The sequence below is a fragment of the Lutra lutra genome, chromosome 8, assembly GCF_902655055.1.
Source record: "Lutra lutra chromosome 8, mLutLut1.2, whole genome shotgun sequence".
Lineage (NCBI taxonomy): Eukaryota > Metazoa > Chordata > Mammalia > Carnivora > Mustelidae > Lutra > Lutra lutra.
Window position 1 is genome coordinate 80920930 of NC_062285.1, and position 144179 is coordinate 81065108.

Below are 144179 nucleotides of genomic sequence, written 5' to 3' on the forward strand. Positions count from 1 at the left end.
GTTGCTCTTTGTTTTGTGGATGATTTCCTTTGCTGTGCGAAAGCTTCTTATTTACACTAACTCAAAAACATATATGCACCCTTATATTTATTGCAGCATTATATACAATAGCCAGGATATGGAAGCAACACAAGTGCCCGTCAACAGAGGAATGGATAAAGATCACACACACACACACACACACACACACACGCACACATGCACACTCACTCACACACAGTGGAATATTACTCAGCCATTTAAAAAAAATGATCTTGCCATTTATACAAGACCAGTGCTCCAACCCCTGAGCTATGGAGCCTTCCGCTTGATCTTGCTATTTATAACAACATGGGTGCACCCGAGGGTGTAATGATAAGTGAAATAAGTCGGTCAGAGAAAGACAAACAACATATGATTTCACTGATATGTAGAAATTAAGTAATAAAACAAACAAAGAGACAAAAAAAGAAAACAGACCCTTAAATACAAACAGCCTGGGGGTTGCCAAAGGGAAGTGGTTGGGGGATGGGTGAAATAGATAAAAGAAATTAAGAATACATACCTTGATGAGCACTGAGAAAAGTGTGGAATTGCTGCATCATTATATAGTTCACCTGAGAGTAATATAACAACACTATATGTTAATTGTACTTCAATAAGGAAATAAAGGGAACAAGAGAGAGTCAGAAAAAAAAAAAAAAGAAATACGGCCCCTGGCCTTAAGGAGCTTATATTCTACAACAAGGGGCAAAGCATAGCTGTAACACCAAGTAGAAAGTTATCATTAGTAATGTAAAAATAAAGTGTCTTGGGAATTCAGAGTAGAGAATGACCATTTATGGCTGGCACAGAGATGAGGATTGATTGGTGAAATCAGAAGACTTTATAAAGGAATGGCATTGGAGTTAGTTGGCTCTCTCCATGGACGGATTGGATTTTGTCATGCATGGGCAAGAGGGAGAGACTGTAGGAAGAAAGAAAATCATTATGAAAAGCACAAGAAAACAAAACAGTGTTCAGAGCACACTGAGCTGGCTGTGTAGTTTGAGCCTCGGCAGTGTGAGGGGACAACAGAGCATGCACACGTGGACTGGAGCCAGAGATTTCCTCTGAGCACAAAGCTCTTGCTTTGAACCCACTGCCCCTGCTGAAAACCCCTGGGGCTGGTTCTTCTATTTGGCCATGTCTGCATTCTTGGACTTTAAAGTTTCTGTACCTTTTTCTGCTTTGGTCCACCTGCTCAGAAAGTGCACAGCTAAGAGCCAAATGTCCTGGTTTCTGGTCTTGTTTTCCCCCACTAACTAGCAATGTGACCTTGAGCAAGCCATTCAGTTTCTTCCACGCTCTACTTATTTATCTGTAACAGGAGCGGTAACAACTGTCATTTTAAAGTTCTGTTTACTTACAAAGTTCTAGGATTTCCTCTGGTTCTTCTGTAAGTCTCTCAACTATGTCTCTCTGCTGCATGTGATCTGAATCTGCATCCTGCCCACTTTCACTACAACCTATTGCTGGAGCTGTAGAGGCACAATAAATAACACCCCATTTTCCCCTCCAATGTTTGGAATCAATTGATAGTCAATTGATGATTAAACCATCAGCTGTAGCTTAATTGGGTTGCTAACGCTGCATCACTAAATGAGACAGTCTTGGACGTCATCACAAGTAGTGCTAAGCATACCCTGCCTCCCACTACAAGAGAGAGCCTGCTTTTATTAGATTTTCTTAGGTATGAACAAGTTGGAAAGCATGTGTCCTCTGGCAGGTTGGTTCTGGATGAAAGAAGGAAACCAATGGAAGAAGCTGAGCTGGATATGGTCAGTACTGTCTCCTTGACTGAGTAGTGAAAGACACAGAGGCCAGGAATAGTGCTCAGTGGTGCTTAAACTTCAGTGGATGTCACCTCTCCTGGAGGATATCTGAAAACACATATTGTTAGGTCCTGACCCAAGTGTTTGGAATTCAGGAGGTCTGGGTGGGGCTCAGAACTTGTACATCTAACAAGTTCCCAGATGATGCTGAAACTGCTGCTCCAAGGACCACATTGTAAACCAAAGCTCCAGCTGAAGGCCCTCTCCCTGTAAAGAAGAAGGGAGGGAAACACAGTTGCTTTTTGTACACACACCTTCACATATTTATTTTTTAATAAAGCATGTAGATTAAAGTACCATCATTAATCCTTTTTACAGTGAGGAAATCATACTGAAAAATTTCACAACGGATATTTATATCAAATCACCACATTGTATATTGTGTATGTCTTGAAATTTATATGTTATACTTCAATAAAGCTGAAATAAAAAATAAAATACCAGTTATCTTTGAGTCTTTATTTTCTTTATTTTGTTCCCTGATTGCAGATTATAGGTAAGGAGTATGTCTTGCTCACATTCGCAGAGCATCCAGCTGGGGCCAGGCACATAATGAGCACTTAATAAATTCATGTTCAATTGAATTGAGACTTACACATTTCTTTGGTACAGAACATTCTCCTTCCTTTCAGGCTAGCACTGTGCCAGTCCTTTAAAACTACCTTCTGAGAAACTCCCTTGACAAAAAGCATTTCTCTCCACCCAGAACTATATCTAGAACTATATCTATGTCTGTACCCAGAACTGTATCCTGGCACTGCTAATTTTGCCTTTGCGTGGCTGAGTTCTGGTGACTGTTCTGCCTTTTCCATCAGAGTGGAATCTTGCTCAGGGCAAGGGATAGCTTCTCCCCTTCCTGAACAGTAAAGAACAGATTTGTTCCATCAAAGAGCAACAGGGATAGAACAGCCCTGGGTTGGGAGAATGCCTGACACGATCACCATTAGTCCAGGTCCATCTATTCCTGGGGGCTATGGAGGGGACAGAAGGAGTTTAATTGAAACAAGGCCCAACCAGCTCTGTCTGGCTCCAGAAATCCCAGAAGATGAGACTGGTTCCAGGGTGGGCAAAACGGGCATCTTTCTTGTTGCAGTCTATGGCTGGAATAGAAGGACCAGTGTCTTTCTGTTGCATTTATGTATGGGGCCCACACTGGGATGGAGGGTAGGGAGCTACTTTCTTACTTGCAGAATTTCTCATGTTCCCAACAGGGACTAGGTGACTCCAAGGAAGCCTACTAGAGACCCAATTATCCATATACTTCCCCAATCCTTTAGGTGCTTTTTAAAGGGCCCAATGCAAAAACATTGTGATAGCATCTAAGATTATTTAGGGAGAGAGAAGTTACACTCCAGATAGGGGGAAAAACACCGAAAGAGGAGGAATTAGTAATTGAATAGGGACCGAGGAATCATTAGTCTGTGAGGGAAGATATGAGTAGAAACTGAGAGAGGTATTGGTCAAGACAAACTTCCTGGAGGAGGATGCCTATGGAGCAGTTTGGGAAATAAAACAGAGACATGTTGAGTTGGAAAAAAGAGAAGGGACAGTAATGCTGGGCTCCATGGACCTTTAGAATCATGAAAGAATGAGACTCTTGTGAGGGATGTATTTTTTCCCATTTGAAGGGAATTTATGAACCAGGTTTATATTGTGCATTGTGCCATAAATGAGATTCCTGCATCAGGAAGGGATGAGATATGTCTCTCACAGCTATCTGGAAGGCAGTTGGACAGAAGGATGTGGACAGAGAGAATCTTCCTGGGAGACAGTTGTAGCACCTGCTATAGTCATGGAAATCTTTGCTCTTCAAAGTATGACCCATGGAAAAGCAGCATGAGTGTCACCTGGGAGTTTGTAGAAATGCAGATCCTTAGGCCACAACCCAGACCTACTGAAACAGAATCTGCCTTTTTAACAGGCTCCCAAGTAATTTGTATGCTGTTTCAGGCTTGAAATTGAACATGAGGAAGAATTTTCTGAGGTTAGAGGGTGACTGGGGGAGAGGGGAGGGTGCAGGCTTTCTGGCCGTGTGGAAAGCTTCAGATGGACTCCTGCCCAGAAATGGGGAAATACACAAAATGGACACTCAAAATCTTTTTATTCCAAGAATTCTATGTCAACTCCTAAATCGAAAGGCTGAGGTAGATATGTGGTATGTGAGGTGGTTAGACGTGGGGATGATAGTGACAGAAGAAGAAAAAAATCTTATTATAGCTTTGAAATCTGGTAAAATTTTAAAACAGGGCTTTGATTTAGGAGAAGTAGTTGCATTTTAATGGACTCAAATAAGAGTTCTAAGTTTCCATGTCCTTCCACTCTCCATATATTTATTTTGTCTCATTGATGAGATTGAAAAATGTCCTAAGCAAACAAAACATTGCCTTTATGTATTACTTCTTTCTATGTCCAATGTCCACAAAATGATGATGATAGTAATAGCTACCATTTGCTGCATGCTACACCCTGTACTTTGTTCCAAAAATATTATGTAATCACCTATGTAATACAGAAGTTGCACAAGGTGAGTATTTTTATGCTCGTTTTATGCTCATTGAAACTAAGCTCAGAAAGGTTAAGTCATTTGTGTCAAGGGAATAGTGAAGCTAGGATTTGTACCAAGATTTAACAAAACTCAGGCTACTAAGCCCTGAGCTACACTCTTACATGGATTAGTGGCTCAGTGAGGAACACATGATCAATGAAACTCGATGGCGTAGATGCAACTGAAGGGTAGTGGATAATTCCAAATAGTGAGTAACGAAAAAACAAAAACTATGTGTTTTGTGGCATGTAGTCAGAGACACACTTGTGACACATGCAGCTCATACTCAGACTCTCCCTCTTCACCTTCATTGGACCCCACCTGGCAGTCAGGAGCTTGGAAAGGGGGAGAGGCTGGTATATATATTCATGACACACCTCACTGCAAATCATGTGTGTGTGCCAAATATATAGACATGTGTGTCTAAATATGAGTGGAAATATACACCAAGGAGTGGGGTATGTTTATCTCAGAAGGTCAATAAACACAAGCATATTTCTTGGACTTTTTGTGTATGGTGTGTACTATGTGTGTGTACACAAATCCAGAAGGAGTTCAACCGCTATAAGGAACTAGTTGTCTTCCACTCCTGACCTGGTTAGTGTGTTTGTATCAAATCTTGATATTTATTTTTCATTACTTCTCAAAGAAACCTCAAAGAGTTTTCCTTCTAGGAAGTTTATGGCTAAGATGCTGGACTGCTATAGAACACACACATGTGCTACAGTCAGAAGAGGTTTGCAGAGAAAGAGAAACAGCAGCCACAGGCAATCCTGTGCTGTCTTTTACATTCTAGCCTAAAACACAGCCACCCTTGTATGTACACCATCTGTGTAACCACCCCGCCTCTCCTGGAACCCACTAATGGAAGGTACTAGAAGAAGCCATTTTGTTTATTTCTTTGTTGCCAAGTGGGACTCTCTGTTTGAGCCATCCCAGAAAGTGGAGAATTAAAAAATTATACTAATGAAGGAATCTAGAGTAGACCTTGTGAGAAACTGGTCATTTGTGAAACTAATTTCACAGAAAGTACTGAGCTCTGGCAGAAGCATGGTTGGTAAGAGGAGGTGAATGTCTCTGTTTCCTTATTTAGAACACCTGAAGCAAAGCTCCTGGAAGCGGGAGGCAAGATAATTTGCACATGATTTGAAGGCTGATGCAGCCCAGGAAGCCCCTCCTCCACCTCCATCACCAACATTTGGGAGACATTTTTGTGATGGATTTTTTATGACAAACTTCACTTTACATTTGACTTTTAACAGCATCTCTTGTCCAGAGAAGGAGGAAATATAGATGTTTATTGACATCTAATGTTAGAAGATCTATTAACTATAGAGATGGAAGAAGGAGGGTTTTCTTCATTCCTTCAGGTATGCAAATTACCCAACTTGTGTGGTATATGTTTTTCTGTGCTTTGTGCTTTTCTCAGTAATAAGATTAAGAAATCTTTTTATTAGGTTTTTTGAGGGAAGATGGGGGAAGCAAAAGAGACTCTCATTTCTTCTTGAAATGAATTCTTCTTGAATTCATCTGATAGCTGTCAAATCATCAGGAAGACCCATGAATTTGGCCTGTGATGTAAGAAAGTATAGCTACAGCTCTACAAAGAGAAAATCCACCATTTTTTCATGGTAAGAGGTGCAGAGAAGTGGATCTGAGGGGATATATGAGAAGATAGACCGTGGGGGGAAGGGAGCGTCTGTAAGCTGGCTACCAGCAAGTAAATAAGCAGTGGAGCACAAAATCAGAACTTCTAGAAGTCTGCTCCAGTGAGGGACGTCCTTGCCTGAAAGGTGCTCAGGTGGTGGAATCCCCAGGTGGGACAGTATGGTTTCAGGATCCCAGAGTCACGGAAAGACCGGGGGTGCCTGTGTGTGGCAGAGTTCCTAGGCATCCAAATGGTGAAGCCAGCTGTAATCAGTGAGCCCAGGAGTGGGCTTTCAGCTCTGTGATGCCATATACTGGGCACCAGGGCATGGTCATGGTCTGGTGATGGCTCTCCAAGAAGGTGTGCAGCAAGCGGCAGAACCTGTGAGACCCCCCCTGCCCTCCCCTTGGGAGGAGCAGCATAGGAGCACACCACAGGTGTCTGCAGGGTTTGGAGAATTGAAAGAGGGTCATGTCCCAGGTTGGGAGACCAGGGAGACAAGAGTGATCCACAGCTTTTCTCGAGGGTGCACTGAGGAGTGGGGCCCTAAGATTTTGGCTCCAGGGCTGGAGACTGGGAGGCCACCATTTTCATTCTCATCCTCTAAAGGGGCATGGAAAACCTTCGGGGAACAAAAGCCACATAGAACTATCCAGAGCCCCTTACACTGAGCATGACACCCTGCTCCAACCAGGGCAAAGATACCTGACAATCAGCACCAACAGGCTTCTCCCCCAGAAGATCAACAAGAACGTCCACCGAAGACTAAGTTTACAGATCACAAAACTGCAAAATTCTAATGCTAGGGGAAAAGAGTTTATAGAATTCAAGGATTTTTCTCATGATTCTTTAATCTTTCAGTTTAAAATTTCCTTTTTTCTTTTATTCCTTTCAGCTAGTTTCTTACTTTATCCACTCTTTTTCGTTCAGAATTTGTCTTCCTCTTCTCTCTCTAAATAACCATCTCATTTTAGGACAAATTACTTTCCATACCCCAAGAGAAATATGTTCTCATTTCTTATTCTTTCCTTACACATCTTACAAGGGTGCCTCCAGAAAGGCCAGAGGCAGAAACAAAGGTCAGACTAACATTCCTGTATTCTTTTGGTCTCCTGTCTCTTCCTCTCACAAAACAGTATTTTTTCCTGATTGCTTTTCAGTTGTCTGCACCATTTATTTAAAATATGTCCTGTTGGGCTTTCTTTGGGAACAGAAGGAGTGTCCCCATATTCTTGAGCAAGAGTTCAGAAAGAACACAGAAGAAACAAAAGTATGACTATATGAAGCTCAGAGAACTTCTGTTGGCATTCCTTTTCCCCCAAAAGTTGGGGGCTTGACAGATCAAACCAAATAAATGGCATTTTAGTTTCTGGTTCCTCCCCCAAAGTCAGAGCTTTACTGACTGAACCAGAGGCCTCTCTAGACAAGCTGACAAAGCCAAACCAAAACTCCCTATTTGGAGGCAACCCAATGGGAGGAAGAGATCCAAGAGAGCCACTTCATGGTCATGTTTCCTCTGAGCTTAACATACATGGCAAGGTAGTGTCACAAGAGAAATTATATTTTTCCTAGTCATAGGTTCCTGACTATATTTCTTCCACTTATTCAAAGTATGGCCCAGTGGGCTACTTTGCAGGATAAAGATAATAGTTTCTACTATACAGAAAATTAACACAACACAACACATCACAACACAATGGAACACATCTCCCCCACACCAAAACAGATCTGTTCCAAATTCCAAATAAATTGACCCCTATTCAACTCCTTTTTAGTTTCACCTGAAAGCCCTGCCTTTCTAATGGGAAAAGCATGGACAAGGAAACAAAAACACATAGTGTTTCACAAATGAGAAACTTGCTTCAATGTGTACTCTGAGGGTCTTATCTTGTCCAGAATCTCCTCAACTTCCCCAAATGTTTCTTTCCTTTCCACTCACACCAAAGGGCAAAATTGGCAGCTAGCATGGGTCTGGGATCAGCAGGGAGTTTCCCTGATACAAAAATAGTCTGGGCAGCTGCAGGAACAGATACCTCAGATTCCCTCCCTGAAATCAGTTAGTTTGGAGCAGTTAACCTCCTGAGGTGGTCCAAGTTACTAGCCAAGGAGACAGAAGAGGAAGCCCTGGCCTGTTCTGGACCAGCTGCTCCACCTTGGGATTCCCAGGAAACTGGACGCCACAGGGGTGTTGGCTTTAGGCTGGCTCGTCAAAATTTCTTACCAAAACCCAAGTTTGACTGCCAGTTGCCCAAAAGTCAAACCCCAAGAGAAGAGTTGATTGGAAAGGAATACAAGTTTTATTCAGGAGCCCAGTACCTGGAGGGAAGGCAGATTCTTGTCCAAAGTCATTCCCAGGTTACTGCCTGGCAGAGGAGTTTTAAAGGAATTTAGGGCAGCCGATCAATAAAGGGAGTACAGTGGTCCCTGACATTTCTTGATCATGTGCAGACTGGATGGTATCAGCTCTAGATGTTATCTCAGTGGTCTGAGGTTGTGCAAGAAGGTCTGTTTCCTTGATGTGAGGCAGAGGGATGGGTGTTATACACCATTGTCTGGATTCCGTTTCATAATGTGTAGAAGGGCTCTGTTCTTTTGTAGGAATGCATTCATGGTTTATAGAGATACTAGGAAAGGTGAGCTAATCTCTCATGGGGTCTCAGGGTGCTGGCTAATACTTAAAAACTAGAAGGACAACTTTCCCTGGGACAGCTACCTGGAGGATGATTAGCACTTCCTGTCCTGATGTGAGGGATCAGCGCTCCATTGTGAACATCTGGGCCATGGTCAGCCACATTATGAGTTATTATGTAAAACCCAACCTGCAAATGTACAAGAAGCATGGTAGAGGGGTGAGGACCAAGCTTGGGGTAGGGGAGTCCTATGGAGCTGGCCACATCGGGTATCAATTTTCCTGAGATGTGTGCAACTGAGGGTCTGAGGCTGAAGGAGTCTGGGGTTCTGTGTCAGGGACAGCAGGACTGGAAGTGTGTTGGGGAGCCACTATCCACAGTGGCTGGACAATAGAATGGGGTCACTTTCCACGGTGGATACATTGCAGAATAAAGTTTTACCTATCTTTTAATCCTCACAAAATGCTAGGTAAATTTTATTGACCCAAGCCTTCAGGTGATGAAACTAAGGCTCAGAGAGCTTATGTCAAGTGCCAAAGGTAACACAGCCTATGAAGTGGCAAAGGTAGGATTTGAACTCAGGTCCTTGACTCCTGAGCTCTTGCTCTTTTCCCTCCACCACTGGCAGAAGATCTTACTCTTCTATGTGTCTGCCTCAGGTGCAGGCCTGGGGTGTGGGTGAGGTGGGGGTGGCAGGTAGGTGCTCTGAAGTGTTGGTTGTGTGAAGGACTGAATTATCTCTGCATGTGGCACTCCCAGGGTGTGGGTCACAGTCCTAGAGACCCTGGTGGCAGGAGGGCGGATAGAGTAGAGGAGCTCCAGTGTGGGCCGTGAAACTGGCAATAGCTTTCCTGTGGGTTTCCCTGCTTTCCCCTGAATATTCTAGATCTCTAGGATCTAGAGGACTGGGCTCTGGGTCCTTAGAAGAAAGGACTAGAGTTGCGTGAATGTGTGCAAAAGTGTGTTTGATGATTATATACGTCCGCCCACTCACAGAACCCTGGCATGACACTAGGAGAAGAGGAGAGATGGACACACGGACAAGGACAGAAAGGCCCAGTAAATTCTGGCCAAGTCCTACCGAGTGAGACCAGGAAGATAGAACAGTTCTGAGCATCCTGAAGAGTACAAGAGACCAATATAGACACTCAACAGAGGCAGAGTCTTCAGTGGAACAGAAAGACAGAGAGATAGAACCAGAGACAGGAGAGGAAAGAGAGGAGCCTCCAGAAAGCAGAGCAAAAGATCCAAGACAGACACAGAGAGACACCCAGAGGCCAGAGATAGTAGAGACAGACACAGTCTCAGAGACATGGAATGGCGCAGGCTCAGCTGGTGGGAAAGCCTTGGGTTCACACAGCCAGAGACAGATTCATGGACACAGAGCCAGGGTGAGGGGACAGAGAAGTGTTCACAGAGAGGGAGGGAGACAGGCACAGAGAAGGGAAAGGAAGAGGTGGGGGCAGCTGGGGAGGCAGGGAGCAGGGGCAGGTAGAGGTGGCAGAGGTGGGTACAGGCTCTCTGAGTCAAGGGCTCTGCTGGCCTCTCAGGACCTGGGACTCTGTGGGAGGAGAGGCTCGTGTGTATGTGTGTGTGTGTGTGCGTGTGTGTGCGCGTGCCCTACCTTCACTCCGTTCCCAGTCCTGCCACCCCACTCCCCTTTGGGCCAGATTCCATCTCCCCCTCTCTGTGTAACCTGCCTCTAATCCTGGGCTTCTCTATTGGCCTCAGGCCCACATCGCCTCCATAGGCTCCCTCCCTCCCTCTTGCTTTCCATCCTTTCCCCTGGCCTTTATCTTTCCTCCCCATGCCCCTGCTATCTCTCCCTCTCTGGCTCCCGACACTCTGCAGCAGACCTGGTTCCTCCATACTATTGCCCTTCTGCTCTGCCCACACCCACTTTGGCCTCCCCCTGCAGATCCTCCTTCTACCCTCCCAGGCTCTGCCCTTGGCTGCTGCCCCCTCTTAGCTTCCTCCCTGCCCTCTTTGTGTTTCTGCCCAGGTTCTGTCTTGCACTGGCCCTTCTGCAGCTGGGTTACAGGTGTGCTCCCTGGGCTTTGCCCTCACCCCTGCCATGGGACTCTTCTGTCCCTGCCCCAGAGATCCTGTGTGGCCTGTTTCCTCCCCTCCCTCCCCATCCTGAAGCTGCAGGCATGGCCTTCCAGTTCCCGGGCTCTGTCAGGACTTCCCTGGTGGTGGTGGGCAGTGGGAAAACAGAAGGTCTAGGCTAATTTGGATCCCAGCCTTGTTCCTCCCTGTGTAACCTCCTCACCTGGACTCACTCACCTGTACCAGGCAGGGAATGCCTGTCAAGGCTGCAGGAAATCCTTCATGGGGCTGCAGTGGGCATCAGTGCTGTGGTGGGAAGGCCACAGCCTCGGCACCCAGTGTGCGCCCAGTAACTGTGAGCTCTTCGTGTCTGCCCTTCCTCACTCTGCTCCCCTGGCCCTTAGCCGGGAGGCAAAATAAGTGTTTAAAAGAGAGAAGGAAAGTAATAGACTGTATGAGCCTAAACCAACTGAATACCAATAACTCCATATGTTTCTATAAGGTTCTAAACTCTGAACCTGGGAAATGCCCATGAGCATGGAAAAGAAGGGAGGATTGGGACTGGATTGAACCGCAGGACCCAGGAAACCATGTGAATGATCCAACTCATTTGCATTGCCCAAAGTCCAACCTGGATCCATCCTGTGGTGGCTGCACTGGCTGGCCTCTGTCTGTGTGGTCATGGGCCTGTATGTGCTGGGAGCAGCGGGGGGCCTAAACCCCCAATTCCCTCAGGAATCTCCCTCCCAGACAGGACCTGCACTCCTGGAGCCTCAGACCCCCAGCCTCTCCTCCCCTTCCTGTGTGGCAGGTGCACGTGGACACACACACACACACAGGTGCCCTGGGGTTTCTAAAGGAAAACAGTGCCCCCTAGACATGGATTCCCTCTAGCTGCCTGCTGCCCTGACACTGAACTCACAGGGCCATGCAGGCTCAGGTGCTGTCCCTGCTTGGGTTCCTTTCTCAGTTCCCACCTTTCTCCCTGGGAGCAGAAGCAGTGAGCCCCACACTCCACCCTCTTTGTGTGTGCTGGGCACCCAGGGGAGGCCTAGAGGGAGGAGCAGGGGCCCTGGCCTCGGGGAGCTCCCTGACAGCAGAGAAGAGGAGGTTGGCAGCAGGACAGACAGACACAGTGCTCTGGGCTCTCCCTCAGCAAATGTGTGTGAGCTGAGTGCATCAAGGGCAACTGGTCTGGACCCCGTGAGTCAGATGATGGGAGACTGGCAATGACCACAGGAGCGAATGTGGAGGAAGACACAGAAGTCTAGAAGGTTTCCTAGGAGACAAGGAGAATGATAGTCAATTAGCAAGAATCAGGAACTTGGAGAGGAAAGGATCAGAGAATTCAGAGCTGTCAGAAGGTGTATGACCTTGGGGGGAAAGGAATATGAATGAAGGAGACAGATGAGGAGGGAATGTGTAGGTGTGTGTGTGTGTGTGTGTTGGGGAATGTGTGTGAGGGAGGCAGAGGGATACAGGAGGAAGGGTCTGCTGGATGCAGGGCCACAATGTAAAATGTGCCAGGGTACTAGCTCCACAGTAACCCCGGGCTGGGTGGGCAGAACCCTGGGGGCAAGAATGATTTCCTGGCCTAGACTGTGAGGATGGCTGACCTGGACAAACAGGTTATTGAGCCATGACTGGGGGGACACAGCAGCTAGCACCTGGGCAGGTTGGGGAAGAGACCCCTGGAGGTCAGGAGACAGGATAACTGAGAGGGAGTTGCAGATGGGCATGGGGAGTGTCATGGGAAGACTGAAGGCTTTGAGACCTTTATCCTGGCCCCACGAAGCAGGTCTTTTGCTCTCAGGTGAAGCAGTTATCCCTTTCACAACAAGGCTCCAAGTTTGTCTGCTTCCCAGGTCAGAACCTACAGGAGTGGGCACCACGGTACAGTCACGTGATTTTCTGCTCTGTTCCCTCACCGGCTCTGTGACTTAAAGCAAGTTACTTAACCTCTCTGTACCTTAGTTTCATTCCCTGTAAAATAGCAATACCAGTGCCACCTTCTGTAGCTTGTTATTGAGAATAAAATGAGATTTATGCAACAGAATTCTATACAGTTGTAAAGATTTATAAACCTGAATGCATTAGGCATTTTAAAACCTCCTCATCCTCATCTTTGATGTCTTCTCAGCTTCTCTCCAGACCTGCTGTGCACACCAGCCTCCTGTCTCCTAGCCCTTTGTACCCCAGCCTCTCAATCTGACATTTCCTTCTCTCTGATCTTGCTTTATACTGACACAGTGTACGTGGTAATGGTGGGGCTCTTGGACAGAGAACATTTTAAGGCTCTAAGGGCCTTTGAAATTAAAGAGCTACAAATGTGTTTTCTGGTAAAAGCAAATTTAACTTCCTCTCCAAGCCTTTATCAATAAATACATATGCCTGGCATGTACATACATTTGATAGATTCCTAGAGAAAGAACAGAGCCGTGAAGTTGAAAGGTTTGTTTAGCACTGGATCATTTATAATATATTTGGGAACTCAGAGAAGACTTCATACAATGTTTTAAATACCACTAGGCAGCCACGCCCCAGGAGAACTTGGTAATCTAGCCTCCTACACCCTGACCGCCTATCATCCATCCCCACCAGATTTATTTAAAAAAAATTTTTTATTAATTTTATTTTTTATAAACATATAATATATTTTTATCCCCAGGGGTACAGGTCTGTGAATCACCAGGTTTACACACTTCACAGCACTCACCATAGCACATACCCTCCCCAATGTCCATAACCCCACCCCCCCTCTCCCAAGCCCCCTCCCCCCAGCAACCCTCAGTTTGTTTTGTGAGATTAAGAGTCACTTATGGTTTGTCTCCCTCCCAATCCCATCTTGTTTCATTTACTCTTCTCCTACCCCCTTAACCCCCCATGTTGCATCTCCTCTCCCTCATATCAGGGAGATCATATGATAGTTGTCTTTCTCCGATTGACTTATTTCACTAAGCATGATCCCCTCTAGTTCCATCCACGTCGTCGCAAATGGCAAGATTTCATTTCTTTTGATGGCTGCATAGTATTCCATTGTGTATATATACCACATCTTCTTTATCCATTCGTCTGTAGATGGACATCTAGGTTCTTTCCATAGTTTGGCTATTGTAGACATTGCTGCTATAAACATTCGGGTGCACGTGCCCCTTCGGATCACTACGTTTGTATCTTTAGGGTAAATACCCAGTACTGCAATTGCTGGGTCATAGGGTAGTTCTATTTTCAACGTTTTGAGGAACCTCCATGCTGTTTTCCAGAGTGGTTGCACCAGCTTGCATTCCCACCAACAGTGTAGGAGGGTTCCCCTTTCTCGGCATCCTTGCCAGCATCTGTCATTTCCTGACTTGTTAATTTTAGCCATTCTGACTGGTGTGAGGTGATATCTTATTGTGGTTTTGATTTGTATTTCCCTGATGCCAAGTGATATGGAGCACTTTTTCATGTGTCTGTTGGCCATCTGGATGTCTTCTTTGCAGATATGTCTGTTCATGTCTTCTGCCCATTTCTTGATTGGATTATTTGTTCTTTGGGTGTTGAGTTTGCAAAGTTCTTTATAGACTTTGGATACTAGCCCTTTATCTGATATGTCATTTGCAAATATCTTCTCCCATTCTGTCAGTTGTCTTTTGGTTTTGTTCACTGTTTCCTTTGCTGTGCAAAAGCTTTTGATCTTGATAAAATCCCAATAGTTCATTTTTGCCCTTGCTTCCCTTGCCTTTGGTGATGTTTCTAGGAAGATGTTGCTGCGGCTGAGGTCGAAGAGGTTGCTGCCTGTGTTCTCCTCAAGGATTTTGATGGATTCCTTTCTCACATTGAGATCCTTCATCCATTTTGAGTCTATTTTCGTGTGTGGTGTAAGGAAATGATCCAATTTCATTTTTCTGCATGTGGCTGTCCAATTTTCCCAATACCATTTATTGAAGAGGCTGTCTTTTTTCCATTGGACATTCTTTCCTGCTTTGTCGAAGATTAGTTGACCATAGAGTTGAGGGTCTATTTCTGGGCTCTCTATTCCGTTCCATTGACCTATGTGTCTGTTTTTGTGCCAGTACCATGCTGTCTTGATGATGACAGCTTTGTAATAGAGCTTGAAGTCCGGAATTGTGATGCCACCAACTTTGGCTTTCTTTTTCAATATTCCTTTGGCTATTCAAGGTCTTTTCTGGTTCCATATAAATTTTAGGATTATTTGTTCCATTTCTTTGAAAAAAATGGACGGTACTTTGATAGGAATTGCATAAAATGTGTAGATTGCTTGAGGTAGCATAGACATTTTCACAATATTTATTCTTCCAATCCAGGAGCATGGAACATTTTTCCATTTCTTTGTGTCTTCCTCAATTTCTTTCATGAGTACTTTATAGTTTTCTGTGTATAGATTCTTAGTCTCTTTGGTTAGGTTTATTCCTAGGTATCTTATAGTTTTGGGTGCAATTGTAAATGGGATTGACTCCTTAATTTCTCTTTCTTCTGTCTTGTTGTTGGTGTAGAGAAATGCAACTGATTTCTGTGCATTGATTTTATATCCTGACACTTGACTGAATTCCTGTACAAGTTCTAGCAGTTTTGGAGTGGAGTCTTTTGGGTTTTCCACATATAGTATCATATCATCCGCAAAGAGTGATAGTTTGACTTCTTCTTTGCCGATTTGGATGCCTTTAATTTCCTTTTGTTGTCTGATTGCTGAGGCTAGGACTTCTAGTACTATGTTGAATAGCAGTGGTGATAACGGACATCCCTGCCGTGTTCCTGACCGTAGCAGAAAAGCTTTCAGTTTTTCTCCATTGAGAATGATATTTGCGGTGGGTTTGTCATAGATGGCTTTGATAATATTGAGGTATGTGCCCTCTATCCCTACACTTTGAAGAGTTTTGATCAGGAAGGGATGCTGTACTTTGTCGAATGCTTTTTCAGCATCTATGGAGAGTATCATATGGTTCTTGTTCTTTCTTTTATTAATGTGTTGTATCACATTGATTGATTTGCGGATGTTGAACCAACCTTGCAGCCCTGGAATGAATCCCACTTGGTCGTGGTGAATAATCCTTTTAATGTACTGTTGAATCCTATTGGCTAGTATTTTGGTGAGAATTTTTGCATCTGTGTTCATCAAGGATATTGGTTTATAGTTCTCTTTTGTGATGGGATCCTTGTCTGGTTTTGGGATCAAGGTGATGCTGGCCTCATAAAATGAATTTGGAAGTTTTCCTTCCATTTCTTTTTTTTGGAACAGTTTCAGGAGAATAGGAATTAGTTCTTCTTTAAATGTTTGGTAGAATTCCCCCGGGAAGCCGTCTGGCCCTGGGCTTTTGTTTGCTTGGAGATTTTTGATGACTGTTTCAATCTCCTTACTGGTTATGGGTCTGTTCAGGCTTTCCATTTCTTCCTGGTTCAGTTGTGGTAGTTTATATGTCTCTAGGAATACATCCATTTCTTCCAGATTGTCAAATTTGTTGGCGTAGAGTTGCTCATAGTATGTTCTTATAATTGTCTGTATTTCTTTGGTGTTCGTTGTGATCTCTCCTCTTTCATTCATGATTTTATTTATTTGGGTCCTTTCTCTTTTCTTTTTGATAAGTCTGGCCAGGGGCTTATCAATCTTATTAATTCTTTCAAAGAACCAGCTCCTAGTTTCGTTGATTTGTTCTATTGTTTTTTTGGTTTCTATTTCATTGATTTCTGCTCTGATCTTTATGATTTCTCTTCTCCTGCTGAGTTTAGGCTTTCTTTCTTGTTCTTTCTCCAGCTCCTTTAGGTGTAGGGTTAGGTTGTGTACCTGAGACCTTTCTTGTTTCTTGAGAAAGGCTTGTACTGCTATATATTTTCCTCTCAGGACTGCCTTTGTTGTGTCCCACAGATTTTGAACAGATTTTGTGTTTTCATTATCATTTGTTTCCATGAATTTTTTCAATTCTTCTTTAATTTCCTGGTTGACCCATTCATTCTTTAGAAGGATGCTGTTTAGTCTCCGTGTATTTGTGTTCTTTCCAAATTTCCTCTTGTGATTGAGTTCTAGCTTCAGAGCATTGTGGTCTGAAAATATGCATGGAATGATCCCAATCTTTTGATACCGGTTGAGACCTGATTTAGGACCGAGGATGTGATCTATTCTGGAGAATGTTCCATGTGCACTAGAGAAGAATGTGTATTCTTTTGCTTTGGGATGAAATGTTCTGAATATATCTGTGATGTCCATCTGGTCCAGTGTGTCATTTAAGGCCTTGATTTCCTTGTTGCTCTTTTGCTTGGATGATCTATTTCAGTGAGGGGAGTATTAAAGTCCCCTACTATTATTGTATTATTGTTGATGTGTTTCTTTGATTTTGTTATTAATTGGTTTATATAGTTGGCTTCTCCCACGTTAGGGGCATAGATATTTAAAATTGTCAGATCTTCTTGTTGGACAGGCACTTTGAGTATGATATAGTGTTTTTCCTCCTCTCTTATTTTAGTCTTTGGCTTAAAATCTAATTGATCTGCTATAAGGATTGCCACCCCAGCTTTCTTCTGATGCCCATTAGCATGGTGTATTGTTTTCCACCCCTCACTTTAAATCTGGAGGTGTCTTCGGGTCTAAAATGCGTTTGTTGTAGGCAGCATATTGATGAGTTTTGTTTTTTTTAATCCATTCTGATACCCTGTGTCTTTTGATTGGGGCATTTAGCCCATTAACATTCAGGGTAACTATTGAGAGAAATGAATTTAGTGCCATTGTATTGCCTGTAAGGTGACTGTTATTGTATATTGTCTCTGTTCCTTTCTGATGTACTAGTTTTATGCTCTCTCTTTGCTTAGAGGACCACTTTCAATATTTCCTGTAGAGCTGGTTTGGTGTTTGCAAATTCTTTCAGTTTTTGTTTGTCCTGGAAGCTTTTGATCTCTCCTTCTATTTTCAATGATAGCCTAGCTGGATAAAGTATTCTTGGCTGCATGTTTTTCTCGTTTAGTGCTCTGAATATATCATGCCAGCTCTTTCTGGCCTGCCAGGACTCTGTAGATAAGTCTGCTGCCAACCTAATATTTTTACCATTGTATGTTACAGACTTCTTTTCCCGGGCTATTTTCAGGATTTTCTCTTTGTAGCTAAGACTTGTGAATTTTACTATTAGGTGATGGGGTGTGGACCTCTTCTTGTTGATTTTGAGGAGGGTTCTCTGCACCTCCTGGATTTTGACTTTTGTTCCCTTTGCCATATTAGGGAAATTCTCTCCAATAATTCTCTCCAATATACCTTCTGCTCCCCTTTCTTCTTCTTCTTCTGGAATCCCAATTATTCTAATGTTGTTTCGTCTTATGGTGTCACTTATCTCTTGAATTCTCCCCTTGTGGTCCAGTAGCTGTTTGTCTCTCTTTTGCTCAGCTTCTTTATTCTCTGTCATTTGGTCTTCTATATCACTAATTCTTTTCTGCCTCATTTATCCTAGCAGTGAGAGCCTCCATTTTTTATTGCACCTCATTAATAGCTTTTTTAAAATTTCAACTTGGTTAGATTTTCATTCTTTTATTTCTCCAGAAAGGGCTTTCATAACTCCAGAGAGAGTTTCTCTAATATCTTCCATGCCTTTTTCGAGCCCGGCTAGAACCGTGAGAATCCTCATTCTGAACTCTAGATCTGACGTATTACCAATGTCTGTATTGATTAGGTTGGGAGAATAAAGAAAAAGAAAGTGGAGGGGTGCCTGGCTGGCTCAGTGGGTTAAAGCCTCTGCCTTTGGCTCGGGTCCTGGGATTGAGCCCCACATCAGGCTCTCTGCTCAGCAGGGAGCCTGCTTCCCTTCCTTTCTCTCTGCCTGTCTCTCTGCCTACTTGTGATCTCTGTCAAATAAATAAATAAAATCTTTAAAAAAAAAAAAAAGAAAGAAAGAAAGTGGAGCGAATTTGCTCAGGCTGGAGACTAGAACAAGCCCAGAGTTAGATTTAGGGTATATTTTGATCTATTAGAAGTTGTACCCCAATTTTTTTAGAAGAAAAAACCCTGTATGTATACAAAAAATAAAGTTTGATACAATGAAGGATAAAATATGATATAATAATGAAGGTTCAAAAAAGATTATTATTATTTTTTTATGAAAGGTATTGTTATGATAAACTAGTTAAAAAACGTTTAAAAAGGAAAGGGTAAAAGTTAAAAAAATTAACAGAAGAAAAAAAATTAAATTAAAAAAAATTAACTGCAAGACTAAAGAATCATGGGGAGAAAGCCATGAGTTCCATGCTTTGCTTTCTCCTCCTCTGGAATTCGGCTGTTCTCCTTGTTAAGTGAACTTGGTCTTGGCTGGATTTAGTTGATCTTCTGGGGGAGGGGCCTGTTGTAGTGATTCTCAAGTATATTTGCCAGAAGTGGATTGCACCGCCCTTAACAGGGGCCTGGCTAAGTAATCCACTCAGGTTCGCTTTTGGGAGCTTTTGTTCCCTGAGCGCTTTCCGTAGAGTTCCGGAGGACGGGAATGAAGATAGCGGCATCGGCCAGGAGGAGCCGAGAGCGCGGGGCCCCACTCCTCAGTGTGCCCTCAGAGAACAGCACCCAATTATTCCCGTCTCCCTGGCCTCCGGCCGCGCTCCGAGCTGACCGAGCCTGCAACCAGTTCAAGGTAACCCCGAGCTGAGAGCTCACTCCTCAGCTCTGTCTCTGTAGCCAGCTTCCCCGTTCTAATACCTGTGAGCTCTGCAATACTCAGACCCCCCCCCCCATCCTTCTGTGACCCTGCGGGACCTGAGGCCATGCTGATCCCACGTGGGCTTCACCCCAGTTTAGCCTCTGGAGCAATGTCCCTCAGCAGAACAGACTTTTGAAAGTCCTGATTTAGTACTCTGTTCGCGGCTTGCTGGGAGCCGGCCCCTCCCCCCGAGGTCTATCTTCCCGACGCTTTGGATTCACTTCTCTGCCGGTCCTACCTTTCAGAAAGTGGTCAATTTTCTGTTTCTAGAATTGCTGTTCTTCTTCTCTTCGATCTCCTGTTGGTTCTGTAAGTGTTTGCAATGGTTTGATAAGCTATCTAGCCGATCTCCTGCTACCTGTAGTCTCAGCCTGCTACCTCTCTACCATCTTGACTCCTCCTCCCCCAAAAGTTCATTTTTGCTTTTGATTCCCTTGCCTTTAGAGACATGTCTTGCAAGAAGTTGTTGTGGCTGAGGTCAAAGAGGTTGCAGCCTGTGTTTTGATGATTTGATGTGATTTGATGATTTGTGATTTGATGATCTGATGCTTGACTTTGATGGATTCTTTTCTCACATTTAGGTCCATTTTAATTTACCTTCATGTGGATCCATGTCTCTTTAAAAAAATTTCCTTGAAGAAAACAAATGTTCTTCAATGTAGTAATAGGCATTGAGGGCCAACTTCGGAAAGAAGCCCTTAACCACCTAAGTTTGAGGACATAAATAATAAGAGAAATCCTCCCCAGTCAAATGCAATTCCTTGCATTACATTGGACACCAGGGGATTGCTATGATGGCTGGGGAGGAGCCTGAGGAATACATGAGTGCTATGACACTTGATCCCAGATGTTGGATTTCCAAAGAGAAATTAAGAGTCTGTTTAGGCTGCCCTGAATCAGTAAATATCATCAAGCTCTGCTCCTATTACTGATTTAAAATCCAGCTGGCTGGATTCACCATTATCTACAGAGGGTGGAGGCAGAGAGTAGGGGCAGAAGCTGATCAGGGGCCGAGAACTTCCCTGGACCCAAGGATGGGAAGCCAGCCTCTTCTCACTCCTTGAAGCGCTTGCTGAGTGGGCTTACTCTTATGGAGAGGTTGCAATGGTGTATCACTCTGGTGTAACCTGTTACATCAGTAACATCAGTTTCAGGCAACTCCCTGACTTCTGCAACTTTTCCTTTCTCTTCTATCTGCATCTAGACTGACCCAAAGAAATGTTTTTGGTTTTCCAATCTCCCTTCTCAACAACACCCCCTGCGCCCACCCCCCCGCCCCCGCGCCCACTGCATAATCCTGTTGGGAATTTCTTCCAGTTATCTAGCTTGAGGCTCTTCATTTATTTATAGGCAAGCCTACTTCACAGCCTGTGCCTGGTAGAAACATTTGCACATTGCACTGCAGTTTTGTTGTGTAATCCCTTCTCTAGCCAAAACTGCACTTCCCACCTCCTACCCCCCTTCTGCCCCCAACTCCTTTTGATCTGTGTCTTCTGTGCCTCTGACTTTAGGCAGAACAGTTTCTTTGCTTCTCTGGCCTCTTCTGGTAACCACTACTATTTTCTTCTTGGGAACATTTCCAATTTTAATGATTGGTGGGTTCTTTTCATAGTTTTTTTCATTCTCTATCAGTTCAGCTCATCTCTTTCCCCCTCCCCATTCCTTTGTGGAATCAGAAAACAGCTGGGTATCTCCCAGGACTCTGAGCTTGGACATTTTCAGAGCTCACCTATCTTCATCGTTAGCCTGTTCTTTATCTGCTGGCTGCAGGGCAAGGGGATCCATGCATGGAACCCACAGAGCAGCTCCTACTGAACCAAGCTGAGTGGCTGAGCTCAAAGGCACAACAGAAACCCATCTGTTGTTTTTCTTTTAAACCCTTAAGAACATAAGTGACCGGTCTTATGGTAATAGTGAAATGGGAGGAGGGGTGGGGCTAAAAGGTGGTTCCAAATTTTATTTTGATGTCAGGAGGTCCATATTTTGGCATCTCCTCAGCCTAGAGTGGGCTTAGGAGTCATATTTAAATAGTGGCACCAACTTCTTATGGTCTCTGCCTCCACTATGACTTTTTATTGTGGTATTTTAACATACATAAAATTGAGCATTTTAACCATTTTCAGGTGTGCAGTTCAGCGGCACTAAGTACATTCACATTGTTTTGCAGCTGTCACCACCCTCCATCTCCAGAACTTTTTCATCTTCCTAAATTGAAACCCTGTCCCTATTAAACCATAATTGCCCATTCCCCTGTTGCCCCCAGCCCTGGCATACCTTTAGTATAATTTTACTTAGTTTATTAAAGCACCATTCTGACCACACAGGTTTTATTTCTTCTGTGAAATCCCAGCAGCTCAGACTGAATTTCAAGACCCTTCTCCACTGGCATCCAATGAGTTCCTATCATTTCTTGGCCCAGAATTTTGCTCTGAGAGGCAAATCTGGGCTCAAGCCCTTGTGTGAATGTCCTTCTTTCCCACCCAATCTTTCACGTGTTGGCCCTGAGTCTTCCCATTAGTCCAGTCGGCCCTTACTTTCATATTCTGTTCATAATTCTCTAGTTTTAAGCAACTTCCCTGATATCCTAAGATGTCCCAGGCTCTATTATACAACTCCCCTTTCCAATCTCTGTAGTATTCTGCCTCATTGCTCTTATCCTGTGTTTTGGTTCCCTCTCAGACTGGTGGTAAAGCCACCTCAGGGCAGGAGGTGAAATCCATTCTGGGTTCATGTATTCTGTTTTAAGTCCTTGACACACACAGCACGATCTGGGTTCTGGGGCATTAGCCTCACTCCAGGGCTTGTTAAAAATTCAGAATCTCAGACTCCATCCCAGGCCTACTGAGTCAAAATCTGCATTTTTAACAGGATCTCCAGATTTCTGACATGTATGTTAAGTGAGACTAGCACTGCTGGAGGAGCACTGCTGGATGGGTAATTTATAATTTACATTTTATAATTTACATTTATAATTTATATTGCAGGTGTGTGTGCTTCTTAGGGCATGGGGGGGATTATAAAGGAACTATAGGGCAAAGTAGCTGGGAGTAAACTGGGAAGAAGAGGTGATATGTTGTGAAAGAAAATGATGTAATGAGAGGTTTTTCCCCCAGAGTCCTGGAAAAGATTACTCTGAGTCTTTCCCACATTTTTAGGGGTCTTTGAATTTTTGCACTACTGGTGGAGACATGTATTTCTTGGTGTTCTCTTAGAGGTGATTTCTAGAGTAAAAGCCTTCAGATTACAGCCTTGGCAAAGAACTCATGCATATCTCTTATCATCTTTCCAAAAATATTTACCCCCAGAAGCAGTGCCATGTGTATCCCAATGTTCACAGCAGCAGTGTCCACAATAGCCAAGCTGTGGAAAGAGCCAAGATGCCTTTCAATAGAAGACTGGATAAAGAAGATGTGGACCATATATACAATAGAATATTACTCAACCATCAGAAAGGATGAATACCCAACTTTTGTATCAACATGGATGGGACTGGAGGAGATTATGCTGAGTGAAATAAGTCAAGCAGAGAAGGTCAATTATCATATGGTTTCACTTACTTGTGGAGCATAAGGAATAACATGGAGGACATTAGAAGAAGGAAAGGAAATGTGAATTGGGAGAAACTGGAGGGAGAGGTGAATCATGAGAGACTGTGGACTCTGAGAAAAAAACTGAGGGTTTTGGGAGGGGGATGGGTGAGCCTGGTGCTGGGTATAAAGGAGGGCATGTATTGCAGGGAGTACTGAGTGTTGTACATAAACAATGAACCTTGGAACACTGCATCAAAAACTAATGACATATTTTAAAGTGACTAACATAACACAATAAAACAAACAACAACAACAAAAAAGGAGTGCGCTTTGAACTTTCCCACAGGCTATGCTCTAGTCCTTGAGTGTCACTGCTTAACAGGGAGTGGTAGGGTGAGCCACTGGGGCCTGGTGGTCAAGACCAGGAGGGGAATGCGGCCCAAGCCTTTCAGTATAGTTTCTAGGAATTTCAGTCATTCAGAGTGAATAATAATACCCCTTCACCTCTCTCTTCTTTGGGAGGCAGCATGGGACTGGTCATTTCATCTTTCATTAGGATATCTCTCTTGTACTTTGTATCAGATCTAGGACCTGAGAACCACTGCTCTAGCATTCAGTGTAGTGTTTTAGTGTCCTAAACTTGTCCATTTTCTCCATCAGGCTCATGCTTTCCTTTAAGGGAATCCGATCTTTCTATTTCAAAAGGCATCTAAGATGTCGACTTATTTGCATGCAGTTCCATTATTGGAGAGTTTACTAGGTATTTTTTCTTTTTTAATTCCACAACTTCTAGGTCAGGTTATGGTGGTTCAGTTGAGTGGGACTTCTGAGGCTAGAGCTTTGTATCTGTATTTTGTCTCAGGCTTCTTTCTGGAGCTGACTCAATGTTCTGAATACTTGAAGGTGGGGGGATATTGCTGATGACTGGGATATGGAGAAATCACAAAATTTTAGCCAGGAGATGCTATCTCGGAAATCTAAGTGTCTATGTTGTTATTTCTTTTCTAACAGGCTGCAAAATTTTTATGACCAATTATTCCATTTATAACAATGCTGAGATAACAGATCTGATCTCATGATCCATAGCACACACCAGGCACTCATGGGAGCCAGAAGACACCACCCCTTATGCAATTAGATGGCCAGAATGCTTGACCAAGACTCGGTTTTAGCAGGAGACAGGCAGGGATGCTAAGGGAATCTTTGTGATAGGAAGGGTGTGAAGTACTGGAAGCAGGGCATGGAGTGGACTGCAGTTTTAAAACAAGAGATTTGTTGGAGACAGATAAAAGACCTATCTTCCAGCCTGAGAATTCTGTGAGCCAACATAGTTTTGATGGTGTTATTTATGCATAATAAATGGACAGGTGTCTTTGACTAGGAAGAGAGTATCATCTTAAGCCACAAGGAGACAGCATTTCCCCTAAAGGATCTGGGACTTAATTGGAAAGGATTGGTTTTAGGAGGTTTAGAAAGACCAGGCCCAGACCTGGGCTGGGGTGGTGGGTAGTGGGGCTTCCCACTTGAGACTAGTGGTTTTCTTTTCCCTTCTACCCAACGTTCAAGTCAAGACATGGCCAATAATCTCCTTGACAGACCTGGTAATTTGTCCATTGGGCCTTAAGTCATGCAGGTTAAGGACTGACATCTAGTTGTTCCTACTGACTGGTCTGGAACACTTATTCACTCCTACTTCCCTAGTGTTCTCCAGAATCTTTCCCATCTACCTGCCTTCTTACTATTTTTTTTTTCTTCCTTATCAGTTGTTCTAGGTTGGATATTTAAGGCCAGCAGGCTAAGTTTGAATCCTGGATCTACCACTTAGGGTTATATTATTTAGACTCTTTGATTTTATTTTCCCATCTGTAAAATGGGGATACTAAGACCTACTTCTCAGACAAGTTGTAAGGGTTAAATAAGAGAATGTCCCTCTCTGTGCTCCCTGAGCACTTTTTGGTAGAAAATCAGAGAGTGATACTTAAGGAGATGGATATAAGAGGCTGTCTGTAAAACAAAACAAAACAAAACAAAACAAAAACATAATGACAACAAGAAGGACAGATACCACGGACAGAGACAGAAACATAGTTATAGTTTGAGGAACAGATAATGAAAACGAGGTAGAGGCAGAGAGAATATGAAAGATATGCAGACAGACATGGAGAGAGAGGCAGTGAAAGGGAAGAGAATGAAGAAGAGAGATAAAGTCAGAGGGAAAGGCAAAGACATAAGTGAAAGTCAAGCAAGACTGTCAGAGGACAGAAGTGGATGGTTCATCTGTAGAAGCTGGCAATAAGATCCCTGGGCCAAGAACATGTCCTGCTTTCTTCTTGCCCTTTGCTATTGGGGACTCAAGTTCTAAGTCCCAGTCCCCCTCCTGCACTTTTCTGCAATGTGATCATCACAGATCTGGCTCTACCTTGAAGCTTGAGCAGCCCTGCCCTGTGCTTGTCCACGTATCTCGGCCTGCACCATCATAGTTACCCAAGACCACAGGGATTTTTCATTTCCAACACAACTGTTTGGAGTGCAAAAGCATCATGGCGTCAGCCAGTCAGTGCAATAACCACGGGTAGTTTTACCGTTACTCCCAGCAATGATAACAGCACTTTCATGTATCTCTGGCAATCTCTGCAACAGGCAATTTTCTTTCAGAGACTGTTTTTTCTGGAGCCTGGGATTTCTACTCTTGCCTCCAATCTCTGGTATATTAAAACAGGGTCAGTGGCTTGGCAGGCTAATTTCTGGTCATTTCCTAGCTCCTCTGTTCACCCTCCCTTGTTGCCACCTCTCTCCTCTTGGCATTGCTTGGCACCCCGTCTAGTTAGGCTAGAGAGAAATGGCTTCTGTGGCCCTCCATACTGAGAAGTACTGTCATGTGTCTAACCTGAAGTGTGGAGGCTGAGTGGAGTGCAGGTGAAGATCCAGGAGAGGATTCACCAAGCCTCACCTCTGTTCTTCGTGGCCCCCACTCCCTCAGCCCCCTCTGGGAGGGAGCTATCAGTTTCTTTCCACAAAAATATTTGAGCTTATTTTCCAGGGGGAACATTTTGAAGAAATTGGCGAATTGAACTAAGATTTAATATTAAGGAATTTTTCTCTGCTAGAGACTGGGGGGTGGGGTGGGGAAGCTAGTATAATGTCTTTTTCTGGAAAATTCAGAGAGGAAATTCCCATACAGATGAAGGGCTGGGTTAGGAGAAATCTGGTATATGAGTAAGGGATACTGCAAACTTTGGATCCCTTCCCTAAAGAGAGACTCTGTGACTCTGTTCTTGCAGTGGAAAGTAGTCTCTTTCATCGTTTGCTGGTGTGGCAGTTGCTGGCTGGCAAAATCACTTTCCTATTTCACCCAGGTAGGGTTCCTTTTTTAGAAGAAAAAGCTAAACCTGCTTTGGGAGATGCCCATTTCTCTATTCCCTTCCTTCATCCTGTGGTCTGATGCCAAAATCCTTTCTGAAGTCTAACTCCTATTCCTCTTATTTCTCCAACAGATCAAGTCCTCCTGAAAATCAGCATGAGGGCGCCTGGTGGCTCAGTTGATTGGGTGACTGCCTTCAGCTCAGGTCATGATCCTGGAGTCCTGGGACTGAGTCCATCATTGGGCTCCCTGCTTGGCGGGGAGTCTGCTTCTCCCACTGACCTCTCTCCTCTCATGTTCTCTCTCTCTCATGCTCTCTCAAATAAATACATAAAAATCTTTTTTAAAAAAATCAACATGACACCACACACTCCCCCTCCTCACTCATACCATCTCTTGTTTTTATTAAATAAAAGTGGAGCTGTAAGATGTGATTGGCCTGGATCCGGCTTCATAAAACAAACACCATCTTTGTCAAGAGGCTGAAGCACCTAGAGAAGGTTTCTTTGTCTGTTTTGCCATCATGTAAATGGGAATCAATATTCAATAAACCCTTTATACATTTCACTAGTGGTCTACTTAATACCAGGTCCTAGTATAGTAAGTGGGATTGATATAGGGAGGGCTTCTTTTTAAAATAACACTGCAGTCCTCACCTTCTGGATACTGGACATGGTTCCCCTAGGAAAGAAGACTCAAGAAGATACTGAGTAAGAAGGATAGTCATCTTGCCAGGCCTGCTGCCTCAGCACAGACTTTCCTATAACCTAGCTTAAAAAAGAAAACCGATTCTATGCTTTTATAGCAACCAGTGTAAGATATCCTAGAGGCTAACAGTCCCACACTCCTATTAGGAAGTTTTCCACAGTGTATGGTCTGATTGCCTCCCACTTCCAATCAATTAGTCAAATTGAAACCAACTGAAGGACAGAATTGATTCCACCCTTAACAGGTAAGAGTAGACGCTCCAGTGCTCTCAGAGCCTGCAGAGGTTAGTAATAATACCTCAATTCTCTGAGCCCTTGTGTTTGCTGCAGGGGAAGACTGATGGCCTCCTGCCCCCTGGCCCCTGGCCCCTGGTTGATGCATGGTAGATCTGGGTTTCTCTGTGCCTAGCGACTGAGAGTTTGGTAGGAAACTGCCCATTTAAACATGCTCAGTTATTTAGTTCCCATTCTAGGGCATCTTTGCAAGGAATCTGTATCCTTAGATTTATTTCTCCCACACAGCTCCGAACAAGCATGTGTTAAGGAAAAGAATCTAATGTCTGCCTCAATAACACAGATAAATCTTGTACAAAAATTTCACATAATACATTTTAGACCCAAATGGATTTTAGAAAATTTATCAACAGTTTTGGATTGCCCGTGCTCTTGTTCTCCAATCCCAGTGGTCACAGAATATAGGAATTTACAATCCAGGGTAGAAGTAGAATCTTACAGAGGGATTTATGCTGCATTATGGTCTTGGCCATTTTTTATCCCATTTAAGGGGTTTGAGAATTTGGAGGAAGCTAGGGGTAGATTTTCCCTTCATTACTGTTTGGGGATACAGACCTGCTCTCTACTCTTTGCAGTGACCCTGTAGTTGTCGCTACAGAGCGAGGTCCTGGCTTAAGTCTCCTAGAACCATTTTAGACCAGACCTTTAGAAAGATCCCAACCTGTTGCAGATAGGTTTAGTGAACCTAAAGCAGGAGACTGGTATTTGGCCTCTCTCTTTGGGCACACATAGCAGGAGTGAGCTGTCCTACAATGTTTGCTCATACTGTTTTTTATGGGGTGAGTTCTCCAAGGATATTTAGTGGATGCATTTTTTTTAAAGATTTTATTTATTTATTTGACACAGAGAGAGAGATCACAAGTAGGCAGAGAGGCAGGCAGAGTGAGAGGGGGAAGCAGGCTCCCCAGTGAGCAGAGAACCCGATGCGGCGCTCGATCCCAGGACCCTGAGATCATGACCTGAGCCGAAGGCAGAGGCTTAACCCACTGAGCCACCCAGGTGCCCCTTAGTGGATGCATGTTTTGAAGGAGATATATAACAAACTATAGAAATGATCCCTGAAGGATAGATATAAACAAACTCTTCTGGGTTTCTTGCCTTCAAAGTTCCTCACTTGGCAAAGAATACTCAGAGTGCTGAGTTTAGAAGGGGCTCAGAGACTTGATAATGTGGCTTAGGGATTTTGCAGGCAGTTTCTGGGGTGCATAAATGAAGCAGAAGGGTACTTCTTTTCTTCTTTCCCAATTAACAGGAAAAGAGATCATTTAAAGTTGGAGGTGCTGAGGTTAAACTTAGTAAACCACTTCCTGACAGTAAGCACAGCATGACCCCCTCATTTAGTTTAGAGGCCATTCTGGACTTCCTCCCTGGCCTTCATTTCTGCTGCCCTGCATCGGGCGCAAAAGCCAAGTGTCACTACGGCATCTCTTACACATCAACTTCCAGAGTTGACTGGATGGGTGTCCCTATCTCTCTCCCTTCAAGTCCATCCCTCTTGTAGCTGCATACTTAAAAAAAAGGGGGGGGGGTACGCTTTTTTTTAATTAAAAATTCTTTCTTTGGCTAGACAGTAGCAGTTTTCCCTGACAAGCCTCCAAACAAGCTCCCTTTGCTTTTTTTTTTTTTTTTTTTTTCTGCTTCTTCTTCTGAGACATAGAGAGTGAGAGCACATATAAGCAGGGGGAGGGGCAGGGAATGAGGGAGGGAATCCCAAACAGCCTCAACTTGAATCCAAACCTTAAGACTACACTTTAAACTATGACATTTTAAATCAAGTGTTTTCAATTGACTGTTTAATTCTTAAAAACTTAGAAATCAAAGTAAGTTAAAGAGAATAAGAACTCAAAGAGTGGCAGATAGAGCGAAGAGAAAAAGACTTTCATGACCATTAAAACGGATAGGATCCACATGGTTGGACAGATATACAAATACAAAAATTCTTAAGATTGACAAAACGGTAGAAAAATAGAAGTGTTATAATGAAAGAAATGTTAACAGATAGCAATGCTAACCTTAGATGCTAATGCTAACCTTAGGTACAAAATAGTCCTAGAGAACTGTGTGGTAGGCAGAAAGATGCTAAAATAATAAAACAAACCACAAAGCACAATATACAATGTTGAGGAAAGAAATCGTTTAACTGAACACAAAGTGGCGTTTTACTGTTGAGGAAATAGGTGGTAGAAAAGTGAAGTCATTTCAGGGAATTTTTGGAAAGCTGTTTCCAGAGGTGGAAAAAAGCGAAATAATCAAAATATTTAAGTGCAATCATATTAAAAAACAAAAACAAAAACCCCCAAACCTATACTAGGTGACACCCGAGCATCCGGGAAGTGGAGGACCCCGAGTTTTTCATGTGCACAAATGATCCCAAGAGTGAATAAAGGGCACCTTGCATCAAACTATCTGCAGGAACAAAGCCCCCATCTCACTGGGAGTGAGAGCAGCGGGACCCTGGTTCAAGACAGACGCTCAGCAAACACTTCCCCTTCCCCATCCCACTGACCCTCCTCCCAAGTCGGCCACTGCAAATCCAGCTCCCGCCTCCTCCAGGCAGCCCTCCAGGTCCCGCTTCCCTTGCTCAGTACCGCAGGTCGCTGTCCCCAGCGCGGCGAGCTTTATTCATTGACTCATTGACGCGGAGAAAGGGGCGGGGCTCGAGCAACGGGTGTGTGACAATCTGGGGCGAGTCCTTACTCTGGGCGTCTGTTAAGGAGATCATGGCTGCAGCAGTGAAGGCAGCTGCTACAGCATCAAGGGGTGCCAAGCCTGGGAAGCAAAGTCCTGAGAAAAGATGCAGGGGAAACAGCCCAGCGGAGAGTCCCCACCTCTTTCGGAAACACTCGGCTGCCCCCACCCCAGCTTCAAGACCGCTTCCCATTGGCTAAGCCCGCCCCCAATGTGAACCAATTATCTGTAGTTTAGTTCGATGACACACGCAGTGGTCGCACCTCTTCACCAATTAGAGAAGCTCCTTTAAGAGAATCAAGATTTTGATGAAATCCCAAAAGTTCATTTTCGCTTTTGTTTCCTTTGCCTTTAGAGACACATCTTGAAAGAAGTTGCTGTGGCTGATGTCGAAGAGGTTACTACTTATGTTCTCCTCTGGGATTTTGATAGATTTCTGCCTCACATTGAGGTCTTTTATCCGTTTCGAGTTTATCTTTGTGTATGGTGTAAGAGAATGGCCGAGTTTCATTCTTCTACACATAGCTGTCCAATTTTCCCAGCACCATTTATCGAAGAGACTGTCTTTTTTCCACTGGATATTTTTTCCTGCTTTGTCAAAGATTATTTGACCATAGAGTTGGGGGTCCATATCAGGACTCTCTACTCTGTTCCATTAGTCTATGTGTTGGTTTTTGTGCCAGTACCATGCTGTCTTGATGACCACAGCTTTGTAATAAAGCTTGAAATCAGGCAACGTGATTTCAAAGCCCCCAGCATTGTTTTTCTTTTTCAACATTTCCTTAGCAATTTGGGATCTTTTCTGATTCCATACAAATTTTAGGATGGTTTGTTCTAGCACTTTGAAAAATGCCAGTGGAATTTTGATTGGGGTGGCATTGAAACTATAGATTGTTCTGGGCAGTGTAGACTTTTTAACAGTGTTTTTTCTTCTGATCCATGAGCATGGAATGCTTTTCCATCTTTTTGTGTCTTCAATTTCTTTCATGAGTGTTCTGCAGTTCCTCAAGTACAGATCCTTTACCTCTTTGGTTAGGTTTATTCCCAGGTATCTTACGGTTCTTAGTTCTATAGTAAGTGGAATCGAATCTCTAATTTCCCTGTCTGTATTTTCATTGTTAGTGTATAAGAAAGCAACTGATTTCTGTGCATTGAGTTTTATCCTGCCACATTACTGCATTGCTGTATGAGTTCTAGTAATTTGGGGGTGGAGTCTTTTGGGATTTCCATGTAAAGTATCATGTCATCTACAGAGAGAGAGAGTTTGACTTCTTCATTGCCAATTTGAATACCTTTTATTTCTCTTTGTTGTCTGATTGCTTTTGCTAGGACTTCTAGTACTATGTTGAACAACAGTGGCGAGAGTGGGCATCCTTGTCATGTTCCTAATCTTAATGGAAGGTTGTCAGCTTTTCGCCATGGAGAATGATATTTGCTGTGGGTTTTTCATAAGATAGATTTTATGAAGTTGAGGAATGTTCCCTCTATCCCTATATTTTGAAGAGTTTTAATTAGGAACAGATGATGTATTTTGTCAAATGCGTTTTCTGCATCAATTGAGAGGACCATGTAGTTCTTCTCTCTTCTCTTACTGATTTGTTCTATCACACTGATTGGTTTGCTAATGTTGAACCATCCTTGCAACCCATGGATAAATCCCACCTGGTCATGGTGGATAATCTTTTTAATGTACTGTTGGATCTATTAGCTAGGATCTTGTTGAGAACCTTGGCATCCATATTAATCAGGGATACTGGTCTGAAATTCTCCTTTTTGGTGGGGTCTTTGCCTGGTTTGGGGATCAGGGTAATGCTGGCTTCATAGAAAGAGTCTGGAAGTTTTTCTTCTGTTTATGTTTTTTGAAATAGCCTCAGGAGAATAGGTATTATATCTTCTTTGAATGTTTGGTAGAATTCCCCAGGGAATCCATCAGGTCCTAGATTGTTTTTTGGGAGGTTTTTGATTACTGCTTCCATCTTATTACTAGATATTGGTCTATTCAGATTGCCAGTTTCTTCCTGTTTCAGTCTTGGAGGTTTATAGGTTTCCAGGAATGCATCCATTTCTTCTATGTTGCTTAACTTATTGGCATATAACTGTTGATAATAATTTCTGATGATTGTTTCTATTTTCTTGGTGTTAATCGTGATCTCTCCCCTTTCATTCATAATTTTATTAATTTGGGTCCTCTCTCTTTTCTTCTGGATTAATTTGGCCAGTGGTTTATCATTCTTACTAATTCTTTCAAAGAACCAGCTTCTAGTTTTGTTCATGTGTTCTTCTGTATCTCTAATTTCTAACTCTTTGATCTCTGCTCTAATCTTAATTATTTCCCTTCTTGTGTGTGGGGTTAGCTTAATTTGTTGTTGATTTTCCAGTTCTTTAAGGTGTAAAGAGTGCTGGTATATTCAGGATTTTTCAATTTTTTTGAGTGAGGCTTGGATGGCTATGTGTTTCCCCCTTAGGACCGCCTTTGCCATATCCCATAGGTTTTGGACTAATGTGTCTTCATTCTCATTGGTTTCCATGAATTGTTTAAGTTCTTCTTTGATTTCCTGGTTGATCCATTCTTGAGCAGGATGGTCTTTAGCTTCCAAGTGTTTGAATTCCTTCCAGACTTTTTTCTGTGGTTGAGTTCCAGTGTCAAAGCATTGTGGTCTAAGAATATGCAGGGAATAATCTCAGTCTTTTGGTATGGGTTGAGCCCTGATGTGACCCAGCATGTGGTCTATTCTGGACAGAGTTCCATGTGCACTAGAGAAGAATGAGTATTCTGTTGTTTTAGGGTGGAATGTTCTGTATATATCTATGAGGTCCATCTGGTCCAATGTATCATCAAGAATGATGTAGTGTCCTGTATCTCTGACTGCTATCTTGAGCTTAAAATCTAATTTATCTGATATGAGAATCACTACCCCGGCTCTCTTTTGAGGCCCGCTGGCATGAAAGATGGTTCTCCATCCCTTCACTTTAAGTCTGGTTGTATCTTTAGGTTCCAGATGTGTCTCTTGGGACGCGTCCTGCCATTTTATCCACTCTGCAACCTTGTGCCGTTTTTTTTTTTTCCCTTGTGCCGTTTTATTGCAGCATTTAGGCTCTTCACATTGATAGTGATTATTGAAAGGTAAGTTTTTTTTTTAAGATTTTTTATTTATTTATTTGACAGAGAGATCACAAGTTGGCAGAGAGGCAGGCAGAGAGAGAGGAAGAAGGGGGTTCCCTGCTGAGCAGAGAGCCTGATGTGGGGCTCGATCCCAGGACCCTGGGATCATGACCTGAGCCGAAGGCAGAGGCTTTAACCAACCCACTGAGCCACCCAGGCACCCCGAAAGGTAAGTTTTTATTGACATCATGTTGCCTGTGAAGTCCTTGTTTCTATAGGTTGTCTCTGTAAATTTCTGTTCTGTGTCACTCTTGGGTTCTTTCTTCTTTTATAGAACACCTCCCCACCTTACTATTTGTTGTAGTACCAGCTCAGTGGTCACATAATCTTTTAAACCTTGCCTGTCTTGGAAGCTCTTTATCTCTCCATCCATTTTGAATGTCAGCCTTTGTGGATAAAATATTCTTGGCTGCATGTTCTTCTCATTTAGTGCCCCGAATATGTCTTGCCAGCCATTTCTGGCTTGCCAGGTTTCTGTGGACAGGTCTGACGTTACTCTGATGGACCTTCCTCTGTACATAAGGAATCTTTTCCCCCTAGCTTCCCTTAGGGCCTTTTGTCTGAAATTATGATTTGTGAGTCTCACAATTAAGTGTCTGGGGGTCTTTCTAGAGTTGTTGATCTTGGTGGGTGTTCTTTCTCCCTCTAGGACACAAACGCTTGTTCCATTCCTCAGACTGGGAAAATTTTCATCCAGAATTTGTTCAAGTATATCATCTAGTCTTCTCTCTTTCTCCATCCCCTCAGGGATCCAAATAATTCTGACATTGGAATGTTTCATGGCATCATTTATTTCCCTAATTCTGTTTCCATGGCTTCTAAGCTCTTTGTTCCAGACCTCCCTCCTGATCCTTCTTTTCTGTCTAGCCCAGTATTTAGATTAGATTGGATCTCATTGATAGTATTTTTTAGTACTGCCAGATCAACCCTCACTTCCACCCTTAGAGATCCTATGTTGCCACTAATGGTCTTCTCCAACCTAGCCATTGCCTGGATAATGGTTGCCCTGAATTCCTTTTTCAACATATTGTTTATGTCCATATCCAATAGTTCTGTGACAGAGATCACAGTCTCTGAATTTTTCTTCTGTTGGGTGTTCCTCCTCCCAGTCATTTGGTGAGAGGTGGTTGAGGGGATATATAGCTGAATATATCAACCATGATCCAGGCAAGGTGCACCAACGCATTTGCTCCCTTCCTTAAGGTTCATCCTGAAATAAAGAATTTACTTTGTTTTTGAGGCTGGGCCACAAGACTTGTCTTCTTTTCTGTTGACTGAGGTAAAAAGGATGAATGCAGACCTTTGCTGAAGCTTCTGCATCACTTACTTCGGGGCTTACATCAAATGATTTTCTTTCCTCAGCAGATAATGTGGAACTAAGGATGGGTCAGTACCAAACCAAAGGCCTGTTTCTTAACAGAACCTGTATTAGTCTCATTTCCTCAAAGTGTCCGATTTGAGTGATGCAGGAGACCTGCAAAGGAGCTGGTGTACTGCCCATGGGGTTGCATACTGCTTGGCTGAGGATTTAGAGAAGCTGAAGGAGACCTGGCAGGTTCTGGAGCAGCTGCAGACTCTGCTCTTTCTGCAGGGAATGTAGCAGCCAGAGTTGTGGGCCCAGCGCTGTCCTATGCCAATGAGTTTACCAGGCCTGATCTTACACTAACCTTTTTAAATTGGAAAATAAGCCAACTGTTTCATTTCTGCCCTCCAGATCTCTGGCTTCTCAAGGAAGCACAGTTGTCCCTGGTGCAACCGAATATAAACTAATCCTGTCCCCAGAAGAAGGCACATGTTCTTGTTATACATCTTTGGATGCTGCTCATGCCTCTTCTTGCTGAATCACATTCTTTTTGAAAATCTTCTCACTTAAATCCTGAGATAAGAAGTCAGCTACTATTAACATTTTATTTTAGATGTTGGCAGAATAAGAAAAGGGACCCAAATACATACATACATACCTACCACCAACAACAATAAAATAAGGAAGAAATGCTTATAGTCCTCTGTTTCTCACCTGCTCATGTGGTCATCAGATATTATTTTATAACTATCTTCTTTAATTTTCCATTCTTTACTCCTTTGCTCTTAGCAGGTACCTCATATAGTCACAAATGTCTGGTATGTGGACTCAAAACTTTTGAGTTTTCCATTAACTTTAATCACAGAACATGGGAATACTAGAAGGTACCCTAGGGGATTCCCTACATTTAAGACCTACTCCTTACCTCAGTACTGTCACAGCAATTGTATGTCTCTGTAATAGAATCACTCACCCCAGACAATTATAGTAATCCATTTCTTTGCCTGTTGATATATGGGCATGAGGAGTTCAAATTGGTCAAGAGGCAGTCCACTTCATTTAAATATGACCATTGCTTTTTCTCCTGGCAGAAGCATCCCTTCCTTGCTAAGGTCTCTAAACCAGCAAAGTTCAAAAATTTCAGGGATGGAAAGCAACATTTCATTTGAGGATCACTAGAGGGTAAAAATAAGAGGAGCCACTCCCATTTCCAACCCAATTCCTAGGTCCAAGAATCCTATCTGTGAGACAAACAGCCATTTTGGTAGGTAAGCGCAGTTATACTGGCTTCCACTTGGTCTTTCTTTCCCTAATATTCCTTACCTAATAGGCCAGGGGACCAGTATGTGGATTTGTTAGTTGTTGAATATATCTGTTTTAATATAATCTGGAACCTGGGAAATAACCACAGAGTGGGTTAGAGAACCACCTGAGCCTGCTCTGTGATGGACCTGAGCAAAACGGCACTGATCACGTGACCTGGATAAGTCCAGTCCCTGTTCTGACTAGTAGATCACCATGGCATTTTAGTTATCCAGGAACTGTCAGTTCTGAGTTAATGTCCAATAATTTCTTGGATGTTATTTTACTTTCCCAAATACACAGTTACCCTGATAAGTTGCTCTGGAGAACACTAGTGTGAAGATTTCCTACATAAGTTTTTAGTTGTGTAATAGAGGCCTTCCTCAAAGGGCCCCAACCTCCACTTTATTCAAAGGACTCTGGGTCCATAAATTGGCTTGTTTCTGGGAACTGGTTGAAGGGCTGTGATACTCTAGTGATTCAAGTCAAACTTACATGTACTGGAATCAGGACTTTGTATTCTGCATTTTTAAACCAAGTCATCTCTTTCAAGGACATCATGATCATCTAGCCAATGCCGGAATTCTCTTTGGATTAGACTATCCTGATTACTGTGTTGCTCTGTTGCATATTATAGCAACCACATGTACCTTTTCTTTGGTTGTGAACTGAATTGCTACCATTAACTACCATACCTTGGAATCCATCATTCTCATTGATTCAGGTAGTTTAGTTCAGAGGCAGTACTTCCATTGTTATTCCTAGCTTACGGAAAACAGCCACTAAGAGCTCTTCAAGGGTGCTGGGACTCCCCTCATGAGTGTATTTCTCAGAGTCTTGGTGAAGGGAGTGTCCTCTGGATCTTCCCTCAGGATAGCAAGAGAGTGGATGATCAGGTAGACTGTCATCCACTCTCTGGCATTCCCATGTCCCTAAGCCTCCCTCTTTTAGAGTATAACTCTGGGAGTTCTAGTCCTTCAGTGTCAGTGGAATCTACACCTGTGTGATTCCAGCCCAACTTTCTTGTATTCATCTTTGGAGTCAGGTTTCTAGCAAGCAACTAAATAAATTATTAGAGCCACTACTGTCCACTGTATTTAACATAATAAACCAGAATTCCATATTGAGTCCATATCAGTAAATTTGGGTTCATTCAATATTTTATTCTGTTTACTATGGTTTAGTACCCTTAGGATCTATTCTTATACTTACTCCTTACTTTTCTGGTGATATAGGCATATATCAGAGATCTTACAGGTTTGTTTCCAGCCACTGCAATAAAGCCAGTATCACAACCAGGCAAGTCAAACAATTATTTGGTTTCCCAGTACATATAAAAATTATATTTACAGTAAACTGTGGTCTATTAAGTATGCATTAGAATATCTTAAGAATGTTCATGCCTTAATTAAAAATGTTATTGCTGAAAAAATGCTAGCTATCATCTGAGCATTCAGTGAGTGTAATATTTTTGCTGCTGAAGAGTTTTGCCTTGATGTTGATGGCTACTAATTGGTGTAGCAGTTGCTGAAAGTTGAGGTGGCTGTGGCAATTTCTTAAAACAGTTAAGTCAGCTACATCATGAACTTTTCCTTTCGTGATTTTTCTGTACATGCGATAGTATTTTACCCACAGTAAAACTTTCAGAATTGGAGCCAATCCTCTCAAAGTCTTCTATGTCTTTATCAACTAGGTTTATGTAATATTCTAAAGCCTCTGTTGTCCTTTCAACAATCTTCACAGCATCTTTAAGAAACCACTTTCTTCATTCATCCATAAGATGACTCCTCTCTGTTAAAGTTTTATTATGAGGTTGCAGCAATTAACTTCAGGCTCCACTTCTCATTCTAGTTCACTTGCTATTTCCACCATAGCTGCAGTGACTTCCCCCATTGAAATCTTGAATCTCATAGTCATCCATGAGAGTTGGAATCAACTTCTTCTGAACTCCTGTTAATGTTGATATTTTGACCTCTTCCCATGAATCACAAATTTTCTGAATGGCATCTGGAGTGACAAGTCCTTTCCAGAAGGTTTTCAGTTGACTTGGCCAAGATCCATCAGAGCAATCCCTATCTGTGGTAGTAGCCTTATGAAATGTATTTTATAAATAGTAAGATTTGAAAGTCAAAAATTACTTATTAACTGATGGGTTACAGATGGATGTTGTGTTATCAGGCATGAAAACAAGATGAATCTCTTTAGACCTCTCCTTCAGAGCTCTTGGATGATTACATAGATTGTCAATGAATATATATATTCCCCCCCCCCCCCGCCCAAACACTAGGTCTCAACAATGGGCTTAAAGTATATAGTAAACACATTATAAATAGATGTGCTGCCATCCAGGTTCACAGAACACAATTTACCATAATTCTTGCCCCTATGATTTTTGGAATGGTAAGTGAACATTGGCTGCATTACTTTGTAACAAGAGAGTCAGCCTATTCTTTGAAGCTTTGCAGCTAGGCTTTGACTTCTCCTCTATAGCTATTAAAGTCCTAGATGGCATCTTTTTTCCAATATAAGGCTATTTTGTCTACAATGAACATCTGTTGAGCGTACCCACTCTCATGCATTATCTTAGCCAGATGTTCCAGATAGCTTCTACATCAGCACTTGCTGCTTCACTTTACAGTTTTCTGTTATAGAGATGACTTCTGTCCTTAACTCTCATGAACCAACCTCTCCTAGCTTCATACTTTTCTTCTGCACCTTCCTCACCTTTCTGAGCCTTCACAGAATTGAAGAGAGTTGGGGCCTGGCTCTGGATTAGACTTTAGCTTAGGGGAATGTTGTGGCTGGTTTGATCTTCTATCCAGACTACCAAACCTCTCTCCATATCAATATTAAAGCTGCTTCACTTTCTTACCATTCATGTTCACTGGAGTAGCACTTTTAATTTCTTTCCAGAACTTTGCCTTGCATTCAAAACTTGGCTAACTGGCTCAAGAGGCCTGCCTAGTTTTCAGCTTGTGTTGGCTTTGACATGGCTTCTCACTAAGCTTAATCACTTCTGGTTCTTGATTTAAAGTGAGAAGTGTGCAACTCTTCCTTTCATTTGAACAGAGGCCATAGTAGGGTAATTAACTGGCCTAATTCCAGTATAGAAGTGTCTAAGGGAATAGGGAGGGCCATGGGAGAGAGACTGGGGAATGACTGGTTGTTGGAGCAATTAGAGCACTACACCATTTATTAAGACTTCTGTCTTATAGGTGTAGTTTGTGGTTCCCCAAAGCAATTACAATAGTAGTATGAAAGAGCACTGATCACAGATTACCATAACAATTGTAATAATTAAAAAGCTTCAAATATTGCAAGAATTACCAAATATAATACAGAGACATGAAGTGAGCAAAGGCTGTTAGAGAAATGGTGCCCCTACACGAGCTCAACACAGGTTGCCACCAACTGTCAGTTTCTTAAAAATCTCAATTTCTGCAAAACAGTAAAGCTAAGCATGATAAAATGAGGAATGCTTATATATTGGCAAGTGCAACTCTTGATGTGTTTTATGTGTCACTTATTTGTACTTCATTCTCTAGGGCTTCCTATTCTTGAAGCACTGGCATGGCATTCTTGAGGTGGCATGGCAGATTCCTAGTGGGGCTTAGCAATCCCTTGTGAGGCAACTCTTTCAGGAAAGACCATCACAGGCATTCAGACAGGGGGAAGCTGTCTGAGAAAGAGGAGGAGGGGCAAGAGAGACTTGGCAGATTTTAGTGGTTTCTTGTCCCCTGCCTGCTTCATTGGAATCTGCCCAGATGTTCCCTTCACATTTGCAGAGTCTCACTTCTTCCTAATCGGTGCCCTAACTTTAACATAAGAGTCTGTGCAAGGCTGAGAGTTCAATTTGCATTGTAATTCAGCACCCTGCAGAATGCTGGTATTCAGTAATCTTGGCCCAGTAGCTACAGGAGATAAGGGGTTCTTTTAGACAAAGAGACTTTGAGGTCCCTTTATGCAGATCCTGCATTTCTCCCAGGTTCTTCAGTGTATTTAGGAGCAGGCAATTGACCTCCTTATTCTCACAAAAATGTTCTGTGACAGCAAACACTTGGTCACCCAGAGCCTTTCCCTCTCTAGATACTTAATTACTGGAGTCTAGAGTGTAATTCACACAACTTTGTCTACTCTGTGCCATGGAATATCACTGCTCCTTTTACCACTGCAGGTGAGGGTCATTAATGCCTTTAAATGTTTAAATCAGAGACTATTCTAGGTAGCATAGAAGCAATTTAGAGAACCTACTTTTAACTTTCTTTTCCTCTGGAACAACATTTGGTGTTGGTTAGGGTTCACTCGGAGAAGCTGAATCATTATGAGTGATATAAGGGGTTTATTATAGGAATTAGTTCCTACATGATCATGGGATGTGGTTAAGCAGTCCATTACTGGTCCTGAAGTCAGCGGTGCCCCCAGTAGAAACAGGAAGGTGGAGACCCAAGTGTGGCAGGATCAAGAAGAGCTGAAAGCAGTGAGGACAAAGTGGAACCCATCTGTCTCTTGCCTGGCCTCGTGTTGGTGAGTCACTGCCTCCAAGGCTCTGACTTCCAGGATGTTAATGACCTGCGGAAGAGCTGGTGCACTTGCCATAGAAAATTACAGAATATGGCATAGAAAATACAGAACAAGGATTCAGAAAAGCTGAGGAAGCTGTAGGTCAAGCTGCTACCCAAAGAGATTCAGCAGGAGCTGGAGGAACTGGCTTTTACCCGAAGCCAAGAAGATGAGGCACCAGATCCATGACAATGTGAAGGAACCGCAGTAGCAGTTGACATTATGTCAACCATCTGAATGTAAAGCTGGCTGCTGATTCATTTCTACCTCCCAAGTCTGAAGCAGAGTTCACTTGTGGCCAATCCTAACCCAGAATCATGGAAGGAAGTGAATGCTGGTAATTGGTACAATACAAAGCCACCGTACCATCCTATTTTAAATCATAACTGTAGGATTTCATCTTATGAAAATTTCAGGATTAAAGCCGGACACTAATTAATGCAGGCAGATGTTTTAGAAAGCACCAAGGACATCTTTTTTTTTTTTTAAACAGTTTCTCTTTAAAAAAAGAAATTTATTTATTTGACAGAGAGACAGTGAGAGAGAGAACACAAGCAGGGAGAGTGGGAGAGGGAGAAGGAGTCTTCCCACTGAGCAGGGAGCTTGACTCAGTTGGGGCTTGATCCCAGGACCTTGGGATCATGACCTGAGCCAAAGGAAGACGCTTAACGACTGAGCCACCCAGGTGCCCCAGCCAAGGATATCTTTAAAAAAATTTTTTTAGGGGCTTTATACTTTAAACTAAAATCCTTTATACTAAAATCCTTTATACATCTTTATACTAAATACTAAAATCCTAAAAAGGATTCAGAAATTTTGAACTGGTAAGCAGTTATTGGACAGTGACAGAAAATTTCTTTTCTATAGGTAGTACAACAATCTCATTAAGGAAATAAGAAAATGAAAATTTCCTTAGATACCCAGTAGACTCTCATGAAGCATATTTTAGGGTTTAGAATCAAACTGATACTGTAAAATACAAGAAAATGATTTGATATCAGGATGGTTCTTTTAATAGTTGCAAAATATCGAATCTCAAAGTGAATCTCTGACAGTTTCTAAAAACAATGTTTATCAGGTACATCTGGAAAAAATTGTATATAGTAGGTAGAATAGTCCCCCAAAGCTGTCTACACCCAAACTCCTAGGAACTCTTATTTACCTTCCATGGCAAACAGGAATTAAGATTACAGATGTGAATTAAGGTTGCTAATCAGCTGACCTTAAAATAGGGATATAACCCTGGGTTGTTTGGGTGGGTCCAGTATAATAATAAGGGTCCTTAAATGTGGAAGGAAGCAGGAAAGGTCAGAGTGATACTTGTTGGCTTTGAAGATGGAAGAAAGGGGGACACAAGCCAAGGAATTTAAGCAGCCTTTAGAAACTGGAAAGGACAAGGAAACACATTCTCCCTTAGAGCCTCCAGAAGAAATCCATCACTGCTGACACCTTGATTTTAAGCCAGGGAGACCCATGTCAGGCTTCTAACCTGTAGAAATGTAAAATAATAAATCTGTGTTGTTTTAAGCCACAAAGCTTATGGTAATGTTATGACAGCATTAGGAAACTAATATAATGTATAACTCTGTGTTTTGAAATAGGGATTCTTAAAACTTATTAGGTCAGTTCATAATTTGTATCTCTAAATGTGTTTGCAGGTGTTGCCATGTATTGATACCTCAATTTTTTGATGAAGTGTGGAATTCAGAAGCATGCAACAGAATGTGTGATAATTGTTGTAAAGACATTGGTGAGTTCACAGTATTTCAAACTGAAGTAGAGTTGACACATAATGTTACATGAGTGTCAGGTGTACAACATAGTGATTCCATAAATCTGTTCACTGTACTACCCACTACAGGTGTAGCTACCATCTGTCACCGTGCAATGCTGTTACAGTACCATTAACTATATATTCCCTGTGCTGTACCTTTCACTCCATGACTTACTCATTCCATAACTATAAGCCTGTACTGCCACTCCCCTTCATGCCATTTTACCCATCCCCCCCACCTCCCTCCCCTCTGGCAAACATAAATTTGTTTTCTGTATTTGTGGGTCAGTTTCTGCTTTTGCTTTGTTTATTCCTTTGTTTTGTTTTTTAGGTTCTACATACAAGTGAAATCTTAGGATATTTGTCTTTAACTTATTTTACTTATCATAATACCCTCTTGGCCCATTCATACTGTTGCAGATGGTCAAGTTCTCATTCTTCTTTTGGCTGAGTAACATTCCATTTTGTATATATACTACATCTTCTTCATCCATTCATCTGTCTGTGGACACGTGGGTTGCTTCTGTATCCTGACTATGAACATAGGGGTACGTGTATCTTTTCAAATTCGTGTTTTCAATTTCTTTGGGTAAATACCCAGTTGTGAAATTACTGGATCACATGGTAATTCTATTTTTAATTTTTTGAGGAACCTCCATACTGTTTTCCAGGGTGGCTCCACCAGTTGTAGTCCTACCAATGTTGCGCAAGGGTTCCCTTTTCTCCCTATTGGCCTTTGTTCTTGTCTTTTGGATTTTAACCATTCTGACAGGTGTGGAGTGATCTCTCACTGTGATTTTCATTTGTATTCCCTGATTTTTAGTGATGGTGAGCATCTTTTCATGTTTCTGTTGGCTGTTTGTATGTCTTCTTTGGAAAAATGTCTATTCAGGTCTTTTGCCCATTTTAAAAAAAAAATTTATTTCTTTTCAGTGTAACAGTATTCATTGTTTTTGCACCACACCCAGTGCTCCATGCAATCCATGCCCTCTCTAATACCCACCACCTGGTTCCCCCAACCTCCCACCCCCCGCCTCTTCAAAACCCTCAGATTGTTTTTCAGAGTCCATAGTCTCTCATGGTTCACCTTCCCTTCCAATTTCCCCCAACTCCCTTCTCCTCTCCATCTCTCCTTGTTCTCCAGGCTATTTGTTATGCTCCACAAATAAGTGAAACCATATGATAATTGACTCTCTCTGCTTGACTTATTTCACTCAGCATAATCTCTTCCAGTCCTGTCCATGTTGCTACAAAAGTTGGGTATTCATCCTTTCTGATGGAGGCATAATACTCCATAGTGTATATGGACCACATCTTCCTTATCCATTCGTCCGTTGAAGGGCATCTTGGTTCTTTCCACAGTTTGGCAACCGTGGCCATTGCTGCTATAAACATTGGGGTACAGATGGCCCTTCTTTTCACTACATCTGTATCTTTGGGGTTTGGATTGTTTGGGGCTTTTTGGTGTTGAGTTGTAGAAGTTCTTTATCAATTTTGAATACTGATTCAGTAGTATTGGGTACTAGATTAGATACTAATCCTTTATTGCATATGTCATTTGCAAATATATTTTCCCATTCAGTAGGTTATCTTTTAGTTTTATTGATGATTTTCTTCATTGTGCAAAAGCTTTTTATTTTGGTTTGATCCCAATAATTTATTTTTGCTTTTTTTTCTCTTGAGTTAGGAGACATATCTAGAAAAATGTTGTCATGGCCAATGTCAAAGAAATTACTGTCCCTGTTTTCTTCTGGCGTCATATAGTTTGAGGTCTCAACGTTTTTAGATCTTTAATCCATTTTGAGTTTGGTTTTGTACATGGTGTAAGAAAGTGGTCCAGCACCATTTACTGAAGAAATTATCTTTTTCTTTAATGTTATTTTCTTGGATCCTTTGTCATAGATTAATTGAGCATAGAAGTATGGGTTTACTTCTGGGCCCTCTATTCTGTTCCATTGATCTGTGTCTATTTTTGTGCCAATAACATACTGTTTTAATTATTACACTGGTATATCTTGAAATGTGGGATTTGAAATCCAGCTTTGTTCTTTCGGCTGTTTGAGGTCTTCTGTTGTTCCACACAAATTTTAGGATTATTTGTTCTAGTTCTGTGAAAAATGCTGTTGGTATTTTGATAGAGATTGCACTGCATCTGTAGATTGCTTTGTGTAGTAGGCATTTTACCAGTATTCTTCCAATCTATGAGCCCTGTGTTTCCATTTGCTTGTGTAATCTTTAATTTCTTTTGTCAGTGTGTTATAGTTCTCAGAGTATAGGTTCTTTTGCCTCCTTGATTAATTTTATTCTGGGTATTTTATTATGTTTGGCACAATCATAAATGGAATTGTGTTTTTGATTTATTCTTCTGCTACTTCATTATTAGTATATAGAAATGTAGCTGATTTCTGTATATTAATTTTATATCCTGTAACTTTATTGAATTCTAATACTTTTTGGTGTAGTCTTTAAGGGTTTTCTTTTTATACTATCATGTCACCTGTAAATAGTGGCATTTTAACTTCTTCCTTACAAATACTGGTTTCTTTTATTTCCTTTTCTTATCTGATTGCTGTGGGTAGGACTTCTAGTACTATGTTGAATGAAAGTGATGACAGTGGGCATCTTTGTTTTGCTCCTGATCATAGAGTAAAAACTCCAAGTTTTTCACCATTGAGTGTAAGCTGCAAATTCTTCAAGTATGGCCTTTATTATGTTGAGGTGTGTTCCCTCTAAACTCACCTTGTTGAGTTTTTATCATGAAGAGATGTTGAATTTTGTCAAATGCTTTGTCTGCATCTGTTGAGATCATATGGTTTTTACCCTTCCTCTTAGAAATGTGTAATTGATTTGCAAACATGGAACTATCCATGTATCCGCAGAATCACTTCTACTTGATTGTGTTGAGTAATCCTTTTAATGTATTGCTGGAAGTGGTTTGCCAACATTTCGTTAAGGATTTTTGCATCTATGTGCATCATGGATATTGGCTTGTAGTTTTCTTTTGTCTGTTGTCTTTGTCTGGTTTTGCTATCAGGGTTTTGCTATCTGGCCTCATGGAATGTATTTGGAAGCCTTACTTACATTTCTATTTTTTTGGTATACTTTGAGGAAAATAGATATTAACTCTTTTTTGAGTTTGGTAGCATGTACCTATGACTCCGTCTGGTCTTGGACCTTTTGTTTGTTGGTAATTTTTTTATTATTATTTGATTTTGTTACTAGTAATTGGTCTATTCAGACTTCTGTTTCTCTCTTCTTCAGTTTTGGAAAATTATGTTTCTAGGAATTTATCCATTTATTCTAGGTAGTCCAATTTGTTAGCATATGATTTTTCATGACTCTTACAGTCCTTTGTATTTCTGTGGTGTCAGTTGTTACTTCTCCTTCATTTCTGATTTTATTTGGCTCCTCTCATTTTTTCTTGGTGAGTCTGGGTTAAGTTTATCAATTTCATTTTTCTTTTCAAAGAATCAGCTCTTGGTTTCCTTGATCATCTTTTTTTCTTTATTCTCTATTTCATTTATTTCTGCTTTGATCTTCATTATATTCTTCCTACTTATGTTGGGTTTTGTTTTTTTTCTAGTTCCTTTGGTTATAAGGTTAGATTGTTTATTTGAGATTTTTCTTGTTGGTTGAGTTAGGTTTCTATTGCTATGAATTTACTTGTTATAGAACTGCTTCTGCTGTGTCCCAAAGATTTTGGACCATTGTGTTTTCATTTCCATTTGTCTCCATGTATTTTATTCTTTCTTTGTCAGCCCATTGGTTGTATAATGGCATGTTGTTTGTGTTTTTTTCCAGTTTTTTCCTTGTGATTGATTTCTAGTTTCATACTGTTGTGGTTGGAAAAGATGCATAATATAATCAGTTCTCTTAAATTTATTGAGACTGATTTTGTTTCCTAATGTGCTCTATTCTAGAGAATGTTCCATGTGCACTTGAATATGTAATCTGCTATTTTGGGTTGGAATGTTTTATATATCTGTTATGTCCATCTAGTCTAGTCTAATGTGTCATTCAAAGACAGCTTCCTTTCTGCCTGGATGAGGTATCCCTTGATATAAGTGAGGGGTTAAAGTTCTCTGTCATTATTGTTTTACCATCAATTTCTACTTTTATCTGGTTATTTAACTTTGTGTGTTTTTTTTGTAGTATTTTTTTAAAGTTTTTATTTATTTAAGTAATCTCTACACCCAGTGTGGGGCTCAGACTCACGACCCCAAGACCAAGAATCACATATTCTTCTGAGTCACCCAGGCGCCCGTGCTTTATGTATTTAGATGCTCCGATGTTGGGTGCATAGATATTTACAATTGTTTTAACCTCTTGTTGGGTTGGTAACTTTTTCATTATGTAATGTTCTTCTTTGAATTTTGATACAGTCTTTGTTTTAAAGTCTATTTTGTTTGTTGTTTGTACTGCTACTCTAGCTTTTCCTTTTTGTTCCATTTGCATATGTTTTTCCATCCCTTCACTTTCAGTCTGTATGTGTCTTTAGGCCTGAATTAAGTCTCTTCCAGGCAGCATATACTTGCGTCTTGTTTTTTTAATCCATCTCACCATGCTGTGTCTTCTGAGTTGAACATTTAGACCATTTACATTCAAAGAATTATTGATAGCTATATACTGCCATTTTGCTGACTGTTTTTTTGGTTGCTTTGTAGTTCTCTGCTTCTTTGCTTGCTCTCTCTTTGTGATTGCTGACTTTCTCTAGTATTTTAGTTTACTTTATTTCTCTTCTTCTTCTTCTTTTTCCTTTTTTGAGTATAGTTAACACATAGTATTATATTAATTTCAGATATACAACATAATGATTCAGCAACTCTATTTATACATTATGCTGTGCCCATCACAAGTATAGCTGCCATCTGTCACCTTGACTCAGTGTTACAGTACCGACTATATTCCATATACTGTACTTTTTCCCTTTAATTTTTTCTTTTACCTGTTATAGGTTTGGAGTTTGTGGTTACCATGAGGTTCATATATAATGTCCTAAGTTTAAAGCAGTCCATATTGAGTTGATTGTCATTTAGGTTTGAACACATACTAAAGCAAATTCTTTCTCCATTGTTTATATATATGTTGCCATGTTTTACGTCTTTTTATTCATAATTTCTTTATGTCTAATTATAGCCTTTTCTTTTCCTCTTGTGAAAGTCCCTTTAGCAGTTCTTGTGATGCCAGTTTAGTGGTGATGATTTCCTTTAACTTATTTTTGGGAACTCTTTATCTCTTCAATTCCAAGTGATAGTTTTACCGGGTATTCTTGATTGCAGGTTTTTTGTTTTTGTTTTGTTTTGTTTTCCTTTCAGCACTTTGAATGTATCATGCCAGTCCCTTGGGGCCTTCAAAATTTCTTCTGAAAAATCAGCTGATAGCTTTGTGGAACTTCTCTTGTACATACTTTTTTTTTGTTGTTTTTCCTCTCACTGCTTTTACAATGACCTCTTTAGCCTTTGACATTTTAATTATGTGTTGTGGTATAGAGCTTCTTGAGTTTATCTTCTTAAGGGGCTCTGCATGCTTCATGAATTTAAATGTCTATTTCCCTCCCTAGATTAGGAAAGTTTCCAGCTATAATTCTTCAAATAAATTTTCTACCACCTTCTTCCCTATAATATGAATGCTTGTTCACTTGATGCTGTCCAACAGATCTCTCAACCTATCCTCATTTAAAAACTTTATTTTTGGGGTGGTGTCTGGCTGGTTCAGTTGATGGAGGATATGACTCTTGATCTCAGGGTCATGAGTTCAATTCTTATGTTGGGCATAGAGTTTACTTAAGAAAAATAAAATAAAAATAAAAGAATTATGTTTGCTGTTCAGCTTGGGTGCTTTCCATTATCGCATCTTCCATGTCATTCATCTGTATCCATTAATCTACTTGTGATTCCTTCTAGTGTTTTTCCTTTTCATGTATATTCTTTAGCCCTGGTTCTTCATATTTTCCAGGTGTTTGTTGAAGTTCTCACTGAGTTCTTCTACTCTTCTCTCCAGCCCAGTGTCCATCTTTATGATCATTACTGTAAATTTTTCATCAGACACATTGTTTATTTCTGTTTCATTTCTTTTTCTGAGGTTTTGTCTGGTTATTTGGGGGCACATTCCTTTCTTTCTCTGTTTCGATTGATTTTGTGTTTGTTTCTATGAATTAGGCAAAAACGCTACTTTTCCTAAACTTGAAGGAATGTTCTCGGTATGTGGTTGTCCCCTTTGTAAACTGTATATACCCGGTGACTTTTACTGGCTGGCTGGAACTGTGGCTGGCATGGGTAAGGGATTGCAGGGTGCCCTCTGCTGGGGCTGCACTAGTGGAATGGTTGGAGATTAAGTGAATGTGGGCTGGGGGTGAGTCCTGAGGCTTTTTGCAGATGGTGCCCTGGCAGGAAAGCGGAGGGTAAATGTGTTCAAGCTGGGGTCTCTCCTCACGGGGTGCTTTGACAGGACAGCTAATGCTGAGGGGGATGCCAGCGAGTGTAGTCCCTGGGCTCTATGCAGTGGATACACCACAGGACACCTGTAGCTGAAGTGGTTGTAAGCTATGGGTCGTCCCAGGGTTCTCTGCGGACACCCTGGCAGAATGGCTGAAACTCAAGTGGGGGTAAGCTGGGGTGTTCTGGAGTGTGTGAAAAATCCCCTGGTGGGGCTAGCCCATAGCCAAGGTGGTTGCTGGCTGGAGGGTCCTTGGGTGCTTTGTGTAGGGCACCAACTGGGAAGGATAGTTATAGCGGATATGGGCATGGACTGGGATTGCCATAGGGTCCTCTGAAAGGACAGATGAAGCAGGTATAAGCCAGGGTGTCCTGGCAGGGCAGCTGGAGCTGAAAAAGGCATCAACCAGGGGTGCCCTGGAGAGCCATCTGAAGCCAAAGCAGTACAGGCCTGCAGTGTTCCAGGGTACTTTGTGCCTGCCTCAGTGTCGTGAGAGGGCTAGATCTGTAGTGAGCACTGACCAGGGCTGTCCCAGTGTGCGCCACCATGGAGCTGCTCTTGTAGGACAGCGAGGTTGGTGTGGGTTGGGGGCCCACGGCTCACTGGGGTGGTAGGCTGCTTTGTGCACCTATCTATGCTGTCAAGGTTGTAGGGGAACGTAAACTGTGGCACTCACTGGACCCTCCAACCAAGAGACAGTTGGAACAGCTCCCCTGCCAGTTAGCAGGCTTCAAGGGCTATTTTCTTTATATTCTGGTTGTTCTTTTAAGCCATGCCTTTTATTTTCTGTGGCCCAGCATAGATGAATCTGTTCCTGGTACCTCATTACTATCCTCTGCACTGCAGTTTGCAGCATCAGAGGTGGGGTCACCCTTTGTTACCATGTCTCAGTCTCTCTTGTACAGAAGCTGTTCAATCAGCTCTCAGTTCTTCTTCAGGAGGAATTCCCTGTAAATAGGTGTAGATTTGGTGTGCCCATGGAGGGGAGTTCAGGATCTTCCTGTGTCACCATCTTGAACTGGAACACTCCCTAGTTCATTGTTCTTTAAACTTAATAGGCTAGGGGTACCTGGATGGTTCAGTGGGTTAAGCCTCTGTCTTCGGCTCAGGTCATGATCTCAGGCTCCTGGGATTGAGCCCTACACTGGGCTTTCTGCTCAGCAGGGAGCCTGCTTCCCCCCCCTCACCCCTGCTGCCTGCCTCTGCCTACTTGTGATCTCTCTGTTAAATAAGTAAAATTAAAACAATAAAGAACAGGGTAATATATATAGCTAGGACTACATGAGGGCAATAGTAGGCCCCAGAATGGGTAAAGCAAGCTGTGAATAGCATTTTCTAGATTCAAAAGTAACTCAAAGTTTTGAAACAATTGGTAAGGGCGCCTAGGTAGCTTAGATGGTTAACCATCTGCCTTCAGCTCAGGTCATGATCCCAGGTCCTGGGATCGAGTCCCACATCAGGCTTCCTGTTCCTTGGGGAGGCTGCTTTTCCCCCTGCCTGTTTCTCATGAATAAATAAACCTTTAAAAAATTATAAATAAAAGGAAAAGGGATAGGTGTATTCATCTACTTTATATTGCTATACTAAGGGCATGTTAAATTTTTAAGAAATGGAGAGGTTTACATTCCTCTGAACAGAAATACTATATAAGAAAAGGCCAATCTCTAATACTTTATAGTCACTGGGAAGAGAAATTTCATGCAAAAGAGAGATTATAGTCAGTTTTTTTTTTTTTTTTAGATTTTATTTATTATTTGAGAGAGAGAAAGAGAATACGAGAGAGCACAAGCAGTGGAGTGGGAGAAGCAGGCTTCCCGTGGAGCAGGGAGCCCGACAGAGGATTCGATCCCAGGACCCTGAGATCATGACCTGTGCCAAAGGCAGACACTCAACGACTGAGCCACCCAGGTGCCATAGTAGTCAATCATTTTTGAACCAGATAATGGCTAACCACTCATAAGACACTAATTTAACAATATCTCAATGCTGCATTTTAACTTTTTTCATCCTATGTGTATGCTGTGTCTGAAGAGCTGGACTAACCAGTTCCCTGCCTCACAGAGTTCTGATGCCTCGGTGGGTGAAGGAGGTCATTATAATTTTCACTTTGCAGCTAGAGAAACTTGTATAGGAGTTTATTACACTGCATTATACTGACCACATTAACAGGAGTCTGATATATATAAATCAGGGTGCTAGAATCAATAATTACTAATATCTGGTCAGGATGTTCTTATCTCTGAATCTGAGTACGGAGGATGCCATAGTTTTCAGAATATTTGTGCCCAATGAGCACAAATCAGGTAAGTATGAAGAAGAGACTGATTCTCTCATAAATCTGTCATGTCTGGCAAACACCCTGGTTTGTAGAGCATACCCCAATGCCTTCTGGTAACCAGCTTATTTCCTTTACATCACTGTAAATTCAACAGTGTCTTACAGAGACTATAACTTAGTGACAGACTTGAGTTATAGCCTAGTTTTTGTCCCTGCTGGGCTTTATATTAACATATAATGTATTTATTCCAGGGGTACAGGTCTGTGACTCATCAGTCTTACACAATTCACAGCACTTAGCATAGTACATACCCTCCCCAATGTCCATCCCCCAGCCACCTCGTCCCCCCCCCCCCCCCCCCTCCAGCAGAGACTCTTATTAATCTCAGGAAACAAACTGAGGAATAGCCTAGTTTAGATTCAGAACAAATTACATCAGTGTTCAGGGTGGCTCATGTTGATGACTTATAAGCCAGTTTAACCACTTAGACTAGCCTGTCCTTAATTTCTAAATTCCAGTTGCCAGGTCTCAGTACGGCATGTGAAAGCTTGTCACAGCACACTGCGGAGATCTAATAAAGATCCTCAAGTAGGCAGAGGACCCTCCACTGGAAGCAAGAGTGGTAGGTGTTGCTCCTCCCAAACTTCTAATGAAGACCTGGTAAAAATTATTGCACTTTCTTCTACAGCAGTATTTTAAGTATATATAAATCCATTTCCTGTCCTTTGGTGTTGTCTTTATAATTGTTTCTTATAATTGCAACAGAACAAGTGGTTTTTATGTGGTTAAAATTTACAAATAACAATTTATAGAAAGTATGTTTTGTGCAAGTTTAAATCAGTATATTAAAATTACTGTACTTATTTTTTTTAATAAATTTGATTGTTGGCCTATACCTTACACAGAGATTTCATATTTCAAAATAGCACCTAAAGCTAACCTGAATAGTGATGCATATCTTATTACCAGATATGCAGAGCTGTTTCAGGTAACTGGCTATTAATTTTTATATACTGAAAAAAACAAAGCTTAAGGGATGCTATAACTAGTACTGTCCTGGGTCCAGTGGAACATACCTTTGTTTTTTTCTGTAGAGATATTAAAGAATGGAATTTAGTCTACCTTTTTAAAATATAGACTAGGGTTTCTAACCTTTCAAAAGAGGAAAAATCCATTTTCGTGCTAATTTGCGACGCACCCTGCCCTCACAATATTGGTTGTGATCAACACTGGTTGAGAAATGGGCCTGTGCAGCAGAGGCTGAGAACCAACGACTCACACACTAAATACTCTCAAGCCTGCAAATGCATGCCACGTACCACTGTCTCTGACCGCACATCCCTTCCGGATAGGGCTCATATTTGAGTAGATACTTGAAGATAAAAAACCAGACTACTAGATACTTAACTAAAGAGCTGATATTTAACCTGAAGAGAAAATGGAACTGCTGAGTTTTGACCACAATGTTTGCCTTATTTGTAGATTGAATCATCTCAAACTTGGATTCTAAAGGAGCTGATAAAAAGGAGGAAGTAAAAAACTCCGGTAACTTCCAGAAGTGTGCAAATCTGCTTCAGCAATCATGAGATGGGTGTTTATATATTTTCGTAGAAAACAGTTTATGCATGTATACACCATTATTTTGTAGTTAAAAGTTTGAGACAATTTTATTAATATTTTATACATATGGAACTTATCTCTGAAGTATTGGATTTGAACATTTCAGATAATTTATAAAAACTTACAGTACAAAAGGAGAAAAATACTCAAGTTCACATAACTAAAAATACTCAAGTTCACTCTTGTGCCTTGACATGTTTATTTTCTTTTGATATAACCAATATTTGATAGCAAAGTTATATGGAATATTTTAAAAGCTGATTACAGAAAGGGAGTGATTTCAACTCATAACAGCTGTAGAATCCAAACGTAAATAGAATAAGGGATCAATACAAATGATATTAGCAAGTAAGATATTGCTACACCTCTATTTTAAACTATAAGCCTCTTTTTTTTTTTATTTATTTTTTTTAACTATAAGCCTCTTGAAACCATAACCCTGACATTGCACAATCAGAATGACTAGCGTATCCGACCAAATTGTTGGCTAAGTAGGTAACAACCTAGCTTAATCAGAAATGAGTAACCTAAATCCTTTCATTTATGTAAGTGGTTTTGTTATATTTTAATCTTTTCCCACTGAAATCATTATTACTTCTGTATTCTTAACTTCATTAAATCAGTGTATTACCTTATTGTGACTTAGTGTTTGGAACTTTACATAGTTCTTGAAATGCCTTTTTTAATCAAAATAATCTTCTAAATCAATATTTGGATCTAGCAGATCTTCTCCATATGATGAAAGATCTGTTTGATTTAAAATTAAGTTTTCAAATGTTTCTTCTAAGTCAGTTTCACCAATTAAGACAGCTCCCATCATTCGCCCACGCTGCATGATGACTTTGACGTATTCATGTCCTTTGGTACATCTCAGCATTAATTCATGATCTGAACCTAAGCCCTGTGCGTTGTATTTTCCCAGCAATACAACCTATAGATAGGGATAAAAACATTATTGTAATGAGTACCAACAAGGAAACACTATATATGTATATGTATGTATGTATATGTGAGTGTGTGTATATATATATATACACATATATATATGTATATATATATATTGTGTTGTTAACCTAGAATCTATTCACAAAAATTGGGGAGTGTCCCCAAAAAAAACATTTGAATGGCACTGCATTTATTGTATGGATGACACCACCCCACAGTCTCTGAACATTAAAAATATCTAATGAATTAACATATGTAGGATCCGGACTACATCAGCTTAGAGTCATGAAGAAAAACTTACTTCAGAGTAATGTGAAGAGTAAATAATATGCACGGCAAAGCACCTGGTTCATTCTTGATTATAACAGCTATTGGTTCTCCCCACAAAGAATGAATCTCAAAATGTACCAACAGGGAATAAGCCTAGAAGAGACTTTCCCCCCCTTATGGGTAAAACAGTATAGCACAGGAAGGTGGGTAATGAATAGGAATTAAGACCAGCGGTAGTAACAGGTACTGATTTCCAAGAAATGAGGAAATGAGAAGATGTGTCATTTTTTGTAAAATAATTATCTAATTTTCTCATCTGAGTAAGTATTTACATGGTTTTCGTTTTAAGACTTCAAGCAGGAAAAGGCACTGATTTGCTTATCTTACCTTATAGTTAAAAAATTTTGTTACATGAGCAAAAAGCTCAAAGCTGAAGTCCATGTCAATAGATTCTCCTAAACTAGCTGCAGCCATGCACTTCGCTGCATACCATCCCATCTGTCTAGCCTGGGTCCACAGCCTCATCTGAAAGAAAAAAATGTCATGAGAAAATTTTTCATTGTTCTTATTTAAAGATGCCTTACAAAATTCCTTAAAGGACTTCAACGTTGACAGTCCTTGAGACTGGCTAGATCTAGTGAGTTAGAGGACTAGTTGGATTGTCTTTGCTGTAGAAGCAGTCACCAATCCGTCCTAACTAAACCCGATTTTGCTATTTGATAATTCTATCCAAATTACTGCCTTTCAAATTAAAAGATGATACCAAATCTGTTTCAATAAACTATTACAAATAACTAAAACATTTCAGGGTATACCAGGTAAGAATACTACTAATTAACTAGTCTGCTTTTTCATAGTAAGTTTCATCATCAGCGTTAAGTAGAGACAATAGATGATCACTGAAGAATTCATTTCTTCTCCTAATCCTCAGATTTTGGTGCTACATAGTTAAGGCCTCCCATGCAGTTAAATTGATGTATTAGTTGGGTGTACAGCCTTAGGAAATCTTATCAGATTTCAACAACTGATGCTGGGAATTTTAAATTCTTCCCTTACATTATTTATTTATTCTTTACTGTATGTTTATTTCTACAAAGTTTTAGGAATCCCTGATACAACACTGGCTGTGAAAGTCAAGAGATTTAAATATCAACTCTTCTACATATTTATTAACAGCCTTAATTTCTTCAACTGAAACATAAATATATACCACCTATTCTCTGGCTATTAAGAGAATTAAATAAGCTAATGTAGGGTCCTGGATCATGTAAAACTGATTGGTATACCTATTTATTGCTTCTACAAATTAAAAGACAAGATCTATTAGATTCACTCAGAACGAGACACCTGTTTTGTTTTTGGATATTGCCTGTAGCAGAGTATGACACATAATAAGGATATAATTTACCCTAGAGGGTTTAAAGTGTTTAAAAAAAATCCCACAGACTGAAGACAGCTATGCCACAGAAGTCACAGAATGTAGGAAAAACTGAAAACAAGCTCGCACTTTCAAAACAGGCTGAAAGCACTCTTTCTATGACTTATCTCTGTAAAAACATGTAAGTATTGAAGGTGCCTCTCAGACTACATCTAGCCCTTCTGCTACTTCACACTCCATAGTTAATCTGAAGGAGTAAAATCTACCTGTGGTGCTGGTTTTTCACTGAGTGTTACCTGGTTCTTTTATCTGTAATGTCTACCTGCATCTCTACTCCTCCTAAGCCCTATGACTACAGTCTGAGTATCTTCCTGAAGGATTTCTGCTCCACTCTGAAGAGGCAGGCAGCACCATGATGGCAGGAGGACGTGGACATCCAGTTGGATGGAGTTGTTCGGCTGAGGAAGGCTGTTCAGTATAGGAAATTTTTTCAGTCACAATTCCCAGAGGGACAGAACTGGGTCATCAGGATCCCACAGGGTCATCATCTATATGGTTTATACCTCAGTATGTTATTTATTCATCTAAAGCTGCGCTGTCCAGTCTGGCAGCCACTAAATGTAATGTAAGTAAAATTAAAATTCAGTTCCTCAGTCACATTCAGCACATTTTAACGGCTCAACAGAGACATGTAGCTATTGAGTAGACACTATAAACATTGAATGTTTCTGTTGTCACAGAGTTCCACTGCACAGTGCTACTAAATGTATGAAGGTAAGACATCCCAGTGTGTTCCATATCTATTTAATAACTTGCCAAAAGAGAAACATTCTTTTAAAAGGTCACAGAAAACTCTAGGATAGCTTCCTACTTAAGTGGGAAAACCGGAAATTTGGATTTGCTGGTAGCGACTCCTTTACCGTCAGATGGAATCTGAAAAATCAGATACAAAGGTGTGATGATGGATGCCAGCTTACCTGCTGCCACACTCGGCTGGGCCGCCAGGATGCAGTGCAGATGTCACCAGCGGCGTAGACATCAGAGAGAGATGTGTGCATATAAGCATCCACCTTCAGGCCACCATCTTCTCCTAGAGCAAACTAAATGAGGTTCCTGATAAGTATACATGGGAGGAAAAATGAAAGATGTCTTTTTTGTTCTAAAGTAAAAGACCAAGTCAAATTTTTATACCTCGGTATGCCGTCTTTAGTGAGAGAGTAAAAAACAGCTGCAAAGTTTAGATAACAGCTGAATTATTAGGGAATCAAAATCCTACTAGGATAGACCTACTCAAAAATTCTTAAAACTTTCAACATCAAGAACACTCAGTAACCATAGTTACTACCCCACTTGTAATTACAATATTCTTCAGTTTTGCGAGCTTCGAATGCTAAAAGGCAGTTTCTCTAAAAGAATCATTTGTAAGAATTCATAGGTGTTCATCTCATCAACCTTTAGACAAATGAACTGTGCATTATGTCCCACTTATGAGGACACTGATGCTGGGATGTTTACCACTTAAGGATTTTAGGTAGGCAATATGAAATACTACAAATAAAACATGACTGTACACTAAACTTAGCTTCCTTAAGTTACAGTTTTACACTAAAACAATGAACACTGATTTATACTTGAATAGAAATTGAGAAATAGAAAATGAGAATTAGAAACAGAAATGAGAATAGAAATAGAAATTGAGAAATAGAAAATGAGAATTAGAAATCTCATACTACTTTAAAAATACTCATAGCAGGACAAAAAATTTCACCTTACATTGTTGCCACAGAGGAAGGGTTCTGTATTTGGTGTAACTCCTGTAGCACTGACAATGAAATCACAGCCGTATATCTTTTCATTAGTCAATTCCACATATACAGGCCATACCTCTTTAAAACAAACAGAAAAAAACCACCTTCATTCTCAAATGTTATCACCACCAGCTGTCATTAGCATGTGAATATGTAATGCCTAGAATAAAGAGTGAAAGAAAAAGGCAGGAGAGGACTTTAAAACATACCCCTTAATAACTTTATAAGGCATATTTGCTTAAACAATTATAATGCAGTCAGCACTGTCTTCTTGTTTTGAGTATATTTACAAAATTATGGCATTCTAAACATCTTTCCTTCAAATTTAGACTACTTCCAACAAAATGATTCTAAGCCAATAACCATTTTCTAAATTCTTTAAAACTATTAAGCTATTATACTCCACTAAGAGTTTAGTCCAAATTCTCACTTTGCAACGTTTTCCCTTATTACTCATATTCAAACTCTAACACTACCTTTTCCCATGGAAATATACAAAGAATTCAAAAACTGGAATATTTCATATGCCAGTCTAGCTGAGTTTATTTCTTCAAATGGTGGTAGTTCTCACAGGAAGTGTGGAATAGGGATTAGATCTGTTTCTTAATCCCAAATTTATAGATTTTTCAATCTGTTTGATTTGGGGGAAGTCATTTCACCTCTGAGAGCATAAAGCCTTTGTTAGTTTATATTTGTTTTGATCTGTAATTGACTCAAAGAGTTGTGGCTATAGCATCATGAACCCCATGTAAAATTATTAGGAAGCTTGAAGACTTAAGTAATGAAAATAAAATGACTTACATTATTAATTAATGGTTTCATTTTTACTTTTTATATTTAAATTTCATATAGAAATTGAAGTTTTTAATATAGTAAGATTAAGTAAGGTTTCATCCTTTTAAATTACTGGTATTTTTTCTTATTTTATTACTTACCATTATCGGTTGTGATTGACTGATTAGAATGGTCTCTAGGAAAAGGCAAGGACTTTTTCTTAGAAATTCTAAATTCCTCCTGAAGGAAGATTTTCTTTACTTCACACATAGTTTCAATGTGAATCTTATGAGAAAACTAAAATAACAAATTCCAAAAAAATGACTTAGGTTATTCGTAATTTTAAAAAATTACAATATACTTGCAGAAACATATAGAAAAAATAATTAATCTTACAGTATAAAGGAAAACACACTGGATGCCCCAAATTAAAAAGCCTCTCAATTTCTATGCATGAAGGGAGTGAGCAGAAATCCATTCAGAACTTAAGAGAACAACTAGTTGCACTGGCAGGGGATGCGTTTAAGTATAAATGATAATTACAAATATAGTGTTTAAAAATTACAACTGCTAGAGACTATAAAAGCCTCTTGAGGGCAGGTCCCTGCCAACTTACTGTAACATCCAGAACGTTAGTAAAGTGCCAAGTATAAAGGAGATAATGTTTACTGAACCAAACTGCTGAAGTTCTCAGGTTAAAAATACTATTAATCTTTGGATCTGAAGATGCAGGAAGAAATGATTTTATATAATTTCTATCACAAAAATTAGATAAGCTATGAAGCCAGCTCCCCTCCAAACTACCCAAGGCTGTAAAGAAATCATACACAGTGATGAGGACTCCACAGATACTTCTTACAGTATTTAAATATCACAGCCTTTTTAAACTATTTAAAAACAAATATCTAATAAATAAAATGAATAAAAACAAGTCATCTGCTTATCCAATTAGGATGTTAAATATGTATTTTATTTAGAATTCATCAAATAATCTTTAAGATACTATAATGCATGTGAAGTGACTTGAGAAAAGATTAATTTAAAAATAGGACAGTTATAGTCACTGTTGTCTGGGTCTGGAAATCTGTCTGCCTGGGGAACTAAAAAGAAGGGCACGAATCAGTTTTAGATGAATGAAATACTTGTCTTTGGTAAGGAATTGGACCAATTGCCATTGGTCCTGTCTGTCCTAGCACTTTGGATTTTAAGTAAAGTGACCCAGCAGTTGTTTGACGTATTTGTGACCAGTTTTTAACGAATAGTTTAAAACTTAAAATTGTATCTTAGGTTTAATTCGTATATGAACACCTACCTCTTTTGTACCTTTAAGATTCAAGCCTTCATGCCAATCAGGTCCCAAAGCACTGCCCATATTGCCAGCACCAGCTGTGGTTTGTGTTTCCTTTTTCCTTCCTGAAGAGATAAACTCAACTCAAAATTCAAATGATCTAAAAACTGCCAGGCAGAGAAGTATGCTTTGTATTCTCAAGCTTTTAGGAAATGTTATAATTTTCATATGTACATATATACAGCATGACTAAACTAAGATATCTGTATGGATTATTTTATTATCTTAATATTTTATGATGTATGGATTATCTTAATATTTTGTGATATAGAGCTATAAAACGGATAATCTTTTGATCAAGTGTTGAGTTTAAACACAATGTGTTTTGGGGATGTTATATATACATCCCCAAATGTATGTTAAAGTGAAGGGTAAGAGATCTGATAAAAGGTTGATATCTAAAATATATAAAGAACTCCTACAACTTGGTAACAAAAATACAATCAAAATAAAAAATGGGCAGAGGACCCGAAAAGACATGTTTCCAAAGACAGCTGGCTAACGGGGACGTGACAAGATGCTCAGTATCATTAATCAGAGAAGTACAAATCAAAATCACAATGAGGTATCACCTTACAGTTATAGAATGGCTAGAATCAAAAAAAGAAGAAATAACAAGTCTTGGCAAAGATAAGGAGAAACAAGATCCCTCATGCAGTGGTGGTGGGAATGCAAATTGCTACAGCCACTGTATAAAAACAGTATGGAGTTCCCTCAAAAAATTAAAAATAGAATTACCCAAAAACCCCCCAAATTACTGTATGATCCAATAATTCCACTACTGGCTATTTACCCCAGGAAAAGAAAAACACTAATTCAAAAAGATGTATCAAGCCCTATGTTAACTACAGCATTAGTTACAACAAACAAGATATGGAAGCAATCCTGTGTCCATCGGCTGATGAATGGATAAAGATGTGGGGGTATGTATGCAATGGAATATTACTCAGCCATTAAAAAGTATGAGATCTTGCCATGTGCAACAACATGGATGGACCTAGAGGATATAATGCTAAGTGAAATAAGTCAAAGACAGATGCCATATGATTTCATTCATATGTGGAATTTAAAAAACAAATGAGACAAAAATCAGACTCTTACATACAGAGAACTTGTGTTTGCCAGAGGATGGAGGTATGGGTGAAATAAAGGGGATTAAAAGTACACCTTAAAAGTACACCTATCATGAGGAGCGCGGAGTAATATACAAAACTGTTGAATCATTTTATTGTACACCTGAAACTAATATGACACTATATTCAGTATTTCAGTAACACTATATATAAATAACTATATACTCAGTTATTTCAGTAACACTATACTTCAGTAAAATTGTTTTAAAATAAACACATGCAAGTTAAACTAGGGAAAGTATTTTAAAACAACAAAATAAATAAAGCAATAGGCTCAGATATAGTGCCACAGGGAGACACTGGTAACACAGGCAAAACAGGTGAACAGTAGTAAGTAGTATGAACTTCCAGTTACAAATAAGTCACAGGGCAATAAAGTACAGCACAGGAAATACAGTCAGTGGTACTGTAGTAAGTTTGTATAGTGACAAGAGTAACTAAACCTACTGACGTGACATGTCATAATGTATAAAAATACTGAATCACGGGGCACCTGGGTGGCTCAGTGGGTTAAGCCTTTGCTTTCGGCTCGGGTCATGATCCCAACGTCCTGGGATCAAGGCCCGCATTGGGTTCTCTGCTCAGCAGGGAGCCTGCTTCCTCCTCTCTCTCTGCCTGTCTCTCTGCCTACTTGTTGCGATCTATGTCTGTCAAATAAATAAATAAATAAATAAAATCTTTAAGAAAAAAAAACTAGGTTTGTATTTTTTTTTGTTTTTTTCCTAAAGATTTATTTACATGCACGTGCACGTGCAAGAGCAAGCATGCAAGCATAAACACAAGCTGGGGGGAAGGGGAAAGGGGAGAGGGAGAGGGAGAAGCAGACTCCCCACTGAGCAGGGAGCCCCACGCAAGGCTCCACCCCAGGACCCTGAGATCATGACCTGAGCTGAAGGCAGGCGTTTAACCAACTGAGCCACCTAGGCATCCCTATATTTCTTTTTTAATTCACTGCATGTTTTGGTAAAATTACCTTAGGTCATGTCCAGTTGTACCATCTGTTTGCAAAGATGCAGATAGGCTGGTTCATTTACTTCACCTTAAATTTCTAGTTTTAATTATACATATTTGTCATTTAAAAAATCCTGGAAAATCTAAGTCATGTAAGATACAGAAATGATACTATCTATATTTCTTGTAGACTTTTCCTATATGGCTAAAAAGCTAAAAACAGTTTCATCTGTGAATTAATGAACAAGATGCTGTATTTACCTTCAGTTGTATATCTGGTCCTTTTATGTGCAATTCTGCCCTCTGCTTTTTCAGCAGTGAGCTTTGAAGTCAAGAATTCAGCTGCTCCTGCATCGAAGAAAGTATTCCCAATAGCTTTATCTTTAATGGCCCAAATGACTTCACACCCTTCAATTTCATACCTAAAAGGAATATTAAAGTTACTCAGAGCAATTCTGAAAGTCTGAGTAGAAATCTCATTTGCAAATAATTATCTCTGAAGGCAAAAGTAAAGAAAGTACTTTAACTGAGCAAGAATGATTATAAGGATGAATGGAATACTCTTTCAGGATAAAAAGAGTTGAAGTAGAACAAGTAATAAAAGAAATTTAACCAGTTTACTGAAAGAACATAAAAACTAACAAACATATGTAACTGAGTATCAGGTGAAATTTCATTACAGTGAACATCATTCTAAGTGGTCAATTTCCCCAACACAGTTATTGTATGAATGTTCTCCAGGGTTCCATGAATGAACAGTGATTTTTTGACGTGGTTATAGTATAACCAATGATGGATAGATAGATGGATGGTATACAGTTAAAATACTGAGAATACCTCACTTCTTTGGTAACAAGTAATTTGTGTACTCAAAGTGCAACATTATGGAAGGAGATAGGAAAAGGAGAGCATTAGAGTTATCAACTAAAATTTTAACTCTGTTGTAAAGAAACCACTACTCTCTAGTCTTCTCCCTTTGTCTCAGAAACTTCCAAGCCATCCAGCCAAAGAAAGATCGGCTCACAGAAAATCAAGGAAGAAAGGAACAGCCGTGGTGTACATGGGCCATCACCATTCATGAGATGGCCAGGGCTCCTGCACATTGCTGTTTTATCTCTAGGTCTGGTCACCCAGAATGTGGTTTGCTTAGTATTCATCTCACCAAGTCCCTGAAGTCCATTAGGTTTTTCTTCTGTTAATACTTGTTTTGGTATAACTGATAAACTGGGACAATCCTAGACAAACAGGATATATGGTCATCCTAACTGTACTAGGATTTTATTTGAACCGGTAGTGGTACTAAGAGTATCATGTGTTAAGAACTATTAATGCTGACTTATGGTCAAAGTATCACCATCTTTATGTCACAGTCGCTATAACATAACACATGGACTTTTCAAGCTAATCAGTAAAGAGATGATACAAAAAATAAGGTTTAATACATCTCACTTCACGTCATCTGATGTTCATGCTTTCTGACAATATGGTAAAAGATCCTCCTGCACCATCTAATGAGCCTTTATTATGTGTTCATAAATTCCTGCTTCGTATGGCAGAAAAAAACATTTACAGTTACTAAATTTCACATTCTTTGGAGAATATTCTATATGCTGCTCAGGTCATACAGGATTGCTGATAAGCAGAAAGAAGAATATACAAACATTCAGTAATAAATTTTATATCAATATACATATAGGCACATAGTTACTATGAAATTCTTTAGCTTTCACAAATTAGAAATTCCTCTACCATTTTGTAAAAACTTTAAAGTAATATAATAGTACAATGCATATCAGTATAGCTTAAAATACTGATGCTTGACTAGTAAGCCAGAGTAATAAGTAACCATGAGAACTCCTGTATGTGCCCCACCTGATAGGACACCCTGTATTCCCCTTAGCCTATGAGCTATACCCTCAGCAAGATACATCACCACAGAGGTATCCTCACACAATAGCAGAAATACTTTCATTTTTAAGACCACCCTTAAAAAAAACAGTGAAGTATGGTTTTGTGAAAGTATTAAAAAAAAAAAAGGTTTTGAAAAGCAAAGGATTAACCTATACTAGTAAAGAAGAAAAGTACACTGAAGAAAATGAGCATTTGCCTTGGGGGATCATGAGGGCTACTGAAGAGCAGAAAGGGTTTGTGTGCATGATTTCTCATCATGACATGATGAACACCTGATCATCAGAGGACCTAAGCTGAGATAACAGCATTATATGTGGCCTTTCCTTAGGAGTTTTATCAAATTACATAGTCTATCTCCAACCTAAAGAAAATGAGGAACAGGATTAAATGTTGTAAGACTACAAACATTTCTGAATACAGGAAAATTTTCCAATGTAAAGAATAATAATATTAAGCTATACTTTCAGTAATCGTTAGTGGAGAAAATTTGTCAGGTGCCTCCTCCCTCCTCTTCGTCCTGTTTGGTTTTGACTCTCTAGTTTTTCTGTTTGTTTTTCTCTGCAGTTCTCATTAGTGCCACAAACTTCATCATTTCAATAATAACTGCCACTCTTAGTACTCAGGCAATTGAGGAACTCTTAAAAGCTTCCACTGGGATTCACCACCCTGTCAGAATAAGGAGCAAAAACCTAGTCCAACAGTTAGAATGGATAGGGCTTTGGCAAATTCCTCATTTTGATACAAATTTGTCCTGTTTGTAGTTGGACTCCACTTTCTGGCTGAAAATGTCCAGACAATTCCATGTCAGCCATCCATTGGAAGATAAAATTACAAAGAAAATCAATGTTCTGTAGACCATAGCAGGATATCGATTCCTCAATGTTTTCTGAACCTGAAATATCATCTTAAAATAGTATTTTAATTTATGTGTTCAATGTTTTCCGACTTCCAAAAAACCAAGAGCTGGGAGTACCATATATCTTGAACTAGTGAGTCATGGGCCACTCAGGTAACCATATAAATGAGTGAAGCAAAATGGGTATAAATAGTTAAGTGGTGGGGACTGTTATTAGAAATCTCTAAAAGTGTGCACATTCAAATTGTTGTTCAAGACAGTACATGCTTACCAAAAATACCTATGGGCCACATTTCTCCAGTCACCTGTGTGTCACCCCTTGAGACAGAAAACATTCCCTAAACTCATGTTGTGCAATGATATCACTGCAACTATGAACTCCATGAAAGCTAAAAATACAAAGTGGATATTTTCCTTGAAAATATATGAAAAACAATTACATTTATCTTTGAGTTTCAGAATACCAAGATGTTTCTAGTCTGCCAATAATCACACGAATCACAGAGCAGTGTTTAAATAGTATTTAGGGGACCTGGGTGGCTCAGTGGGTTAAAGCCTCTGCCTTCGGCTCAGGTCATGATCCCAGGGTCTTGGGATCGAGCCCTGCATCGGGCTCTCTGCTCAGCAGGGAGCCTGCTTCCCTTCCTCTCTCCCTACTTGAGATCTCTGTCAAATAAACAAATAAAAAAAACCTTAAAAAAAAAAGTATTTAAAAATACATACTTACACCAGTTCAAGTGCAATGCCGCCATTCCCTATGATCATTATTCTTTTAGCTTTAGTAAGCTGTTTCTGAAATTCCTGTATTGAAAAGTACACAGTGTTCTGTAAGTAGTGGGCAAAACTTGAAGCAAGAGGCTTCACTGATAATATTCTGAAAATATAGGAATTTTATCTGATTTACACAGGAACAAAATAAATATCACTTGCCCACTCTGCCGGGACGCAATATTACAATACTTTGTAATATTACAAATATTTTGTTTCATCCAGGCTGTCTTCAAAGCAGTGCCTCTGCTGATTTCCCTTGCCTTTCAAGTCATTACATTTCAAGTCATTACATTACATTACAGTCATTACATAGTTCAGAATTCCAGCAAAGCAGTACAACCTATAGTTTATCATCACATTCCTGACTCCTTGATCAAATCAGTTTACTAACAAGAACTGATCTATATCTTACATATAGGGTTATTCCTTTTCACCTAGTCCTTCAGCTGACGCTTTCCCTGGAGTCAGTCAACACTCAAAACTTGCATGAATAAGCAGTGCAACAGTTTGGTGGTTAAGAGTCTCTGGCTCTAGGAGTTAGTAACTGCCCGCAATTAGTAACTTAGACAAGTTGCTTAACCCCTCTGCCCCTCTGGTTCTTCAACTACAAAGGGAAACAAGAAGTGACTCTATCTCATTTGGCCTCTGCAAGCATTAAGATAATATAAATAATGCTGTTAGGGGTAGGCACAATAATGTCTAACATTTATCAGAAAAAAATTTTTGCTCTTATTATTATGAGACAACTAATTGATGCCTCTACCACCTTCCTCCTCTGTCCCCTAAAAAGGATCACAATGACCATAAGGACGCCATGGTCATTTTTATGGCACTTTCAAAAGTAGAATAGTCCCACTGCTTCACAGTGACATCTGAATAACCAAATTCCTCTTCCTACTATGTCAAGTTCTACTAAATCCTATTTCTATTAAATTCATCCAAAACTTTATTGTAATAATCAATAAAAAACTACTGAAGCTGACTTGTTTAAAATGCTACAAGAAAAAAAAAAGAGTTAATTTTAGTTTGTCCTTCACTGAGGGCAATAAGTAATTTAAGAAAAATCTGTTAAAAACAATGGACATGGAGATAAATGGTATGAGTTTAAATTGTACTTCTGATAGACTTAATAACTGCTTTAGCACAGATAAAAACTTAATTTCTCCACCAGAGTTTCGTATTTGTAAAATGGGAGTAATACTGTTACACAGGATTATTATAAGCAGTTCATGTCTGCAGAGGGCCTCGCTGGAACATAGTTATGCACTCAATCTTTGATAATGGGAACCTGAAATGTTTATAATTAAATTATAATTAAGTTTTTCTAGTTTTCTCTAAATTCCTATTTAATTAAGAACAGGCTGAAAAAAATCAATTTTTAAGAATATAAAATGTTATCAAAAAATGTAAAATTTATCACCCTATGGGACAGAAGTAAAACAAGCTTGAGGTAAGACAGTATTATTATTGGAAACCAGGAAGAGCTTCTTGGCAAAAGGGTCAGTGAACTCTGGAAGCCCTTAAATCCACTACCAGAAAAAGTTGTATAAGGTTCCACAGAGTTTCACATTATTGGGATAGTTTACTATGGTTCCTGAGTACAACAAACCAAATGATTTTTTCAGTTCAGGGATTCTGTCATGATTCTGTACCATAAAGATCTTCTCAATATTAATTTCTTTGCTAAGGGGTAAGTTCAGTAAGTTTAGGAAATGGTTTACCTTTTTGGAAGAAGATCATTACATTATTTAGATTACAAATCACATATTCCCAAACTACAGTAATGTATGTGTGTATAAGTTATAACCTTCAGCTTAGTTGTTATACCTGGGATACAATGCACAATGGAAAGAACACAGAACATCAGCATGAACTAAAAAAACAAAAATTATCAACCAAAGCTAAACTGAAACTGGCAATAACATAACTATTTTCTGGTTTATGGATCCTAAAACAAACCTCTTCTATAATTTAAGAATTAACACTTTAAGGAGAATACTTTGATTCAAATATAGAAAAGCCTAAGAAATATTCACGTTCCTTTCCTATGACCCAACCTAAGAATGTTACCTGAGCACTGTCTGTATCACGGATTCCTAATACATAAGGATTTCCTTCACATATCAACTTTGGCTTAGCTCCAGCGCACAGACAGAGTTTCTTATACACATGCTGACTGCCATCTCCTGTTACAATGCACTGTAAGAACATAGAGCAAAGAAGGAGAGAGAAGGAACATGTTCATCCATGGATACAACTTCACTTTAAATCAAAAATTCAATATGAGGAAAGCAAAAAATACATTAAGGCTGATTCTTGGTGGCACTGTTTTGTTACAGCAAATCAAAGTAAACAAATCAAAGTAAATGTGAGAATGCATTCTCCCATCGTCAGTCACCATCATTGTAGGGACATGAGCCATTCTGGGAATCTGGTGAAAACTAGTCTTTCTCCCCTAGGAAAAAAGGTATACTCACACCAGATTTTACATAAAAGTCATGATATTCAGTGGGGTACTGTTGACCTCAGATTAAAAATTAAACATTCAGAAATTTTAAAAATGAGCATTCTGATATTATGCCTGGGGTAGGCCTTAATGAATATTTCCAATCTCAGTGGAAATTACTCTAAGAAAGATGTAGTAATTCTAATGATATCATACCTTAATACCTGGTATGGGTACAGGGTGGGCACAGTGTGGTAGAAAAGGGTACATTATCTAAAAACATTAGAAATGCTAAAAAATAGTATTTATATATATTCTTAAGTACAAATAACAATCACTTTACCAGCAAACATGCTCTTTGGGGATATTTTCATATAAGTAAAAAATACGTTAACCTTAATTCCTAGCATGTACTGGCTTTAAAGTTATTTGTATTAATTTTTAATGACATCATTGAGTCTAAAAATACATGAGAGACTATGGACTCTGAAAAACAATCTGAGGGTTTTGAAGGGGCAGGGGGGTGGGAGGTTGGGTGAGCCCAGTGGTGGGTATTATGGAGGGCACATATTGCATGGAACACTGGGTGTGGTACATAAACAATTCTGGTACACTGAAAAGAAATTTTAAAAAATAAATAAATAAAAATACATATTTGAGATCCACTGTTTTTGTTCCTTAGTATTGAATGAAAACCTACATCTAAATAGTAGCCTTTAGAAAGCATATATCTGTAAGTACATATGACTATGAGAGATGCCAGACTTTGTCAGAGTGGTTTAGAGGTTAACACTGTGCCATGTGTTTGATTTATAAAACATGGCAACTCCTAACTGTAGCACTTGATACTCAAGGAGACATTTGTTACCTGTTGTAACTCTTCAGCTGCTTAACAAAAACAAAGCCAATAATTCCACACAGTATAACACACATAATTCTATAAAATCTTTCTGCAGATAATATGGTTAGAATTTTATCTAGCGAACATTAGTTATAGACTCTGACCAAATTTAAAAAATAATTTGGACTTAGCTACTAAAAAAACACACACAAGAACTCTTTTCATTGTTTACTGTTAAATTTTTGGAAGCAGATAAGACACATAATCTCTAATTCATTAAAGAATATAAAGGACAGATTAATACAGACATGATCTCATTTAGGACACTTCAAATGGTAATGGGAGGCACTTAGATTTACTCAAATGCCCAAATATAAATTACCTCAATTTATTTACACATCTGAGCACGCTTCTATTTGCAAATTAATTGACATGGATGTTATATATAATAGGTACTATGTAAATATTAGAAATTTATTCTGGTTTTGGGATTCAGATTTTTAATTTTTTTCCTCATAGAATTCAGTACTTATTTTTTTTTTCCTATCAAATTATTTGTGTTTTGAATGTATTATAAGTGTTTTTTCTCCTTAAGGGAGAGCTACTCTAGAGAAACAACTGCAAACTCTACTTCCCATCTTGCCTGAAGCTCATCTGAGGATACTGCTGATCATCCGACAATACCCCTTCCTGAGCCCACCTTAGTAAGTCCCATGTCCAATGGGTTACTGGGTCCTGCTGACTTTATAGTAGAAATCTCATTCATATCTGGGCCATTCTTCCCAACTTACACTATCCTGTCTTGGTTCAGGCCTTCTACCATTTTGGACTGCAACCACCTTCCGATTTGGCGGCTGGCCAACAGCCACTCCGCCCCACTTCCTCCTCAACACTGCTGTCAGATCTACCTTGCTAAAAGAGTATCCTATACAGTATCACCCTGCCTCAACCTAAAATCTCTTCATTTCTCCTTTGATTATCAAATAAATTTCTTGGCGTGATGTAAACAGCTCTTCACAGTCTTATTTCTTTGGCCTCATCTGCCAATCTTCTTTCCTTGTCCCCACCACAGTCTCTCTGACAGCGTCACTCTCCCACGTGCCCCCTTCCTTTTCTTTGGGCCTTTGAATAAGCCACCTCCTTTTCCTACAGTGCCCCTAATTAAGAACTCTTAATTTACCCACCTTTTAAACCCTGTTCAAATATTACTCCCTCTGTGAAGTACTCCCAAATCCCTAATATCAGAGCTTTGGTAAGATTTCAGTGACTGTGCTTTTCACGTTCCTATAGTTACAGGTGCGCATGTGTATATTCACTATGACACTGAACACTCCCTGGGCAGGTGTCCTACAATATTCCTGTTGTCTCCCAGCACTTAACGGGATGCCCAGAACACAGCAGACACTGTATAAATGTTAATGCTCACGTAAAATGTAAAACCTAAAATGCTAAATCAAACTAATCATATAATCCCAATAACCCACAACAAGTATAAATTTTCCCAGTAATAATATAAACCAGTATCACTAAACTAGGGACCTTAGTGGTGGTGGTGGTGGTAGAGTCGGGGTCAAAAGAAAGCAGGCAAAAGCCTGTCAAGATTGAACAGGGGGTGTCATTAAGAAATAAATCCTCTTGGGCGCCTGGGTGGCTCAGCTGGTTAAGCAACTGCCTTCCGCTCAGGTCATGATCCTAGAGTACCAGGATCGAGTCCTGCACTGGGCTCCCAGCTCCACGGGGAGTCTGCTTCTCCTCTCTCATGCTCTCTCTCAAATAAATAAAATCTTAAAAAAAAAAGAGAGAGAGAAAGAAAGAAAGAAAAGGAAAGAAATCCTCTTACATGTTCTTTACTCTTCAGTTCCTTTACTCCAGATTCTATAATCTTAATGTTGGGAAAGCGATTTTCTAACATGGTTTTTGGTTGCTCTTCAACGTCAAACTCCTCCAATACTTTAGAAACCTGTAATAGATCATAAAGGTAAAAAAATGTATGTTTAAGAAATATTTCAAGAATTTATTTATTTTTAAAGATTTTTACTTATTTATTTGACAGAGATCACAAGTAGGCAGAGAGGCAGGCAGAGAGAGATGGGGAAGCAGGCTCCCTGCTGAGCAGAGAGCCCGATGTGGGGCTCGATCCCAGGACCCTGGGATCATGACCTGAGCTGAAGGCAGAGGCTTTAACCCACTGAGCCACCCAGGCGCCCCATATTTCAAGAATTTTAAATAATAAACCTTTGCATTTGTGTTTATATACTAGTTACTTCATATTCATAAAATGAAGTTGGCCAGTTGTACTATAAACAGTGTAAAGAGGACTAACTCCACATTTTAAGACTTGAACTCAAATATTGGTCCTACCACTCGGACAAGTCAGCCAGGTCACTGCGCCTTAGTCTCCTAGCCTGGAAAATGAGGGCTGACTCCAGTCACTTCTGCATACTTTGACCACACAGCTTATTGACCTCCTTATCCTTACTGTTTTCTCTGTCCATTAACTAGCTAACTTTATGGTGATTTAGCCTTTAGACTCTTTCCTGCTGTCCAAACCCATTAGCATCCTCTTGGACTCCCTTCTCTTCCTGTGCAGCCATAACTCTGTTGTAGATAATTTCATGTTTTGCCCAAAATTTTACTTCCTTGCTTTCTAATCTTTAACCATTAATTACCCTGAAAACCCCCAACAAAGACTGAACTACTGCTGCTTTTTCCAGTCCTATATACCTGGTCTGCTGTGGAAGGACCTGGCCTTGCAGACCGGCATTTGACCTCAGCTGCTCCCTAAATACTACTGGGAAATCCTATAACATGGCCCTAGCAGTTCTCAAACCATTTAGTCTCAAGACCCCTTTACACACTTACAGATAACTGAGGACCCCAAAGAACTTTTGTCCATGTGAGTTAAGCTCAGTGATATCTGTTACCTTAGATATGAAAAATGAGAAAAATGTAAAATATTCAATTCAATTAGAAGCATAACCAATACATGTTAAAGAGAATATCATTTCAATAAAAAAATAACAATTTTTCCAAAAGAAATTAAGAAGAATGGCATTTTTCACATTTTTGCAAATATCTTTAATGTCTGGTCTTAACAGAAGATCTGCTTTTCCATTTAAATTATTACAATATATTAATTTGGTTGAAGTATACGCAGCCTTTTCAGAACTGTATATTCTTCTTTGATGTTACACTAAAACTCAATAAGCACATTTTCTTAAAGATTAGTTGCAATGTAGAATTTGTACCATATCAAAGAATTTTTCATCCTCTCTAACTGTGAAATCCGCTGGTCTATCCTGCACTTGGAATGGATCTCGTAACATCACATTCGTCATGTGGACAATAGTGGTTCCCTAAGTTATGGAGATCTTCCCAATGTTAACATATTTTATATCACTACAGTATCAAAAGATCACATTACTATCACCAACAATCTCATTAGGAAAGGCTTTAAGTACCATGAGACTCACAGTTAGGAAATGAGTTTTCCAAAATTCTAATTCTGGCTGGAAAGCTCTAATTTTGTCCTATTGGCAACAAATACTGTCGCTTGTTTTCCTTGAAGTGACAGACTCACTTCATTCATTTTCCAAATATGAATTACTATAGTGTGTCGGTTGTTCTTTCAAGTAAAGCTGGTGTCCATGAAAGAGAAATTAGTTCCTCTCACAACTCAGCAACTGCACATCTGCTTTTCCTTGAGACAATACTACTCCTTGCATAGAACAAGTGCTTTACGCATGCAGCCCATTTCATCATACAGAGTATGAAAAAGATGTACACTTAAAGCCAGGATTTAATAAAACTAACATTTTTTACTGGCTCTAATTTATTTAACTGGGTGTGTGGCAGTGAAGAATATAATGACCTCTAATCCAGTTTAGCCACTGTTACTCTTATACTGTTGGTGTTTAAGCATCAACATAGTGAGAAGAGTAACATCTAAGTAACATCTTCCATCCCTAAGTAATTTTCCGAAAGTTCATTATTCTAATGTTTCCCAAACACATTACATTCTCTGCATTCCCAGCAAATCACCTTACCTCTAGGCTTAAAGGGACTACTAAGAACTCTTACTACTTCTTTCCCACCATCCATATAATTCTTGGCTATAGTCTGCCTTCCTTGACCCATTTCTACCGTTTTAATTGAATCCAGTAATCTGTGCTCTATATGCCATCGTGACTTACCTCCTCAGGACTTTTATTATGTATTCCTTGTTTTCCTTCATCTTCAGCCTTCCCTCTTCCCTACAGGCTTTTTTTGTTTGTTTATTTATTTTTTTTTAAGGTTTTATTTATTTATTTGAGAGAGATTGAGTGAGAAAGCATAAGAGGGTAGAAGGATAGAGGGAGAAGCAGACTCCCTGCTGAGCAGGGAGCCTGATGCGGACCTGATCCTGGGACTCCAGGATCATGACCTGAGCTGAAGGCAGTGGCCTAACCAACTGAGCCACCCAGGTGCCCTCTTCCCTACTGGCTTCTTAATCTCAACAGGTAAACATGCTAAAATGTTTTCCACCTTTAAAGATTAAAACTCAACGTAATGCTAGTTCTCATGTCCTCGATTTGCTGCCACTCTATCTTTTCTTTCTTCGCAGCTAAATGTCAAAAGAGAAAAGTTTATGTTTACTGTCATTTTAGTGTTAACCCCCTATTAACTTCTGAAGATAGTGTAAACTGTCTCAAAGTCACCAATGATTTACTAGAAAGGGGCACTTCTGAGTCCTTGTCTTTCCTGACTATTCCCCTGGATCTGACAACTTTGACTGCTTTTTTTTAACAAAGATTTTATTTATTTGCCAGAAAGAGAATGAGAGCAAGCAAGCACAAGCAGGGGGAGAAACAGGCTCCCCACTGAGCAAGGAGCCTGATGCCGGACTTGATCCCATAATCCCGGGATCATGACCTGAGCCAAAGGTAGATGCTTAACTGACTGAGCCACCCAGGTTGTCTTGTGACCACTCCTCTTAAACTTTTGTTTTCTGTGGATTCAAGGGATACCCCTCTTTCATAGTTCTCCTCTTCAGTCTAGACTAATAAGGGTGGCCATTTTCAGGTCTTCCTTTCTCTCTGATCTTCTTTAAATGTCAGTGTTCCACAGGGCACTGCTGCTGGGTTCTCTCACTGTATGTATTCTTCCTGGGAGATTGCTCCCCATGCCTATGGCTTAGCTGACACCGAGACTATGATGAATACTAAATTTCTATCTCCAATTCAGCATTCTCGCCTGCTGAAGATGCTCCAAAAGTTTGGCAACATCTAAATTTTGATAAAATACAATTCCGTACCATAGCATACAACCCCATCATGGTCTGGCCCCTGGCTACTGGTTCGACCTCACACTTCACACTCCAGCAGCACTGAATTGGTACCTGTTAGAGTGTATTACATAGCAATATACTTTATGCACCTTGGCAAATGCCTGCCTCCATTCAACCTCTTACAAACATAGGAAAAGCTACTATTCTTACAGTCTCAGTTTCAATGCACTCTTCTATGTAAAGACTTTCTGGATTCTTAAAGCCAGGCTTTGGCACTCATTCATAATATATTTATAAAAATAATTATGCATATATTGTAGTATGACCTCAGTTTTTTTTTTTTTTTGCCACTATCAGTATAATTACCATACTGTATGATAACTATGTCTTACAGATTTGTTACCCCAATAGAGAGGAATTATTCCGAGAAAGTGCTACTCATTAACCATGAGGACTATGGAGCCAAAGGGCCTGTATTCAAAACCTATCTATACATATCTCAGAAACTTACCCAACTTCACTGTGACTCATATACCTCATCTGTAAGTGGGGATAATATACGAACCTACTTCACAGAGTTACTTAAGGATTAAATTAATACATTTAAAACATTTAGATGAGTGTCTGGTACACAGTAAATACTCCATAAGTAATGTGAGTTATTATTAGTAAAAATTAGTGTTTTCTCCTTTAGAAATTACACAAGCCACAAAAACATGTTCTTTAACATTAAACAAATAATTCCTGATAAAACAAAATGTGCCTCCTTACTGTTCTCTGAATCTCACACTATCCCACCACTACTGCTATCCCCTGACTCCAGAGATAACCATTAGTGACTTTTCGGTATAAGCTCTTTCAATCTCTGTATTCTGGGTACCTAGCACACTGGTTGATATATAAGTGTTTGATAAATGATAAAAAGGATGCAAGTTCCTACTTCTTAATATTACAAATAACTAACACTTGCATAATATTTGTTATTCTAATACGCTTTCACATATATTAGTATATCTTAAACTCCCAACCTATACAACTTTAATACTTCTTAAGCAAGGAAGATATTATTACCTTACTATTACAAGTGAAGCAACTGAGATACAGATTTGCCAAGGCTACATAGCCAGTAAATAAATTAGGTCTAGAACCCAAGATCGTTTTCCTTCTAGTGTACAAAATTTACAAAATAAGCAAAAATTGAACTCAAGTCTTACAACTGTGGAATAGTTACCCCAAATTCAGTCTTCTGGAAAAACACTTATAAGACCCAGCTATATATCTTTCTCTTATGTACGTGCTCTAAGCCTATAATTGAATGCACATTTTTTTTCTTTTAAGAGATTAATAGCCATAATTTATTCTCTAGTTCTCCCAAGTCCATAAGTCCTTTGGCTATACCTAGGTAGTAAGATACCTTAAGTATCTCTAAGCAGATTGTAAACAAACAATATATTGTGCTTAATTACCCCTGGTCTTAACGGTTTACAACATGAGAAAGTTTTATTTTATTATCAGGATGTAAGGGAAAATTTGTATTAAAGACTATGGTAGTATTCTTCTCTGAGGTATGGAAACAAAAGACTTACTTAATTTTTTGCATAGGCATTATAACATAATTATAGCACAATATATGCATAATTTATAAATATGTAAATATACGTATATTAGGACATACATCAAAACTTTTTTTGATGTGAGGTACCACATCAAAAATGTTTAGAGCTAACTCTTCTATGATACTATTAACCAAATGATCTCAGACTCTCAATGTAATGTTATGATGTGTGTAATGTAAATTCATGGAACTACAAAGTGTTCTGAGATGCTTATTACACATCTGAAACATCTGCACATGTAAACTTGGCTGAGAAGCACTTTTCTGATTTGTAAACACGTACACTGTATATGTATGTATATATACAACTGCGTGTGTGTGTGTATATATATATATAAAATGATATCCAAATACATTTGTAATCACATTTGTATAACATTTTTCCTCAAAAACACTTTATTTAAAATTTTCTCAAAAGTAATTCTGAGTGGGAGGAAAAGATGGGAAGAAAATAAAGGACCAGAAATTCAACATCATTTGGGTGCTCTCGATATTCAATATATAATTCTAAACTTTGAGCTTTAATTTTAAAATGACTATCAAGGGGCGCCTGGGTGGCTCAGTGGGTTAAACCTCTGCCTTCGGCTCGGGTCATGATCTCAGGGTCCTGGGATCGAGCCCCACATCGGGCTCTCTGCTCAACAGGGAGCCTGCTTTCCTCTCTCTCTCTCTGCCTGCTGTTCTGCTTACTTGTGATCTCTCTCTGTCAAATAAATAAATAAAATGTTTTTTAAAAAAATAAATAAAAAAAACAAAAAAAAAATAAAAAAAATAAAATGACTATCAAAAGAATATTTGTCATTTTAAACATTTAAAAACTATAATTACACTAACTACTACGCAAGATACTGAAATTTAAAAACACTAATACTAAGAAAGTTATACAAAGGTTCTTACCTGCTTGAAATTTGTAACTGCTTTAATAACAGGAGAAGCTGTTACCAGGAGAATATCTTCTGATGGAAACTGAATAGCCAACTTATTAAAAAAAAAAAAAAAGTTGGGAGAAAATACATGATAAATAACTTTAGGTATTATTATATATACCATGGAGGGTGAGACAGGGATAATGCAATTTTAACAATGTTATTAATCTAGGAAACTATAAACTCATTTTTCCACACCTAAAGGTCTCCATTATTCTTATTTATGGGGCAGTGGTGAGTAATGTTCAACACTGATACTGATAAAACAAATAATACATTTATACTAAACACTAACAAAGCCTCCTGAACAAGAAAAATGATACAAAGATGTATTCCTTATTTACTTAAACTATCTTAATACCAATTCAAAGTTGTCATGCAGAGAATGAGAAGAAAATATTTTCCTAAATAACAGTTAAACCAACTTCTATTTAATTTTATTTTTTTATTAATTATTTTTATTAACATATAATGTATTATTTGCCCCAGGGTACAGGTCTGTGAATTGTCAGGCTTACACATTTTACTCAACTTCTATTTATTTTAAAATAATATTTTCATTTCCCCACAGTAGGATAATATTACAGCAAATCCTACTAATAAACACTCATAGAATCTTAGCCTGACTTTTCCCAAGTGCTTTGGCATTGCTATTCTGCCTCTTCCAAATGCCCAACCAGTATACACTCTGGGAAAACAAAACCATTTTAGTATTAGCTTCAACAGAATTTAGAGGTTTAACTTGCTAATTGTTTCATCATTTTCCTCTGGTTACAACCTCACTCTCTCTAAACTTGAAAGACTTTTCTTAAATCACACTCTGGTTCCTAAACTCTACCAATTTCTAGTTCTTTCCCTACTATACCATTAAAACTGAGTATGTTCGGGGGGTTAAGGGGGTAGGAGAAGAATAAATGTAACAAGATGGGATTGGGAGGGAGACAAACCATAAGTGACTCTTAATCTCACAAAACAAACTGAGGGTTGATGGGGGGAGGGGGGTTGGGAGAGGGGGGATGGGGTTATGGATATTGGGGAGGGTATGTGCTATGGTGAGTGCTGTGAAGTGTGTAAACCTGGCGATTCACAGACCTGTACCCCGGGGATAAAAATATATGTTTATAAAAAATAAAATTAAAAAAAAAACAAACAAAAAAACTGAGTATGTTCAACCAAAAAACTATAAGAATGAACAAATGAATTCAGTAAAATTTCAGTAAAAAAATACAAAACTGATACACAAAAAGTGGTCACGTTTCTATATGCTAATAACGAGCTATTGGAAAGAGAAATTAAGAAAACCATCCCATTTACAACTGAATAAAAAAGAATAGAATACCTAGGAATAAATTTAACCAAAGATGTGAAAGACCTACATTCTGAAAACCATAAGCCACTGACAGAAGAAAATTAGGAAGACATAAATAAATGGAAAGATCTATCATGCTCATGGATTTAATATTGTTAAAATGTCCACACTAACCCAAAGCAATCTACAGATTCAATGCAATCCCCATCAAAATATCAGTGGCATTTTTCACAGGATTGGAAGAAAGAATTCTAAAATTTGTATGGAACTGCAGAAGACCCCAAATAGCAAAGCAATCTTGAGAAAGAATAACAAAGCTGGAGGTATTATGCTACCTGATTTCAAACCCTACTACAAAGCTGTAGTGATCAAAATAGTATGGCACTGGCACACAGATCAGTGGAATGGCACAGAGAGCTAAGCCCACATATACGATGGTCAATTAATCTCTGATAAAGGAGGCATGTAACGGGGAAAAAAATTCTCTTCATAAACACTGTTGGGAAAACTGAACAGCTTACATGCCAAAGAATGAAACTGGACCACTATCTTATACCGTATACAAAAATAAACTCAAAATGGATTAAAGACATGAATATAAGACTCGAAACCACAAAACTCCTAGAAGAAAACATAAGCAATTAGCTCTTTGACACCAGGCTTAGGAATATTTTTTGAACCATTCACCTCAGGCAAGGTAAAACAAAAAGCTAAAAAGCTAAGACAAACAAACGAAATTAAATCAAACTAAAAAGCTTTTGCAGAAAAAAGGAAACCATCAACAAAACAGACAACCTACTGAATGGGAGATGATATTTGCTAGTCATATCCAACTGGGGTTAATATCCAAAATATAATAAAAAATTACACAACTTAATATAAAAAAATTTAAAAACGGGCAAAACTTGAAAAGACATTTTTTCCAAAGAAGACCTACAGATGGCCAATAAACACATGAAAACATGCTCAACATCACCAATCACCAGGAAAATGCAAATCAAAACCATAATGAGATAAACCTCAGAACTGTCTAATTGGCTATTATCAAAAAGATAAGAAATAATAAGTGTTGGTGAGGATGTGGAGAAAAGGGAACCATTGTACACTGTTGTTTGGAATGTAAAATGGTGCATCTCCCATGGAAAACAGTATGGAAGTTCCTCAAAAAATTAAAAACAGAACTACCATATGATTCAGCAATTCCACTTTTAGGTATTTAGGAGAAGAAAACTGAAACACCAGTTTAAAGAGATACATACATTTCTATGTTCACTGCAGCATTATTTACAATAGCCAAGATATGGAAGCAACCTAACTGCCCACTGATAGATGAATAAATAAAGATGTGGTATAAATATCAATGAAATATTATTCAGCTATAAGATAAAATAAATCTTGTCATTTGTGACAACATCAATGGGCCCACAGAGTAATTATGTTAAGTGAAATAAGTCAGAGAAAGACAAAATACAATATAATTTCACTTATTTGTGGAAACAAAAGAATAAAACAAAGCAAAACAGAACTCATAGATACAGGAAACAAACTGCTGACTGCCAGAGTGGAAAGGGGTTGGGGGTGGAGGGGAGTTGGGCAAAATGATTAGAGGAATTAAGAGGAACAAACTTCCAGTTATAAATATGTAAGTCAGAGGGATGTAATGTATACCATAAAGAATATAGTCAATAATATTGTGATAACTTTGTATAGTGATAGAGGGTAACTATGCCTATTGAGGTCATCATTTCATAATGTATGAAAATATCCAATCACTATGACATATACCTAAGACAATACTGTATGTCAATGATTCAATAAGGGGGAAAAAAGAACATCTTCAATTCACCTATACATCCTTAAACTTCACCAGATTCTTTTCAGTATCATCTCATTTGAACTTTCTATAATACTTGATAATATTACCCCTCTCTCCACCTTTCTTTTCTTTGTATATTCTGTAATTTATTTCCCCACTTTGTTTGCACTGGTACACCTGGCCCTCAAAATTTCTTTATACTACTAAATTCACCTTTCAATTGGCCTTCCAGTCACATTTTAACCAGCTGCCCCTGGCCCAAATGCATTGGAACAAACCACCTCTCACAATATTTCATTTGACCACATTAGGCCACTGTTCCAAATCATCTCACTACCTGCAACTTCTTGCTAAATTCTTAGCAAGACTTATATGCCCCTTTATGATCTGGTCTCTGCCAATCTTCCTGCCTTCATCTCTGGTCACCTCCTCCAAACACCATGTTCTTTAAGCTTTGCTGCTCTTAGGTAATGCCATACTTTTTCCACCTGAGATTATATCCTTGCCTCCCTTTGGACCCTCTGGTTTTTCTTGTCTATCTGGTGAACTTTTACTCAATTTTCCATACTAAGACAAAAGGCCACTCCCTCCCTGATTTACACCCTGCCAACTCCACAGGCACCCCTAAATTGGAACGATTTATTTACATGTCTTCCACTAGACTGTGAGTTCTAAAAAAGGAAGTAGCATGCTTTGTTTATATATAACTAATCAGCCCTTAGTACAATGCCTGGATCATAGGTGTTTACTTGGTGAAAAAAAAACGGAAAATTAAAAAAACCCTAAGAATTAAAAGTTTGCAAAAATCTCTTGAATTTCTTGCTCTACTTCTGTGACTTCAGTAATTGCTTATGTTTAGTTTATATCAACGGAACAGTCCTTTTTGGAATGTACACAGGTATACATTTTGTCTGATTATTCACTAAAATCAGAAAAGCAGTCCTAGCTACATTTAATCTATTGCTGGTTGTTTTACAAAACATAACTGGAGATGAAATCTCTTCCATCTTGTAGAGACTAGAAGCATAGTCTGAAAAAGTATAAGAGAAAACGTTAAGAGTTTATCAGTTATTTACGATGTACTAAGAATCTGGCATCTACCTGAAAGCTGAATTCAATCAGTTAATTAAGAAAAAGGGCTGAATTTTCTGACCAAGTACTTACTAATTTTAAGCCCTCTTGCAGCTCTGACATAACCAGGACCAGAATCTGGTTCAGTCATCTTTGGGGTCCCCTCCCAAAACCTTGCTCCCCACTCCTCCCTGAGCCCAGGGCGAAGCTTGAGAGGCTCTAACAACCTCGACCAGGGACCACCACGCAGTCTCTAACACCTGCAGCAAGAAGGAGTGCGGCGGGAGGGAAGCGGCCAACGAAGGACTCCGGGGTCGGGAATGTGGCGGGGCTCTGCGCGCCAGCCTACCTGCTCAGCACAGGTGACACCCGCGATACCACCGCCGACCACCACAAACTTCCCGGCCGTTGAGATAGGCCGGGCTGCCTCCATGCTCTCAGATTCTCACTGCCTTACCGACAACCAGTGGGCGACCCGGGGCCCTTGTACTCCGGGAGCGGAAGTCACACTGGGCCTCCACTTCCGGTGCCGGTGCCGAGCCTGAGACTGAGCTACGGGTGCCCGGCAGCTCATACTTAGTGTCCTTGAGTTTGCGGTTCGGACTGCGATTCCCAAATCCAAAGACGTTTCTCTGATTCCAGAGTTCTTTTACTGCCAGTCGCCTGGATGTGGTTTTTCCACATAGTTTGATAAGGAGAAGACACAGAACAAAATAAAAGAAGAGAAAGTAAAGAGGATGGGTCGCCAAGAGAAGCTCAGCAAATTCTCTAAACACAGACCAGAGTTCTCACAGGACAGAGCATTCTCAGAATAAGTGAACCGCCCCGGTTTTCACTATTCATTCTTAGGAGAAACTTGACATAGACTTAGCTTTTAAACTCTTATGTCACAGGCAGTATCATCCTTTCTTACCTTTCGCCTTGCAATCCAAGATTTTATATTTTAGAAGCACATTCGTCATGGCATATTAAAGCAAAGTAAAGCAATACTACTGAATTGTTCTGAGAAGTTATTTCCATTTACAGTTTTGACCTCAGCGAAAATTTCCAGTATTATAGTGAATTGCTCGCCATTTTGTCAAAATAAATGAACATTCTTCCAAAGTGTCTAGTAAATAGTATGTGTGAAGGCGGAATTAAATATTCCCAATCTTGGCAAATAATACATTATATATTAATAAAAATAATTTAAAAATAAGTAAATATATAAATACTCCCAATCTTATTTTTACTGCTAATACGTTTCATTTATTTTGAGAAATGACTAAATTTTTTAAAGTTTTTTTACTATATTCACATTACAGTTCACTATTTTCATTATTTTGCTAATTATATTACCTTTACTATCTCATATAATATTTTCCCTTAGTGCTTTACTATAATATTAAGAAGGTACAATTTCTCTAAATGGCTCACTCTAAAACTGCTAATTATGACCCCCCCTTAATGCTTTAAACTCTGGAAATAAACATTCTATATAAATAGGAAAACCTACCATGTAATTACAGATATTTACTGATATCCTAGTAATTACTGTGTTTTAATAAAGTAAATAGTAGGGAGTTCAATAGTGATTCTAATTCCTATTACCAGCTTAGACAACCAAACAATACGTTTCTAGAAAGAGGAAATAGTACTTTAAGCCCACTGAAATCTAGTCTTGTTTACTCCTGTAGCTTATTTTCACGTGATCTCACTCACTCTGCTCTATCTATATTGAACCATACTGGCAGCATCCAAGATTTGGCATGTTCTTTTTTTTTCTGAGCATTTGCACATAGCTTTTTTTAATAATGCTTTTCCTCCAACTGATTTCCCTAACTAAATCCTCACTGACCTTTGATTTCAACTAGCCATCACCTTCCTCCCTAAGAAGCTTTATCAAATGTCCTTAAGACTGAGCTAGGTGTTCTCTCTATATGCTCCAATAGCACCTCGTCAACCTCTGAATTTAGACTTATAACACCTTATTTTAAAACTACCTACTATCCCACCTGACCCTACCCCCCACCACCATAAACTCCTTAATCTCAGGGATTATTACTAGTCTCCCTTTATATCCTCAATCTTCAATTAGTAGTGAGTGCTCAGTGTAGATGTCCTGAATGAATTAGTAATTAGGTGGAGCACGGAACGGCCAGGAAATCCTCTAAAGACCTTTAGATTCATTTTCCAGGGTCAAGATCCTCCTGTGTATTATGAAAGCAAATCCCCTTGAGGAAGGGCAGAGAACAGCCTGGAACTCAGAGGAAATGGAGAAAGTCCACTGGAATGGAATTACTATTTACTTATCTTGATACTTAACTATTTTCCATTTTAGTGTATAAGACAATATTTTAACATCAGCTACACTGAAGGTAAGAGAAATTCAGATTGTTTTCTGATGAATAAGTATAATATTTCCCACAGCTAGTTATTATAGTAAGGGAAGAGAAAGGAACAACAATCTGTATTATTACTTTTTGTTTATTGAAATTGTAGATCCCATAAAATAAATGGAAGTATAAAGAAGGCCTAGCATATTTCCTTCCAAATGAGAAAAACATTAAATTATAGTATCAAATGGATTCAGTTTATTTTAGTTGACATAAAATACTGGCATTACAAATAGTTGTATCAAAGAATTTTATCTGTTTTAAAAAGAAAAAAATTACATTGTTTCAAATAATACTGCAAACACTATTTATCTTTTCTATTAATTTTGTTTCTATGTTCACATTAACCCAAGGCAAATTTATATGAAAGTTTAGCCAAATTTCTCCATTTTAGTCTTGAAAATACTTTCAGGTTTATGTGGGACTTTGAATTCTAGCCATCAAAATGATCTTCAGTCAAAACATTTTCTAGCAACAATGATTCTGTAAGGAAATTCACATGTCTTCATTAGATTTGGGAGACAAAAGTTTAACCAATTTCTGGTTTGGTTCAGATGAGGTTATTTATTGTACGAATCACGATTTTGAAGGGCAGCTGTTTAAAAAAATTTTGTATAACATCAAAAAATATTATTATTGTGGTTATGAAATTGCATTCATAAAGGGAAAAGTTTTTCTTCAGGAGGATGAAACATGTGTTTAAAGAGATACATTAGCTGGCTGTGCAATGATTCATTTTTTTGACATGTTGAAGTAATCTAATGTATTACCAGTTATAGAATGGTTACAGCATCTGGTGTTTGTAGAAAATTGAACACCTATTTATTTTCTCTTTTGTTTAGTCTCAGACATCTGCCCCAGGATCCCACACTATCTTTTTTATAAATTTATCAATGCTCCATATGAAAAGGAATATTAATGTAAATTATCAGATAGCCATGACTTATGGAATCATAATGTAATGATCTTCCTCATATTTAAAAGTAAATTAGAAATTACTGGCTTTGCAGACCATATGATCTCTCTCATGACTACTCGACTCTGTCATTGAAGCATGAAAACAGCCATAGTTAATATGTAAACAAATTAGCATGACTATTTTCCCATACAACTTTATTCATGGACACGGAAATTTGAATTCCATGTAATAGTTTCATACTTTTTTAAAAGATTTTATTTATTTATTTGACAGAGAGAGAGAGATCACAAGTAGGCAGAGAGGCAGGCAGGGGGTGGGAAGCAAGCTCCCTGCTGAGCAGAGAACCCGATGCAGGGTTCGATCCCAGGACCCTGAGACCATCACCTGAGCTGAAGGCAGAGGCTTAACCCACTGAGCCACCCAGGCACCCCAATAGTTTCATACTTTTTGAAAATTTATGCATTTTATATTGAGATAGTGGAAGATACACGAGCAGTTGTAGGAAATATACAGAAAGATCTATGTACCCTTTTCCCAGTTTCCCCCAAAGGTAGTATTTTGAAAAGCTACAGTACACTATCACAACCATTTAGAACATTTCCATCACTGCAAGGATCACTCATGCTTCCTTTCTATAGCCACATTCTCCTTCCCTACCACCCTCATCTACTCCTTAATTGCTAGTAACCATGAATCTGTTCTCCACTTCTATAATTTCATTATTTAAAGAATGTTATATAAATGGAATAAAACAATAAGTAACATTTTAGGGTTGGCTTTTTTCACTCAGCATAATTCTCCAGAGAATCAACAAGGTTGTTCCACGTAACAAGAGTTAAATGCTCTGTTTTAAGTAGAAACTCCCTTACCTTTTAAATCTTTATAAATAACTGTTCTATATACTGTGACTGAAATTTCCAGTATCTGTTGTTCTCAGTGGTCTGATTCTGTTTATTTCTTCTGACTCTCACTCAAAGAGATCTGTTTTCCCATTGTTTGTGTACCTAATTATTTTATCTTAATCATGAAACTAAATTAAGATACATTTTTTTTTCTCCAGGTAGGATCTCCTTCTTCAGCTGACACCCAGGGACACCACTGACATGGAAACTTCATCTAGAATTTTGGCTCAATGAAGGAGACTCATATTTAGTTTCTTTCTGTTGTTTTTTGACTAAGGTATAGCATTCCAATATTAGTATTGGTCTTGTCTTCATCCTTAGAGTAACCTAGGTAAAGGGTAGGAGTGGGAGTGGGGTCATAAAGTTTTGCCATTCTTTGGCAAAACCCTCCCCTACTTCTGTGGAGACCCATGCTATGTTGGAAAAAAGTATTTTTTTTCTGGAAGCTGGAGGTGTTCTGAAGAAGATATTGTGTAGTGAGACAGTCTCTCATAGCTCTTATATGACATAAGGCTCAAAGCAAAGCTCAACATTCTAATTCTGTAAGTTTGTTGATTATCCTTAAATTTCTTTTTTTTAATGAAATTTAATTTGTGTGTGTGTGTGTATTCCAAAATTCATTGTTTATGCACCACACCCAGTGCTCCGTGCCAACACATGCCCTCCTTAATACCCACCACCAGGCTCACCCATCCCCCTACCCCCTTCCCCTCCAAAATCCTCTGTTTGTTTCTCAGAGTCCACAGTCTCTCATGGTTTGTCTCCCCCTCTAATTAAATTTCAATACATATGTGCATTGTACTTTTCTAAAATGTGTATGCTTCCATTAACCTCCCAAACAATTCAAGAAATTTAGCATGATTTAACTTCTCTTTGATATGCACCATTTCCCATCTTTACACATAATTTTGGTCATTGAGTAAGTATACTAATTCATACAGTTTTTATTTTTTTATATTTTGTTTAAATTTTCTAATGAATTGTTTTAATAAATTGTTTTTAATGAATCGTTTTTATCAATATCAAAATTATGTATATATAGATGCCAATAATTTTGCAAAACTTGCAATAAAAATAATAGTATTTGTCATTTGTCCCCATTTCCAAATAACCCTTCATTAAAGAAGGGTTTTTTTTTTAAATAAAAACATCATTTTTTGTTTCTTATTGGCATCACTTTTTTTTTTAAACTAAGTAACTGGCTTTACTTTTTATCTATTCCTTCCTATGAAAGATGTAACTCTTAAATAATCCCTCATAAATACAACTACACACACAATACTCCTTTTGATAGCATCCCAGTATAGTCAAGTATAATTTTCATTAAATATGTATTCAATGTTTATATAGTTATGACCATATAAATATTATTCAATGCTGCTTTTATACTATGATTACACTCCTTGTCTTATACAACATTTTTTGTTTTTCCTGGAGTTCATAGTTGCCTTGCTCTTTTATTTGCTTAGTTTTCTTTGTTCCTATTTCTACCTTATTCCCAAACTGTCCAAAGAATGAAGGTATGTCAGGAATATTCCAGATTAACATATTAAGTACCTACTATATGCTACTTACTGCCTTCATGAAGTTAATATTCTAGATCAGTAAGTTCAAACACTTAATATTCTAAATCACTAAGTTCAAACACTTAATATTCCAGCTTAGTAGTTTCAAACACATCAGTAATGTATTGGTTTTATTTGTCCTTAGAATTTTCCCTCTTTGAGCCATTCATTTCCCCTGATCCAGTTGAACTGAATTAAAAGAAACTTAGTAAAAGGGAGACAAATTGAAATAATGAATTAAGATGGTAGAAGCAGGTTCAAGTAATTAAAAGAAATACAATTAGACTGAACTCCCCAGTTAAAAGATACAGAAGTGGTCAATAGGGCAAATAATCTAAATGTATAATCTTTACAAAAGAAACACCAAATATAAGGACATGTAAAGATCAAAAGTAAAAATATGAAAAAAAATTACATCAGGCAAATGTTAGTCAAGATAAAGTTGGTATAGTTACTTATATCAGATAAAGTAGACTTTAAGATAAAAAATAACTATTAAGAAAGTTGGGTGCCTCGGTGGTTCAGTTGGTTAAGTGTCTGACTCTTAATTTCCACTCAGGTCATGATCTCAGGGCTGTGAGATTGAGCCCTGTGTTGGGCTGCCCACTGCGCATGAAGCCTCCTTAAGATTCTCTCTCTCCCTCTCCCTATGCCCGCCCCTGCAAAAGAATAGAATAAATCATCACATAATGATAAAAAGATTTCAATACATTTGGAAAATGTAGAAATTTTAAACCTTAAAATACATGAATCACAATTAATAGACATTAGAGACATTAGATAATACACATTAGACATTAAATAATAGACATTAGAGACATTGATATATCCATTATACTGTCAAATGTATTGTACTGTCAAATGATAAAACTAAAACAATTTAGTGACAAGTGATGCCTTGTATTCAAGGAAAAAAGCGGTTCATGTGTTGGAGGATTACAGTAACTCACAAGCCGTGGAACACTGTTCCCAAGGGATTTGGGGTAAGAGGGAGTTTTGTAGAACTTTAGAGGAGGGAACTTGGAAATGGGCATGATTGGCTGGGAGTTTAGGGTAGCAGGTCCTAATTTCTAGGGTATGGTAACCTACTAAAGCTAAGCTGAAGAACTGTAATTGGTGTATGTTAGGATACTTTGAGAGGTGTTTTCTGTGAGTGCAGGCTGATTTAAGTTTACATTTGTGACATGGTCAAGGTCGCTGAGATGACCTTCATTTTGTGAGTCCTGACATACAAATTAATTTTAACAGTACTGAATGTCAGTACACTCTTCTGATTATTGATAAGTCAAACATATAGAAAGTTAGAAAGATTTAAAATATATGAACAAGCTAGAATGAATTAGAAGTTAGAACTTGGCAACAAAACATTAATACAAAATCCCCACATGTTTGGGAATTTTAAAAAATGCTACCAAGTAACATGGTAGAATCTTGGTCTTTATCCCTAATCCTTTACTATGGCATTTATTAATGGGAAGGCACCAGCCCTCAGGGACTGAGATCCAAACCTTACAGAACTCAGGGCCTGAGTCTTCACCTTAAAACTCTACTAAGAATGATTGCCTCATGAACTAAAAAAATAGCTGGTTTCCAGTGGAGCTTTGCAGGGATAAGCTACAGAGAATTAGTTTTGGATAAATTAACTCTAACTTATTAAAGAGGGAGAAAGTTCGGGGCACCTGGGTGGCTCAGTTGGTTAAGCAGCTGCCCTCGGCTCAGGTCATGGTCCCAGGGTCCTGGGATCGAGTCCCACATCGGGCTCTCTGCTCAGTGGTGAGCCTGTTTCTCCCTCTCTCTCTGCCTGCCTCTCTGCCTACTTGTGTTCTGTCTGTCAAATAAATAAATAAAATCTTAAAAAAAAAGAGGGAGAAAGTTCAAAATTTATTTTCTTAGAAAACTAACAAAACAAATTCATGAATGTAACTCATTAACAGATTAAGAGAGAAAAACATTATCATTTGATTAATGGTTGAAAAAATCCAGGTAATCATGGTAAATATTTCAAATAACTTAGGAATGGAAGGAAAAGAATCTTAAACTTATAAAATTATTTATGAAATTATTAAATTTAACACAATATATTGGTATATTTATAGGAAAAATTATGAAACTTTATTTAGAATTATTTTTAAAGTTCCAGATAGAAATACAATGATCATAGATAGTGTTAAATACCATACTGATGACATTTCCCCTAAAAATTGATCCATAGATTTAATACAATTCATAGACATGAAACTTGATGATTATTCTGATTTTATATGACCAAGTAAAAGGTTACAAACGGGGGTGCCTGGGTGGATCAGTGGATTAAATCCTCTGCCTTCAGCTCAGGTCATGATCCCAGGGTCCTGGGATCAAGCCCTGCATCGGGCTCTCTGCTTAGCAGGGAGTCTGCTTCTCCTTTTCTCTCTCTGCCTGCCTCTCTGCCTATTTGTGATCTCTTTCTCTGCAGATAAATAAATAAAATCTTAAAAAAAAAAAGGTTACAAACAGGGTGCTTCTAAGGAAAGCCTGTGGGTTATAGGGGGTTTATTATTCTAATAATTATTATAAAGACATGGTAATAAACACAGTGTGGTAATAGTACAGAACTAAATTGACAAAGAGAATAAAATGAGAGTCCAGAAAGAGGCCCAAATGTCTTTGAAATTTTGGTATATAACTGTGATATCTGAGAAATTAATGGGGAAATGAGAAATTGGCCAATAAATACATTGGGTTAGTATTTTATATCATATAGAAAAATCAACTCCAGGTATATTAAAGATCTACATATCAAAACCAGAATTTTAAAGCTTCATTTAAAAAAATTAGTTTTTTAAAAATATATATTTTGGGGAACCTAAAGCTAGGATGGCTGAGGAGTAGGGAACCCTAATTTTGTCTGGTCCCTGGGATTCAGCTAGATAGTTACCAAATCATTCTGAACACCTGCAAAATCGACCATAGATATGAGAAAAGAATTGCTGCAATTATACAAATAGAAGAGTAACCACTTTTTGCAAGGTAAGAGGTATGGAGACGTGAATCCAAGGTGATATATTGGAAGTTAAACTGTGGGGGAGGAAGCCTCCATAAGCCAACTATTGGAAAGTGATATAGCAAAAGGGCACAAAATCAGAACTTTCAAATCAGCTCCGGTGGGAGACATCCATGCCTGAAACGTGCTCAGGTGGTGAAGAGGGGTGGAATCCCGGGTGGGACAGCATGATCTCAGGATCCCTGGAATCACAAAAAGAACAGGGGTGCCTGAGTGCAGCAGAGATCCCAAGCATTAGAGCCGGGACACCACTCACAAACAGTGAGCCCAAAGGCTGTCTTTTTGTTTGGTGTTGCTACAAACCGTGAATTGCTACATGGTTGGGTAACCGCTCTCCGAGCAGGGGCCTACCAAGAGGCAGAACCATGGTGAGACCCCCTTCCTTGCCCCAGGAAGAGCAAAATGGGTGTGCACCATAATAATCTGTAAAGTGTAGAGACTCAAAGTGGGGCTGCGTGCCTGAGATAGAAACACTTGGTTACAGCTGGACAAACATAGAGTTCAGAGGAAAACCAGGGAGCTGAGTGATTGACTGCTTTTCTGCAAGAGTATACTGAAGAGTAAGGGGTGTGAACTTTCAGCTCTGGGGCTAAATATCAGGGCACAGCCATTTATATCCTTCAAATTAGTGCTGAAATCCTTCCAGGAACAAAAGTCACAGAGAGCAATCTGGAGCCACTTACCTAGCCTGGCCCCCTGGAAAGGTGATGCAATTCCAATCAGGGAAAAGACACTTGAGAATCAGAGCTGCAGGCCTCTACCCCAGAAGACCAGCAGGAATATCCAGCTAATGCAAGTTTACCAGTCATAGAGAACTGTAAGACTCCAATACTAAGGGAAAACAGTATGTTGCATTTGTGGATTTTTCTTATGATTCTTCTGTCTTTCAGTTTCAGGTGGTTTTTTTTTCCCCCTTTCCAGTTATTTTTCTTTCTTTCTTTTTTTTTTTCTAAAGATTCTATTTATTTGACAGAGAGAGATCACAAGTAGGCAGAGAGGCAAGCAGAGAGAGAGAGGGAGGAGGAAGCAGGCTCCCTGCCCAGCAGAGAGCCTGATGCGGGACTTGATCCCAGGACTCTGAGATCATGACCTGAGCTGAAGACAGAGGCTTAACCCACTAAGCCACCCAGGCAGCCCCTATTTTTCTTATTCTATCAATTCTTTTTTTAAGTTGTTATTTTCACATTTATGTTTTATATATTTTTTTTTCATTTTTGGTTTCTTTTCATTTTATTCAATTTTATTTTTGTATATATATTTTTTTTCTTTCCTTCTTATTTTGGGATCTATTCTAACATACAGAGTCAGGATCTAGTTTATTGTTCTGTTCTGTTCATCTTCTGTTTGACTTTATTCTCAGTTTCTCTCTCTCTCTCTCTCTCTTTTGGTGGGGGGTGGGTTCTGTTCTTTCCCGGTTTGCTTAGTGTATATTTTTCTGGTGTTATTGTTGCTATTTTTGTATTTTCTCGCTCTTTCATCTATTCCTTTCTGGGCATAATGACAAGATGGGAGTACTCACCCCATAAAAGAGAATAAGAGGCACTACTTACTGCCAGGGATTTAATCCGTATGAATATAATAAGGTGTTAGAACTAGAACCAGAATTCAAAATAATGATTATAAAATTACTAGCTGGACTTTCAAAAAACCTAGAAGACTCTAGAGAATCCTCACCAGAGGAAAAAAGGACTAACATTTAATCAGTTCGAAATGGAAAAGAGTGTTACTGAGATGCAATAAAAAATGGAGGCTCTTACTGCTAGATTAATGAGGGAGAAGAGAGAGACAGTAATATAAAAGACAAAATGATGGAGAGTAAGGAAGCTCAGAAAAAGAGAGGTAAACAACTGGATCATGAGGGGAGGACTCAAAAGATCAGTGATATCATAAGGTGAAACAATATTAGAATAATTGGAAAGAAGAAAAAAAAGAAGGAGGAGGAGGAGGAGTTAAAGAAGGAGGGAGGGGGGGGGCAGGTTTATTTGAACAAATTATAGCTGAGAACTTCCCTAATCTGGGGAAGGAAATAGGCATTCCAGTCCAGAAGGCACAGAGAAGACGCCTCAAAATCAACAAAAATACATCAACACCCCAACATATAATAGTCAAGCTTATAAATTTCAGAGATAAAGAGAACATCCTGAAAGCAGCAGCAGCTCAGAGCAAGAGGTACTTAACATATGAGGGAAGCAACATAAGGTTGGCAGCAGACCGGTCCACAGAGACCTGGCAGGCCAGAAAGGACTGGCATTATATACTCAAGGTGCTAAATGAGAAAAATATACAGCCAAGAATATTTAATCCAGCTAGGATGTCATTCAAAATAAAAGTAATAAAAAGCTTCCGGGACAAACAGAAACTTAAACAATTTGTGATCACTAAACTAGCCCTGTAAGAAATATTAAAGGGGATACTTTAAGGGATGACAGAGCCTAAAAGTAACAATGACAAGAAAAACAAAAATGGAGATAATACACAGAAAGAGAATTTACAGGTAATAAAATGGCGCTAAATTCATATTTTCCAATAATTACTCTGAATATAAATGGGCTAACTATTACAATGAAAGGACACAGGGCATCAGATTGGATAAAAAAAAAACAAGACCAATCAATATCTTGTCAACAAGAGACTCATTTTAGACCCCAATACACCTCCAGATTGAAAGTGAGGAGGTGAGGAACAATTTATCATGCTAATGGACATCAAAAGAAAGCTGGGGTCACAATCCTTATATCAGACCAATAAGATCTTAAACCAAGGACTGTAATAAGAGATGAAGAAGGACTCAATATCATAATTAAAGAATATATCCAACAAGAAGATCTAACAATTGTAAATATTTATGCCCCTAACTTGTGAGCAGCCAATTATATAAACCAATTAGTAACAAATTAAAGAAACACATTGATAATAATACAATAATAGGGGACTTTAATACACTACTCACAGCAATGCACAGATCATCTAAGCAGAAGACCAACAAGAAAAAAAAGGGATTTGGACGACACACTAGACCAGATGGACTTCACAGATATATTCAGAGTATTTCATCTTAAACCAACAGAATACACATTCTTTTTGAGTGAATATGGTACATTCTCCAGAATGGATCATGTTCTGGGCCACAGATCAGTTCTCAACCAGTACAAAAAGATTAAGATCATACTATACTATGCATATTTTCAACCACAGTGCTTTAAAACTTAAAATCAATCACAAGAGAAAATTTGGAAGGAACACAAACACTTGGAGGTTAAAGAACATTCTACTAAATGAATGAATCAACCAGGAAATTAAAGAAGAATTTTAAAAAATCATGAAAGCAAATGAAAATGAAAACATCACTCTCCAAAACCTTTGGGATGCAGTAAAGGCAGTCCTAAGAGTGAAGTATATAGCAATACAAGCCTTCCTCAAGAAACAAGAACAGTCTCAAATACACAAACTAACCTTACACCTAAAGGAGCTGGAAAAAGAATACCAAATAAAGCCTAAATCCATCAGGAGAAGAGAAACAATAAAGATTAGGGCAGAAATCAATGATACAGAAACCAAAAGAACAGTAGAACAGATCAACAAAACCAGAAGCTGGTTCTTTGAAAGAATTCATAAGATCGATAAACTCTTAGCCAGAGTTATCAAAAAGTAAAGAGAAAGGACACAAATAAATGAAATAATGAATGAAACGGGAGAGATCAGAACCAACACCCCAGAAATACAATTATAAGAACATATTATGAGCAACTATATGATAACAAATTAGGCAATCTGGAAGAAATGGAACCTGAAACAGGAAGAAATGGAAAACCTGAACAGACCCATAACCAGCAAAGAAATTGATGTACTAATGAAAAATGTCACAACAAACAAGAGCCCAGAACCAAATGACCTCCTAGTGTAATTCTACCAAATATTTAAGGAATAATTAATAATTGATAACTATACTTTTGAAGCTGTTTCAAAAAATAGAAATGGAAGGGAAAATTCCAAACTCTTTCTATGAGGCCAGCATTACCTTGATCCCCAAACCAAAGACCCTACCAAAAAGGAGAATTATCACTATCCCTGATGAACATGGATGCAAAAATTCCCACCAAGATCACCAATCGGATCCAACAATATTTTAAAATGATTACTTTACTCACCATGACCAAGTGGGATTGATTCCTGGACTGCAAGGGTGATTCAACATCTGCAAATCAATCACTGTGATACACTACATTAATAAAAGGACAAAAAACATATGATCCTCTCAATTAATGCAGAAAAATTGTTTGACAAAAATATAGCATCCTTTCTTTTTGTAGATTTTTTTTAAAGATTTTATTTATTTATTTGACAGACAGAGATCACAAGTAGGCAAAAACGCAGGCAGAGAGAGAGAGGGAAGCAGGCTATCTGCCGAGCAGAGAGCCCGATGTGGGGCTCGATCCCAGGACCCTGGGATCATGACCTGAGCCGAAGGCAGAGGCTTTAACCCACTGAGCCACCCAGGCGCCCCTATAGCATCATTTCTTGATTTAAACTATCCACAGTGTAGGAATAGAGGAAATATATCTCAATATCGTGAAAGCCATTTGTGAAGAGCCCACAGCAAATATTATTTTCAATGGAGAAACACTGAGAGCTTTTCCCCTAAAGTAAGGAACATGACAGGGATGTCCACTCTCACCACTATTGTTAACATAGTAACTGTACCTGAAGTCCTATCCTCAGCAATAAGACAACAAAAAGAAACAAAAGGCATCCAAATTGGCAAAGAAGAAGTTAAACTCCCACTCTTTGCAGATAACATGATATTCTATGTGGAAAACCCTAATGACTCCACCCAAAATTTGCTAGAATTCATACTGGAATTCAGCAGTGGCAGGATACAAAATTGTGCAGAAATCAGTTACATTTATATTCACTAACAATGAGATAGAAGAAAAAGAAATTAAGGAATTGACCCCATTTATAATTGCACCAAAGATAATATGAGATACGTAGGAATAAACGTAACCAAAGACATAAAGGATCTGCATTCTGAAAACTATAGAACACTTATGAAAGAAATTGAAGAAGACACAAAGAGATTGAAAAAGTTCCCATGCTCATGGACTGAAAGAATAAATATTATTAAATATTATATTATTATAAATTTGTTTATGTTATAAATATAGTATATTAAATATTATAAATATTACTAAATATTATTAAAATGTGTATAATCATCTATACACTCAATGTAATCCCTATCAAAACAGCATCATCATTTTTCACAGAGTTGGAACAAATAATCATAAAATTTGTATGGAACCAGAAAAGACCCTGGATAGCCAGAGGACTGTTGAAAAAGAAAACCAAAGCTGGTAGCATCACAATGCCAGACTTCATATATTACAAAATTGTAATCATTAGACACATAGATCTGACACATAGATCAATGGAACAGAATAGAGAACCCAGAAATGGACCCTCAGTTCTATAGACAACTAATCTTTGTCAAAGCAGGAAAGAATGTCCAATGTAAAAAAGACAGTCTCTTTAACAAATGGTGTGGGAAATTTGGACAGCCACATGTAGAAGAATGAAACCAGACCATTTTCTTACACCATAGACAAAAATAAACTCAAAATGGATGAAAGACCTAAATGTGAGACAGGAATTCATTGAAATCCTAGAGAAGAACATAGGCGGCAACCTCTTTGACCTTGGCCACAGCAAACTCTTGATAGACACATCTCCTATGGCAAGAAAAACAAAGCAAAAATGAACTATTGGGCAAGATAAAAACCTTTTGCACAGCAAAAGAAACAGTCAAGAAAACCAAGAGACAATCAACAGAATGGGAGAAGATATTTGCAAATGTCTTATTTGATAAAGGGCTAGTATCCAAAATCTATAAAGAACTTCTCAAACCCAACACCCTAAAAACAAATAATCCAGTCATGAAATGGACTGAAGACATGAATAGACATTTCCCCAAAGTAAATATACAAAGGGCCAACAGACACATGAAAAATGTTCAACATCACTGGTGTCAGGGCAATACAAATCAAAACCACAATAAGGTACCACCTCACACCAGTCAGAATGGCTAAAATTAACAAGAAAGGAAACAATAAATGTTGGTGAGGGTTCAGAGAAAGGGGACCCTTCTTACAGTGTTGGTGGGAATGTAAGCTGTTACAGTCACTCTGGAAAACAGCATGGAGTTTCCTCAAAAAGTTGAAAGTAGAGCTACCGAACCACCCTGTACTTAGCCATCAAAAATGAAATCTTAACATTTGCAATGGTGTGGATGAACTAGAAGGTATTATGCTAACTGAAATAAGTCAATCAGAGAAAGACAATTATCTTATGATTTCACTCATATGTGGAATTTAAGTTACAAAACAAAGGGTCATAAGGGAAAGGAAGGAAAAATAAAACAAGATGAAATTAGAGAGGGAGACAAACCATAAGAGACTATTTAAAAAAGATTGTATTTATTTACTTGAGAGAGAGAGAGCACAAGCAGGGGGAAGAGCAGAGGGAGAGAGAGAAGCAGACTCCCTGAAGAGCAGGGAACCTGACATGGGGCTCGATCCCAGGACCCTGGGGTCCTGACCTGAGCCCAAGGCAGACACTTAACTGACCAAGCCACCCAGGCACCCCAATACTCTTAATCATAGGAAACAAACTGAGGGCTGTGGAGGGGACTTTGGTAGGGGGTTGGGGTAACTGGGCAATGGGCATTAAGGAGGGCATGTGATGTAATGAGCACTAGGTGTTATATGCAACTGATGAATCACTGACCTCTACTTCTGAAACTAATTATACACTATATGTTAATTAATTGAATTTAAATAAAAAATATTTTTGGACAGGGTTTTCTTGTCACAAATAGGCATTGGCAACGCATTTTTTAAAAAAGATTTTATTTATTTATTTGACAGACAGAGATCACAAGTAGGCAGAGAGGCAGGCAGAGAGGAGGAAGCAGGCTCCCCGCCGAGCAGAGAGCCTGATGCGGGGCTCCATCCCAGGACACTGGGATCATGACCTGAGCCGAAGGCAGAGGCTTTAACCCACTGAGCCACACAGGCACCCCTGGCAATGCATTTTTAAAAGCTGAAAAATTTGACCATACTATCTAAAAGTAAAAAATTTCTATTCTTCAAAGGCCAAGATAAAGAATGAAATGACAAGTAACAAAGTGGGAGAAAATATTTACAATGCTTACAACTAATAGATTAGGATCAATAATATACAAAGAAGACCTACTCATCAGTAAGAAGAGCACAAACAGCCCAATAGAAAAATAGACCAGAGAAATGAGCAGGCATATCACAGAAGATACACATATAGCCAACAAACATATAAAGAAAATGTTCAATATTCTTTATTAATCAGGGAGTTACACATCACAATCATGAGATAATTTTTATACCCATCCTTTTGAGAAAAATGAAAAAGTCTGAAAATACCAAGTCTGTACTTCAATAACACCTTCCATGCATTTCTGCTGAGTATAAAGTAATGTAAGTACTAGCAAAGAATTTGGATTTACCTCCTAAATTTGAACATTCACATCCCCTCAGTTGCATCCTTCTGCAGGTAAGCCTATTTTCAAAAGAAATATTTTCACTTGTATAACAAGAGTTCTTCTTCTTCTTCTTCTTTTTAAAAGATTTTATTTATTTATTTGACAGACAGAAATCACAAGTAGGCAGAGCGGCAGGTAAACAGAGGGGGGAAGCAGGCTCCCTGCAGAGCAGACAGCCCACCTGATGCGAGGCTTGATCCCAGGACCCGGGGATCGTGACCGGAGCTGAAGGCAGAGGCTTTAACCCACTGAGCCACACAGGTGCCCCACAGGAGTTCTTCTTAATAGCAAAACCCAGAGAAGCAGTTCTATGTTTGGAAACTAGAGTGCTCTCTTTTGAGTAGTGAAAAAATCCAGTTTCTTCCTCCCATATTTCTCCCTGTGTGTCTCCTTTACTCCGATACCACTACCACATGCATATAGAACACTGGACTTCTGACACTATAGTTACCAGACGTGTGTGAGGTTTTCCCCACATCAAGCAATTCTCTGTAACACCAGCTGGGTATCCTACAATTTTATTCAATTTCAACACTGTTTACCTAGAGATAGCATCTGATCTCACTAAGGCCTCAGTCCCACAAGACTGCCCCCAACTTCAGATATCAATCACAAGTAGTAGACCCCTAGGTTATCCACAAATTCTATTTAATTTGGCTACAAATTGCAGGTTCGCATAATCCTTCCTCAGGTTTGATTAATTTGCTGGAGTAGTTCACAGAACTCAGGGAAACACCTATATTTATATTTATCAGTTTGTTAAATATATGGTAAGGAACACAGATGAACAGCCAGGTGAGGACATACATATGGCAAGGTCTGGGAGGGTCTCAAATACAGACCCTTCTGTCCCCATGGAATTGTGATATGTCACCCTTCGGGTATGAGGATGTGTTCTCCAACTTGGATGCTCTCTGGACCCCGTGCTATCAGGATTTTATAGAGGCTTCCTCACATAAACATGATCGGTGTGTTAAGTCCATTTCCAGCCTCTCTCTTCACACTGGAAGGTGTTGGTGGGGCGGGGGGTGAAACTGAAAATTCCAAGCTTCTAATCATAGTTTCATCTTTCTGGTGACCAGGCCCCATTCAGGAGCCATCCCAGGGGCTCACCTAGAATTCCCTCAATAGAATATCCAGGAACCCTGTGTCAGGGATGGGGTAAAAAACAATTATAACAAGATACTCTTTGTGCTCTTATCACTTAGGAAATTACAAGGGTTTGGGGAGCTCTGTGGCAGGAACAGGGAGCAGAGACCAATATATATTTTCTATGATTTCACAAACCTACATGTCCTTAATGGGAAAGTAGATGACTTAACTGTGGTACATCCACCCAATGGACTTTTACTTGGCAATAAAAACAAATTAACTATAATAATATATCCAACAAAATGAATGAATCATAGTAATAGGTGAAAAAATTGAGTCCCTTCAAATTATATACAGCCTGAAACTTTCTTTATAAAGTTTAAAACAATTAAACACACACATGCATGCATGGGTGTGTACACACTCTCTTCCTCTTTAGGAATATGCACAAATGCAAACTACATAAAAATGAAAACAAAGGAATGATGAACGAAAGATTCATGGTGAACACAAGATTTAAGTGGATGGTTACTTCGAACTGGGTGAAACAGTAGGTGGGTTGATGGGGAAAATCAGACAGATGCAGTTTATTGATAAGGTCTTAGGTTTTGCAAATAAAAGCATCCATGCATGGACAAATACGGAAACAAGTAAACAAAGAGGTATGATGAAAGTAATTGTGTTCCTGAGGCCCATAAAATATATTTTTGTCTAAATGAATGATTTCCTAAAAGAATTATTTTCCGCATTTTAAAAAGAGAGCACAGAAAAAAAAGTTATAAAGGATGCATGTATCCTTTTTAATTTAGTTTTTTTTTATTCTTTGGATAAATACCCAATAGTGTAATTGCTGGATCATAAGGTAGTTCTATTTTTAACCTTTGAAGAATCTCCATGTTTTCCACTGTGGTTTCACCAGTTTGCATTCTCACCAACAATGCAAGAGGGTTCCCCTTTATCTGCATCCTTGCCAACACCTGTTTTTTCTTGTGTTGTTGATTTTAGCCATTCTGACAGATGTGAGGTAACATCTCACTGTGGTTTTGATTTATAGTTCCCTGATGATGAGTGATGTTGAGCGTGTTTTCATATGTCTGCTGACCATGTGTATGTCTTCTTCAGAAAAATGTCTATTCATGTCTTCCGCCCATTTTTAATTGGATTATTTGTTTTTTGGGTGTTGGATTATGTAAGGTTTTTATATATTTTGGATACCAACCTTTTATCAGAGAAGTCATTTGCAAATGTCTTATCCCATTCCTAAAACCTTTCAGTTTTATTAATTATTTCCTTCACTGTACAGAAGCTTTTTATTTTGATGAAGTCCCACTAATTTTTTTGCCTTTGTTTTCCTTACCCCAGGAGACATATCTAGTAATAAATTGCTATGGTCATGAATGGATAAAGAAGATGTGGTATATACATACAAAAGAATATTACTCAGCCATAAAAGAAGATCGAAGTCTTGCCATTTGCAATGATGCAGATGGAGCTGGTGAGTATTATGGTAAGCGAAGTAAGTCAGTGAGAGAAAGACAAATACTGTGTGATTTCACACGTAGGTGGAATTTAAGAAGTAAAACAATCATACAGGAGAAAAAGAGAGAGGCATACCAAAAAAAAGACTTTTAACTATAGAGAACAAACTGATGGTTACCAAAGGGGAGGTTGGTAGGGAGATGGGCTAATAGGTGATGGGGAGTAAGGAGGGCATTTGTGATGAGCACTGGGTGTTACGTAGGCATTGAATCGCTAAGTTGTACACCCGAAACTAATGTTACACTGTAGATTAACTAACTGGAACTTAAATAAAACTTGAAAAAATAAATAAGTACTATTTCAATAGATTTTAAAGAGTTATGAGGGAGCTACTTGACTAAGCAGTGCTCACTGAGAGGAATGAATGTGTGCAATGGAGTGAAGAGAACACACATCATGTGTTTGAAGTCCAGAGAGAGCAGGATGTACAGACTCTGAAGGAAGTTTCTGAACCTTACAACTCAGTGATATAATGATGATCTCAAAGTTTATTTGAGACAAGATAGTAGTGGGTCACTAGCCACACACGGATTCATTCCAACACTTCACATTGGTATCTGGATAGCTGTAAGTCCCAGTTTTTTTTTTTTTAAAGATTTTATTTATTTATTTGTCAGAGACAGAGGGAGAGAGAGTGAGCGAGCACAGGCAGACAGAGAGGCAGGCAGAGGCAGAGGGAGAAGCAGGCTCCCTGCCGAGCAAGGAGCCCAATGTGGGACTCGATTCCAGGACGCTGGGATCATGACCTGAGCCAAAGGCAGCCACTTAACCAACTGAGCCACCCAGGCATCCCATAAATCCCAGTTTTTATCAGAACTTCTGCTGATATGACTCCACACTGGCATTGCTGCCACCAAAAGCATTATTCTATACTAGGTCAGCAAACTTGATTTTATAAAGGGCTAAACCTAAACATTATAGACTTCACAGGCTATAAGATCACTGTTACAACTATTCGATGCTTTTATTGATTGTAGCCAGGGATAAAATTTAAATGGTTGAGTGTGGCTGTATTCCAATAAAACTTTGATTATAAAAGCAAGTGACAGGTCAGATGTGGCCTGAAAGCATAGTTTTCTGAATCCTGTTTAATCTTATCCATCCAATGGTTAGTCTGTATATTTTATGGTGGGGGAACAGGCATCAATATACCATGTTTGCCAGTGTTGTGAGATGGTATTTAGGCCAGAATTTAAGTTTTAATGAATTATCCCTCAATGGTTGCCACAACTTCCAATATGAGAAGAAACACAATCCTACGATCTAGACTGTAAGATCTTTACAATGGGATTATTGCCAAAGAACACTATGTCCAGAGCTGCAAATTTGAGATGAGGTCTTGAGGGAAGCAAACAGTAAGAGTTTAAAAGAGGCTTCTCAGTTATTTTTGGATGCCTCTTCTTTGAATAAATACCTACCTCAGCAGCAGTGAAACATAAAATCCTTTAAGCTGTCACTATTGACTCTGCCTCTGCTTCCAACATTTGTTTTGATTCCTTAACAATGTTCAGTAGATTTTACCATATGCTGTGTTGTACCAAGACCTGTACATATGTTCCTCAGCACTTGGCTAGTGAGTCCACTAGAGAAGAGTCTCACTAAAGGAGTATCCCAGTCCCTCCCCTATAGATGAAAATCCAGCATGGTCATGTATCATGTTGAAGATGCTGGTCCTATAAGTTGCCAAATAAAAGTTCTAGGCAGGCAGGCATATGAGTCAGGGTAACTGAAAGTTACCCTTTCGGTGTGTGTGCGCATGTGTATGTACATGTGCATGTGTGTGATTAAGGGAGTGCTTACAGATAAGACAGAACAGAGTCACGACAGAAGGTGAGCTTATTCACTTTAAAAATGAGGATTGAAAAAATATGTCCAAAGATCCCCATGGCGATCTTAAGATAATTTCTGAATGGCTGGTAGAATATAGCTTACTTTTGTTTCTAAATAGCTTCAAACTTAAAAGCACACAGGCAATTGAAGTGTAGACAGACAGAGCTTGCAGGTTGGCCTCAGAAAGACATCTCAGTTCTGAAAATATTGATAAATCCCATCTTGATCCTGCCTCTCTCTCCAAGCCCCTGAGAGTTTTTAAAAACATATTTATTAAATAAGCTAGTGAGGCGAAAAGATTCCCTCTTAATCTTATTATGTTGATTTTTTAAATTATCTTCCTTCAATCAGAACAAACATCCATGAAGTAGAGATCTAGACTTCTTTAGCACCTGGAATAGTATTTGGCATAGAATAGACACTCAGCAGGGATGCCTGGGTGGCTCAGTTGGTTGGACGACAGCCTTCGGCTCAGGTCATGATCCTGGAGTCCTGGGATCGAGTCCTGCATTGGGCTCCCAGCTCCAGGGGGAGTCTGCTTCTCTCTCTGACCTTCTCGCTCGTGCTCTCTCTCACTGTCTCTCTCTCTCTCTCAAATAAATAAATAAAATCTTAAAAAAATAGGCACTCAGCAAATATTTGTTGTATGAAAGAATGATCATCTCAGCCATTAATTGATGTAAGTGCAATAATTACATCATATGTAATAATTACAAATGGGTTAAAAAACTGAAGCTAATGAACTTGTCCAAGATCACAACTTGTAGTGCTGGAGCTGGTTTAGCTAGTGCTTGTAAGCATTCCATAACATGTGTAGCATGTTAATCCAACCATCCTTTCATCTTTTATCCATTTTACTTGGATATGACCACCTCAGCACATGACATAACCCCTAATCTTTCACTCCTCCAATCTGGGTAGCAAGTTAACAATGAAATAATTGGTAAACAAATTGTTTTTTCTCCCATCAGTCTACTATTCAGAAATGTTGGTGGCGCTCTATAGAAATGAATGTTCCAGTCCACAGCACTGTTCCAAGTTTATTGCTTCCAAGTTTATTCCTATTTTGGTATTATCATTTTTGTTTGTTTTTTGTCTGTTTGTTTGTTTTTAAATACTTTATTTATTTGTTTGTCAGAGAGAGAGAGAGAGCACAAACAGAGTGAGTGGCAGGCAGAGGGAGAAGCAGGCTCCCTGCAGAGCAAGAAGCCTGATGCAGGACTCCATCCTAGGACCCTGGGATCATGACGAGCCGAAGGCAGAGGCTTGAGCCACCCAGGCGTCCCGGTGTCATCTTTTCTGAGGTTATCCAGTCACCCAGAAAATTGAACTAAGGCTCAACATATTAGCATTTTATTTACACTAAATGAGTAAATCAGTAATTCTTTGATTTACAAAGTAAAGGTGCAAAAGAAAGGCTTAGTAAGCCTTAGTAAGTTTCAAGGGAAAAATACTGAAGACTTAGCAAGTTGAATACTTATTAACTTATTATTTACTCACTGACCGAGTGAGTCTTTACTCTTTTAATATGATGCTATGGTCAGAGCCACAGACACATAAGGGTTAATTGTGAAGAAAAACTGCAAGGGAGGAACCTCTGGTTCCAGGTGACTAATCTTTTCTATAGCCAGTTTTAAATAACCCTCAGAGCCAAAGAAATTTTATCAAAGGATTAAAACTTATATAAACAAAGTTCCCTTTATTTATATAACACTGATTCACTGCAGGGCGAGAAGCTCCACTTGCATTACATGTGTGCAGAGATTTATACACATTGGTTATTCAATGTGTACTTTTAAAAAAATCTGATGATCTTACAGTGTAGAAGGAGCAATGAATGGAGAGGATGGTCAATGAAAAGGTAAAGGGAGCTCATTTATTTGGGTTGTTGTGAGTTGCAATTCAGTTGTTTTTTGCCTTGAAAAAAATATAAGGTAAAGTTAATATTCAGAAATATAAGACTCTTTGGATTCTCTATTTACCTTGTCTCTAATTTCCCGATAGTGACAGATACTCTGTGTAATGCTAGATCATGTAATAATAATAATATTGCTTGTGCACACACAAATATATGGATATATATGTTGACTTTTTTCAAATATGTAGTTACAAATGGTTTAGAGCATTTGAAGTGAGTCGAAGTGATTCCAGATAATATTTCTTTCCTCCTGCTTTGCCCATGGTCTGAAAGACCCTCGTTTGGTTATCTAATTCCTCCAAACCCATCCTTCTCAAACTGATCAAATCCCCTGTTTTCCATATCCCTCTTTCTGTCTCCCCTGAAATCCTAGAGCATTAGTTTTCTATACTATACACACACACAACACACACTTATTGGTGTTTTCTTTCAAAGTTCAAAGATGAGAGGGTCACCTGGGTGGTTCAGTTGGTTAAACGTCCAACTCAGTTTCAGTTCAGATCATGATCTTGCAGTCATGAAATCAAGCCCTGTGTGGAACTTGCTTAAGATTCTCTCTCTCCCGGGGTACCTGGGTGGCTCAGTGGGTTAAAGCCTCTGCCTTTGGCTCAGGTCATGATCCCAGGGTCCTGGGATCAAGCCCTGCATCGGACTCTTTGCTCAGCAGGGAGCCTGCTTCTTCCCCTCTCTCTGCCTGCCTCTCTGCCTACTTGTGATCTCTGTCTATCAAATAAATAAATTAAATTTTAAAAAAAAGATTCTCTCTTTCCCTCTCTCTCTCCCCCTTCACCACCGCTTGTGCACACAAGCTCTCTCTTTAAAAAAAAATGAGAAAGTTATTTTTTAAAATCCCCAAATAACACAAAAATATAAAAAGTCAATTTGGTATATATCATTTATATTTCTTTCCATACTCATATAAAAATATATATGACATATATATAATTATATACATTATGTATATATATGTTCCACTTGCTTTTAGTCATATGGATAGGATTATCATTATATATATGACTTACCTTGTTACTGTATTCATTTAACTGTGTACCATAAACATTTCTCTAGGTCAGCACATAAATCTAAATCATTCATGACTTATATACCTTAGAAAGACATATGTCTATTTCTATAAAATAGATTTCCAAAAGTGACATCACAGGAAAAAAAATTCACAACTTTGCCATTTTTATACACCATTCCACTCGATGTTATGAGTTGTCAAAAATTTTGTTAGTTTGTTATATGAAAAAAAATGAGGGTATTGTGCTGTTTCAAGTTGCATTTCCTTAGCTGCTAGTGAGATTTGGCATCTTTTAGAAAAAGGTTTTTTTATAAGCTTTTTGGTCCATTTGCATTTCCTCTTTTACAAAACCCAGCTTGTACCCATGTTTGTTTCTTTTCTTATCGACTTGTAAGAGTTCTTTTTTCACATTAGAGATATAGACTTCTGCCTTTTTGTGTATTTTAAACCTTTTCTTTTTCCTCTCTCTTTTTACCTTATTTATGATTTTTTTTGTCTTTGTGTAATTTGTAATATTACATAGTCAACTCTGTAAGTTTTTTCCATTATAGTTTCGTGTGTGTGTGTGTTTAAAGATTTATTTATTTATTTTGGGGGGGCAGTAGGGGCAGAGGGAGAGAATCTTCAAGAAGACTCCCCATTGAGCATGGAGCCCATGACCTACCTACCTGAGCCGAAATCAAGGGGCAGACATTTAACTGAATGAACCACCCAGGTGCCCCTTGTTTTTCTGTTTCTTTGGTTTTGGGTTTTTTTTTTTTTTTTTTTTTTGAGGAGTATTTTCCTGGCCCTCACACTTTTCCTATTTATAAAAAGTATTTTTTTATTTTTTACAGTAAATATTTAATCCATTGCTCTTTTTGGTTTTGAACATGACGGTCAGGAGGGCTAACACTCTATTTCATTCCAGATAGAGATCTAATTATGATACTGATATCATTTATTAGAGAAACTATATTTTTCCTGATGAACTATTATTGCGGTGTTTATCGTATATTACGTTTTCATTTTTAATGGGTGTAGTAATGGACTGTTTTGTACCAGTGACTTGTTTACCTGCTTCTTTTGCTCATGGCTTTCTGCTTTAATCAAATTAGTGATGCAGAAGGTTTCAGCATCTTCTCAGGCAGGTGCCTACCATCTTTTTCAGTTTCAGGGCAGTGTGAAGTGTTCTTTTGCCTGACCTCGAGCCTAGTGAGCATGACTTTCAGAAGTTTCCTCAGAGTACTTTATATTTGTCTTCTGCAGTTTGGAGGATACAGGAACTGGTGTCTGACTCATGCTAAAAAAGTCTAGAAGGCAAGGCTGTGGGTGGAACCTCCTGCCAGGAGGTGGAAGGAAGCAAGGGCTACATTTGCAAAGGAGCAACATCCCAGTCAATGGTGGGCCAACAGGCACTAGTTTGGGTCTGTCTTACATCTGGACTGATTGGATTATATGCAGCAGTGGTGAGACCTCAGCAGAGAGGCTAAAAGTGCACGGTGCACGTAAAAATTTGAAGAACTTGTGTGGACTGTCAGAGGAAGTACATTTACCCTGCCGAAGACGCTGCAAGTTAGTGTTCACAAATGAAGGGGAGCATCTCTAAAGACCTACGGAAAGGCCAGGAGAGTCTGTTTTAAATAACTCTGCAGGCCAAAGAAAGCAAGGATGACATTTGCTGCTCTGTTAACATCCCTCATGTAAGTTTCAACTCTGGAGGCCACAGAAGCAACCTTGTCCAACTGTGGGGGGGAGGGCTGGAGTGGGGTTGGGTAGAGAGGCCAGGAGAAGCTGGCAGAGAACAGAGAGAAACAACCAGGACCCCTTTTCCCAATTGTAGGATATAAATATGTTGTAGTGGGAGGAAAGAAGCTTCAATTTAAATGAAGTTCAAATTCCTTTTTGTGGGACTAACATGACCAGAGGACTTTTTTTTTTCTTTTGAAATTCAACAGAAAGTAGTGCAACCTGTCTGAGATTCCATTCAATATCAGAAAAAGAACTGGCCCCATAAAGTAAATTTTATAGGCAGTACAGAGAAAAGAGTAAGGCTTTTTGTCCAATTTCATAAATCCCATTTGCTCAGGGAACTTGTACTTGCGATCTATTTCTGTAGGTAAACACAAATACTGCTCAGGAGCACAAGGGTGGATTATTTCAACTTTTAAGTCTTTCTTCAATAACAAGTCCCTTTCAGTGAATATGGACTTTCACAGGAAGACACCAGGATTATATATTTGGCTTCTTTCAACTCTCCCTTTATGTCAGTATACTGTGGCTAGTTCTACTTAAGAATTTTCTACACACACATAACATTTTACCATCTAGTCTGAAGACATGTTTATGAATCATGGGGATAGATTTAGATTTAAAAGTATGTCATCTATGTCAGGATAGGGATTGGTAAGCACAGTCAAAGCACATGAGTCAAATTTAGGCCACTTTATAAAGGGAGATTTTTTTTTAAGTAGAATTTATCATTTATAATAATGATGTTAATTTCAGAAATTTAGATAGTATTTAAAACCTTCAAAATAGCTATTTATTTCTTAAAGGACAGGATGTAAATAGGATTACATGTCCTCTCTCTAAAATGAGAACAGCAAGTAGAAAATGTCTTAAGAGTTACTTAACAGAGGGACACCTGGCTGGCTAAGTCAGAAGAGCATGTGACTCCTGATCGTGGGGTCATGGGTTTGAGCCCCACAATGGGTGTAGAGATTAAAGAAAAAAGAAAGAGTTACTTAATATAGCTACCTAGAGGCAGAACAAGGATACGGTGAAGCTCAAGTTTGACAACTTTTAGTTATTTTGTCTAGCAATGGAGGTAACAAGAGCTACCAATGATTGAAACTTATGTCAGGCTTTCTCATAGGTATTTTACATCATTTATCTCATTTTTCATTACATGCCATGTAGATGTCTATTCTTTTTAGAATCCAGCAAGAAGATTTAGATTTTTCCTACTTGAGCCAATTCTATAAATCCTGACAAGATCCACCTAGATGGTCCCTTGGCAGTCCCGAAAAATCAGAGGTATTTAGGTTACTTGGGTTTAAAAGTTAATTCGGATGTGGCAGCAGGACCCTGGATGTTCCAAAATGTCACCTAAATGTGTGATGTAAACTGTAATGTGTTGCTAATGTAGGAAAAGAACTGGATAATGTAGACCAGGTTCCACATTGGTTTGACTGGCCAACAGTTTTTGTCTTCCAAATTAGAAATTTTTCTGGCAGTAACAATCCGTGATTTCATCTACTTTAGGAATTTATAATATGGTGATCCAGTGAAACTGTATGAATTTATTTGATTCTCAAATGAAAAAACAACCAGTGAAATAGCCAGTGAAAAGCCCAGAAGAGGCACCTCATTTTGAAAACATCCTAGTTTCTTTTCCTATCTTCCTCCTTTTATTTCAGTGTGGGTGTGATTTTTTTTCTTCATTTGCTAGTATTACTTATGTCATATGTGGTATATGCACTTCTATTATTTATGCTGTAAATCTTGGTGTAAAAATCCATGCTAAATGTGGCTAAATGGTAGGACTACTTAATATCTAAATTTAGTATGAACTACAATGTCAGAAAACCTGGGTGGCTTAGTCAGTTAAGCCTCCAACTTCATTTGGCTCAGATCATGATCTTAGGGTCCTGGGATCAAGCCCTGGTCTGACTCCAGACTCCCTGAGCAGGGAGTCTGCCTGAGATTCTCTCTCTCTTCTTCCACCCATCCCCCAACTTGTGCTCTCACTCTCTTTCTCAAAAAAATAAATATAATCTTTAAAAAATAATAACCACAGCTAAAATTTCCTAAATGTAGTGTAGCCAGGTAAAATTATATACTAAGTGCTTTCCATGCATTATATCTATCCTTTGATGATATCTTTTTCATATGTAGATGAAGGAATTGCAGTTAAATGAAATTAAGAAATGTATTCAAAGTTTTGAAAAGAGCCTGGATCCTAATAAAGGTCAGCCTGATTCCAAAACCAACCCTTCCCACTACAGTAGCAGCCTTACTGTGGTAGCTTCCAATGTCCTGTTGATTTGTTTCTCTTCACCATGACAACAGGACATCCTTGAAGTGCTTAAATTTACTTTTCTATTATGGAAGTTGAACACACTTAGTATCTCCTGGGTATAGACAAATATTAATTATAAACTCAAATTCAAAGAAAGCTCCAGAAACTGACTTTGAATGCCAAAGTTCTCAAAGAATTTGGTTCTGTTTCAGAGCCTCTTTCCAGTTCACTCTCTGTAGGTGGCGGACTCCGGACAAAAGGGTTCCCCAGGATCTGATACTGTCTGAGGAAGCCAGAGGAAGCTTCAGAGAAACAAAAGGTTTCCATTGTATTTCTCTTTTCACTGTTTCCTCCTGCCAGCCTTCTGTACCCTACTGACCCAGGCAACATTTAGGATCCTTATAACCAGAGTAAAATTGGTGTTTTTAACACTGTCATGGCTAACAGTGTGCAAGAAATGATGACAAATGAATGTAGGCTTCAAAGCCCCACTGGAGAAATGGAAAGGTAACCAGGACCCTTTTATGTCTTTTTCTCCTGCTCCTTCTCCCTTTTCTTCCTTGTAATCAGAGTACCTCCCCTGCTACCCCCAACCCCAAACACCCTTCTTTTTCTTGTCTTCAGGGGCCTTTTCCATTCTCCAGGGGTTTATTCTTAGGTAGCTGTTAACATACTTCAACTAGGTGTTAGTTAATAGTAAGGATTTCCCTGTCAAGAGGGATTTGACTTTTATCAAGGGACTTTTGAACTAAAAAGCCTTTAAAATGCAAAATAATAGATTTCAAATCACAGACAGTTATGGTGGCTAATTGGGATTGGAATTTTGCTCAAATAAGAGTTGTTGCTTATTCAGATCATTCATATTTCTGGAAATGGAGGCATGTATTCAGTAAAATAAAGTCAATTATTGCCAACAGTTTTATCACAACTATATGCCTTCAGGTGAACTTACACTAAGTACTTCAGCATGTCAATTACATAGGCCCCATGTTCACATGTTTACAGAATAATCAAAATGAAGATAATTATTTTTTTATAATTTGTGATAAAATTTATTTTCCTTTTTATAATTCTTGTCCTTGGTTTCAACTTTAAAAATATTGAATTTATTAATATATAGTTTTTTATATATGTGGTAATATTTCCGACTACTTAAATTCCATCCTTTAAAAATTTTAGAAGTTCTTCTTACTCTCTTTTTTAATTTATTTATTTGACAGACAGAGATCACAAGTAGGCAGAGAGGCAGGCAGAGAGAGAACGGAGGGAGGGGGAAGGGAAGCAGGCTTCCTGAGATCATGACCTGGGCCAAAGGCAGAGGCTTTAATCCACTGAGTCACCCAGGTGCTCCTCCTGTTACTCTTCTAAGCTACTTCCAAGCCAGGTAAATTCTACCAGATGTGATTTTTCTATATTGTTTCTGCCTATTTCTGCCTTTTTCTTGTAAGGATTTGTGGGCCACTTCTTACTGATCATGACCTTTCTTCTAGGTAACAAAAGGAATGTTTCTCACAGCAAAGAGGGTGGATTCTTAGAACCTGCATCTTTTATGGTTCTGTCAAAATTTTGTAATTCTAGATGTGGTTGTGCAGGCAAATGCCTTTGCATATTGGTAATTGGAGCAGGAAAGGTATCTTGTGATACAAATCCTGTTTGGGATTTGAGTAGATTATTGTCATTATTCTATTTCCCTTTTTGTTTCTTTGAATACTTCTCCTCATTGTTTTGAGCCCACTTTTGTTACCTACCTTTATCCCCCCCCCTTTTAAATCCTTTTTGTTTGCTGTCAATAACAAAAGCCCCCACTATAATACCATATTGTTCCTTTCTTTGTATGCAGTTACCATGGCTGTAATAGCTATCACTCACTGATTGAACACCCGAGATAGGTGACGTACATTGCATATTTTACTCCTACTCTTTAATAAAAGCCTCCAATTATTATCCCCTGCTTACAAAGGGTGTAAGCTGTCATAATTAACTTTATCACATATATCATAAATTTATATTATTTTCACTCATTCATTCATTTGTTCATTTTTCATAGAGTAAATTTAGTTAACCAATATACATTGAGTGCCTGTTATGTTCGAGTAATAGGCTTAATTACTGTGGGGATTACAGAGATGACTCAAACATCCTACATCCTTGTCCCCAGGAAGTTTACAGACTACATGAGGAAATAACATCCATGCATATATAATGCAAAATCAAGATTGAAACTATGAACATCATCAAGATATTCTTGAAATTCTGACCACTAAAGTATATTCAAATACCAAAGTGAGCTGAATAAACATTTATTCAGTGACCAAGAGTAATACAGATAATAGTCTGTGTAAATCCAGAAAAGAGCTAAAAGGATCATAAGAGATCCCCTGGAGAATGTGGTATTTGAGCAGAACCTGGAGGTAGATTCCCAGAGGGTCAAGGGAGAATATTGCAAGGTAAGCAAATTAGATGACCAGTGTTGTGGCATGTGTGAAGCATGCAGAGGTTAATACACAAGAGAAGTGCTAGCAACACAGATAAAAACAGTCTGAACTCTCGTGGGAAAGACCTTAGTGGAATATCTCCAAAATGAGTCCTATTCACTCAGCAGAGTTTCTGTTACACCATAAAAGAAAGTTTTCTTAGTTGTATACTGAACAAAGACATAAAAGTCTCAATAAAAAACTCAATATGAAAATGTAAGTTGAATTTGGTGAGGAGTGGGAATCAAAAGCTATGAGCAATCTTTCAGTATTAGAAATATTTAATAAGTTTGATTTTTCAAACTTTCTTTCAGTTGAAACCTTAAAAACCAAAATAAAAATAAGACAAAATTATCTCATAATGAGTAAAGGTTGTTATTCTCAACATCAAACAAGTTCTTCATATTTTGAAAAGGTATTTTTGTTCCATTATTCTTTTGTCTGACCTGTTTATCCAGTTCTAAGACCAACTGATTTGGCAGAGTTCTACATAAAATAAACCACAGGACACAGTGGAATTAGAATAAAAATATTTTTCTTTGGATATGATATAGAGAAACTGGACCTTGGAGTCTGATAAACCTTGGTTCCACTATTAGAATGACCCTTATTAATTGTGTGATCTTGGACATGTTGCTTCATTTTCTTTTAAAGTTATATAATCCCTTTATTTTGAAATATGCAGCTGTTTTGAGACAGCAAAGAAATCCTTATTGTTGTTATCTACTTTTGCAGAATGAAATTATGCATTATGTCAGCTCATTTTTTTGCTCCTTAGTTCTTTCTTTCTTTATTTATTTATTTTAATTTATTTGACAGACAGAGATCACAAGTAGGCAGAGAGGCAGGCAGAGAGAGAGGCAGAGAGAGAGGGGAGGAAGCAGGCTCCCTGCTGAACAGAGAGCCCAATGCGGGGCTTGATCCCAGGACTCTGGGATCATGACCCGAGCCGAAGGCAGAGGCTTTAACCCACTGAGCCACCCAGGCGCCCCTGCTCCTTAGTTCTTATCACTAAATGGTATAACAATACCTGCCTCATAGAGTTTTGTGAAAATTAACAATAATATATACATTTATACATATTTATGTGTGTGTATATAATATATATGTATGTATGTATAGATGGTACTATAAAAGAGAGGCTTTTTTCTCCTAATTCTGTCTGGACAGAATTTTGGTTTCCTCAAAATTTTTGTGATTTAGACTGTTAAGCTATGAAAGGGAGATGAAAGATTTTACAAATTAGGAGTTAGATTAGGGAGAATTGAGTTTAGGAGGAAACAGTATAACATGATGGCTAAGAACACACCTCTTGTACCCACAATCCCAAAACTGTGAGGCCAATTCCATGAGGATAGCAGTTTTGTCTGTCTGGATTACTGATTCATCCCTAGCACTTTACAGAGTGCCTGACATAGAATAGGTGTTCAGCAAATGTGTAGAATGAAGAATATTTGGGTTAATATCTTGGCTTTGCCATTCGACTTGGATTGTATTTGGCATAAACTGAAGCAAAAGAAGGTGAAATGACTTTCTCAATGTCAAACAGCCTCAGGTTCTTCATTTGCAAAAGAGGGATAATAATTGTATTTCTTACTGAGATTTTATTGACATATAATATCCTATTAGTTTCAGGTGTACAATATAGTGATCAATACATGTATATATTGAGAAATGATCACTCCCATATGTCTAGTTGATATCCATACTACGCTTGGTAACAAATGTTTTTTTCTTGTGATGAGAACTTTTAAGATCTACTCTCCTAGCTCCTTTCAAACATACAATTTTATTAACTATAGTCACCATACTGTACATTACATCTCCAGCAGTTATCTACTTTACAACTAGATATAACAGTATTTATTTCATAGGATTTTATGAGAATTGAATCAGATAATGCATCTGAATAAACTTAAAATAGCATCTGGAGCACAGTAGCCATGATATATATGTAGTTCTAAATGGGAAGGCAATGAGTGCTTCACAATTAATGCGTACAAATACATTGTACCAAACACTGAGATGGATAAACAGCTGAGATGGATAAATAGATAGGGACATTCGGATGTAGGATGGAGTATCTGTTATTAAAAAAAAAAAAAAACAAACCAGAAACACGTTATATGCTTCTTCAGGCACCCTCCTTAGCTCTACAGTGGGCAGTTACCTCCCCCTTACAAAGTGTGGCCCAATATCATTCTGCTGTGGCAAGGTGGCCTTTGTGGGAAGACAGGAGAGAGTAGGGAGAGAGGAACCTTCTTCTCAGGGAAAGGAAGAAAACCAGCATTTATTACAGGACAGATTTGTAGCCAAACTCCTTGCTATTTTCATTAATGACACAATCTCTTTTCATCTTCACAGCCAATCTCTGAATTAGTTATTCTTTTCATGTCATATGTGAAGAAAGGAAGGTTCAGAGTAACTTGATCATAGTCATAAAAGTCTACATGACTCTAAGCTGCATAGCTTTCCTACTGTAAGGCCCTAGTGAGGACACACACTCATCAGCTCTCCCCTAGTCATTCCAAGGGGTGTTGCTGTGGAACAAATGTAAATCTCCTATTTTGGTGATCAGCAACAAAATGGCGGTTCCCTCCGCTGAGAAAGACAAGAGCTTCCTATGCCCCATGGTAAGAGGAATGTGTATTCTTATCTTTTCTAAGATCTACACAAAAGATTTCAGATCAATAATGATACATCAAAATTCAAATCTCTGGTCTATACAGCAGTTTATATTTTCACCTCATAAGAATTTCTACACTGCTGTTGTGAAGAAATAGCAGGTCTGAAAAAATCATGGATACTGCTGATACCTCCTATGCAAGAGGAGAAGAATCTGACAACGATTTTTAAAGAATTTGCCATTTCTTACCCAACGTAGGTGTATTTCATGCCATTTGTAGATGACCAAGGGACCTTCAAAGCACCATGGACTCTTCACTGGACTTGTTACCCAGTGATTTCTTTAGCAGCTGAAAAATAACACTTTATTAGAAAGTCCTCCTTCCCAAGTATATAAGATATACTTCTTAAGTATATCCTAAGAATAAGCCCCTTTAAATAATTATCTGATAATTACAGGTATCCAAAAGCATATGTTGGATTTTTCCCAAAACTGTACTATGGAGTTTTACCAATAGATTTGCCTTTTTAGATTTTTCACTTACTTGACTAAAGAGTAATACCTGATCCCACCCACCAAAAAAGTTGGTGATCCACCTTGTAATCTGTAAAGCATGTATTTGTATTCTTATTATCACCTGATCACCTCATAGAATTCTAACTGAAAGTATTTAGATAGCAGAGCCTAGTGGCCATTATGCAGAAAAGATCTCTGAATCCCCAGAAGAAAAATACTGGCTGCAGTATTAATAACTGTCATAATATATTTAATTTTTAAAGGAATCATTGAGAGTTGCCCTAATCCCAGATAATATAAAGTGTGACAGTTTACATCCTTAAGGATATTAATTATAAGCCAAATGATATAGCTATTTTGCTAATTCACATGTTGCCTCATACACAAAAAATTTGGCTGTTAATATGTAAAACTTTAGCTCCTGTTTGGCTTCTAAATTGATAAATCTTAGTATAAATACTTAATTCATTTCTCCCTGATTGACTAACTCTCAGGACTGATTATCAAGGAATGTCTGAATGTCATGATGGATGGATTTCTAATATGTTTGAGTCTTAATTTCTTCTGTTGAAAATGCTACAGGACTATGACTCACTGTGTTCTATGTTACCTCATTATGAATCATCAATAAATGTTCAACATAGAGAACTTTTAGCTAGTATAAATATTTTCCAAGTAATGTAGGTTAAAGAGTCACATTGGAAGAAATGACCAATATACACCACATTCTCATAAAAATAATAAAATATTAAATAATTTTCAAAGTTTAAGCAACAGGCCAAGATTTAAATTTTGTTTATGAAATTTGTTTATTGGGGCATCTGGGTAGCTCAGTTGTTAAAGCATCTGCCTTTGGCTCAGATCATAATCCCAGGGTCCTGGGATCAAGCCTGATGTTGGGCTCCCTTCTCAGCAGGGTGTCTGCTGTTCCCTCTTCTGCTTGTACTGTCTCTCTTTATCTCTCTCTCTCTCTCGGTGTCAAATAAATAAATAAAATCTTAAAAAAAAGAAATTTGTTTATGAATTCAATGTATAGTCTAAATGAATAATGGGAAAGGGAAGGATGCTAGCATATTTTATCATTTTTCAAATGGAAAGGCATTTTTTCTTACAATAAATTGAGAAACATAATTATTTGTTCGGGCCCCACTCCACCAGAAAACCCACTTTCAGTGGAAGTTATTTAATCCCACTTCATATGGAAATTAAGGATTTTATTTCAACAAATATTTTATGGAATTTAAATATTTAATTGTGTAATAGTCTGTTAACTTTATTGGGTGACGGAATTCATTTCCTAAGGGTTTAGTAACCTAAGACAAGAAAACCATAATTAATATGTTCTGGTATGTGTAAAGCACATTCCATACCAAAAGATGCTGGTGGTAAATGTCAAATCATTTTCAGAAAACAAGAATTAACTGTTAAGCTCTATGCCAGTATAATATCAGGGACAGAAAACAGAAACTACTCAAGTAGCATACCTTTCTCCAGAATGTGTAAATAGGCTTAAGCTCCTCATTTGTAAAACAGAAAATTTGTGGAATGGAGAATATTTGAGTCCCGTTTGTGCCCTTAGGTATCTAACAGCGTGGGAAAGAATTGTGTTAGTCACACAAATAATACAGCAACAACATAACAATATGGTATTTTTAATACAATAAAGAGGCAATAAATAATACTCAAATTACGTATTTATTCTGAATATAAAAGATATCTCAAAGTGTGATGATAACTCAGTGGGTGGAGAAATTATATTCAGGAAGGGAATGATGAAAGATCTTGACTTTGTCATGAAAAGATTTCAAAAGGCTGCACTGGGGACAGTTGTTCAGCTTGGGGGGTTGGAGGGAAGAGACAGAGACTGGAAAAGAAAAGGATAGGTGCTGATGGAACAGGAACAAATAAAACAACCAAAGAGTTTGGCAGGGAATGAATGTATAAAGTGAGATGATGTGCAGTAAAGCTGGAAAAGAAGATTGGGGTTAATTTATGATGGGAATTGAACGTCAGGATAAAGAATTTGATGGACTTTCATAGATTTAGAACAAGCCTATAAAAATTCTGTGTAGAAGACTGATGAGTAAAGAATGTGCATTAGGAACCTTATTCTGGTATTGGTGTACACAATGGCAGAAAATCCTGGGGGTTGGAGAACTATCTGCAGGTTTCTGTAAGGTCTTGGCTTATAGTAAAGAGGCTGGAGTTACATTATTGTCAATGGAAGAAGAAAGAAGAAACATACCTTAGTAGCAAGGAGGTTTTCAAGTACATGTGTACTGGTAACTGACTTCAATATTGGAGTAAGGAATTTGAGCAATTGGTGATAATTCAAGACTGAACTACAGTGGGAGAATGATTATAATTATGCTCCTATTAAATTCAGTGGACTTGACAGGAGAAGCAGCTTCTTTAGGTAGGGTGAAAGTTTGACTTTGGTTATGTATTAAAGTAGGCCATAGATAAAAGTCACAAAAGTTTATTTCTGGATCATACACCATGTCCAAGACAGATTGGTAGGAATGTTAGCCATGAAGTCACTCAGGGTTCCTGCCTGGTCAAGGCCTCCTCATCAGGAACTGCTGCAGCAGAGGAAAGAGGAAGATTGAAAAATATAGGTCTTTCACCTACTTGATCAGCCTGAAAATGACACACATCACTTCCACTAATATTTCACTGGCCAGAATTAGCCATATGGCCTCACCTGAATGCAAGAGGGCTGAGACTGTAATCTCTCATACGCTCAGGAAAGAGAGGATATTGGTGAGCACTAATAATGTCTACTACAAATGCACTGAGTGGAAGATGAATCTTTCCATAGTTTGGGTAGTGTGTATGTGAAAAGGGAAATGGTAGAAAAAGAATACTTTCTCTAAATTTATATGAAAAACCTTTGTACTCAGTCAAAGGAGCTTAGGACTCACAGGCTTTTCTACTTTGATCAAAAGATAACCTGCATAAAATTGCTAGATAATAATATTTGGGCTTCAGCGAAGTGAGAGTTCCATTGCATAATGTTCTCTCAAAATGCTGAAGAGAATTTCCAGAAGTTTTAATGTAGCATTACTAAACTAATTCTATGTCTGACTCTGTATTACAACATGGAAGATAGAGGAATCATTTGTATATTTACTTGTTTAGTGAAATATAATTTGTGGCATGCATATTAGTATTTGGAGGCTTTAACCCACTGAGCCACCCAGACGCCCCAGTATTTGGAGGCTTAATCACTTCCAGATTATTTGAGAGTATCTATGATTTCAGGTATCATAGACAGAGAAAGGTTGGGACAAATGTAGTCACCAAAACCTACTGTTGATATTTTCAATTACATCAATTGAGTTTAACTCATTATTTTCATAAGGTAATTATAAAAATCAGGGAAAGTATTTGGTAAGCCTCATACAATAAGGGATTCCCAACTTTTATATATTTAGATTCCTATTGGTCTACCAACAAAGAAAATAATACTGAATTTCTTCAAATGTTTCACTTTGATAATAAATTTAATGACTAAATTTAAAAACATCTACTGTTAATATCCCTCATATTAATATATTAACATTTTTTCTTCTCCAAAATCTCCCAGTTGGAGTAAGTTACATAGTTTGCCCTAACTACATTTCACTCCTTAGCACCAGAGGTTGTTAGGTTACTATAACTACACATAATTCTAGTCTTATTCCTGATAATTGTTTGCTAAAATACGCACTATCTTTAAATGTCATATGCACTCATTAAAATTTTTTTAACTCTTAAAAAATATAATGGTAAGTTGATTTGGAGGTGATATTCAATAGAATTTTATTTAAAGTAGACTATTATAAGGAAATTTTAAATAAGTAAGTTTAAGAAATTGTAACTTAATCATACTTAATCAATTTAAAATGCTGAGCTCAAATCCACTTTGAAAAATGGGCTGACAGCTGAATATCATAAATAGGAATTTACACATTCATTTATTAATTTCAACATGCAACTTATGAAATAAAATCACTACAGGGGCACCTGGGTAGCTCAGTGGGTTGAGCCTTTGCCTTCAGCTCAGGTCATGATCTCAGGGTCCTGGGATGGAGCCCCCTATTGGGCTCTCATCTCAGCAGGGAACCTGCTTCCCTTCCTCTCTCTCTGCCTGCCTCTCTGCCTACCTGTGATCTCTCTCTCTCTCTCTGTCAAATAAATAAATATAATCTTTAAAAAAAAGAAAAAAGAAAATCACTACAAATTTCATATCCTATTTCTATACCCATACACACACAAAACTATAATATAGTAATCTAAGGCACCCTTTATAAGGGGAAATTTTAATGTATAAGTCAAGTCAGATTCCCACTCATATTGAGACGCTTTTTTCCCTATTTTTTTTTAAATACAAGTTTAATGCCTCTAGAAATGGCAAATTACAACACAATAGCAGTTTATCTGATATAATGCTACTTCCAAGTATAACTAACTCATGGTCAGGGGAAAGCAGATACCCCTGTAAGAATCAGATTTGGAGGGAAACATTATATTTCATGTCCAATTCAACAGCTTCCTTCAAAAAAAGTGTATCATACATATATAACCTCTGTTGGAAATGTCCAATTAGTTTAACAAACAAAATACGTTACCATACAATATATAGTTTCCAGAAGTCTATGGTCTTTTAATTGAAGACATACATGATTAATAGGAACACAAGTTTTTTTTTTTTTTTTGCAATACCCTGCATCAAAATATGAGTGAAATTAGCTGAAAGCCATTTGAACGGAATAAAGTGCATATAAGTTTAATAAAAACTCATCACAATGAAACCCTCATAAACACAATTTGCTTTTGTACTTTTTAAATAACCTCTAGTACCAGCAAGTACAAAAAAGAATATAATTTCATATGATAGTTGTCTTTCTCCGATTGACTTATTTCGCTAAGCATGATACCCTCTAGTTCCATCCACGTTGTCGCAAATGGCAAGATTTCATTTCTTTTGATGGCTGCATAGTATTCCATTGTGTATATATACCACATCTTCTTTATCCATTCGTCTGTTGATGGACATCTAGGTTCTTTCCATAGTTTGGCTATTGTAGACATTGCTGCTATAAACATTCGGGTGCACGTGCCCCTTCGGATCACTACGTTTGTATATTTAGGGTAAATACCCAGCAGTGCAATTGCAGGGTCATAGGGTAGTTCTATTTTCAACATTTTGAGGAACCTCCATGCTGTTTTCCAGAGTGGTTGCACCAGCTTGCGTTCCCACCAACAGTGTAGGAGGGTTCGCCTTTCTCGGCATCCTCGCCAGCATCTGTCATTTCTTGACTTGTTAAGGAGATGCAACATGGGGGGTTGAGGGGGTAGGAGAAGAGTAAATGAAACAAGATGGGATTGGGAGGGAGACAAACCATAAGTGACTCTTAATCTCACAAAACAAACTGAGGGTTGATGGGGGGAGGGGGTTGGGAGAGGGGGTGGGGTTATGGATATTGGGGAGGGTATGTGCTATGGTGAGTGTTGTGAAGTGTGTAAACCTGGCGATTCGCAGACCTGTACCCCTGGGGATAAAAATATATGTTTATAAAGCTGTAAAAAAAAAAAAAAAAGAAAAAAGAAAGGATGAATACCCAAGTTTTGTAGCAACATGGACGGGACTGGAAGAGATTATGCTGAGTGAAATAAGTCAAGCAGAGAGAGTCAATTATCATATGGTTTCACTTATTTGTGGAGCATAACAAATAGGATGGAGGACAAGGGGAGATGGAGAGGAGAAGGGAGTTGAGGGAAATTGGAAGGGGAGGTGAACCATGAGAGACTATGGACTCTGAAAAACGATCTGAGAATTTTGAAGGGGTGGGGGGTGGGAGGTTGCGGGCACCAGGTGGTGGGTATTGTAGAGGGCACGGATTGCATGGAGCACTGGGTGTGGTGCAAAAATAATGAATACTGTTATGCTGAAAAAATAAAAAATTAAAAAAAAAAGAATATAATTTCAAAAAATATTTTGACCGAGTCAACAGCAAAAATTAGTTTTTTAAAATAGCATTTTATCTAATTTCAGAAATCTAATGCAAAAAAGAATTGCTTAACAGAGTCCTTATAATTGCTGTTGTTGTTTTTTTTAAATTTTATTTCTTATAAACATATATTTTTATCCCCAGGGGTACAGGTCGGCGAATCACCAGGTTTACACACTTCACAGCACTCACCATAGCACATACCCTCCCCAATATCCATAACCCCACCCCCCCCTCTCCCAACCCCCCTCCCCCATCAACCCTCAGTTTGTTTTGTGAGATTAAGAGTCATTTATGGTTTGTCTCCCTCCCAATCCCATCTTGTTTCATTTACTCTTCTCCTACCCCCTTAGCCCCCCATGTTGCATCTCCTCTCCCTCATATCAGGGAGATCATATGATAGTTGTCTTTCTCCGATTGACTTATTTCACTAAGCATGATACCCTCTAGTTCCATCCACGTAGTCGCAAATGGCAAGATTTCATTTCTTTTGATGGCTGCATAGTATTCCATTGTGTATATATACCACATCTTCTTTATCCATTCGTCTGTTGATGGACATCTAGGTTCTTTCCATAGTTTGGCTATTGTAGACATTGCTGCTATAAACATTCGGGTGCAAGTGCCCCTTCAGATCACTACGTTTGTATCTTTAGGGTAAATACCCAGCAATGCAATTGCTGGGTCATAGGGTAGTTCTATTTTCAACATTTTGAGGAACCTCCATGCTGTTTTCCAGAGTGGTTGCACCAGCTTGCATTCCCACCAACAGTGTAGGAGGGTTCCCCTTTCTCCGCATCCTCGCCAGCATCTGTCATTTCCTGACATGTTCATTTTAGCCTTTCTGACTGGTGTGAGGTGATATCTCATGGTGGTTTTGATTTGTATTTCCCTGATGCCGAGTGATGTGGAGCACTTTTTCATGTGTCTGTTGACCATCTGGATGTCTTCTTTGCAGAAATGTCTGTTCATGTCCTCTGCCCATTTCTTGATTGGATTATTTGTTCTTTGGGTGTTGAGTTTGCTAAGTTCTTTATAGATTTTGGACACTAGCCCTTTATCTGATATGTCATTTGCAAATATCTTCTCCCATTCTGTCATTTGTCTTTTGGTTTTGTTCACTGTTTCCTTTGCTGTGCAAAAGTTTTTGATCTTGATAAAATCCCAATAGTTCATTTTTGCCCTTGCTTCCCTTGCTTTTGGCGATGTTCCTAGGAAGATGTTGCTGCGGCTGAGGTCGAAGAGGTTGATGCCTGTGTTCTCCTCAAAGGATTTTGATGGATTCCTTTCTCACATTGAGGTCCTTCATCCATTTTGAGTCTATTTTCATGTGTGGTGTAAGGAAATGATCCAATTTCATTTTTCTGCATGTGGCTGTCCAATTTTCCCAACACCATTTATTAAAGAGGCTGTCTTTTTTCCATTGGACATTCTTTCCTGCTTGGTCGAAGATGAGTTGACCATAGAGTTGAGGGTCCATTTCTGGGCTCTCTATACTGTTCCATTGATCTATGTGTCTGTTTTTGTGCCAGTACCATGCTGTCTTGATGATGACAGCTTTGTAATAGAGCTTGAAGTCCGGAATTGTGATGCCACCAACTTTGGCTTTCTTTTTCAATATTCCTTTGGCTATTCGAGGTCTTTTCTGGTTCCATATAAATTTTAGGATTATTTGTTCCATTTCTTTGAAAAAAATAGATGGTACTTTGATAGGAATTGCATTAAATGTGTAGATTGCTTGAGGTAGCATAGACATTTTCACAATATTTATTCTTCCAATCCAGGAGCATGGAACATTTTTCCATTTCTTTGTGTCTTCCTCAATTTCTTTCATGAGTACTTTATAGTTTTCTGAGTATAGATTCTTAGTCTCTTTGGTTAGGTTTATTCCTAGGTATCTTATAGTTTTGGGTGCAATTGTAAATGGGATGGACTCCTTAATTTCTCTTTATTCTGTCTTGTTGTTGGTGTAGAGAAATGCAACTGATTTCTGTGCATTGATTTTATATCCTGACACTTGACTGAATTCCTGTACAAGTTCTAGCAGTTTTGGAGTGGAGTCTTTTGGGTTTTCCACATATAGTATCATATCATCTGCGAAGAGTGATAGTTTGACTTCTTCTTTGCCGATTTGGATGCCTTTAATTTCTTTTTGTTGTCTGATTGCTGAGGCTAGGACTTCTAGTATTATGTTGAATAGCAGTGGTGATAACGGACATCCCTGCCGTGTTCCTGACCTTAGCGGAAAAGCTTTCAGTTTTTCTCCATTGAGAATGATATTTGCGGTGGGTTTTTCATAGATGGCTTTGATAATATTGAGGCATGTGCCGTCTATCCCTACACTTTGAAGAGTTTTGATCAGGAAGGGATGCTGTACTTTGTCAAATGCTTTTTCAGCATCTATGGAGAGTATCATATGGTTTTTGTTCTTTCTTTTATTAATGTGTTGTATCACATTGATTGATTTGCGGATGTTGAACAAGCCTTGCAGCCCTGGAATAAATCCCACTTGGTCTTGGTGAATAATCCTTTTAATGTACTGTTGAATCCTATTGGCTAGTATTTTGGCGAGAATTTTTGCATCTGTGTTCATCAAGGATATTGGTCTGTAGTTCTCTTTTTTGATTGGGATCCTTGTCTGGTTTTGAGATCAAGGTGATGCTGGCCTCATAAAATGAGTTTGGAAGTTTTCCTTCCATTTCTATTTTTTGGAACAGTTTCAGGATAATAGGAATTAGTTCTTCTTTAAATGTTTGGTAGAATTCCCCCGGGAAGCCGTCTGGCCCTGGGCTTTTGTTTGTTTGGTGATTTTGGATGACTGTTTCAATCTCCTTACTGGTTATGGGTCTGTTCAGGCTTTCTATTTCTTCCTGGTTCAGTTGTGGTAGTTTATATGTCTCTAGGAATGCATCCATTTCTTCCAGATTGTCAAATTTGTTGGCGTAGAGTTGCTCATAGTATGTTCTTATAATTGTCTGTATTTCTTTGGTGTTCGTTGTGATCTCTCCTCTTTCATTCATGATTTTATTTATTTGGGTCCTTTCTCTTTTCTTTTTGATAAGTCTGGCCAGGGGTTTATCGATCTTATTAATTCTTTCAAAGAACCAGCTCCTAGTTTCGTTGATTTGTTCTATTGTTTTTTTGGTTTCTATTTCATTGATTTCTGCTCTGATCTTTATGATTTCTCTTCTCCTGCTGGGTTTAGGGTTTCTTTCTTGTTCTTTCTCCAGCTCCTTTAGGTGTAGGGTTAGGTTGTGTACCTGAGACCTTTCTTGTTTCTTGAGAAAGGCTTGTACTGCTATATATTTTCCTCTCAGGACTGCCTTTGTTGTATCCCACAGATTCTGAACCGTTGTGTTTTCATTATCATTTGTTTCCATAAATTTTTTCAATTCTTCTTTAATTTCCTGGTTGACCCATTCATTCTTTAGAAGGATGCAGTTTAGTCTCCATGTATTTGGGTTCTTTCCAATTTTTCTCTTGTGATTGAGTTCTAGCTTCAGAGCATTGTGGTCTGAAAATATGCAGGGAATGATCCCAATCTTTTGATACCGGTTGAGACTTGATTTAGGACCAAGAATGTGATCTAATCTGGAGAATGTTCCATGTGCACTAGAGAAGAATGTGTATTCTGTTGCTTTGGGATGAAATGTTCTGAATATATCTGTGATGTCCATCTGGTCCAGTGTGTCATTTAAGGCCTTGATTTCCTTGTTGATCTTTTGCTTGGATGATCTGTCCATTTCAGTGAGGGGAGTGTTAAAATCCCCTACTATTATTGTATTCTTGTCGATGTGTTTCTTTGATTTTGTTATTAATTGGTTTATATAGTTGGCTGCTCCCACGTTAGGGGCATAGATATTTAAAATTGTTAGATCTTCTTGTTGGACAGTTCCTTTGAGTATGATATAGTGTCCTTCCTCATCTCTTATTATAGTCTTTGGCTTAAAATCTAATTGATCTGCTGTAAGGATTGCCACTCCTGCTTTCTTCTGATGTCCATTAGCATGGTAAATTCTTTTCCACCCCCTCACTTTAAACCTGGAGGTGTCTTCGGGTTTAAGATGAGTTTCTTGTAGGCAACATATAGATGGGTTTTGTTCTTTTATCCATTCTGATACCCTGTGTCTTTTGATTGGGGCATTTAGCCCATTAACATTCAGGGTAAGTATTGAGAGATATGAATTTAGTGCCATTGTATTGCCTGTAAGGTGACTGTTATTGTATATTGTCTCTCTTTCTTTCTGATCTACTACTTTTAGGGTCTCTCTTTGCTTAGAGGACCCCTTTCAATATTTCCTGTAGAGCTGGTTTGGTATTTGCAAATTCTTTCAGTTTTTGTTTGTCCTGGAAGCTTTTGATCTCTCCTTCTATTTTCAATGATAGCCTAGCTGGATATAGTATTCTTGGCTGCATGTTTTTCTCGTTTAGTACTCTGAATATATCATGCCAGCTCTTTCTGGCCTGCCAGGTCTCTGTGGATAAGTCTGCTGCCAATCTAATATTTTTACCATTGTACGTTACAGACTTCTTTTCCCGGGCTGCTTTCAGGATCTTTTCTTTGTCACTAAGACTTGTCAATTTTACTATTAGGTGACGGGGTGTGGACCTATTCTTATTGATTTTGAGAGGGGTTCTCTGAACCTCCTGGATTTTGATGCTTGTTCCCTTTGCCATATTGGGGAAATTCTCTCCAATAATTCTCTCCAACATACCTTCTGCTCCCCTCTCTGTTTCCTCTTCTTCTGGAATCCCAATTATTCTACTGTTGTTTCGTCTTATGGTGTCACTTATCTCTTGAATTCTCCCCTCGTGGTCCAGTAGCTGTTTGTCCCTCTTTTGCTCAGCTGCTTTATTCTCTGTCATTTGATCTTCTATATCGCTAATTCTTTCTTCTGCCTCATTTATCCTAGCAGTGAGAGTCTCCATTTTTGATTTCACCTCATTAATAGCTTTTTTGATTTCAACTTGGTTAGATTTTAGTTCTTTTATTTCTCCAGAAAGGGCTTTTATATCTCCCGAGAGGGTTGCTTTAATATCTTCCATGCCTTTTTCAAGCCGGCTAGAACCTTGAGAATCATCATTCTGAACTCTATATCTGACATATTACCAATGTCTGTATTGATTAGGTCCCTAGCCTTTGGTACTGCTTCTTGTTCTTTTTTGTTGTTGTTGTTGTGAATTTTTCCACCTTGTCATTTTGTCCAGATAAGAGTATATGAAGGAGCAAGTAAAATACTAAAAGTGTGGCAACAACCCCAGGAAAATATGCTTTAGCCAAATCAGAAGAGATCCCAAATTGTGAGGGGGGAGAAAGGGGATAAAAGGGGGTTCAGAAATAAAAAAAAAAAAAACTATTAAAAAAAGAAAGCCGAGGGGCGCTTGGGTGGCGCAGTAGGCTAAAGCCTCTACCTTCGGCTCAGGTCATGATCTCAGGGTCTTGGGATCAAGCCCCGCATGGGGCTCTCTGCTCAGCAGGGAGCCTACTTCCTCCTCTCTCTCTGCCTGCTTCTCTGCCTACTTGTGATCTCCCTCTGTCAAATAAACAAAAAAAAAATAAAAAAAATTTAAAAAATCTTAAAATAAATAAAATCTTAAAAGAAAAAGAAAGCTGATAAAGAAAAAATATAAAAAGGAATAAATATATATACATATATTAGATAAACCATTTAAAAAACGTTAAAAAAGAAAACGGTGAAAGTTAAAAAAATTTAGCAGAAGAAGAGAAAAAAAAATTTGAAAAAGAAAAAAAAAATTAAATTAACTGCAAGGCTAAAGAATCATGGCGAGAAAGCCATGAGTTCCGTGCTTTGCTTTCTTCTCCTCTGGAATTCCGCCGCTCTCCTTGGTATTGAAACTGCACTCCTTGGTAGGTGAACTTGGTCCTGGCTGGGTTTCTCGTTGATATTCTGGGGGAGGCGCCTGTTGTAGTGATTTTCAAGCGTCTTTGCCCCAGGCGGAGTTGCACCGCCCTTACCTGGGGCCAGGCTGAGTAATCCGCTCGGGTTTGCTGGGTTTGCTTTCAGGAGCTTTTGTTCCCTGAGCGCTTTCCGTAGAGTTCTGGAAGATGGGAATGAAGATGGCGGCCTCCCGGTCTCCGGCCCGGAGGAGCGGAGAGCCCAGGGCCCCACTCCTCAGTGCGCCCTCAGAGCACAGCACCCAATTACTCCCGTCACCCTGGCCTCCGGCCGCGCTCTGAGCTGACCGAGCCTGCGACCGGTTCAAGGTAACCCCGAGTTTAGAGCTTACTCCTCGACTCTGTCTCTGTAGCTGGCTTCCCTGTTCTAATACTGGTAAGCTCTGTGACACTCAGACACCCCCGATCCTTCTGTGACCCTGTGGGACCTGAGGCCGCGCTGACCCCACCTGGGCTTCACCCCAGTTAAGCCTCTGGAGCGATGTCCCTCAGCAGAACAGACTTTTAAAAGTCCTGATTTTGTGCTCCATTGCTCGGCCGCTCGCCGGGAGCCGGGCCCTCCCCCCGTGGTCTATCTTCCTGTTGCTTTGGATTCACTTCTCCGCCAGTCCTACCTTTCAGATTGTGGTTGATTTTCTGTTTCTAGAATTGCTGTTCTTCTTCTCTTCAATCTCCCATTGGATTTGTAGGTGTTTGCAATCTTTAGATAAGCTATTTAGCTGATCTCCCGCTACCTGAAGTAGTCTCAGCCTGCTACTTCTCTGCCATCTTGAGTCCTCCTAATTGCTGTTTTTTAAATGTTCTTAACTTTACTGATAGTTATTTACAATTTACCAAGTTTCCAAATACCATTTTCTCTTTTGTTCTCAAACTCAGGTCATAAAAATATAGGCAAAAGAATGAGTTTTTAATATGTTTTCAAAATAAAAATCAGTAGCAAGAAAACTTCATTTTTAAAGACATTGACTTTTTTATTATGGGATATTAATCAGCATTAAATTTAAAACAATTCTTACCGCCACAATTTATATGTACTGGCAGTAAACATGGGACATAAAACTCATGTTCAAGCTTATGTTAAATTACACAGGAAGTCACTAGTATATTTATACAAACAATAAGAACTATAGAGATACATTGACCTCTAAAGTGGTAAGTAATTCATTGGCCCCATGTTTAAAATCTCAGCTGTGTTTCTCTTGCCATATGTATTGGATCCCACATCAGTAGGCGAGAGAATGGCACCAAGATTGTTGCTGGAACGAACTAAGAAGTTTGCCAGGCGTTGAGTCACACACGTGGCAGTGTTGCATTTCCGCTTTTCCATCTGGTGACTGGTGACATAGAACAAATGTATAAAGTTAGAGCCTTAGACTCAGGATTGGATACATCTATAGTACAACAAATATCTCATATTGATGGAAACTAAAGGAAACATTTTCATGTAAGGAACTCAATGTTTTGGTTTGGAAATATCTGGATGACTGAGATTTTCTGACACCTTGAAGATACAGCAGAAGCAATTTTTGACTAGGACATCATATAACAATTATCCATTATAGTTAATGTTGAATTTCTCAGAATGATCCTTTGAAACTTCAGCATATATTCCAGATAGTAGTAATAATAAAAGTGTTTCTTTGTCTTACATTCTTCTAATTTTTTTATTCTTCTAAATCATGATAAATCTAGTTCCCAATATAGGAAAAAGATATAGAATACAAAATTTATATTAATTTGGAATATGTGGAATTTTATATATATATATGTACATGTTTATATACATATATATATATATATATATATATATATATATATATATATATTTCCCACATCTTTCTAAAAAAATTAAGCAGTATAAGATATTTTTGTTAAGTTCCCTGAGATCATTAAATCAGGGCTGTAAGAGAGAAATGGCAGGTACTATTAAGACCCAAGGGGAATCAAATTTATTTCTGGTTCATGAACTCTCATTGTTATAGAGTGGAAGTTCTATTACTCTTAACATAAATACATAAGCATTACTATCTTTCTGCCACTTACTTGGTTCTTTTGAACAATTTTAATGATAGGACTATGTTGAATGTTAAAAACAAAAGACTTTTATGTTAATAGTATCAATATTCATTGCATTCTTTTAGCAACCTGGAACAATTGCAAAATAATATTCCAGGTAAGTCAGAAATTATCATTATGGTTAAGCAATTTATTTGAATATTAACTCTTATTTCTATATATGGAATTATTTATGTCAACTGTATATTTTTGTACCACCCTTTGTTCCAGCATTCTCTCAAAATGGTATTGGCAATGGATACAGAATGATAACATGCTCCCCTTTTTTGCAGATGATTAGGAAAGCCAGGGAAATGTTTTCGTTTTCAGCTCCATGGAAATCAAAATATTAGTAAAACTTAGGATAAGTGTAAATTGGGAAAGAGATGTAGATATGTAGATATGTCCAGAAGCAAGTGGTTGTACATAATTTGGGGCAAAATGCAATAGATTTTTATCTCAAGTGTTTACTTTGTATGGGGAATACTTCATTATTTGTATCTCTCTATAGGGATAGCCTAAGAGAAAGTGTTTTTCTCATGTAAATCTCATGTAAATCTTTAGGGTTTTTATGTTCATATTTTCTTCCAAATACAGAAATTTCTATGGCATCAGGTAAACTTGGTATTGTTGAGTATAAGTGTATGCTGACAAGCCTATTATTCAGACAAAGGAAACCTACTTTAGGACCCAATTATCTGGTCTAATATGTCAATATTAGTTATATTATTTATTTAATTATTTGTTTTTGCATGTATAGTAAGCATGGCCAATGTACATTTACAAAGAATGATTTAATGCTTTTTAAGAATTAAAACGATACTTCATGAGAGAACAAACTTTCCTTGAAAAAAGTAGAAATTAGAATTTGACCCAAACACTTCAAAATAATAAATTTATAGCAATAAGGGAAATGATGGGTCAAATTGGGAAGATTCAAAGTGATATCTGTACCAAGAGATGTTTGGCAAATACCTAGAGCAGAGTGTGAACTAGTCTATGTGCTAAATGTCTGAGTGGTACTTTAATAACTGGTCTCAAAGTCTGTAACAGGACTTAAAATTATTCCAGCTAAATTAATATCTTATTTGAGTTAGCTAGAACAGCCATCATTCCATTTAAAAGAAATATTAAGAGCTTCTATATCAATTTGTTTCATTGTTATGAAACTGCTTTCAAACAAGACTTTTCATGTAAATATAGCATTAATATATATAAGATTCTTTCCCAAACAATCATTAAGGTAGAAAAAGATGGCTGAAACGCTTAGTAAAAGGTATCACATCCCTACTTTCAGGCATTTTTTTTTCTCTTTAACTACTTGGGCAGACAAGGCATTTAGTATTTAGTAACAGACACTAGTTCAAATTATTGATCACTTACACACATGCACACATTTATAACTTTAAGAGTTTAAACAGTACAGACTATAGACTGAAGTATCATCACTCTTATATTGTCTCTCTTTAAAAATATCTCAGTTTCAAGGTTTTTTTAAAGATTAATTTATTTTATTTTAGATAGAGAGAGAGAGAGAGAGAACATGAGTGGGAGGGGCAGCAGGAGAGGAAGAGACAATCTCAAGCAGACTCTGCACTGAGGACTGAGCCTGTAAGGGACTTTATCCTCCCCCCTGAGATCACCACCTGAGCTGAAACCAAGTGTTGGATGCTTAACTGACTGTGTCACCTAAGCTCCCTCAAGGATTTTTAAAACCATTTTAAACTGTATCCCTGCTCTACTTCTCAACAGTCATTTGTGGAAGTAATGACACTGTTGTTTAACCTCTGATTATCTGCTAAGCAGGTGTATACTGAATGTTTAAAAGTTGGTGGGCAATTGTGTGATCCTTTTGCCTCAGTCAAGAGTATAAAATATTTTTTGGTATGGCTTGTAAAGTCAGTTTGTTTCCGCTTAATCTCATGTCACAGGTACAGAAGTTAAAAAAAGATCTCAAATAAGATGATTAAATTTTATAAGAAAAATGACATTGATAAATCTATATCAGACTGTCTTTTAGAAGTGTGTGAAATGTGATTCATTTCCTACAAAGATTTCACAGCTTTTTATAAGATATATAAAATATTACATGGTTGGAAAACTCAGGATGATAAATTCTCTCCCCTTAAAAAAAAATGACCAAACATACTGATTTCTGGAAATTCACTAAAGAGTAATTTGAAGAATGCCTTGGAAGTATTTCTAATAAAAATTCAAATTAAAAGATTGAGAGACTAGTATGAAAATAACTTGAAAATAAAAAATGTTATATACTATTTTATTTGTGAGTGAACTTTGCCTCATAATAAAAAGACAAACGGGATAAAGGTGCTTATGAGATGTCTATATCTAATGAAGGGAAAAAATCAAGATAAAGACAGAAATACTAGGTAATACTGTTAATTTTCCCATTATTCTATTGTTCTGCTGGTTTACCAGAAACTTTGTGTCAGTTTCATTTATTTTTACTCACAAAAATCCAATTGAAAATTAGAGTCAATTCTGAGAACATTCTGCAAATTCGATAAGCTTGAAAGGGCAAAGGGAAGATTCCTGCTCTTTATTACACGTGGGTGCTGTAGAACTCTACATATCACCACAGACTGCCACCTCAACAAAAAAACACCTCAAAGGAAAATAGACAAGATGCTAGTAATTCTATGAGAAAAGTTTTAATATGACTTGAAGCAAACTCTTTTCAAAAGTAACCTTAATACTCCTTGGTCTTAAAGAGTATGTAAATTCAGTCCTACAAGACTATAAGAAGTCAAACTTACTTTAGGCACAAACAAATCCTCAATTATATTGTTTATGACATACGCATGAATTTGGACTTGAGAATCTTTTAAATAAATGGAGAATTGCAGTTCTTTCCCCCTCAAAAGTTGTAATTACTGCTAACATTTTCACCTGACATACTTTTTAGACTTCTTTAAAATTACCACGTAAATGACATGACACCTTTTGAAATAAGCCTTCTTAGGAAATCCTGATGGATGTGCTACCTATTGAAAACATTTTTAAGAAGGATAAATTTACATTTAGAGCAGCTCAGAAGTAATTTCATGAAGAACATATTTTTTAAATATTTCTATTTCCTTAACAGAACGGTTAACAATATAGAAAGAATCCTTTAAGAACAAATGGCTTTTTAACTCGTTCTTAAAAATTTTAATTTTCTCCCTGATTATTTCTATGTATTTCAATTTCCAGAAGGACATGCAATAATTTTTAATATTGCCAGAGCCCTCTGAGGAAAAAAAAAAAACTATGTAAATATACAATAAAATCCCACCTGATACCGAATATATATTTTAAGTTTCTTTAGTTTATTTGAGAATCAGGTTAATATAATGGAAATTACTACGCTTTGGCTTTTCCTGCTTTGTGTTCTCGTTTTGCCCTTCTAGGTTCCAAGAACATACTTCTTGACAAAACTGGAACTATCCATTCCTGTCTGTCAGAAGTTCTGTCAGAAAGATACATCTAATGTCATAAGAGGTGTTAGTTAAATAGCAGTTTTTAATTCTAATTTTCCCACATTTTACAAAAGAAACAGGATTTTTAAGATACTAACCTTTTAATGGGAGTAGCTTTCAGATGGTTTAATGCAACGGAGAGTACGATGAGAACTACTGGAAGCTTCAGGAGGCACATTGCTTTTCAAATTTTCTGAAAAGAATAATTCAGCATTGAAATGAAGAAAATTTTTATAGTTCTGATAGATGGAATTTGAGACTAGAACCTACTGTAAAAGATCCCTTTTTAAACATAATCTCCAAAGATAGTAATTTTATTGATATAGTCCCTTGATAATGTTCAAACAATTTTCAAATATTTTCAAATTTTTCACTTTCCCAATTTCCTTCTCTAAACAATTTCAAAAGTTGATATTATAGCAATTTGTCTCTTTAGGCATTCTTTGAAAGAAGCTATATATTTAATTCCAAATCTGTTCTTCCCTAAACAAATAATATTTTCCCATAAACAGGAAACTCTTTACCTTTAATGTTTCAGTGTCAGCAATATCAGAGAATGTCTCTAAATGGTAAGAAAGCTTCATGAACAATCCCAAGCTTGCATCCACTGGAGTATTTTTCCCCCACTTGTCAATGAGTAATCCAGCTCTTATATACCTTCACACATTTCCCAGCTCTGACATCAGACAGCTCAGAGAGACTGTCATTAATTTCCACCCCTATAGATAGAAAGTGCCTCAGAGACAACAGAAGCAGATGGGTGATTATTACATTAACACATCAGTGAATACTAACATAGCAGATACAGAGTGTCTTTGGGCAGTTAATGGTGTGTCACACACAGCAGAATTTTGAATTTTCCATTTTTGCAAAATACAAGTGTGGATTTTCACAGCAGTATGCTCTAGTTAGCAGTATGCTCTAGTAAGGGATTGATAAAAGGAAGTGATTAAGAATAACAAATGTGTTTATATGCAAAGAGCAAAGCCAGGGACACTGAGGAATCTAATGAGGAAGCTAAAGCCAAATGACCTCAATGGCTTAATTCCATGAACATTCAATAGTAGATTAAACTATGAGGGTAACATAGATTTAAAAAGGACATACACACACATACACGCAAAAGAGAAATCAGAAGTTATTTACAGTGAAGTGGAGATGGAAGATTAAAGGCAGCGAAAAAATAATTTTCCATCCCCAAATTCATTTGTCAGCATTTAAATAGACATGTACCTATATAATTAAGAAATTTTTGCTTTTTCTATTACTGCATAGAAACATTGCAATTATTTTGAAAGAATAAATTTAATTTGTTATTTTTTTATTTTCTCCATACATTTCTTTTTTCTTATATATCTAAGTTATATTTGTTAATAATCTAAGTTGTGACAATTTAATATTATATATAGCAAGAAAAACAAATTCCAACTGCTAGTGAAAACATGCATATCTATATAAACTAAAAAAGGTGGAAGTTCCCCAAGTAAAAAAATTAAGTTCACTGAGCTCATATACTTCTTTAAAGCTTAGTAATACAGTTTGAGGGTGTTTAGTAAAAATTTCAGAAAGAAAGAATAAAAATTTTTACCAATACTTATTCTAATTATTCAATGATTTTGCAATTTTATATTTCTGTAAAATTTACTGATATTCCAAAAGGAAAAAAAATGTAAAATCAAATAATTTGGAAGAATGATGATTTCTTATAAGAAGATAATTAATGTATTTAACAAAGTACATACAATGATTTAGAAATGATAAAGAAGCCCAGAGATATTAAATAACTTGTCCAAAATTACACATCTAGTTCACATTGAAATCCTGAACCAAAGTTTAGTTTTTCTGATTTATGGTCTAGTGTTCATTTAAACCCAAATACCTGCTTTCAACTTACATATTTATTTATTTTCCTAACTTTATTTTTTCTTCTATACTTGTTGTTTGATCTAGTGGCTTGATTCCATTCAGGTAAGAATCCTTCACATGTGATACTGTTTCTTTCCTGTTGCATCACAACATCTGGCTGAATCACTTTTGTGGTGTTAAGATTGATCAGTGAGATCAGATTTTGTCAGCCACATTGTCCACTCTGAGTTTTCCATTAGCTCTTTAGTCACTGGTTTTAGCTATCATTGCTGATAATTGCCTAGAATCATTGTTTTATTACAGGTCGCAAGTGAGAGTCTGATTCTATTATTTCCTCTATGTTTACTAGCTGAAATTCTTTTTTTTTTTTTTTTTTAGAGAAAGATCACAAGCAGGCAGAGAGGCAGGTAGAGAGAGAGGAGGAAGCAGGCTCCCTGCTGAGCAGAGAGCCCGATGCGGGGCTTGATCCCAGGACCCTGAGATCATGACCTGAGCTGAAGGCAGTGGCTCAACCCACTGAGCCACCCAGGCGCCCCACTAGCTGAAATTCTTCAACAAAGGAGAGCATTCCTCATTAACTAATTGGCTCCCTTGAGACACAGTTTTAAAGAAAAGGCAAGATATATGCTTAATTCTTTCCCCTTACTTACCAGTTTTTTGCACATAATAATGAGTTCCTTCTCTAGCATCCTCCAAAAGTGACCAAAGAATTTTTTTGGTGGTTCTCATTGTGAACTCATATATTTTAGCATATATGTATTTTGATCTCCCTTTTTTGATGTTCAAATTATCCCATATTGGAACAGCTGCACAATGTTGCTAGAAATGTAAATTATTTCAGTCACAATGGAAAACAATACAGAGGTTCCTTGAGAAACTGAAAATGGAACTACATATGATCCAGCAGTCTCACTTCTGGATTTATAACCAAAGAAAACAAAATCATTACCTTGAAGAGATACCTGTACTCACATGTTCATCGCAGCATATTCACAATAACCAATGTAGGGAAATAACCTAAGTGCCTGCTGACAGATGAATAAAGAAAATATTATGTTTTTAGAGATATAGAATATGATTCAAAAATGTCTGTATTTAATGCCTGAACTATACACAATATATGCAATATGTGTATATAAAATAGAAAACATAAAAATAGTAATAATTTATAGCTGATTTCTATGTAAACATTTTTGTTGTTGCTACATAGTTTTAAAACTATCTTGGGGGCTTCTGGGAAAGATGGTGGAATAGGAGGATCCTAAACTCACCTCATTCTATGGATACACCTACATAATACCCACATCAGTGTAAATAATACAGAAAATGATCTGAAGAGTGGCAGAACGGACTCTTCACAACTGAACATAAAGAAGTGGCCACATCAAAAATGGTAGGAAGGGTGGGAACTTGGTCAGAAGCTAAGCTGACCCATGGAATTGTCTCCAGGAGGAACTCAGTAAACACAGAGAAGGGAGAGGAACAGACCCCACAGCAGACACTGTAGGCAAGGAGAACACCCTCAGGGATGGCAAATCCCCATAATATTTGGCTTTGAAAACCAGAGCGACTTAACATCTTGAGTTTTTACATTAGCAGGGCTTAACACCTGGAACTTTAAAAATCAGCTGGTTGGCCCTGGGAGAACTAGAGGGTGATAGGAAACTGAGTCTCTGCCTTTAACAAGACAACATAACAAATAGTCCCACTGAGATAATAGCATAGAAACAGTAGTTTGAAAAATGCCTGCAGTATGTGGGAAGGAGATTTATTTACTCATCTCACAGCATGTGCAGAAGGGGCAGGGATCTTTGGGAGACTTTTACAAGAACAAAAGAGCTACTAATTGCCATTCCCCTCCTCCACCACCCAACCTAGTCACGGGGACTCCTGTGGGAAACAGCACAACATGAACTCTCTACCTCACTTGCTACCAACATGGCCTGCCTCCATGCTCTTTTGCAGACTCATCCCTTCAATTTAGTCTCTGCAGCTCTCCAAAGCAGCACCAGGTCTCCTCCCACAGCAGACTTGTGCAAAACTTTCTAATACAATGTGCCTTGCTTCCACGCTCTTCTGCAGATCCACTCTCTCCAACCTGCCCTCTGCAGGAGTCTATCCAAAGTGGTTCCACAAGTGTGGCAATGTACAAACAGCCCTGATAGGGGCTAGTACTACCACAAAGTGCCCCCTGCCCTGGGGAGAGGGGAAAATAACTATACCAGTTTGACTGTTGTTCCAGTAGTGGGTTAGGAGCAGACAACTGGTCTGACCTCAGGCCCCACCTACCAACAAAAGCTTTATAGGGGACAGCCCAAGGAAAGTGCCCTATACTTTGGTGGGACCACATCTCTGTCAAAGGCCTGGTCTGACTGAACTCATGCCCAAGGTGGCCTACGACTGGCCCCTTAACAACACAGGAACCAAACCCTGGCCACTACAGGCAAAGAGAGCCACTGCAGATGACTGGATTGAAGGCAAATGCAGCTCAGCCACAACAGTAGGTCACACACAACACATAGGAAGCTACAGGTTCTGGTGAGCAGGGGACATTGGACTACAAGGCACTATAAGACTTCTTCATAAAGCCATTATTTTCAAGAACAGGAGACATACCTGACTTTCCTAACATGTAGAAACAGAGAGTTAGACAGAATGAAGACATTCCAATGAAAGGCATTCCAAATGAAAGGACAAGACAAAATCACAGCAAGAGAGCTAAACAAAACAGAGATAAGCGATATGCCTGCTAGAGAATTCAAAATCATCTTCATAAAGATATTCACTGGACTTGAAAAGAGTGGAGAACCTCAGTGACACCCTCAACAAAGAGACAGAAAATGTAAAGAAGAGCCAATAAGTGATGAAGACCTCAATAACTGAAATAAAAATATACTAGTAGGAATAAATGGTAAATTTTGTCCTGGAGGACAAAATAATAGCAATTATGCTGAACAGGAAAAGGAAAAAAGATTAATAAAAAGTTAGACTAGATTAAGGGAACTCTGTAACACCATTAAGCATAATAACATTTGCATTATAGTGATCCCAGAAGAAGAGAGAGAAAAAAGGGGGCAGAATTTTATTTGAAGGAATAATAACTGAAAGCTTTTTGAAACTAAGGAAGGAAACAGAAATCCAGATCCAGTAGGCATGAGAAGCCCTCAACAAATTCAACCCAAGGAGATCTACACCAAGACACATAACAATTAAAATGGCAAGGGAAAAAAAAGTAGTAATAAAGAAAGAATTTTTAGTGGTGCTTGAGAGGTTCAGTCAGTTAAGCATCTGCCTTTGGCTTAGGTCATGATCCCAGAGTCCTCGGATCAAGCACCACATCAGCTAGAAAAAGAACAAAGGAAGCCTAAAGCCAGCAGAAGGAAGGAAATAAAGATTCGAGCAAAAGTAAATAATTTAGAAACTAAAAGCAATAGAACAGATCAACAGGAGCTGGTTCCTTAAAAAAATCAACAAAATTGGGACGCCTGGGTGGCTCAGTTGGTTAAGCAGCTGCCTTCGGCTCAGGTCATGATCCCAGCGTCCTGGGATCGAGTCCCACATCGGGCTCCTTGCTTGGCAGCGAGCCTGCTTCTCCCTCTGCCTCTGCCTGCCACTCTGTCTGCCTGTGCTCACTCTAGCTTCTCTCTCTATGACAAATAAATAAATAAAATCTTTAAAAAAAAATCAACAAAATTGATAGAACTAGCCAGATTCATAAAAGAGAGAGAGAGGACTCAAATAATACAATAAAAAATGAAAGAGAAGAAATCACAACCAACACCACAGAAATACGAACAGTTGCCAATATAATATAGAAGAAAGAGATAAATTCCTAGAAACATATGTTACCGGGGCGCCTGGGTGGCTCAGTGGGTTAAAGCCTCTGTCTTCGGCTCAGGTCATCATCCCAGGGTCCTGGGATCGAGCCCCACGTCGGTCTCTCTGTTCAGCAGAGAGCCTGCTTCCACCTCTCTCTCTCTCTGCCTACTTGTGATCTCTGTCAAATAAATAAAAATCTTTAAAAAAAAAAAAAAAAGAAACATATGTTACCAAAACTGAAATAGGAAAAAAATAGAAAACGTGAATAGACCAATAAACAACAATGAAATTGAATTAGTAATAATAAAAAAAAAAAACAATAAACAAAGTCCAGGACCAGATGGCTTCACTGGCGAATTCTACCAAGAGTTAATACCTATTCTCAAACTACTCCAAACAATAGAAGGGAAAGGAAAACTTTCAAATTCGTTCTATGAGGCCACATTACCCTGACCAAAACTGCATAAAAACACCACCTGAAAAAGAAAAAAAAAATCCTACAGGTCAATACCTAGATGCAAAAGTCCTCAACAAAATACTAGCAAACCGAATCCAACAATACATTAAAAAATCATTCACCATAATCAAGTGGGGTTTATTCCTGGGATGCAAGGGTTCAATATTCCCAAATCAATCAATATGACACATCATGTAAGAAAGAGAATGATAAGAATGACATGATAATTTCAATAGATGCAGAAAAAGCATTTGACAAAGTACAACATTCATTTATAATACAAACCCTCAATAAAGTAAGTGTGGAAGGAACACACCTTAACATAAGAAAGGCCATATATGAAAACCCCACAACTAAAATCATACTGAATGGTAAAAAACTGAGAGCTTTTCCCCCTAAAATCAGTAACTAGACAAGGATGTCCTCTCTTACTACTTTTATCCAGCATAATACTCACGTCCTAGCCAAAGGAAGCAGACAAAAAAAAAAAAATAATAATAATAATAAAATAAAAAAATCATCCAAATTGGTAAAGAACTAAAACTCTTGGTATTTGCAAATGACATGATATTGTATATAGAAAACCCTAAAGACTCCAGCAAAAAAACTACTAGAACTGATAAGTGATTTTTTAATAAATTCACAGGATACAAATTAATATATAGTAACCTATTGCATTTCTATATACTAATTATGAAGCTGCAGAAAGAGAAGGTAAGAAAACAATCCCATTTACAACTTTCTTTATCACAAAGAATAAAATACAGAGGAATAAACTAAACCAAAGAGATGAAAGACCTGTACTCTGAAAACCATAAAATATGGATGAAAGGAATTAAAGATGACACAAAGAAATGGAAAGATAGGGATGCCTGGGGTGGCTCAGTCAGTTAAGCATCTGTCTTTGACTCATGTCATGATCCCAGGGAACTGGGATCAAGTCCCACATTGGTTTCCTTACTCAGCAAGGAGCCTGGTTCTCCTTCTTCCTCTGTCTGACATTCCCCCTGCTTGTGCACTCTCTCTATCAAATAAATAAATAAAAGTCTTTAAAAAAAAAACCCAAAAACCAAGAAATGAAAAGATATCCCATACTCATGGATTGGGAGAACAAATATTTCTAAAATGTTGATACTACATAAAGCAATCTACAACTTTAGTGCAATCCCTATCAAAATATCAAAAGCATATTTTTTACAGAACTAGAACAAATAATCCTAAGATTTGTATGGAACCACAGAATAGCCGAAGAAATCTTGAAAAAAGAAGAACAAAATTGATGTACCACAATCTCAGATCTCAAGATATACTACAAAGCTATAGTAATCAAAACAGTATGATACTGGTAGATGCCTTGGTGGCTCAGTTGGTCAAGCGACTGCCTTTGGCTCAGGTCATGATCCTGGAGTCCTGGGATCGAATCCTACACTGGGTTCCCTGATACGCAGGGAGTCTGCTTCTCCTGCTGACCTCTCCCCTCTCATGCTCTCTCTCTCTCTCTCATTCTCTCTCTCCCAAATAAATTAACAAAATATATAAAAAAAAAACCAGTATGATACTGGCAAAAAAAGACACATGGATCAATAGAACAGAATAGAAAGCCTAGAAATAAAGCTAGAATTATGGCCAATTAATCTTTGATAAAGAGGAAAGAGTATATGATAGGGAAAAAGTCTCTTCAACAAATAGTGCTAGGAAAACTGGACAGCAACATGCAAAAGAATGAAACTGGACCACTTTCTTACACCATACACAAAAATAAACTCAAAATGGATTAACGATCTGAATGTGAGAACTGAAGCCAAACAAATCCTAGAAGAGAGCACTGGCAATAATTCCTTTGACATTGGCCCATAATAACATTTTTCTAGATATTGTCTTCTGAAACAAGGGAAACAAAGCAAAAATAAGCTAATGGGAGTACATCTGAATAAAAAGCTTCTGCACAGCAAAAGAAATGATGAAAAAAACTAAAAGACAACTTATTGAATGAGAAAAGATATTTGCCAATGATATATCTGGATAAGGGGTTAGTTTCCAAAATATATAAATAACTTACACAAATCAATACCCCCCCCAAAAAATCACCAAACAATCCAATTAAAAAATGGGCAGAAGGCATGAACAGGCATTTCTCCAAAGAAGATATATAGATGGTCCACATACACATGAAATGATGCTCAGCATTATTCATCATCAGAGAAATGCAAATCAAAACCACAATGCAATATCACCTCACACCTGTCAGAGAGCTAAAATAAAAAGCACAAGAAAAAACAGGTATTGGAGAGGACGTGTTAAAAAAGGAATCCTCATGCACTGTTGGTAGGAAGGCAAACTCATGCAACTACTCTGGAAAACAGTATGGAAGTTCCTCAAAAAGTTAAAAATAGAACTACTCTATGAACCAGTAATTGCACTACAAGGTGTTTACCCAAAGAATATGAGAACATCAATTCAAATAGATACATGCACTGCTATGTTTATCATAGCATTATTTATATAGCCAAAATATGGAAGCAACTCAAGTGTCTGTCAATAGATGAATGGATAAATAAGAGGTGTATAGATAGGTATATATATGCACAATGGAATATTACTCAGCTAAGAAAATGAAATCTTACCATTTGCAACAACATGGATAGATCTAGAGGGTATAATGTTAAGTGAAATAAGACAAATACTATATGATTTTGCTCATATATGGAATTTAAGAATCAAAAAAAAAGGACAAAGGAAAAAAGCAACAAACAGACAAAGAGACTCAAGTGTAGAAAACAAGCTGGTGGTTACCAGAAGGGAGATGGGTAGGGGCATGGGTGAAATAGGTGATGGAGGTTAAGAGTACAGTTATTGTGACAAGCACTGAGTAATGTATAGAACTGTTGAATCACTATGTTGTGCACCTGAAACTAATATAACAATGCCTGTTATCTATACTAGAATTCAGACGATAAATTAATTTTAAAAACTATCTTGCTAATGAATTGCCACACATAGTGTGAAAATGGTATCACTGTTCTAAACATTTTCAGAGAAAAAATGTGTTTTTTAATCTGTGCCACTTGCTATCAAATAATGTTTTTTCTATTCCACTCCATTGTGATGGGTTAAATAAGATTATTTTCTTTTTCTTTTTTTAAAAGATTTTATTTATTTATTTCACAGACAGAGATCACAAGTAGGCACAGAGGCAGGTGGAGAGGAGAAAGAGGAGGAAGCAGGCTCCCTGCTAAGCAGAGAGGCAGATGTGGAACTCGATTCCAGGACCCTGGGATCATGACCTGAGCCAAAGGCAGAGCCTTTAACCCACTGAGCCACCCAGGCACCCCAAATAAGATTATTTTCTATGCAAAAGCTACAAATTCATACATATTTTCACCTCTTTGTATCACAGAAGCACTTTGCTAGAAAGCAATCCAGAATTGCCATTGCTTTCACTCCGCATCTAGCTGTTCCTTCCTGCCACCCTTTAAAATGCAGTGCAGAAAAATTTTAAATCCCTATAGTGAAAAATGTCTTCTCCAACACTCTCTTCACATCTCCTCTTACCAGTTCAAAACATGTGAGTAATAATTTGAAAAGAGATAGGAGCCCATCACATCCCACCATAATCTAAGGGAGGGTGAGCAATGCTTTTCCCTCACAGCTTCATTTCATTTGTACACTCTTGTGGAGAGTTTAGTACTTAATGGTTTACAACTTTATATTTTAAAAGTTTCTCAAGAAGTGATTTTAACGAACATGTGTTCTCTCTATACCATTTCAGTATTTTTTATTTATTTATTTATTTATTTATTTATTAAAGAGTTTATTTATTTATTTGACAGAGAGAGAGATCACAAGTAGTCAGAGAGGCAGGCATAGGGGTAGGGGGAAACAGGCTCCCTGCTGAGAGAGCCTGAACCATTTCAATATTTTAAAAAATAATGTATTTTCAATGACTTCTAAGATCCTATTACTTCAGACAAACAATTTGGAAATTTTGAAAGTCCTCCCCCAAAATCGAAACAAAATAAGCACACAAATGAACAACAGTCTTTCATTTGAAGGAACTGTAATGAAAATTTAATTTATTCTCCTCTAAAACTTGACTTATTTATTCAAAAATATTTAGAGCATCTCTTGGGTACCAAACCCTGAAATATAGTCTAATGGGAGATTTGGGCAACTAAGCACAAATAGCAGTGATGTTTTTACTTTTTTTGGATAAAGTACTGTCAACTGAGTGACTTAAAAACAAGTATGCATAGTCTCATAGTTCCGGAGGCTGGAGGTCTGAGATCAAGACATGAGCAGGATGCTTTCTTCAGATGGCTGCTCCATGCCTCTCCCCTGGCTTCTGGTGGTTGCCTGGCAATCTTTGGTGTTTGCTGGTTTGAAGTAGCATCACTCCCATCTCTGTCTTCATTTCCATGTGACATTCTGTGTGTATCTCAGTTTACTGTTAGGACTTCAACATAGGAATTTGGGGGGAATACACTTCAACCTGTAACATTGTTTTCTAGAAATTCTGTGATTTTTGTTTTTGTCCTCTTCTTTAACTCAACAGGTTCTTAAAAAAACTCTTTCTCAGTGGAGTTTTCTTTTATTGTTTTGTGGTCAAGCAATGCTTTCTGTATTGATTCTTTAGACCTCAGTAAATTTTTTCTTTGTGACCTAATAAATGATCGGTTTTAGTAAAGTTTCCATAAGCACTTTTATAAAGCCATATTTTCCACTTCAGTATAAAAGTTCAATACATGTACATATCATCCACTTTATTGAAAATGTTATTTAAATTTTCTAAATCCTTTTTTATGCTTTTCATCTTGTTACACCTTGGGCTGGGAGGAGAATTAAACCCAATTACTGTTTCTGCTGATTTATCTTTGAACCTACTGCATTTTCTGCCTTAAGAAATCGCCTCACTGTCATTGGGTGCACAGAAATGCATAACACCTATATCTTCTCTGTGAATTATCACCATGTGTACCTTTAATCTTCCTTTCCATATCTTTTCTAATGCTTTTTGCTCTGAATTCTATCTTGTGAGACATTATCATGACTCATATTTTTTTCTTTTTCTCTTTTTACTTTTTTGCATATGCTGTGCATATCATTGCTGATTCTTTTATTTTCATTTTCCTGAATAACTTTGTACTTAATGTGTTTCTTGCACAGCATAAAGTGAAATGTCTTTTGTGAGTTATCTGAAAAACTCCTTTTGGTAGGGAAGCTAAGCCCACATGTTTCTTGATATAATAGATATTTGGGGCTTACCTCTGTCATATTAATAGCATTTATTCTATATGCTTAATATTATCATCTTTGGCCCTTCATCCTTACCCAAATCCCTATTTTTTTAACAGATGATGAAACTGAAGTATAGAGAGGACAGTAACATGACCAAGGTCACAGAGCCAGTTTGTGGTCAAGCTGGAATTCATAGTCTGGTTCCTGAATCTTTTATCTATGATATGCTTTTTATCTATTATATCATGCAGCCTCTTTATTTTGTGCCCTTCATTTGCTAATTCTGAGTATTCTCCCAAGATCTCTTCTCTAATTCATGAATTATCTCTTTCATCTCTATCTAATAGACTATTTCCCACTCAATGAATTTTTAACATCAAAGATTATGTTGTTTTACTTTTAAATACTTCTGAGTCATTTTTAATAGTCTTTTCTTGATTTTAAAATAATCTACTTTTAGTTTTTTAATCATTTCATATATGTTTACTTAATGTTTCTGATAATTTCAGCATATGAATTTCCTTAGAAATTGAATCTGTATTTTGGTTCTGGTAAGTCTTTGTCACAATGGCTTGATTGTATTTATAAGATCACATGTTCTTAAATTCAATCTGTAGGAATCCTAGGGGCCCATATTGGGATGTTCGCTTAAAAAGGATATATATGGTTATATCCGCCACTATCAGAATTTGCCAATATCTGGGATCACTTTAGCTCCACAGAAGGTCCAGAATAACATGGGAGACTCACATTTGCTCTCCAATCCTGAGACAAGCCTAAAGGTTAGGAGTTCAGGATTTTAGGATTTCTATCAGTATTTGTTTCCAGGGCAATTTTCTTTTACCTTCTGCTTACTTGTGGCTCTGCACAAATTTTCATTTCATTGCCTCCTCCTCTCGTACTTTGAGATTTCCTTTTCTTCTTATGAGCTTAGCTATGCCTTAAAAATATCTTAATTTATTGAAGTTCTAGTTGTCTTAGTGGGAAGACCCTTTGGAATAACTTCATATTACAAAAGCAGAACTATGTATGCATATTTTAAAGAATTCTGAGCTATAAAGTCAATTCCTCTATATAAAGGTTGTAATAATCTACTCTTCTTTGGAAATACATTAGTGTATCTGCTTATCCTTAAAATTTTCAACACATTGTATTATTTAGAAAAAAATACCCATGAATCATACGGTAAAGGAAAGTAATATTTTTATAATAACTTGAATTTCTTTGATTACTGATGAAGCTTAAAACTTTACTATATTTTTGGACATTTATGCAATCTGTTTTTTAATTACCTGGGAATATGGATTTGGATATCAGGATAGGTTTGACCTAGAGATGTGGGATGATTTTGGAAATGAATTGTATAATCCAAAAAGAGTATGTACAACAAGAGTAAATTGAGACAAAGTGTATCCTGGGAACATCAAAATTTAGGAGTCAAACTGAGGATTAGGAGCAGAGAAAGAATGGGAATGCATAAACACAACTTACCAAGATGAAAAGAATATCAGAAGAGAAGTGACAAGAAAGTTCCAAGAAGGAAAGCTTGGGATGAATGTCATATGATGGTTATACATTACAGAGGATGAAGACTAAAAACAGAAATTGGAAGTTGGCAAGTAGAAGTTCACTGATGACTAAAGCTAGAATACTTTCAGTGCACGGTATGGAGAAAAGCAGATATTAAGGAATAGTATGACAGTTCTGAAATGTTACTGATGTCTATCAGTGGATCTGAACATATTGAGAAACAGGATTCTTTTAAGATTATGATGGGAAAAACAGACTTTTGTGTGTGTAGAAAATAAACACTTGAGCATGCCATTCAAATTTTGAGCACAATATCCAGACATTCATATTTCCTCTGACAATATTCATTATATGTATTCTTCCACAGTAGCCTCTTTGAAGAGGTTTCATCATAAGGAGAAGAAAGAAAGACCAATAGCTTTAGGAAAGGTTAGGGTTAGGTTAAGATAACATGTTAAAAATACCTGGCACTTGCTAAGTACACATTCAATAAATGTTTATTGATCTTTCAGGAGCCAGCAGGAAAGGGGAGTTTGGTGAACTGGGAGACAGAAAAGATCATTGTTAGCATAGTGTTCCCAAAGAGCT

The 144179-nt window shown here is 38.3% G+C and overlaps 2 protein-coding genes and 1 long non-coding RNA gene across 7 annotated transcripts; 1 reads left to right on the forward strand and 2 right to left on the reverse strand.

Annotated features, from left to right (window-relative positions):
- Nucleotides 1–33279: 33279 nt before the first annotated feature.
- Nucleotides 33280–51578, forward strand: LOC125107044 (uncharacterized). Of its 2 annotated transcripts, none has more exons than XR_007129450.1 (3): nt 33280–33300; nt 41955–42046; nt 51309–51578. It is a non-coding gene; the product is annotated as an uncharacterized LOC125107044 (long non-coding RNA). The 2 variants fall into 2 exon arrangements; XR_007129451.1 differs by having other exon boundaries at nt 51302–51389.
- LOC125107043 (pyridine nucleotide-disulfide oxidoreductase domain-containing protein 1) lies at nt 43100–80340 on the reverse strand. 4 transcript variants are annotated; one of them, XM_047741647.1, is made up of 13 exons: nt 80188–80340; nt 75614–75694; nt 69676–69795; nt 66619–66747; nt 64505–64578; nt 61272–61432; nt 58891–58991; nt 57740–57875; nt 56770–56882; nt 55974–56096; nt 54006–54143; nt 53073–53334; nt 43100–43158 (listed from the first exon to the last, which is right to left on the reverse strand). In XM_047741647.1, exons 1-12 carry the CDS (start codon nt 80269–80271, stop codon nt 53086–53088), a joined length of 1509 nt encoding a protein of 502 aa, XP_047597603.1. In that variant the 5' UTR covers nt 80272–80340; the 3' UTR covers nt 43100–43158; nt 53073–53085. The 4 variants fall into 4 exon arrangements, with proteins under 4 accessions (XP_047597603.1, XP_047597602.1, XP_047597605.1 ...); XM_047741646.1 differs by lacking the exon at nt 43100–43158 and having other exon boundaries at nt 52962–53334; XM_047741649.1 differs by lacking the exon at nt 43100–43158 and having other exon boundaries at nt 52962–53334; nt 80296–80314.
- A 45803-nt stretch (nt 80341–126143) lies between these two features.
- Nucleotides 126144–131281, reverse strand: IAPP (islet amyloid polypeptide). The gene is made up of 3 exons (XM_047742234.1): nt 131209–131281; nt 130783–130877; nt 126144–126484 (listed from the first exon to the last, which is right to left on the reverse strand). Exons 2-3 carry the CDS (start codon nt 130860–130862, stop codon nt 126295–126297), a joined length of 270 nt encoding a protein of 89 aa, XP_047598190.1. The 5' UTR covers nt 130863–130877; nt 131209–131281; the 3' UTR covers nt 126144–126294.
- Between the last annotated feature and the right edge of the window lie 12898 nt (nt 131282–144179).

Excerpts from the sequence above, each read along its gene's own strand:
- LOC125107043 (XM_047741647.1), bottom strand. The coding sequence starts at position 80,271 with ATGGAGGCAGCCCGGCCTATCTCAACGGCCGGGAAGTTTGTGGTGGTC. Across the intron at positions 57,876-58,890 it reads ATCTTAAAGGTACAAAAGAG|TTTTCTCATAAGATTCACAT; the intron begins GTAGGTGTTCAT and ends TTGTTATTTTAG. Across the intron at positions 56,883-57,739 it reads GTCAATCACAACCGATAATG|AGGTATGGCCTGTATATGTG; the intron begins GTAAGTAATAAA and ends TTTGTTTTAAAG.
- IAPP (XM_047742234.1), bottom strand. The coding sequence starts at position 130,862 with ATGTGCCTCCTGAAGCTTCCAGTAGTTCTCATCGTACTCTCCGTTGCA. Across the intron at positions 126,485-130,782 it reads AAAGCTACTCCCATTAAAAG|TCACCAGATGGAAAAGCGGA; the intron begins GTTAGTATCTTA and ends CTATGTCACCAG.